We start from the raw sequence: 133,818 nt of genomic DNA on the forward strand, positions 1-133,818 counted from the left end.
TGGGCCAGTACCACACTAAGTACTCAGCTTTTTACTTTGTGGTATTGATTCATTATATGTGTGCCCTAAGAGATAGTGATTATTTCATCAGAATATTTGAAAATATTGTCAAGTTATATAAAAAATAACCCAGAAAAGCCCATGCGTTTTTCATATTTCACATCTAAGGATAATTTTGAATATATACCTATGCTACACCAACTCTGAAAATTGCCTTGGAAAAACTTTCAGAACTGAAATTTGTTTCTGGAAGAAGACTCATCAGCCTTACCCTTATCACCAGAGTCTTTCAAATACTCATTTGCAGTTGTCAGTAATACAGACCATTTCAAACAATACTTCCACAGCAATCACTGGTCACATAAACATGTACTCCCATAGCCAGCCTCCACATCTAATAAAAACATGCATTTTCTCTCCTTTCCCCTCTACCCCTAAATTAAAAAAATAAAAAATGAGGCAGCAGTTGAAGCTACTAAAGAGAGGGTAGAAATGGGGCTGAAGGCAAGAACTTCTGTGTCCAGTAATCACATTTCTTTCCCTCTCCTAATCTTTCCGTTTCAAATTGTGATATTAAACATGAAATTACATGTTAGATCTTTAGTCATCAGCTCAGTGAGTTTTGACAATTGTATATACTTCTCTAACCACTGCCAAAAAAAAAAAAGAAAGAAAACATTCTGTCACTCCAGGAAGTTTCTTCATGCCCTTCCCTGTCTGTTCCCCTTCTTCCTAAGGAACCACAGTTATTTTTCTTTTAGGATTTTATTTTTGGGGCACCTGGGTGGCTCAGTTGTTAAGCGTCTGCATTTGGCTCAGGTCATGTTCCCAGGGTCCTGGGATCGAGCCCTGCCACCAGGCTCTCTGCTCAGTGTGAAGCCTGCTTCTCCCTCTCCAACAACCCCTGCTTCTGTGCCTCTCCCTGTCAAATGAATACATAAAATCTTTAAAAAAAAAAAAAAACAAAAAAAAAAACCAAGAAAGAAAGAAAAGAAAGTGTAAGGGCCTATTTAGCCAGAGCGACTCCATCTTGGTTAAAAGCCATTTTATTGTTTGTGCAGTAAAACTTAAACTGACCCTGTCCCCCGCCCAGAGAAACTTACTTTGAAGCAAGTCTGGGAAGCCAGTAAAATATGGTCAGCCAGTTCCTGATAACAGAGCCCAGAATACAAGGATGAGTCGAGCCAGATGGAGACATCCAATCAGTAAGAAACACACATACTCTTTCCCTAACCACCAAAGAATGTAAACCCCTCCGTTTGGGTGCCAACCTTGAGCACCAATTCTGACCAGAGTAATAGGTTAGGTCAAACAGCTACTTTAGGGTAAATTGTAATTCAATTGGCCACCTGCACATGGCCTAACATGACTATACAATGTTACAATCTCATTGGCTACCTATATGTTGCCAGGTTTTTGCTCTATAAAAATTAGTTTGTAAGGCTGGGAAGGGTCACCCTCTTCGGAGGTGGCCCTGGCCGGTCAGTCTGATTTCTAATGCTTGGCATAGTCTAAAGCTTTGCATAACTTCAACTTTGTTTACTTCTAATGCTTGGCATAGAATAAAGCTTTAAATAACTTTCACTTGTCTCAGTCTCATTTCATTTAATAACAGACCTAACAAAAGAAGTTTAAGAAAAAAAAAATTTCTTTTTAAAGAATCCTTATACCCAAAGTGGGGCTCAAACTCACAACCCCGAGATCAAGAGTTGCATGGTCTACTGACTGAGCCAGCCACTTGCCCCAAGGAACCACGGTTATGATTTTTGTCCTCGTAGATTAGCCTGGTCTTGGACTTCGCATAAATAGAATTGCATACTATTTTGTGTATGGTGCCTTTCGCTTAGCATATTTTCTAAGATTTTATTTATTTGTTGTTGTTAGTTTCAGTAGTTTGTTTCTTTTGATTTCTGGTAGTATTTCATTATATGAACATACTACATTTTTTCCCCAAGACTCCATTGTTTAGAACAGTTTTAGGTAGACAGTAAAATTGATAGGAAGGTACCGAGATTTCCCATATACCCCTTGCCCCCACGCATGCATCATTTCCTCCACTATCATCACTCACTGGAGTGGTATGTTTGTTACCAAGGGTGAACCTGCCTTGACAAATCATAATCATTCGAAGTCCAGAGTGACCCAAAGGTTCACTGTTGGTGCTATGTGTTCTATAGATTTGGACAAATGTATGACATGTTTCCATCCTTATAGAATCATATAGAGTCTTGTCACTGCCTTATTTTCACCATCTGCTGTGCTCTGCCTACTCACCTTCTCTCCCGCTCCCAGCAATCCCCTGCAACCAATGATGTTTTTACTGTATCCATAGCTTCACCTTTGGAATGAATATATTTTATGGGACATAATTTGTAATGTTATCTTATTAATATAAGCTAAGGTCAATGACTTTACCAGAGCAAACTTTTGATCATTATAAACAGAAAATTTTGAAATTGGCATGTTGTGTCATGATTTATTTCCACATTTTCTTTTGTTTGCGTAGTATTGAAATGATGGCTGGTTGAAGACCAAAATAAGTAGTCACACATGGTTGCCCACTTTTAAACAGCTCACCTTGTAATTTAGGTCACTCTTCAATTACATTAATTCCAAAGTGTGAAGAAAGTGTAGTAGAGATTTTTCTTCCTAAATTGATATAGAAGTAGTATCTAATAAGAGTTCAGATTCCTTTTCATATCTGTAATAGATATAAGTTACCCCAACAGACAATAAATGGTAAGTGTCTTTAAGTGTTCATTGGTTACTATACAACTGATCAATGCAATGTAAAGAAAATTTGCTCCAAATAGGTGAACCTTGTGCATTTTATTCAGTATACTATTGTTACCTACTCACCAATACAGTTTTGTAACCTGGGTTGAGAGAGAATGAGCGACAGTGAGCATGAGCAGAGTGAGGGGCCGGGGCAGAAGCAGACTTCCCGCTGAGCAGGGAGCCCAACTCGGGGCTCGGTCTGTGCATTCCAGGATCACCACCTGAGCCGAAGGCAGACACTTAACCAACCGAGCCACACAGGTGCCCCTGTAACCTGGATTTATTTTTTAAAGATTTTATTCATTTATTTGACAGAAAGAGAGAGAGACCACAAGTAGGCAGGCAGAGGGAGATGAGGAAGCAGGCTCCCTGTCAAGTAGAGAGCCCGATGCAGGGCTCGATCCCAGGACCCTGAGATCATGACCTGAGCCAAAGGCAGAAGCTTAACCCACTGAGCCACTCAGGTGCCCCTGTAATCTGGATTTTTTTTAAAAAGAGTTAACACCTGATGTGCCTGGGTAAGTCAGTTGGTTAAGCATCCGACCTCAGGTTGTGATCTCACAGTTGGTCTTGAGATGGAACCCTGGGTAAGGGTTTTCCGGTCAGCAGTGTCTGCTTGAGATTCTCTCTCTCCCTTTGCCCCTACCCACACAGCTCATGTGCACCCTCTCTCCCTTAAAAAAAAAAAAAAATGCAAAAAAAATTTTTTTAAAGAGTTAACACCTTCCTAGTGTACCACACATTAAAAAGTTCATATGGAGTGCACAGCAATGGCAGAAGCTGTATTCAGAGATCTGTGTTTGTGCCAAGGGAGGAGTTAAAAAACATGCAAATGACCAAAACTCCACGCTTGGGAATGTGGAGGGAGCCCCTGGCAGCCAGGCCCGACAGGCTTGACAGATGAGCCTTGCGAATTCCTCCCTAGGAACACCCTGCTCAGCTGGTGTCAGCTTGGTGGCAGTAAGCCAGCTCCACTGCTCTGCACATAGCAGAGGGCACAGCCACCCGGAGGATTGTCAGTGGCCTGGGGAGCCGGTGCCTTGGCTGTCAGACCAGCTTGGTTCCCTCAGAGCACAAGGCTCCATTTGGAACCCATCGGAGCATTCAGCTGAAAAAAGTCACAAAACCCACGCAAGGGCATCTTACATAACCACACTTAATTAAGGCAGAAGGGCTTGAAGAAGATCAGAGCCTTTGGTCCAAGAGTAATTGGCATTTCATTCCCTTCTTTTTAATTTTTATGATTTTTTAAAATTTATTTTTGAGAGGGGCGCCTGGGTGGCTCAGTGGGTTAAGCCTCTGCCTTCGGCTCAGGTCAAGATCTCAGGGTCCTGGGATTGAGCCCTGCATTAGGCTCCCTGCTCAGCGGGGAGCCTGCTTCTCCCTCTCTCTCTGCCTACTTGTGATCTCTGTCAAATAAATAAATAAAATCTTAAAAAAAATTATTTTTTAGAAAGAGAGAGGGCACGAGAGAGGAGAGGGGTGGAGGGAGAAGCAGACTCCCCACTGAGCAGGGAGCTGACAGGACTCGATCCCAGGACCCTGGGATCATAACCTGAGCCGAAGGCTGAGTCTGAACTACCCAGATGTCCCATTTCTTTCACGGCTACAAGGAGGAAAAGAAAGTTTCTGGACTACTCAAGAAATGACGTGCTTTCATTTGAATGGGCCCAGTCTGTTCTGAGGGAGGGTGCTTCATTGCGGTATAGCAAGAAGAATACTATTTTCTGAGTAAGGAGAAGCTTTCGACCTACTACCAAGTGACCTCGAACAAATCACCGAACCTTAACTTCCTCATCAGTAAATGGATTGCTGTGGTAATAACTTCATGAAATAACCCATGCAAAAGCACCTAACATAAATTTTTGGTGTCTCTTCCTTAATCTGTGAATAATCACTAAATAAAACAAATATGCTTTAACACACCAACAGATGCTCTTGAGGGATAGACGGATGAAAGAGACAGGAAGTTTCTCAGTGGGCCGTCCTCAAAAAAACTGGGAGGGGTTCAGGTAATAATTGCTCTTATTATTTTACCTTTTAGAGTAGAAAGGGACCTGAAGCATCACCTAAGACAATCCTTTCTCATATCTAGTGTTAGACCCTGGGCCATACTGGGGAGACCAGATTCCAAAGCAATCTCAAACATAAGTAATAATGGACAGCTTTGACTTGTCTAGCATGTATTACTCCTTTTATGCTTACAGCATCCAACTTTCCTCTATTGTGTTCAGTTCATTGGTCCTGGGGGAGAAGTGTCCACCCCAGCTTCAGAGGTCAGCGTGTGAGTCAGGCCTGGCCAATCAGAGCACTGTGTCTGTGGCAGAGCCCACTGATTGTCTAACCCAATTCCCATCCTCAAACCCCCTCTTCCCAGCCTCAATCAGCTGGAGTCTGGAAGAGCAAAGAAGTTGGCTGCCCAACCTCCCTCAGATGCAGAGGCAGCCTTGTGACCCAGTTGTCGCCCAGGAGTTGTGAGCAGAAGTTTGCTGGGTGCTTTGGGGAAAACGTTTGCTTTCCTCAAAGGGGAACATTTGCTGCCCTCAATGTCTTTCTGCTGCCCGCAAACCTGGATGTCCTACTGGTGGGTGGGGGGTGGGGGGAGGCTGCATCAGCCACCTTACAATAGTGAAGAAAAAGCCAAAGAACTATCGAACATGTTCGACCACAGAATCGTCAGCAGGTGCTATGCATTCCAGGAGTCTCTGTCAATAAGGGATGTGATCTTCATTTTCCTTTACCAAGTTCTTTCTGTGGTTGGCAGTTGAAACCATCTGTAACTAACAAAATTTCTCCTGGGCTACACTGACTGGTTTCAGGATGGGGGCATGGGACTCACGTTAGACCAGTGAGAGCCCATGAGACTGAACTTTTAGGACATAAACTGGACTGCTAGAATAAGAAAGCTCTGGGTCTCTAGATTTGAAAGTAAAACGATATTAATCCAAAACTGCTGCCGCCAACTTGCCCCTACATGGCCAGAGTGAGAAGGAAGCCAGTTCAGAGAAAATCAGAGAAGAGACGTGGAGGGAGACAGAGTTAGGATGACACGCTTTGAGTCCCTGATACTGATCTGCCTGAAGTTAAGGTGCCTTTGGGCTTTTTGAGTACATGGGTCAATAAATCTCCCTTTGGCTCAAGCTTATCTGAGAAGTGTTCATGTACTGTAACTTGGCAACATATTACTCCTGCTGCCTCCAGAGCGTATTTTCCCCTGCCTGCATCGCCTCACGTGGTATATGAGTACCTAAAAGCGGGACTTCATATCTATCCATTTTTAGTGAGTCCTGTACTCCTCCACCTTCCATCTTGAGACTTCTGTGGGCCCACCCCTACCTTGTCATCAACAAGGACAGTCTTTGCTCTGGGGAGGAAGAGATGAAAGACCCCACCCATCTGAGGGGCAAGACTTCCCAGCACAGGGAAGCCGAGTGTACACAATTCAATTCCTCTCTGGTTGAAATTCATCAAGAGCCTGTTCAGAGGGGCAGGGAAGGGGAGACTGGCTGGAGCTGCTAGGAGGCAGGATAATTTGGTTTATTATTTTTTTAAAGATTTTATTTATTTCTTTGACAGACAGAGATCACAAGTAGGCAGAGAGAGAGGAGGAAGCAGGCTCCCCACTGAGCAGAAAGTCCAATGAGGGGCTGGATCCCAGGACCCTGAGATCGTAACCTGAGCCGAAGGCAGAGGCTTTAACCCACTGAGACACCCAGGCACCCCAATAATCTGGTTTATTTCTATCAAACGTTCCCCCCTTATTCTCAAAGTCATAGAAAAAATATAAAAAGAAAACAGGCATTACTATGTTCCACGATTATTTTTCTCATAGCTTTCTGTATTTCCCTCTGTCTTCTGGTAGGCATGGATGTCTTTGATAATCAGAAGGACATGACGGTGGTTGAATCACTTTGATAACAACAACCCAAACTCTCGAGGCTAAGGGATAGCAGTAGTCTAGGCCACTGTCAGGAGACAGAGAGTCAACCCGGACTCCAGCACCTACAGCTAGCTGTGTGATATCTTTGATTCTCCATTTCTTCATCTAAAAATAGAGATAATAGCACCTAAGTACCTACCTATGTAACCCCCTACTTCGTGTGGATATTGTGAGAATTAAATAATATTCCTCGATATACCTTATCATACATATGTGTTTCTTGTGTGTCCTGTTAGAACCAGGAGTTTAGAGATAAGTGACCGGGGTGGACAGCGCAGGAAGAAAGACAGAGTGAGAGCCTGTCCAGCTACCCTCCAGTAGCACCCCGTTATCACAGTGCCTGTTACATCTCCCACCTCCATGGACGCCTTCTCCCTCTACTTACTCGTGTGGTTTTATGGTTCCTCCTGTGTCCTCACGCAGACCTGTAGCGGGCAGGTACATCTTTGAGGCTGTTTTGCAGAATTTCAGGGAGAACATGTACCTTTTTTCCTGCTGACCTGGCTGACACCCGACACTTCTGTGTCTTCTGCTGTCCTTTCCCTGTCAAGAGACTGACATTCACAGAACATTCACAGACATGTTCTTTAGGGTCATGTCATCAAGATTTTTGAAATGTGAAAAGTAAGTGAGGTTTCTGAAGTTTCTTCTTTTCTTGTTTTTGTTTTAAAAGATGTGTTGATGGGGCGCCTTGGTGGTTCAGTGAGTTGGGCCTCTGCTTTCGGCTGGGGTCATGATCTCAGGGTCCTGGGATCGAGCCCCACATCGGGCTCTCTGCTCAGTAGGGAGGCTGCTTCTCTCTCTCTCTCTCTCTCTCTGCCTACTTGTGATCTCTCTGTCAAATAAATAAAATCTTTAAAAAAAATTTTTTTTAAATAAACAAACAAATAAATAAATAAAAGATGTGTTGATTGACGCACCTGGGAGACTCAGTCATTAAGCGGCTGCCTTCAGCTAAGGTCATGACCCCAGGGTCCTGGGATAGATCCCTGCCTCTGGCTCCCTGCTCAACAGGGAGCCTGCTTCTCCCTCTTCCACTCCCCCTGCTTGTGTTCCCTCTCTGGCCGTGTCTCTCTGTGTCAAATAATAAAATCATAAAATAAAATAAAATATGTGTTTAATTATTTCAGAGAGAAGGAGAGTGCCTAGCAGCTCAGCAAAGGGGCAGAGGGAGAGGAAGAGCGAGTCCCAAGCAGACTCTACTGAACCCAGGGCTGGGGGCAGGGGTTGCTAGCCTCACCATCCTGAGCCGGAACCGAGAGTCAGAGGCTCAACCAACTGCGCCATATGGCCCATCTTTTCACTGATGGAGGTGTGTCACCGGGCCGAGAACTGTTCCTGCGGCAAGGAAAGGCGTCCCACACACCACAGTCCAAGGACGACCCTTGCTTGAGGAGCCCCTTCGTGCTTTCCTCCCACGCTGGTCTGCAGACCTCCACAAAAAGGAGGCACTTGGACTTCTTCAGCTTCAGAGAGATCACGGCCACGGGGACTCCCAGGGCTCCCCTGACACCCAGGAGCACCCCACACACCCACCGTCCCGCCGCGCACCCTCCTCCTAGCATATGCAGGTCACATGTCCGCTGCACCTGCTCCCACAGACGTCACTGGACGCTCATCCCACAAAGCAGAAGCGAACGTCAGAGGTAGCTCTTTACCGCACCGCTAGGCTCGGAAATACATCACATACATTACTGTCCGATCGCTATTCAAATTTTACAGAGGGTTTGTAACTCCACCTGCCTTCCTTCTGTGTGCATGGAGCCCCAGGTTCGGGAGGTTACACAGCTGGTCTAAAGTGAGTCGGTAAGTGTCACGGCCAGGTTGTAAAACCAAGCCCGTCAGGCCCATCCCAGCTGGTGTCCAGCAGGCTCATTTTTCTATTTCCTGGCTAGCTAGTGTAACGGAAAAACCCCGAACCAATTTGAGCTCAAAGGGAAAAGGCATTACCCTGTGTCGAGCCATCGGATTTTCTGCAGAGAAGAAACTTGGTACTTCAATGAGCTTGATCACTCTGTTCTTTTCCTCCCTCCCCTGGTTCCCTCTATTTGCTAGAATGAAGTGAGTTGTGACTGAAAAATAGGCTTTAGCCATTCACTTCCTTAGTCACTGGAAATTACTGCTGCCCAAATAGCAGGAGAACATATCTGAAGAGAAAGGCGTTGCTGAACCCCTATTCAGCCCCTTGTGCAGCCCAGGGGAGACTTCCTACAGCATCTGCTTCAGGACCACAGAGGACCTGCAGCTTCCACCAGTGGGCAGCAGTTACATTAAACTTGTCTAAATAAAGGTCGTTTTCCAACTCAAGCCTTGGGGGAAGTCCTGCTTCAGAAGTAAAGAGGCAGGAGCACCTGGGTGGCTCAGTGGGTTAGAACCTCTACCTTCGACTCAGATGGAGCCCTGCATGGGGCTCTCTGCTCAGCAGGGAGCCTGCTTCCCCCCATCCCCCCCTCCTGCCTCTCTGCCTACTTGCAATGTCTGTCAAATAAATTAATAAAAATCTTAAAAAAAACACAACGAAGTAAAGAGGCAGACGTGGTTGTTTGGTTTCTTTCTTTCTTTTTTTTTTTTTTTTTAAGATTTTATTTATTTGTTTGACAGACAGATCACAAGTAGGCAGAGAGGCAGGCAGAGAGAGGAGGAAGCAGGCTCCCCGCTGAGCAGAGAACCCAATGTGGGGCTTGAACCCAGAACCCTGGGATCATGACCTGAGCTGAAGACAGAGGCTTTAACCCACTGAGCCACCCAGGCACCTCTGTTTGGTTTATTTCTTTAGAGAGTTAATGACTAGAAGATTGAAGAAAGGGAAACACACCCAACATGTTAACACCTGGCCTTCCACGCTGCTTTCTTAAATCCCAAGATGGAAGGAACAGAACAGTGTCTACTAAAGAGGCCTGGAATAGGTCGTCACTCCACCTCCAAATACACTCTTCACCAGCAGACCTGTGCACGCACACATGCACGCGTGCACACACACACACACAGATTTGGGCATCCTTCTATCCTCATATTAGAGATTCCACAAGTATGTATAGTATTGGACTCTTATCAGAAAGACAAAGAGTAGAATGAAGGCAAAGGGATTTTGTCATTGAATAAAAGAGTGAACAAATAAACCTGTGTTCATTCAACATCTCTCTCCTAAGCACCTGCTATGTGCCGGCCACCATAAATAAGCAGACAAAGCCAGTGTTTCTCCTCAGTATGCTTCGAGTGCACGCAGGGAGATAAAGAAGTAAGTGGATCATTTCAATACCCTGTGGTAAGTACTATGTCTGAACTGACTCTTTGCAGGCTCTCACACCTATCTTTCAGTAAAACTAGCTTTGCTAAGTTCACATTGTCCAATGTGATGGTCAGTTCTTGGTCTTTTTACTTCATCAGTTGGCAGCATTTTACGCAGTTCTTTGAACCCACGTGACACAGTCAAGAGTGTGGACTCTTGAGCCAGAAGAAGTCCAAATCCCAGGTCCACCACCAGCAGCAGCTGTGTAGCCTTGAGAAGGACTCTTAAACTCTGTGCCTCAAGCTTGTCATATATAACATGGGGATGGTGATCATAATAAAATCCACTTCATAGTGTGGTCAGGATTAAATTGTTCTAAGAACAGCTGTTGTTGTTGTCGTCTTATATTTTCCTGACTAGACTTAGAGGATCCCACACTCACTTGTCTTTTCTCTTACTTCACTAGCTTCTACTCCCTTGCTGGATCCTTCTCATTCCCCTTATCTTTAAAGGTGCCCCAGGTCCCTGTCATTGTACCTCTTCTTTAACTATATCGCTCTCTCGGTGAGCTCATCCAGTCTCGTGGTGTTAAATACCGTCAGCGGTGGACACTATGATATACCACCCAGATACCCCTTCAAGGATGGCCTCTTGCCCTGCTGCTAATGGTACGGTCAGTGGACAGTCTTCAGCTGTTGGCCCTTCAGGGATTACCTGCAGAGAGCCACCTTGCATAAGGCCGTGTCTTTCTGGGCATGGTTAAAATTCAATAACTAGTTGAGGCAAGAGGACTTCTCATTTCAGCCTCACAAAGGACAACACTGACAGGCCGTTTCAGCTCCAGAGCTGCCTATGCTATCAGCTGAGGCTGTCAGGCCCGCACTGGAGCTCAACTGCCTCTGCCCCATTCTGCTTCCTCTACTTGCCTTCCGGAGATGTTGATCATAAGGGCATTCATTCTCTATTAAATAGCCGAAACACTAAAGTGGGCCTCAGAATGTGTTTCCGGAAGAACCGAACTGTGATGCCATTTATATGCTGATGACTCCCGAATTTTGTGTCGCCAGCCCACTCTTCGCCTCTGAACTCAAAATGGTATATTCAGCTGTCTCCTTGGAAACGGGACAAATATCTCAAATTTAACGCGTCTCAAACTGAGCTCTTGATCTTCCCATTTCTGAAATCCTTCCTCCTTCTCTCAGTAAATGAGTGACAACTTAATTCTTTCAGTTGTTCAGCCCCAAAACCTAGAACCATCCTTTAGTCCGCTCTTTATTTTAAACCCTACATTTTGTTATCAGCAAATCCTATCTATTGTACCATCAAACTAGATTAAAACTCTGGCCATTGACATTTCCACTGCTAATAGCCGGCCTGAACCACCATTATCTCTCCTTCGGATTATTTGAGTTCACTCCTAATTGGTCTACCTGCTTTTTCTCTTCCTCTCCCACATTCTATTTTAGACCAGGGAGCCCGAGTGACAGTGTTAAAGGGAAATCATATCATGTCATTACTCAACAATCACTATCCAGAATGTATAAGGAACTCCTACAACTCAACAAAAAAAACAACCCGATTCAAAAATGAGAAAAGGACTTGACATTTCTTCAAGCAAGACACGCAAATGGCCAATAAGCTCATGAAAAGATGTTCCATATTGCTAGCCATTAGAACACTGCAGATCAAAACCACAATGAAATACCACTTCACATGGCCCACACCATCAGGATGTCTATTATCAAAACAAAAACAGAAAGAAAATCATAAGTGCTGGTAAGAGTGTGGAAAAATGAGAACTCTCATACATGACTGGTGGGAACGAAAAATGCAAAAACAGTTCCACACTTCCTTACAGAGCCAAACTAAATGACCACATGACCCAGCAATCTCCTTGCTAGTATATACCTAAAATAACCAAAAGCAGGGACTGAGATATTTGTACAACTATGTCCATAGCAGCATTATTCACGATAGCCAAGAGGTGGAAACAACCCAAATGTCCACTGACAGATCAAGAGATTAATAAAATGTGGTGTGTACATAAATAGAATATTACTCAGCCTCAAAAAGGAAGACATTCTTTTTTTTTTTTTTTTTTAAGTAAACTCTACCCCAAACACGGGGCTTGAACTCACGACCCTGAGATCGAGGGTCACATGCTCTACCCATTGAGCCAGCCAGACACCTGGAATGAAATTCTGACACCTGCTAATCATGGGTTATTATGCTAAGGGAAATAAGCCAGTCACAACAGGATTACACCTCTACGAGGTACCCAGAGTAGTCAAATTCATATAGAGAGAAAGTAGTAGAGTGGTTTCCAGGAGCCAGGGGAACTTGGAGGTGGGAAATTGTTTCATTGGTATAGAGTTTTGGTTTTGTAAGATGAACTTTTGGAGACTGTTTGCCCAACACTGTAAATGTACTTAACACTACTGAGGCGGACACTTAAAAATGACTAAGATGGTGAATTTAATGTTATGTGCATTTTACCATAATTTTTTAAAAATTTTTTAAGGAAAAAAAGCAGCGCAGTAAGGATTCCAGTTCAGGGCATTTGATGACAGTGCCTGGTCTTAACTCACGGGTCCTGCAGTTAACATTACCTGTGACCTGTGCACCTTAGATGGCAGCCTGACACATACTCTTGCCAGAGCATGTCCCTTGGAGTCCATTTATGTGAAGTTCCCAGAATAGGCAACTTCATAGAGAAAGAAAGTAGAGTAGAGGTTACCGGGAGCTGGGAGAAGGAAAGAATGAAGGATTATCAGTGAATGAGGAGAGTTTCTATTTGGGATGATGAACGAGTTCTGGAAAGGGACCGTGGTCATAGTTACACAACTTTGTGGATGTACTAAATGCTGCTGAATTAAATAAAAAGTGGTCAAAAGGGTAAATTTTATGTTATGTATATTCTACCATGAGTTTTGTTTTTTCAAAATTTTATTTATTTATTTGACACAGAGGGAGAGATCACAAGTAGGCAGAGAGGGGGAGGGAAGCGGGATCCCTGCCAAGCAGAGAGCCCGATGAGGGTCTCGATCCCAGGACCCTGAGATCATGACCTGAGCCGAAGGCAGATGCCCGACTAAGCCCCCCAGGTGCCCCTCTACCATGAGTTTTAAAAGGTAGTTTTGAAAAAGTGACAGAGATGACTTCTAAGTTCATGGCCCTACACAGTGTTTACCTCTGACCATCACATCCACCTAGACACACACTAAAAGCCCCAAAGACCATCCAGAGGTGAGGGGCAGGCAAACCTTTAATTAGACTTAAAAAATCAGCAAACCTGACTGGTTAAGAGACGAATTCTACCTTTCCTTTCCTATTTGTTGCCTTCAGTTAGCTACAAGTTGAGCTTCAGTTAGCCACCAAGTTGAGCCATAGCCTGTCCACTCGAACTTCCCCTTCTGCTGCTCCTCTCTCCCCAGACTTCGCTTCTAGCAGTCTTGAGGGCTGCTTAAGGAAACAAGTGGAGTCAGTTTGGATCTAAACTTCCCCTTCCCCTGGCAAATCACTTAACCATTCTGTGCTTTAGTGTCTTTTCCGCGCAACAATAACAGTAACGAACTAGGAGGGTCGTGGTGAGTAGCGAGTGATTTTATCTGAAGAACTTGGATTAGCGCACCACACATAGCAAGCACGTGTTTTTGTTCTTTATCGTTCTCCCAGATGAGGCCTGCGAGAGTCCTTGAAGGGAAGGAAAACCAACAGGTGGGAGCAATGCGATAAACAGGAAGGTCAGAGTGTTAATGGTGCCTAACGTCCTCCTCTCCATTCCAAGTTCATGTTTGCCTCTTTCTGGGTTCGCTTCCTCGGAACAGCGGACCCCGAGATGGACATCTGCGCGCAGGGAGTTTACCGGGGAGTACTCTCTCAGGAACAATGCCTGTGGGAAGTGGAAAGGACAATGCTGGGCCGTGGGGAAGCCGAACTGCAGAGCTCTCCAAAGGCCTCAGCTCACCCCTTGGTGAACTCTGGAGTCCGATTGTTGGAAACGTCCCAGAATGAGGCTAGTGGGGCTTTATACTCTTCCAGTGGTGGTGCAGGCTGCCCCCAAGAGGGACGTTGTCATCAGGAGAGGTAGCCGTCTTCAGCCAAGGGCAAATCCCAGAGAGGGACGTCCTTGTCATCTGTCAGCCTTGAGCTCATTCTGCAGCTGGGCAAAGGAGCATGGCAGTTCTGGAGAAGAGGGGCTCAGAGGCAAACCGCAGCATCTCTTCGTCCACTCTTCCCACCACTTCCATCCACTTGCCGCCCAGAAGCTTTGGGAAAAGCTCCATCTGGATTCTGTTTGGCCTCTTCTCTTGGCGAATCTTACAAAACGAAAGTTAAGGGATGAATTACAAACACAGTGAGAATCACCGCCAAGGACTTTCCAGAGCCTAGAGAAAGTACACAGAATTTACCAAGGAATTTAGAAGGGTTCCAGGAACATATAATCCAAGACACCAGATCTGTATCAGTTGGTTCGAGTGTGTTCGTAGGCACTCCACATGCAAAATTACCGGATGGGAAAGGCAGAGCAAGAAGACCCTGAGGGTAACCTAAGTGACCGGAACGTGTATAGAAAAACAGAGGGGTTTGAAAACCGGGAGATATTGCACAAGATCTTTTGGAAGCTATCCCCAAAGCTTTTCCTGTGAGAACAGACTGAACTCGAATTCAGTCCTGCAAGCAAAGGAAGGGTGAGTCCAGAGTAGATGGCAGGGATCGGCTCCTTAATACCTGTAGAGAGCACTCAGGAACAAACTTGGAGGCAGATATGACCTTTTGTTAATGGCCTTAAACTAGAAGTAGGGGCCTTAGGATGCAAAAAAAACTTTGAACAGGAAAAGTCTTATTGTCAGATCTCCAACTTCTCACTAAACATTTTAAAAATTGGTACATAATTTATATACTATAAAATTCACCTTTTTAAGATTTTATTTATTTATGAAAGACAGAGAGAATGAGAAAGAGAGAGGCAGAGGGGGAAGCAGGCTCCCCATGGAGCAGAAAGCCTAATGTGGGACTCCATCACAGGACCCTGGGATCACAACCCCAGCAGAAGGCGGATGCTTAACTGAGCCACCCAGGCGCACCACCCCCACCCCCGACAGAGAGTTTTTAAGCAGCCATCATGACGTTTCGGGGAGCAATTATGAACATGCCTGAAACCAATCCAAACATAGAAAGTCTCAGTAAGGAGATTGAAGACAAGTAAGAGCAAATGGAATATTAGAACTTAAAAATACAATAACCAAAGTAAAAATTTAATGGATGAGCTTAACAACAGAATTGAGTGGACAGAGAAAGAATCCTTTAACTTGAAGATAACACAATAGAAATTGCCCAGTTTAAGCAAAAGAGAAAATGGAGGGGGAAAAAAATGAACACAGAATCAGGAACTTGAAGAGCTATAACGAAAGATCAAATAATTGTGTCACTGGAGTGTTGGAAAAAGCAAGAAAGAGGGCAAAGATGAAAAAGTATTCAGAGATGTAATGGCTGAAACTCTTCCTAAATTTCCTGAAAATCTTTCAAAAGACATAAACTTACAAATTCAAGAAACTGAGCGAATCTTGAATAATATAACCCCAAAGAAATCCATACATGATACATCACAGTCAAACTTCTGAAAACTAAAAACAAAGACAAAAATCTTAAAAGCAGCAAAAACAGAAAAGATGCATCATCCCTAAGGAATAAATAACTTGGATAACAAAAGATTTTCTCATTAAAACCTATGGAGGCCAGAAGGAAGTGTTATAGTATTTTCCAAATGCTGGAAGAATAGAACTGTCAGTCACCCCGGTGGCCTATATCTAGCAAACAAACATATCCTTCAGGAATGAAGAAGAACTGAAGACATTCCCCGAGAAGGGGCACTTGGGTGGCTCAGTCGTCAAGCGTGAGCTGAGCCTTCAGCTCAGGTCATGATCCCAGGGTCATGGGATCAAGCCCCACATCGAGCCCCACACTAGGCTCCCTGCTTGGCGGGAAGCCTGCTCCTCCCTGTCCCACTCCCCCTGCTTGTGTTCCCTCTCTCACTGTGTCTCTCTCCATCAAATAAATAAATAAAATCATAAAAAAAAAAAAAAAAGATATTCCCAGAGGAAGGAAAATTAAGAGAAATTGCCCAGCAGACCTACCATAAAAGAATGGCTAAAGGAATTCTCTAAACCGAAAGAAAATAATGAAAGGAGGAATCTTCAACATCAGGAAGGAAGAAAGAATAAGAGAAAGATTGAAAGTACAATAGGGGGCGCCTAGGTGGTTCAGCGGGTTATGCCTCTGCCTTTGGCTTGGTTCATGATCTCAGGGTTCTGGGATCGAGCCCCACATCGGGCTCTCTGCTCAGCAGGGAGCCTGCTTCCCCCCTCTCTCTGCTCTCTGTTCTGTCTACTTGTGATCAATCTCTCTGTCAAATAAATAAAATCTTGAAAAAAAAAAAAAGAATACCATGAATCACTGGATGGAGAAGAGTCCCCACTAAACTACATCAGAGAATTTAAATTTTGTTTTCGATAAGTCATTAAAGTTTTGTTATATACTTCCTTCTGCAGCATTGCCCATTAGGCTGATTAAATCATAATAGACTTTTAACTTTATTTTGTAATTTCCTTTTCTATCATATTCATATTCACTATAAATCTTTTTAAAATATTAAGATAAAAAATCAAATTGTTGGGGTGCCAAGAGTGGCTCAGTAGGTGGGGTCTCTGTCTTTGGCTCAGGTCATGATCTCAGGGTTCTGGGATCAAGCCCTGCATCAGGCTCCCTGCTGAGCAGAGAAAAGCTCCCTGTTTCCCCCTCTCTCTGCCTACTTTTGATCTTTCTTATCTCTCTCACTGTCATAAATAAATAAAATATTTTTTAAAAAATCAAATTATCTTAAAAATCAGTGTAACTTACCACCTACACGGAGTATAGGAATCATATGACCAAGTCAAATGCAGAAAAAAACCTTGACAAAAAAAGTAATTAAAGGAAACAAGTAATTAAAGGAGTATTAGAAAGAGTCACGGGTGAATTAAACTTTTCAGAGACGGTTTCTTATTTCATAAAGTGAATTATTTAAAAGGCTGAAGGAGATGTACATCAATAACCTGCTGTCTGGCACAGAATAAGGGCTCAGCTGATAGCTGTTATTGATAACATACTATTTACATGGGGTTATATATTACATATATGCTATTTCCATAGGAGATAGATATATAGGCTTAGAGTCCTATACAAGTGGGAGACATAAAAAGGAAGGACCCTTATATGTTTATAAAAAATAAAAAATTAAAAAAAAAAAAGGAAGGACCTTTTGGGGAAAGCATATGAAATAATACTTTTTTTTAAAGATTTTATTTATTTATTTGTCATAGAGAGAGAAGCGAGAGCGAGCACAGGCAGACAGGGTGGCAGGCAGAGGCAGAGGGAGAAGCAGATCGCTTCTCGGCCTTTTGGCTAAGATCAAGTGCAGAGGGAGAAGCAGGCTCCCTGCCAAGCAAGGAGCCCGATGTGGGGCTCGATCCCAGGACGCTGGGATCATGACCTGAGCTTAATCAACTGAGCCACCCAGGCGTCCCTGAAATAATACTTTTATTATTAAGAGGTCCCAAAGGGTTAAAAATCTATGCTACATGCACATCTGACTTAAAGTCATGATTACAATAGACCCTCAGGGCACCTGGCTGACTCAGCCACTAGAGCATGTGACTCTTTATCGTAGAGTTCTGAGTTCAAGCCCCACGTGGGGCATGGAACCTCTTAAAAATAAATAAATAAGTGGTGCCTGGGTGGCTCAGAGCTGACTGTCTGACTCATGCTTTTGGCTCAGGCAGCGATGTCATGACGGGTGAGATGAGATGGGCTGTCAGCAAGCTCCACTCTCAGCAGGGAGTGGACTGAAGTTTCTCTTCCTCTGCCCCTCCCCCCACTCGTGCCCTACACTCTCCCTCTCTTAAATAAACAAATGAATCCTTATAAATAAATAAATCAAACTTTAAAAATAATAAAATAGGCCCTCAGTAAAAAGGCAGTGAGTAGGAAGACACAACTTACAAACAGAAAACGAAAGAAGAAAATACTATACACAGATGGAAGTGCAAATGTTACTCTTCAAGAATTTTTTTTTCTTGCGTGTGATGGATGGCATTTAATTAAAGAAAGAAAGAAAGCAGGGGTGCCTGGGTGGCTCAGTCGGTTAAGCCTCTGCCTTCTGCTCAGGTCATGATCTCGGGGTCCTGGAATCAAGTCCAGTGTCAGGCTCCCTGCTTGGCAGGGAGCCTGCTTCTCCCTCTCCCTCTGCCTCTCTGCCCCCTTGTGATCTCTCTTTCTCTCTCAAATAAATAAATAAAATCTTAAAAAAGAAAAAGAAAAGAAGATGTCTCTTAATTATAAAAAACTTAGAAAAAACGTTTAATGAAAGTGCCCAATGCTAATTAAGCTAGGGTGAGATAGGTAAGCTCACCTCAGGCGGGAACAGCTCAAGTGGATACAAAATAGGCCTGAAGAGCCAGAAATTAATGAATGAAAAAAAAATGCAGAATAGAGTAGGTTTTGTATTTTTTTTTAATATTTTATTTATTTGATAGAGAGAGACACAGGGAGAGGGGAAGACAAGCAGGGGAAGTGGGAGAGGGAGAAGCAGGCCTCCTGCTAAGCCGGGAGCCCGATGTGGGCCTCGATCCCAGGACCCTGGGATCATGACCTGAGCCGAAGGCAGAAGCCCAACGACTGAGCCACCCAGGCGCCCGGCTTTGTCTTATATTACTCTCAAATTCCTAATTTCCTTAACAGTAGGTTAATATTGTCCATGATGACAAACTACGAAAAGGTCAAGATCCAATGTAGGTGTCAGAAATAAACATCTGCTGGAGGAAAACAGCCTGGTTGCTCCTGGAGTACGACTGTGGCCCTCCCTTCCTCACCAAATGGTGGTTGAAAGGCTCTCATGATGAGTCCCTGGGACACGTTTTTCAAAAATCAAAGTACAGTTGGGTAGTACCCCTTGGCCACATTAGACTTGTCCCGTGCAGCTAAAATCCTTCTGGCTGACAGGTGTATTAGTACGCATGATGGGTAATCAACCATTAATAAATCATGACAGTTGTTCCACTCTAATCACCTGTCATGAATAATTCAGAGCTAAAAATGCATTTCAGTGTAAATGGTCACCGGGCCTCTCATCTAATCCAGCGTTGGGTTCAGGTTTCCCCATCTTTTCGCACAGGCTGGAGTGGAGCACAAACTAAGTTCCAAGAGAAGCGCCAAATGGAGGTGCCACCCCATACTGGGGGTGGGGGGAGTACCTGTGTGCTACAGGACAAGGTCACAGGAGGAATGGCCAGAGCCCAGCTTTCGGATCTGGGACTTCTGGGTCCTGTCCCTAGCCTGACACTGGCTCTGCTGAGAGACTCACATGGTCTTCCCCAGTCCACAACTGCAAGCATTTAAAAACTTCCCAGTCTCTTGAGGTCATAAAAGGAGCCATGAGAGTGGAGGGATCTATGGGAACATAGCTGGGAGAGGGGCTCGAACCACCAAGCATTCTGTCCTACCCAGGAAGCTGTGGACAACCGGAGATTTGGGAAGGTTCAGCTCATTATAGAGATGGCTGACCTGTCCATAAATCACGTCTGAGGAGCTGTGGTCCTGGTGGACAGCAGGAGAGCCCGGGGAAATTTCAAGGGTGAGTTGTCAGGATTGAGTGAATATGGGTCTTTCTGCTTGAGGAGCAGAGAGAGTTTCGCTTGCTTCCAGGGCAGACCCAACTGATGTTTGAGAGCATAGGCCAAAGGGAGCAGTGTCCCAGACTCAGCAGTCCAGACCTGTAGTCCAGTGCATCCTCTTTGGTTCATTTTTGGGACGTGATTAGAGTAAAAAATGAGTTGTTGTAGGGATCAGGGTTGGGGCTATAGTGATGCAAGTGAGCCACCCTGAGCACAAAACTCAAGGAGCCACTCACCCGCAGAAACCAACTCTACATTTGTATGATCTTGAGTGAGCGTCTCCTTAAATCCTGTGCCTCCTTGCCTCAAGGTAGTACTGGCCCTGATCAGCAGCTCCCCAGACAATTGAATTGCCTAGGGTAGGCTCCCCATCACTCATGGCCCCAAATCCTCTTCTCCTATTTCCCAGATCTCTGGAGTTTCCCAATCCAGGTACAGTACCATGAGAATCCAATCTTAGATTAGATTTTGAAAGGAAAGACCATGTTAGCTCCATTCTGGACTTCCCTGTATTCTCCCCTGCCTGGACCGAAAATGGATATGGGCAGAGTGATTCCAAGACGCACACATCTCCTTTATGTCCAAGCCCAGCTGAACGCTTAAATGGTTTCTCATCCGAATTCTTAAGGAATAAGGGCTTCCGCTGCCTCCTCTCATCCTTCCATCGGCCCAGGCCGCCCGAGTGCTTCCACCGTGGGTTCCCTTCCCTCTCAGCTCCAGGCAGTTCTGTTCTGATCTCAGAGCTAAGAGATGGATTCACTTTCTCTGGTTAGCAGCTCTCTCAGCTGCAATCTTCTTTCCTTAATCTTTGCTTTCCTCAGCTGCCTCCTGGCTCTAAGACGGCTGCCAGGAGCCGGCTCCCAGGGGGAGGGAGAAAGCCTTACCACTCACAGTCATCTTAGGCAGCTGGCAAACCACCAAGTGGGAGATTTCAAGAAATCTTCCCATTTCCTATCAAAAAAGTCCTGTTTCACTTCACAGATGTGTATCTCTCTATAAAAACGCAGATTCCCCCTGGGAAGGAGAACACGTTACTCTATCACCAAGCACACCTTGTGTGAGGATTCAGTGCTAAGCAAGCAGTAAAGCATTGAATGGGTATATCACAACTTGTTTATCCATTTCCCAGTTGAGGGAGATGTGGGTTGTTTCCAGTTGTGAAATTACAAATATAGTCCTTAGAAAAGCATTCATGTAAAAGGTTTTGTATGGACATAGGTTTTCCTTTTGCTTCTGACCACTTTCCATTATTTTCTTTTATTTATTTATTTATTTGACAGAAGGGATCACAAGTAGGCAGAGAGGCAGGCGGGGGGCGGGGGGGGGGGCGGGAAGCAGGCTCCCTGCTGAGCAGAGAGCAGAGAGCCCGATGCGGGGCTCGATCCCAGGACCCTGAGAACCTGACCTGAGCCAAAGGCAGAGGCTTTAACCCACTGCGCCATTCCAAGCATGGTGGGGCAGATTTCATTCCAGACCATTATCAGAGAAATGGGGACCACTGTAATGGGTATTTGCATGGGGGAAAAACATAGGACTCCACTCTGAAAACAGGATAGGCAAGACCTCTGAAAAGACTAAATTTATAGCCGAAGAACAAGGTGGAGATCCCTGGATGGGGAAGATGTAAACATAGGAGGAAGGAAACAAAATTACTAATTGGAAACATTAAAGGTGAGGGGGCTTCTGGATAAACAGATCTAACAGGATCCTTGCTGAAGAGAGGCTACAGTGCTCAGACACCACCCAGGGGAGGGAGGAAGGATGAGGAACTTGCCTTTGTAGGGCTCTTGCTAAAACTGGATTTTATAAGCACCTGTACAGATGGGCCTCGGAGAAGGCTCAGTAGCCTGACTAAAGTTTGGTCAAGCAAAAAAATCTTAGAAAACAGAGCAATGATGGGGCATTTCAAACAGGAAACAGAATGGGGTAAGTACAGTGTGTGTATAGGAAGTGGGACTATGAATTTATTAGCTATTTAATGCTGTGTAATAGGCCACCCCAAAACTTAGAGGTTTGAAGCAACAGATATTTATTTTTTCTTAAAATTCTGTGCATTGACTGGACTTTAATGTGACTACACTCAGCTGTTAGCTGGGTTGGAAGATCCAAGACAGTTTCACCCACAGTTCTGGAGCCCTGGGACTGGCTGTATTTTGAAGCTGCTCTATTTTCTTTCACATAGGAAAGGAAACTCTTTCTGAGGTGAGGAAAATTCTTCCTCCTCCAGCTTGGGTCCAGTGGTTCAGGACTTGTAAATTACCTGACAATATCCAGATTAATAGGAGAAAAGATAAGGTTTTTTATATATGCACAGGAGCTCCCAGAAATAAAGTTATATATATACTTAACAAAAGCGGGGTTATTAGGGCTTCAGTGAGAAATATGGAAGTTTCTATTAGGCTGTTTGATGCTAATGGAAATGGTCAGTTTGTCTCCATGGCAGCTGAACTCACAGGAAATCTCCTTGGAGGATGAGTTAATGGTGCTTCCAGGAAGCCAAGATAAGTCAGATAAGGGAAATTCAGGTTAGATTTCTTTCCATATCTTCTGTAGCTCAAGTTCTTCATTTCTTAACTCTGGGAAATCCCACTGGGTCCCCCCCCACCTCTCACCCTCCAGAAAACCAGACTGGCTTCCTATAAGGAGAACTGCTTTCAATTCCTCTAGGAATTGGGTTGTAATTTAAACAACATCATAGTTTGATTTCCCATACATCCTTTTACAAGGGCTTTTCCCTCCCTCAGCTCATGCATTTAGCTAAGAGGAGGAGATCTAAAAAAAATTAGATGGGTTAAATGGGTTAGATGGGTTAGATGGGTTAGATGGGTTAAATGGGTTAAATGGGTTGTAATTTAAACAACATCATAGTTTGATTTCCCATACATCCTTTTACAAGGGCTTTTTCCCTCCCTCAGCTCATGCATTTAGCTAAGAGGAGGAGATCTAAAAAAAATTCCTACCAGGCTCTGAATACCAGCCTCTAATTGGCCAAATTTCTAATCATGGAGTTATTAAATCCTTTCAAACATTTTGACAGGTTTCAAGCAGGACAAACAGTAAATACTTCTGGCATTATTGAACAAATCAGAAGACTGAATCAAACATATTTCTAAAAAGCTCAGGGATGCCTGGGTGGCTCGGATGGTTAAGTGTCTGACTCTTGGTTTCTGCTCAGGTCATCATTTCAGGGTCGTGAGACTGAGCTCCCTGTCAGGCTCTACTCAGTGCAGAGTCTGCTTAAATTCCTCTCTCCCCACCCTCTCTCTGCCCCTCCCCAACACCATGCTCGCTCAATCCCTCTCTCTCTCTCAAATAAATAAATCAGCCTTTAAAAAAATAAAACTGGGACGTTCAGAAACAACTGCATATGTGACTATGCACACCCAGGGAAGTCTCAGAAAAGACCTCTGAGAAGACTTTAAATTTATACCTCAGGTAACTCCTTGGCACGAGACATCCTACACCAATTCAAATAATAATGATAACAATAAATAACAATCCCAATGAAAGAGAAGAATCTGATTTCCAGAGTTACCACATTACTAGATTAAAATGTCCAGTTTTCAACAACAACAACAACAACAATCAAAAGGCATACAAAGAAACAGGAAAGTATGACCCACTCAAAGGAAAAAATGACAGAAACTGTTCCTGAGAAAGACCTGATGGCAGATACATTTATGCTAGGCAAAGACTTCAAAACAAATGTCTTGGGGCACCTGGGTGGCTAAATCAGTTAAATGTCTTCCTCTTGATTTCAGCTCAGGTAATGATCTCATCTTTGTGAGATGGAGCCCAATGTTGGGTGCCACGCGCAGCAGGGAGTCTGCTTGAGATTCTCTTCTCCCTCTCCCTTTGCCCCTCCCTCAGCTCATGCTTTCTCTCTCTCAAATAAATCTTTAAAAAAATTTTGCCTCAGAGATAAATAAATATGTTGAGAAATGTGAAAGAGACCTTAAATAGAAATAGATAGAGAAATGTGATAAAGACCTTAAAAAGAAACCAAAAAGAAATCCTGGGGCTTAAAAGTGTAACTGAAATGGGGCACCTGGCTGGCTCAGTTGGTGGAATGTGCAACTCTTGATCTTGGGGTTGTGAATTTGAGCCCCATGTTGGGTGTGGAGATTACTTAAAAATAAAATCTTTAAAAAAAAAAACAAAAACACAGGGGCGCCTGGGTGGCTCAGTGGATTAAGCCTCTGCCTTTGGCTCAGGTCATGATCTCAGGATCCTGGGATCGAGCCCCACATCCGGCTCTCTGCTCAGCAGGGAGCCTGCATCTTCCTCTCTGCCTGCCTCTCTACCTACTTGTGATTTCTCTGTCAAATAAATAAAATAAAATCTTTAAAAAAACCTGAAATCAAAAATTCACTAGAGAGATTCAAAGGCTGACTTTAGCAGGCAGAAGAAAGGATTGAAGAATTATAAACTTGAAGCTAGGATAATGGAGAGCATGGAGTCCGAGGAGCAGAAAGAAATAAGATGGAAGAAAAGTGAACAGAGCTTAAGAGACGTGGGAGACATCAAGTAGATCACATTTGTATCATGGGAGTCCCAGAAGGAGAATAGAAAGTGGTGAGACATTATTTGAGGAAATAATGGCAGAAGAATTCCCAAATTTAATGAAAGACATTAATACATCCAAGAGGTTCAGGAAACTCCAAGCAAGATAACCTCAAAGAGAACCACACTGAGACATATTATAATCAAACTTTCAAGGACAAAGACAAGAAGAATCTTGAAAGCAGTGAGGAGCAAATTACTGTGTACAGGAGATCCTTAATAGAGCGGCTTTCTAGTCAAAAACTTTGGAGGCCAGAAGGCAGTGGGCCAATGTATAAGAAGTGCCAAAAGGAAACAAAAACTGTCAACCAGGAATCCTACACCTCGCAAAACTGTCCTTCAAAAGTGAGGGAGAAATTAAGACATTCCCAGATAGGGGTGCCTGGGTGGCTCAGTTGGTTGCCCCTCCTCTGCTCTCTAAATAAACAAAATATTGGGGCGCCTGGGTGGCTCAGTGGGTTAAGCCGCTGCCTTGGGCTCAGGTCATGATCTCGGGGTCCTGGGATCGAGTCCCACATCGGGCTCTCTGCTCAGCAGGGAGCCTGCTTCCTCCTCTCTCTCTACCTGCCTCTCTGCCTACTTCTGATCTCTGTCTGTCGAATAAATAAATAAAATCTTTAAAAAGAAAAGAAAGGAAACTATAGACTGATATTCCTTCTGAACATTGATGTAAAAATCCTCAACAAAATACAAGCAAACCAAATTCAACAGCATGCTCATGACCAAGTGGATTTTATTCCTGGAATGAAAGAATAGTTAAACATAAGAAAAATCAATCAGAGGAATATATCAGATTAACAGAATGTAAGGAAAAAAACACACAGTAATCTCAATTGATACACTTGACAAAATTTGAAATGCTTTCACGTTTAAACATACACACACACTAAAAAACCAGGAATAGAAAGAAACCAAATCAACATTAAAAAGCCACATATAAAAAATCCACAATGAACATCATAATGATAGAAGACTAAATGCTTTTCCTTTAAGACAGGAACAACGCAAGGATGTCTGCTTTCGTCACTTCTATTCAACATAGCACTGGAGATTTCCAGCCAGAGCAATTAGTCAAGGAAAATAAATAAATAAAAGACGTCCAAGTTGGAAAGGAAGAAGTAAAATTATCTCTGTTTGCACATGATATCATCTTATATATAGAAAGCCTTTAAGATTCTAGACACACACACACGCACAGACACTGATTAGAAGTAATGAATTCAGCAAAGTGGCAGATTACCAAGTCAACACACAAAAATTAGCTGTATTTCTCTACACTAACAATAACCAATCTAAAGAAGAAATTATTATTTTTTTTTTAAAGATTTTATTTATTTTATTTGACAGAGAGAGACCACAAGTAGGCAGAGAGGCAGGCAGAGACAGAGGGGGAAGCAGGCTCCCCGCTGAGCAGAGAGCCCGATGCGGGGCTCGATCCCAGGACTCCGAGATCATGACCTGAGCCGAAGGCAGCGGCCCAATCCACTGAGCCACCCAGGCGCCCCTAAAGAAGAAATTATGAAAACAATTTCATTTACAATTGCATCAAAAAGAATAAAATCCTTAAGAACCAAGAAGATGAAGGATTTATACAATGAAAACTATAACACATTTCTAAAAGAAATTAAAGGCATATTCTGCCTGTGCTCACTCTTGCTCTCTCTCTCTCTGACAAATAAATAAATAAAATCTTAAAAAAAAAAAAAAAAAAAGAAACAGCTTTCATCATATTGACCACAAATATTCATTCCCATTTATAAAAAAAAAAAAAAAAAAAAAGAAATTAAAGGCATAAATAAATAGAAACATGCCCCATATTTATGGATTAGAAGACTTAATACTGTTAAAAGGTCCACATGGAGCATCTGCATGGCTGTTAAACATCTGACTCTTGGTTTCAGCTCAGGTTGTGATCTCAGGGTCGTGAGATCGAGCCTGGCATCAGGCTCTGTGCTCAGAGCCGAGTCTGCATGAGATTCTCTGTCCCTCTAAAATACAATACATAAAATGTAATGTCAATACTACTCAAAGCAATAAGTAGATGCAATGCAATCCCTGGCAAAATCCCAATGTTTTTTGTTTTTTGTTTTTTTGCTGTAACAGAAAAATCCATCTCCAAATTCACATGGAATCTAAGGGACCCTCAACAGCCAAAACAATCTTGGAAAAGAACAAAACTAGAGGAATTATACTTCCTGACTTTAAAACTTACTACAAAGCTACAACAGTCAGAACAGTAGTACTGACAAAAAGACAGACGTATAGACAAATGGAGTAGAATAGACACCCCAGATAAAAACACTCACAAAGATGGTGAAACAATTTGTAAAAGGCTGCCAGAACCATTTAGTGGGGAAAACGACAGTCTTTTCAAGGAATGGTGCTGGGAAAACTGGATGTCCACATGTGAAAGAATGTAATGTAGTCGGACCTCTGCCTAACACCACATACAAAAATTAACTCAAAATGCATAAAAGACCTAAATGTAAGAACTGAAACAATAAAACTCTTAGAAGAAGACACAGGACAAAATTTCACAACATTGAAGGCACAAGTAAGAAAAAAAAGACAAATTTGACTTCATGGAAGATTTTTAATTTTGTGCATAAAAAGATACTTTCCGGGGTGCCTGGGTGGCTCAGTGGGTTAAAGCCTATTCCTTCAGCTCGGGTCATGATGTCAGGGTCCTGGGATCGAGCCCCACGTCAGGCTCTCTGCTCAGCAGGGAGCCTGCTTCCTCCTCTCTCTCTGCTTGCCTCTCTGACTACTTGTGATCTCTGTCTTTCAAATAAATAAATTTAAAAAATTAAAAAAAAAAAAAAAAGATACTTTCAGGGCTCCTGGGTGGCTCAGTCTGATAAGCATCTGTCTTCGGCTCAGTTTATGATCTCAGGGTCCTAGGATGGAGCCCTGCATGGGGCTGGGGTGTGTGTGTGTGGGGGGGGGGGTCTCTGCCCAGTGGGGAGTCTGCTTCTTCTTCTCCCTCTGTAATCTCTCTCAATTTCACTCTCTCTCAAATAAATAAAATCTTAGGAAAAAAAAACAAAGATACTCTCCACGGAGTAAAAAGGCAGCCCACAGAATGGGAGAAAATATTTACAAATTACATAATAGAAAAAGGAATGCTACCCAGAATATACAGAGAACTCCTAAAACTCTATGATAAATAAGCTGATTCAAAAATGGTCAAAGGACTTGAATTGGCATTTCTCTAAAGAAGACATACAGATGATCAATAAACACATTAAGAGATGCTCAACATCACTCATCATGAGGGAAATGTAAACCAAAATGGCAATGAGAGACCACTCACACCCATTAGGATGATTATTATAAAGACAAAAAACAGACACAAAAACCAAAACAACCGGAGTTGGAGAGGATGTGAAGTTAGAACCCTTGGCGCACCTGGCTGGCACTCTTGATCTTGGGGTAGTGAGTTCAAGTCTCACGCAGGGCATAGAGGTTACTTTAAAAAATGAGGGGCACCTGGGTGGCTCAGAGGATTAAGTGTCTGCTTTCCACTCAGGTCATGATCTCAGGGTCCTGGGATCCAGCCCAGCATGCCTCCCTGCTCAGTGGGGAGCCTGCTTCTTCCTCTCCCAGTCCCCCTGCTTGTGCTCCCTCTCACTGTGTCTCTTTGTCAAATAAATAAAATCTTAAATATATATATATGGAAAGAGAGAGAGAGAGAAAGAGAGAGAGAATTACAGTAAGACCCAACTATTCTGCTTCTGGGTATATACCCAGAAAAATCGAAAGCATAGTTTCAAAGAAATATTTGTATCTGCATGTTCATAGAAACATTATTCATAATAGCTAAAATGCAGAAGCAACCCAAGTGTCCATGGGTGGACAAATGGATAAGCAAAATGTATAATGCAGTACACACACAATGGAATATTATTCAGCCTTAAAAAGGAAGGATGTTCTGACACAGGCTCCAGCATGGATGAACCTTAAAGATATTATGCTTAAGTGATACAGGACAGTCACCAACAGACACAAACTGACCTAAAATACTTCGTCAGATGCACAGAGACAGAAAATACAATGGTGGCTGCCCATGGCGGGGGGAGGTGAAAATGGGGAGTGTTATGTAATTGGTAAAGAGTTTCAGTCTCCCAAGAGGGAAAGAAGCTCTGGAGATGGATGGTGGTGATGCCTGTACAGCCTTCTAAACATATTTAATACTTCAGAGCCGTACATCACATTTTATATGTATTTTGGTCACAATAAAAAAAAAAATGGAAACAAAAAGCAAGAGAAACCATGAAATTAGGGTCAGTAAGAGGAACACAAAGGAAGCTGCAACTTACTAAGTGATGATTCAGCTCTCTTCCCAGGTGGCAGGCACCCGGATAATCACTATATTGTTTTATAACTACCATTTTGTTACATTGTCTTTTGATATGCAGGAATATTGACTTGGAAGATACAGGGAGAAAAATCTCCGGAGGTGAAAGGAGGAGGGCCTGTAGCTTGGGCGCCAGCCCGGGGGAGCAGTGACCGCGGGCGGGGGCGCAGCGGGGGCGCAGCGGGGGCGCAGCGGGGGCGCAGCGGGGGCGCAGCGGGGGCGCAGCGGGGACCCTGAGTCGGCAGCTCCTCAGCCAGCAGCTCCGGGGCGCGGGAGGACGACGGCGGGGAGTGCAGCGCCGCCTCCGGCCACACGAGGGCGCCCCGCGCCGCCGTGTTCAGCCTGCGGCGCCGGACTCGAGGGGTGCCCGGGGTCTTTGCGGGGTGAGGGGCAGCGGGGAGTCGGGGAGGGAGGGAGTCCTGTCTGACCCCAGACCGGTCCCCTCTCCGGGTCCCTCGTGGGGTCACCCTTGAAGAAGGTCAGTGTAAGGTCCCCCTGGCAACTGGACTCTGGGCACCAGCTTCCAGGCCTGAGGAGTTGGTGCGCATGTGTCGGGGCTGCCTGCGTGGGGGAGGGGAATGTTTGTTTCTCGGGGTGTGAGCTGTAGGTAGGGGTGTGGGTGTGGAGGTTTCCCCTGGGATGGCGTGGAGGGTGGGCGGGGGCGGGGGGCGGAGCAGTTCCGGTCTGCCGGGGGCGGCCTCGAGGAGCGGAATCTGAAGCGAGGAGCCGCCCAAGTGGCCTGGGCGACTCTTCCCGTCCGAGTCCGCGGAGGGTCTGACCGCCGAGAGCGCAGCCTCTGCTCTCAGCCCCGCGGCTGGCGGAAGGTGCTCGGCGCCCCCTTTGCTCGGCGCCGTGGGATGGAGAGGGAGAGCTTCCCTAGGGGCCTGCAAACACCCCCCCCGCCCCCCCGCCCTGGTCTTCTCATCACCCCGCAAAGGCTTTGATCTCCCGCGGCTGCCAGCTCCTGCCGCTCAGGAACCTGGTGCCACTAAGATGTGTCCAGGGGCATAGTCCAGCAAAGGTCTTGTGACCTAAGAAACACCACTGGTCCCACTTGGACCAGAACATTCTTTTTTCCTCCTGAAAGCTGCCTCGGGCCATGGCAGGGAGCCCGCGTTTGGAAGGGGGAGTGAGAAGGATGGCGGAATATGTCACCCCCAAATTTGCCTCTTGGTCATAAGGCTGATTTTGAGCTGATTATTTTATCAAATAAGGAAAGCAGTAGAAGTTACCCTTTTGAAAGGGAAACTTATATTTGCAAAGGAAAATAGTCTTTTGTAAGGGTGTCTCACTCTCCGTAGTAGGAAGAGAAGGGGACTCTCAGTCACCGGAGACGCTTACCCAATGGGGACAGCAGTGATTTAAATCTGCCTAAGAAGCTTTCTCCGAGTTTACCCTGCTTTTCCAGGTAACCACCCGTACAGACCTCCCCCCACCATCCTCACCTTTTGTTCTTTTGTCTTTAGCTGAAGTCGCTGAAGCTACTGGCTTAGGCCCCCTGGGACGAATGACTTTTTCTCTTATCTCAAATATATACAGGAGGTACACCTACAAATAAACTTCTGTTTGTTTTTCTCATGTTCATCTGTTTTTTTATTACAGGGGCCTCAGTCAAGAATTCAGAAGGGTATAGGAGAAATTATTTTTCTTCCCCTCCACAGGACACAGCTGCCAGGGGCCTAGAGGCTTCTCCCCTCTCCCACCACGGGGGCACTGGGCTTCTACTGCACATGAATAAGCTCTACAGGCTGTACTTGGGTCTGGCGTCTCAGCCGGGGATTTGGAGAGCATTAGGGTTAGTGGAAATTAAACCCAGGGTGGGAGGCTCAGGCCAGTAGGCTGACGCCCTGGACAGTGTCCCAGAGCCAGAGGATGAGGAAGTCCTGAGGCTTCTTGGAGCCGGAACCAGAGAAGGAATAGCAAGTCTCAGGAATCCTTAGGGTCCGGAAACAGGCTGGGACAAAAGCAGGACTTCACGGTGCCTGGGAGACTCCCTGCCAGGGAGGGGTGAAGAAGAACAGGTTTAGGCCAACAACCACGAGAAAGATGTGAGAGAACATCTTCCTAGGACTACTGGCAGGCCCTGGCCCAGAGCAGGGGTCCTGGGAGCAAAGCTTAATTACCCTGTAGTCACTAAGAGTTACTTGGAAGAAGGCATTAATGTGGGGTCTGGGCTGGTTAAAAGTCTAGTTCAGCCCCCCCCCCCCCCCCTCAGTAGCTGTGTGACCCTAAATGAGCAAACTTCTCGGCCTAACTGAACCTTAGTTTCATCATCTGCGAAGTGGCAACAATAATGATCTTACAGAGTTAGGGAGACTCAGAAAGTAGGAATGTAGAGTGTTTCCAGGAACAGTGAATGCTATTTACCAGCATTCTTTTCCAGGGCCCAGCCCCCCAGGGGATGACTCCTGGCCGCTCACCTTTTCAAAAAGCAGGCCTCCCTTCTAGGCTCCTCTAATTGGCCTGCACTACTGTGAGAATGAATTGGTAAGAAGTTCCGATGTCAGCCCAGGAGTAAGTAATGGGCTCCTATCTTCTGTGGACAGCCCCGGGGGGGAAATGCCTGGGTTCCAAGCAGAGCATCTGTGGGATGGCAGACCACCAGTCCTCAGGGTGAATGCGGTGAACAGGCACGTGGGTTTCTCCTTTCATCTGGTATCTCAGGGCAGAAGGAATGCAGAACTCAAAGTAGAAAGGACCAGGGGTGGCTGCCTGATCCAGCAGAGGCTGAGGCCTGGGGCCTTTGTCTAAGGCTGTGCTGGATGTTCTTTGTACCTTTCAGTCATGAGGGTGAGAGGTCATGGGTCAAGACCCTCCTCCACAGGGGGAGGAGAGAAGGCCTGAATGTAGGCTCTGTGTCCACAGCCTCTCCCTGCCCACCCTCAGCCCCCCATCCGTGCTCCAGAGCCTCTCAGTCATCCAGCTCAAACTCCCTTAGGTGAGAAAGGGAGAAGCTTCCCTGGTTCCTGGCCCATAAGAGCTGCTCAACAAATGTTGGTGGAATTGAATTGCATGTAGGCCATAAGGTTCACGGGAGGGAAGAAGCTTTTTGTGAACTCAGTCTAGAGGCAGGAAGCCTGTGGGTGGGTACCACCCCAGGATCCAGTGCCAGGAGCTAGTGGGGGCCCCACCCTTCCAGGTGTACGTGGTGCTGAAACCTGGCAGCCACCCCAGGTTTCTCCCTGCTCCCACTCCCACCCCCTCCTGTGCACTCACCTCCTCCTAAACTCCCAGCAGTCTGCTCTGTCTTTTCCCTGACCTCTTCTAGGCAGGCAGTAGTTCCAACCTACACTGCCTCAGCGTCATCACTGACATCCTCACCCGCAGTCCAGCCCTCTCCAGCCTATTCCACAAACTGCAGCACAGGGACTCCTGTCCCTGCTTAAATACCTACTATGGCTCGCCACTGCCCACAGGATAAAGCTCAGATTCTTTGAGCTGTGGAAGCCCCTTGGGATCCCCATGCCCCTGCTTTCCTCTCCTGCTTCATTTCTTGTCCACCACCCTGACTCACCACTCTGTGCACTGGTGGACTCAGCTGTCTACTTGTGGTCACTGCCAAACAGCCTCTGGGGGTTTGTATATGCATATGCTCCCTTCAAGTGGAAATTAGCATTGTCGTGCACAGGCACTCAGGCACCCTTTGTTTCTTCCTGCTTAATGTGGTTAATTTGTAATTTTCCCTTCCAGCCTTGTATTAGACTCTACTACTACTGGAAAGCTGGCTCTTACCATTCTGTGCCCCAACCCACCACACTGGCCCAGGTGCGCCCCTCTGCTCTCAGCTCCCTGTGCTGCCCAGGCTTTTAGGACAGACGCCCTGTTACACCAACCACATTCCTTGATGATTCCAGTCTGCGGACCCTGGAGGGTCAGCCCTTCTTTAGGGTCGGGCTCTGTCTTATCTGCTGCTGAATCTCCTGGGGCCTGGCCCTGGCTAGCAGTCACCCACCACCCTCTACCAGAAACACCTTCATTCAGCATGGGCTGTGTGCCCCCCCCCCCGGGAGGGGGGTGAAAGGGGGGAGGGGGTGGTGAGCGCTCTCCAGGCACAAACAGGGGTGCAGGTAACCCTCTTGTGGCTGAAGAGCACCCAGGACATCCTCCCCCGTATTTTCTGTGCTTTGCAGGCAGAAGGCTACAGCGACATTTCCCAGACCGCTCCTTCCAGAGCGTGGGTGCCCACTGTGAGCCAGCGCTCGGCCCCCCACCTGGGACTCCACAGGTGGAAGGGAGCCAGAGGCCGCCTTCCTGGGCTTGGCTGCTCCCTTCCGACAGACAGGCAGGGTCACGCAGACCTGCGTCTTTTCCTGCACTGCTGTCCTGGGCGCAGTTCCACACCACTGGAGGCAGCCACCAAGGCCCTGCTCGATGCAGGGCTTGATCCCAGGACCCTGGGATTATGACCCAAGCAGAAGGCAGAGGCTTTAACCCACTGAGCCACCCAGGTGCCCCAGACCAGTAGTGTTTGGAGACACACTTCAGTGATGGGTGCAAAGTCAATAGAGGGGGTCTGTGTGGCGGGGGTGTCGCCAGGCCCATGGGGCAGGAGGCTTGCTTGGGTGGCAGCGCCTTGCTGAACCTAGAGTGGTTTGGCCTTGTTGGTGGCCCAGGGTTGAAGGGAGCCTGGGAGCCTGACAGACATCGGAGGCTCAGGGGTATACCAGAATTCAGAGGGAGAGTATGGCCAGCACTCAGACGGAACATTCCCGCCAATATGCTATGTCTGTCATCTCCTATTAGGCCGCTAGCAGTAGAGAGGCAGCCAAAGCCTCTAGTGAGGAGAAAAGTAAACCCAAGGGGTTGGTTGGTGCTTCAAGTATTTAAATGAGGCCAGTCTTGATTCCATCTGAGGGCACTGCACAGGGGAGCTAGATCCGTCTCCCTGGACAGATCCTTCTCTGGAGCCCTCATTCATTCATCCTTTCTTTGTATATATTCAACAAATGAGACCTATCAGATAATAAGCATATTCAGGGCCTCCCTGCCTCACAGAGCTTAACATTTTCCTGTTTCCTTGTTGATTATCCTCCTTTCAACAGGTGAGTGCCATTTTCCTTTCAATGACTTTTTTTTTTTTTTTTTTAAGGTTTTATTGAGGGGCACCTGGGTGGCTCAGTGGGTTAAGCCTCTGCTTTTGGCTCAGATCATGGTCTCGGGGTCCTGGGATTGAGCCCTGCATTGGGCTCTCTGCTCAGCAGGGAGCCTGCTTCTCCTTCTCCCTCTGCCTGCCTCTCTGCCTATTTGTGATCTGTGTCTCTCTCTCTGTCAAATAAATCAATAAAATCTTTAGAAAAGAAAGATTTTATTGACTTATTTTAAAGTGAAGGAGAGAGAGTTCATGCATGTGTGAGCGGTGTTGGGAGCGGCAGAGGGAAGGAATCTCAAGCAGACTCCCCACAGAGTGTGGAGCCCAATGCGGGGCTCGATCCCAGGACCCTTAGATCATGACCTAAGCTGAAACCAAGAAACACTCCACTGAGCCACCCAGTCGCCCCAGCGATGGCTTTAAGTGAGCTGGTTCCCTAAGTCAGACTTTGGGAATGCTTCAGGGTTGTCCCTGCCCATAATAAGGACTTCCATTCCCAGAGATCTGAGGGAATTCAGACACTAATTCTCCGTGGCCACCCATCTGGCAACAAATGTCCAGCCACAGTGTTGGAAGAGGAGGGGCTCTGACTATGGATGTTGAACAGGTACTTCTTCATTGATTTCTTTGAGGCCACCCAGAGCCTCACAGGGCTCTCCTGTGTTTGGCCTTTCATCAAACCTGGGCTTGGGAAACACTGCCAGTAGTTCACTAGACTTTCTGAAGTTTGGCTTCTGGACTTTTAGGGCCCTCATCACACTATGTTGTAAGTAAGCCTTGATTTCCTCATATTTCCCACAACAGACTTAGCGCTTCTTGAAAGCTGAGGTTAGTCCTCATTCCTCTATCTTCCTAGCCTGGCCCAGGACCTGGCACACAGTCTGTGTTTAACACCAGCTTGCCAGTTGCTTCTACCCTGGCCCCACACAGCTCTTTGGATGTTCTTCTCCAGGAGAAACGTGGCCTTCCCTTTTTCTACCTGGCTGAAATGTCACCTCCTGCAGGAACGTCTCCAGCCCCTAAAACCAAAAGGGAACAATGAGTTTGCGTGTGGTTCCCTCTCATCTCAAGCAGCTCCTAGCTGGTAGTGTCTGGAAAGGCAAACTGATGAGTGCTGTGCACTATGGTGCAAGGCAAAATTGTGAGACTTTACAAATGGGCAGAGGATTCCTGGGTGTTCTGTCTGTGGAAGGCTGTGAGTTGTCTGGGGTTCTGGGCTATCTGGTTCTGTAGGGAGCTCTGCATCTGTCTTCTGCCGGGCTGCATTACAGCTTGGTGGAGATGGGAGCTAACCTGTGGAGGGCTGACAGTGGTGCAGATGCTCTCCCTCTGATGGGCGATGCGAATTACTCCTGTTAATGGCAGTGCAAATGTGTTTTGTCCAGTAGAGAAATCACCATAAATCCAGTTGCAAAATCTTACTGGTTCCCTCCTTAATGAGTTATATAAACATGTACATTTTATATCTGTATGAAAGCTATGATTTTACCATTTTTTTAAAAAAAGATTTTATTTATTAATTTGACAGAGAGAAATCACAAGTAGACGGAGAGGCAGCCAGAGAGAGAGAGAGAGAGAGAGAGGGAAGCAGGCTCTCCGCTGAGCAGAGCGCCCGATGCGGGACTCGATCCCAGGACTCTGAGATCATGACCTGAGCCGAAGGCAGTGGCTTAACCCACTGAGCCACCCAGGCGCCCTGATTTTACCATTTTTTAAAGATTTGTCTATTTGAGAGAAAGAGAGATATAGACAGAGAGAGGGAGAACAAGCTGGGAGAGGAGCAGTGGGAAAAGGAGGAGCAGATTCTATGCTGAGCACAGGGCCTGACGTGGGGTTCAGTCTCACAGCCCTGATATCATGACCTGGGCGAAGAGCAAGAGCAGAACGTTTTAACTGACTGAGCCACCCAGGTGTCCCTAACTTTACCATTTTTAAAAAATAATTTCGTTAAAGATTTTCTCTTATTGAGAGATAGAGGTGAGTGAGAGAGCACAAGCAGGGGGAGCAGCAGAGGGAGAGGGAGAAGCAGGCTCACCGATGAGCAGGAAGCCCAATGTGGGGCTTGATCCCACGACCCTGGGTTCATGACCTGAGCCAGAGGCAGATGCTTAACTGACTGAGCCACCCAGGTGCCCTGATTTTACCATTTTAAAGAAAGATTTATTTATTTGAAGTGGGGGGAAATGTGAGGGGGGGAGGGCAGAGAGAGAGAGGGAGAGAATCTCAAGTAGATTCCCTGCTGAGCGCAGAACCTGACCTGGGGCTCAATATCACGACCCTGAGATCATGACCCTTGCCAAAATCAAGAGTCCGATACTTCAAACTGAGCCACCCAGGTGCCCTGTGATTTTACCATTTTGAAAAATATTCTTTGTCAGTGGGAAGATCTAGGACAGAGGTAGTGATAATTCCTGCTGAGCATTTATTCAGACACTATGCTAAGGGTCTTATAGACATTGCCATATTTAACCATCTTGGCAACACTATAAGGTAAGTTCTGTTCAGTCTCATTTTATGGTTGTACAAACTGTGGCCTAGAAGTTAAATAACTTAAGGACTCAGAATCAGTAAGCAGCCTGTTTGGAACTTGTACCCAACACCTGGGATTTGACACAGATTCATACTCTGTGCTGTACACCTAAAGACCATTAAAAATGAATGGGGGGATGTGCCTGGTTGGCTCAGTCTGTTGGGTGTCTGCTTTTGGTTCAGGTCGTGATCCCAGGGTGCTGGGATCGAGCCCGCCTCAGGCTCCCTGCTTGGCAGGGAGCCTGCTTCTCCCTCTCCTCCCTGCTCCTATGTGCGCTCTCTCTCAAATAAATAAAGTCTTCAAAGAAAACACAACACAACAAAATACACACACACACACACACACACACACACACAAAACTGGGGAAGAATCAGTAAGGGCCTCCTGGAAGAGAAGACAAACCGAGTTTCAAAAGATGACGAGGAGTTAGTACAGAGGGGTTACCAGGCACAGGCAAGCGCGTAGGAAGGCAGGGCGGCTGGAAATCAGGGCCTGCTGTACTGAGATATTCTGCTGGGCCGGAGAGCAGGGTGCGGCCACGGAGGACTGGTCGGAGATAAGACTGGAGCAGTACGAAGGTGCTGATTGCTGATTGAGAAGGGCTCCTGGGGGTCAAGCAGAGATTGGACTTTATCCTCAAACTATAGAATTTTCAGCAGAGGAGTGACACGATTCGATGGGTTTTATCTTTATTGCTTTTATTTGAAGTTATAAAAGCCACTGAGACACTTGGTCTTTTTAGAGAAATCATTTTGAAGCAGTGTTGAGATTGGATTGGAAGTGGCAGGAACCTAGGTGGGGAGGCTGTTGAAAAGCCAAGCCAGGAACAAAAGGAGGGGTTGAAAGGTGAAACAGAAACGCTTTGGGGCACGCGGGGGAAGGATCGGAGAGACAGAGGGAGACGCTGGGGCAGGGGTGGAATTTTAGGCGCCCTGCCAAGTGCCTGGCTCACTGACCCCTAGTGCAGGCCGGTTCCTGCTCACTCTTAGCATTGGAGAAGAAGGTACTTGGAATTTAAAAGGCAAAGGGTTGTTCATCGAAAGTAAAGCTCTCCTATTGAGAAGCGTATATAAATAAACAGGGCCTGAGGAAAATCACCCAGGCCCCTCTCTTTTGGTTTCAAGGGTGGGGTGGGGGGCGATGAGAAAGGAAAAGAGACAAATCACAATGACAAGAATCATTAGAAACCTTCTCTTGATAATTATCGATGTACAGATTGTCAGCACACCAGGTGATTTCTAATCCAAGCCCAGTTCTCCTCCCGGCTTCTTAATGGCTGCGGGCCACTTCCTCTTGGGACCCAGCCAGAGTAAGCTCAGGAAATGCAAACTTTTAATTCTGGAATTAGTAAAGCATATTAGGAAAGGAAATCCACAAATGAAGAGATCACATTATGAATTCTGACGCCAAGGAAAAAGACTGGGAGTTCATTGGGGCCAGGACCATTTTACTCATTTTGGTGCAGGGCCCAAGTCATTGGTGTGGTCCTTGTTCCAAGATTACCCAGGATTCAGCCTCTCCCATTCTTGTAGGTCTTCAGACGTCCATCTGGTGCCTTTAGCTCTAGGCACTGAGCTGTCTGCAGTCCTGCTTTGCACTGTTCTGCAGCAGGGGAGATGCCCTGCTCAGATGAAGACCCAAATAAAGGGTCAATATTTTTCATGACATCCGCCAGGATTTTGTGTGAATCTGAGGACAGAATATACTCAAAGGTCTTTGAAAACCGATCAGCTATACAAATGTTATCAGCTGTTCTGTATTCCTTGTTGTTCTGACTGATGACTTGACACTTGCTATTTAATTTATATATTTTAAGATTTATTTATTTGAGAAAGGGAGAGAGAGACCACGGGGGAGGGGCAGAGAGAGAGGGAGACTCCTTACTGGACTGCTGGCTGAGTGCAGAGCCCTTCGTGGGGCTCCATCTCATGACCCTGAGATCATGACCTGAGCCAAAATCAAGAGTCAGATATTCAACTGACTGAGCCACCCAGGTGCTCTGCTGTTTAATTTTTAACACTATGAGCTCAATGTAATGCTAGTATATACTCAACAGAAGACTGGGTACTTTCACACTTAATCCTCACAATTTCATTGTTTATTTTACCAGAGGCTCAGAGAAACTAACTTGCTCAAGAATATACTTTTTGTCCTTTTTAGGGCCCTCTTGAGATTGGGTTAAAGAATTCTCCATGTCCTCCCACCACAACACTTACTACAGAGTTCTCCCCATTATACTGGAAGCTGTGGGTGCCAAGAACAAAATTTTGGTCACAGTTATCTCTATTCAGCAAATGAGTACATAGAAGATGCTAGAGAAACAAAACAAAGCCAACCTGCCTAATACTTTTTCCTTTACAACATAGGTTCACTGTCTGTCTTCTGCTCCTAGAATGTAAGCTGTATGGAAGACCTACTGTGCCTGGCTGGATTCTCAAAGCCTAGAACGATGCTTGGGACACAGTAACAGTCCAATAAATACTTGCTGGTAAATAAAGGACAGCTATGTGGACAAGCAAATTCTCCTTTTTGTGACATCAGTGCACTTTTTTTCTGACGCTGATTCCAGTAAGATAACGCTTTGAGACTGCAACACTCTGATGTGGGTAAGTGCTGAATGCTCTGGCTTTCTGAGTTAAACATTCACTTGCAGCAAGATGATGATCAGAGACGGAACCACAGGAATGCTGTCCCTGAGAGCATGGTCTCAGGGAAGACGGCACTGCAGGCTGGTGCAGGTGTGGGCCATGGACTCTTGCTCCATGGCCCTGGTCCAGCACCAGCAAGACCATGACTTGAGACCACTGGGCTCTTGAGTCCTGGGTCTCATACACCACCCTTTCACCAGATGCAGCTCTTGAAGCAGCAGGAAAAAAATAATCTGCTTCTAATCAGCTTCATGTTCTTAGGAATCCTGTTCTTGCCAGAACCCTTCTAGATCAATTATACTATTCTTTCCCCTCTCTGCAAACCAGTATTATGTGCTACATTAAATATTTTTTTAGCGTAAAAGTTACCATCATATTAAGAAAATTCAGAGTATGAAAAAAATTCAGAAAGTCACCTCTAATTTCACCAGTCACAAAATGATTAGCCTACTTGTGTATATTCGTTCTCCTGCCATGCATGTGTATATATGCATTGTGTGTGTGTGACATGTATCATGATCGGTTTTTTTTTTTAATAAAAATTTTATTTATTTGTCAGAGAGAGATAGCGAGAGCACAAGCAGAGGGAGCAGCAGGCTCCCCGCCAAGCAGGAAGCCCCACGCGGGGCTCCATCCCAGGACCTCGCGACCTAAGCCAAAGGCAGACACTTAACCAGCGGAGCCACCCAGGCATACCTTGTGTTTTGGCCTTTTTGTTTAACATCGTGTCATGTTTACACTACAAGGACATCATAACCATCCATTTAAATAGTTACTGATATACACCTTCAGGATTTCTCAAAGAAACTGACAAATTTCAAAGACAGACCTTTTTCTTATATAAATTCCAAATCTGGAATTCTTAGATGTGAACTCATGGCACTTGACACCTATCATGAAATTGTTGCCAATATGTTAAATACCCATTTAATTGGTTACAAAGTGTTAATTTATAATTTAAATCAGGTTATCGGTATAGTATGGAAAAATTAAAACCTCAAGTCTTCAATTTGCATTTAAGAACATTGCTGGGACAGACAACTTTAACCATGAGTGGTTACTAGTTACTTATTCTTTTAGAATCATCACAGACATTGAGAGGAAATGTTTATCTGCTGCTAGGTGGGCCTCTCTTTCTTGGAAACGATGTACCGTTAGAGCATCAGGAGCAAGGGTTTTAGGACTCACACCCCTCTTGCTCAAAGAGCTGGGCATGTATGCATCAGCCTCATGAACTGGTCATTTCATCCATTCATTTACCAAAGAAAGACCATTACATTTGTAAGAATAAAAGGAGGGGGGAAAGAGAATAAAAGGAGGATCTGATCAAAAGGAGAATTTGATAATTTAGCTAATATTCTTTATTTTTGAAGTATGCTCTTCACCCAGCATGGGGCTTGAACTCACAACCCTGAGATGGAGAGTTGCATGCTCTATTGACTGAATCAGCCAGGCACCCCCAATTTAGCTAATAATATTATTTTTTAAAAAAAGATTTTATTCGACAGAGAGATAGAGCACAAGTAGGCAGAGGGAGAGGAAGAAGCAGGCTCTCTGCCGAGCAGGGAGCCCAATGTGGGGCTCGATCCCAGGATGTTGGGATCATGACCTGAGCTGAAGGCAGCTGCTTAACTGACTGGGCCATCCAGGTGCCCCAGCTAATATTATCTTTAAAGGTTACTTCCAAACTGTCCTAAGTAATGATCCATCTTGGGAATTAGAAGAGCAATTTTTCCCCAAGAATTAATTTTTTTTTTTAAGTCAGATATTTATGCTCAAGAGGCCCTTATTTAACATAAGCTGTTACATATCAACTAACCTTTCTGATAACCATGGGAGGGGGTTGGTACAATTATTAACAACTTACAGAAGAAAAAAAAACCTTATGCTTATGGAGGCTAGGTAACTAGGTTGAGGTCACCCAGTCTCAATTTGAACCCAGGTAGCTTATACTGTTAGGCAATTCCACTACTAGCTATCCCAGTCTCCTCTGCTGAGGGTAAAAGCAACATGCTAACGATGCTGTTCTGCTCAAGGAAAAGATAATCTACACATTACACATGGTACTTTTCCCAATCACTGTCATTTGAATGATTTTGTCACTATGGCCCAGACTGAACTGGGGGGAAAAGGAGAGACTGAATCTAAAATGCTAGAGCTAGAAAACAGTTCAGAAGTGATGTACTTGAAACTCTCTAAATGCTTCTAAACTTTGAAGTAACTCGGCTTAATTGCCCACATCTGGGCAAGCCAAGCAAGCTTGGGCTGTCGCTTCCTGTCAAGAACCGAAAGAATTTTCATATTGACACAAGTCTGTCATTAACCTCTTTCTTCATGTCTTCGAGGCAAATGCCTGACCTGATTATTAAGACAGGCCATGTTGCAAAAGTGGAAATTTACTGTTCACCCTCCCTCATCTTTCCGAGCAAAACAGGGAGGGGAGGGATACATACCTGATTATTAGGTTTGTTATACTGTGAACCATTTGCTAGGTAAAACCCAGACATTTAGGTTTTTGAAAAAAACGGATACCCATTTCATTTTGAAATTCAATACAGTCAAACACTGGCTCGTACAAAAATATTAAATGGCTCTTAACACATTTTTTTTTCTTAAAATACAGGATTAATATTGACATATGTATCTATCGTACAAACAAAATTTAGACAACTCAAGAATTCAGACGATTAGTCTTCAATGTGATTATCAGGGATAAAACACCTCTGAAGTTTCCATAATTTGCTTTTACCATCATGCTCTCCTGAGTATTTTATAGAAATTATTCATTTATCCTAACTAGTTAAGATAATTTAAATTCTCAACAGATGGGAGTGTGCAGACTAATACAGTCTTGTCACCATGATCATCTATAATTGCTAACTATCAGTTTAAGTAATACTCCAGCTTTGGCTTAGCAGCTTGTTACAGAGTAAGCTCTTAAAACAGTGCCAAGCGTTTTTAGGGCCTACGACTACCGAAGAGCTGTACATGTTCTGAGACTTACGGAAGGTGTGGGACAGAGAGGAAACGAAGATGGGCGGGTGGTCTTTGCATACATTTATGTTTCCAAAGCAGCCACAGAAACTGTGTGAATTGGAAGAAAACTGTCCTCACGTGGAGTAAAGGACAAATAGCTTGGCTCAGAAACCCCAGCTGCTTCTCAGCGTTGGAACACAACCTGCAACACAGACAGGATCTGCTGACTGACAACAAGGAATAGATGGCACAGAGTAGGCCTGTACGGGGTTTTAGTGTGGGCTGATACCACAACTAATCTTGAATACCTTAATTTCTGGGGAAAAAAGTCTGGGTTGGACTGGGCAATAGAAGGTTTAATTCCAACTTTGAGCCAGTTTTTAACCCTTTACTAACAAGATTCAACTACTGAACAAAGACTAAGCAGGGTCTTAAGTATGGACATAGCTCAACCATTAGGATGGGAGCGATGGGGTTCAGGACAAGGTTGCCCCAAAATGTGCCACTTTGGAATGTGGAGTATTTGAGCTGAAGGCAGTCAATGCCTAGCAGACTCAAGAGGAGCTTTTTACCTCCCCTGTAACTGCCTAAAAAAATTTAGATAGGGAGCCTGTACCAGGAAGAGAAGTATTACCATTTTTTTTTTTTTTAAAATGCAAGACTTCTCTATATTGGCATGGTCTACCAAACATTTGCTCTTCCCATCTTCGTGTAAATAGTCTTCATTCCTTTTGAAGCTACAGACCCCTACCCACCCCTCCTCGGCTTTGGACGGCTTGTAAGTCTCAGCTGTCTGATTGTTTTGTTTTTTAAAAGATTTTATTTATTTATTTAACAGACAGAGATCACAAGTAGGCAGAGAGGGAGGTAGAGAGAGAGGAGGAAGCAGGCTCCCTGCTGAGCAGAGAGCCCAATGCGGGGCTCGATCCCAGGACCCTGAGATCATGACCTGAGCCGAAGGCAGAGGCTTAACCCACTGGGCCACCCAGGTGCCCCTGTATAATTGTTTTTGACCCTCTCATGTCTATGTGAAGTTCCTGTTATGTATGAAATTAAAATTTTCTATCTTATCTGTCTTATGTCAATTATTAGGCCATTCAAAGAACTTAGAAAGAAGGGCAGTTTTCTTCCTTAGAGGAGAAAATAATTCTATACTCCTCCTCTTCCACCCCACCCCTTCCCACTTCCCACTCATGGACAATGATCCTCATTTTTATGGAAGGGGAAAGAGGCACATAGAGATTATGGATTCAGGTCTATGGAAAACAGCAGAGTCCCAACTGGAGCCAAGCCTGCCAACAATCACAGCAGGCTTCTCCCCTAAAATTCCTTCTCCATCTGCCATGACACTCAGGCATAGAAAGGGAATTTTCATTGTGTCCTTAAGGTTAACTGCTTTGGATGCTTACACAGAGGGGAGATTTCAAAATTCCCCTCTTCCCTGCCTTAAAGAAAAGGAGGAAAGAAGAAAAAGAAAAATAAGCCATATACACTGCTCCACAGCACATAAGCTGATGATTTAATATTAGTAAGGGCCAAACTGGATCTTGATAATGAAAATGAAGACACAGTAATACTTTCTCAAGAAAATAAACATTTACAGGGAGAAAGATTTCTTAAAAAAAGAGAAAAAAAGTTTATTTGGAAAAGCCAGCCTCTTACACAAAAAGTTTTGTACCTATACTTTCACTGTGTCAATTACAATGATACTTTAAAATGCACTAGATAGGATTTATTGAGTGTCTATCATTATCTTCTTGTGCATTTTAGAAGATATTAGGTTAAAAAAATATTTACAGATTTCATTCTGGTCCATCCTCCCAATCCTTATGCTAAACTCATTTCTCTACTTTTCAAGTAAGTAAAAAGGGTCACAATATCTTTAGGTTTCTGTGAAGTAGTAAGACTATATCTAATAATTATAAGCAAAACATAATTTTTTTTTTCAGGCCTTCTCAGTAAAAGAAACGGAGCAACTTCTCTCCCAATCTTACTCTTACTGGTTTGCCTGGGGCCAAATCACTCTGGCTTTAATTAGCAAATATTAAAAAAAACCAAAAACCTAAACACACAAAGACTGAGTATCTCACACACAGCTCTGAGCTAGACGCAGATATAAACAGAACCACTACGAATCAATGGGGGGAAATTCCAGAAACACCACCACCAACAAAAATTCCAAGCCTCACAGTTTAACTAAGGTTTTGGTAAAACTGAAGCTGAATTCTGCTGCTGTTTGAAATATCTGTCTACATTTAATTAGATGTGTTGTGTTTACTAAGGAGGCGCAAATACATAGTTTTGCATATTTTAAAATTAACTTTTAGAGTGAAAAGTACTAAGTAATTTCAAAGGGGGCAATGGTCTATAACCACTCAAAATGTGTCTTTGAAAAGGGAAAACAGTAATTTAATGAAATAAATTCTCAAGCACTAATAATATTAGCATCCTAAGAAAAGATTCCAGAGGGATGCTGTTGAGTACAATGTACCTAGAACTGCCAACTTGTTTCCAAAGTTGTATGCCTTAAATTTCCTAAATATATAGCTAGCAGGCACTATACCAGGCAACTACTGATACGGGGAAAATATTTTAGTCAGGATTTTATAATATCCCAACTTCCAATCAATATTTCTATTCATAAATCTTCCAGTGATGATGTCTGACAGTATATTACAAATAACAATGAAGCAAGATTAATTTTAAATTTTAGATTTGTCTCAAACAAGTTAGTTGTTATTCTTCCTTCTAATGTAACACTTAAAATAGATGAATTCAGCAGAATGGTTTAAAAAGTTAAGGCTCCCTAAAGAGTTCTAAAGACTAAAACTTAAGGCACATATTATAATCTTCTGGACACTGTTAAAAGCTAGGATTTAAACAAACAAACAAACAAAAAACCACCACACTACTGCCTTCTCTCATTCTTTGCCAACCACTCCCTCCCCAAAGGTATGGCATTTTTAATTCAGGCTACTGGTAAGGAGTGAAACAAAAATTCCATCCATGAACAGCTGGTATGATTCGCACACACATGCCCACTATGGTCATTGAGCACCACTGCTGGAATACAGGCCAGTAGATATTTTCAGATATCTTGGGTCACAGCTACTTCATTGACCCTTGGGCCGCACAGGTTTAGACTGGACTCTCCTCCTCTTTGGGACTTCCTTCTGTGTCCTTCTGCTCTGCAGATTCTGCTGCATATTCTTTTGTCTTCTCAGCAGCATCGACACTTGTCTCCTCCTCTTTGCTTTCCTTTTTCTGCTGCTCCTCTGCTTTCTGCTCTTTCGCCACAAGTCGGTAATTGATGCCCATGCCAATGAAGAGATAGATGCCTGCTACAATAAGGATCACACCACATGACCAATAGGTGTATTTGTAGTCTCCGTAGATGTCATTCAGACGACCTGAAGATACCCAAAACAAAGTTATGTGGACAGATGTAAACACGTACACCTTCCCCCAAAGAGAGCTGAAGGATCCACTCAGAAAGATGTCAGCCAATCCTCAAAGGAGCCCACAAATAACAAATGCTTCTAAAAAGTGACTGTTAACAATGATCTTATCTTTTATGACATCACACTTGGTTTTAGATGGCCTTGCTTATCCCGTTACTTTTAGCAACTTGAAAGTAATGAAATCTTGGCCAACTGGAATGGGGAAGGCCTAGAGATACGTACAATCAAGTCTCCCCTTCACAATGGAAAAATGTGTGGCTCAGAAGAGATGTGGGAGTCTTGCCCCCAGGCTCCAGACCTAACTGCAGCATCCCACCCAATGCTCTTTTGCTGACATCAGCATTCCTGAAGAGCAGTCCAAGGGACACTTGTCCTGTGCTACAGAATTAACTAACAGCATCACCTTTCCAACATCCTAAGTGCTTAACCCTCACAACAGGCAGCGTCTGTCATCACACTTGCTGTATAATCTGCTGACTGAAGTTAGAAACCTTGGGTAACTTTTCCAAGGTCACAGAGCTAGTAATTGAAGTGGCCTGGCTTGAAACCCAGGAGGTCTGACTCTGAAGCCTGACTTACAACCTTCCAAGTGTTTCCAGAGTCAGACCTAGGAAATGGCTCAGCATATGCTTCTCCAGTGAAGCGTCACCATGTGCATTAGCATATTAAAGATTTTGCAAGGTCCTCTAGTAGAGACATCTATCAAACTTAGTGTTCCCAACATTTTCTTTTGGCCATGAAATCCTTATGATAATAGAATTTATTAGCATCTCATCCAATTGGTATGTTAAGGAATAAACTCTGGAAAACCCTACTCTATCCTTCAGAGAAGGACCGAATAGAACCCATTCAAACACCATTCCTTGTGTTTTTCTCACTCAGGGCACTGGCCATCCAGCAATACTTACTGTGCCTATACTTGTCCCAGGCACTGGGCTGCTGGCCCTCAGGATAAGGGAGAACAGAGGAGAAAACCTCCACAGTTCAGTGGACAAGAGAAATGTTAATCAAATAATTACACAAACCATGACAAGGGGGGTTTGCAAGCAGAAAATAGGGGGTTGGCAGCAGCAAGCGGGTCTGGAAGGCTTCTCTTCAAGTGTAAATGAAGCAGAGACCTAGAGGGGGATGGGAGTTATCCAAGAGGAGAGCATGGGAGAAGGCTGGGGCCAGGGAACAGCAAGTGCTAAGGCAGGTGGGAGGAAGCTGCGAGGTGAGGGGGAAGGAGGAAGGGCGGGGTTGCTGGAACAGAGAGAACAAAAGGTGAGTGACAGGAAATGAGGCTGCAGAGATTGGTGGCCAGGCTGGGGGACGCCTTGCAGGGAATCTGATCTCCACCCTGAGAACAATCGGAAGCAACTGGAGAGATCTAATCAGCTGGGCTATCAGGTTTGTATTTGCACAGATAAATTTTGTCTGCAGAGTAGAAAACAGATTGAAGGTGGGATAGAGTGGATCTGGGTAGACCAGCCAGGAGGCTATGGGAAGCAGCAGCCCAGATGGGAGACAGGAGCTGTGAATAGGGTGGTGTGATGGAAAAATGGGCTGATTAGAAAGAGACTTAGGAGGTGAAAATTGACAAGTCTTGGCAATCACTGGATATGCAGTGGAAAAGAACAATGTGAAAAGATAGCTGTAGGACTTCTTTGATGTATTCTCACTCACTAGCCAAATACTTTCAAGAAGTATACACCTAAAAGGAGGGCCAAATTGTATTTTCACTAATATTATCTAATGAGCTATTAATTTAAAAGATGAAGTATTTTTTAAAAAGATTTTATTTATTTATTTGACAGAGAGAGATCACAAGTAGGCAGAGAGGCAGGCAGAGAGAGAGAGAGAGAGAGAGAGAGGAGGAAGCAGGCTTCCTGCTGAGCAGAGAGCCTGATGCGGGACTCGATCCCAGGACTCTGAGATCATGACCTGAGCCGAAGGCAGTGGCTTAACCCACTGAGCCACCCAGGCGCCCCAAAAGATGAAGTATTTAATATCCTTAGGAAACAGTTCCCAAATCACTTACTAGCCATATGATACAGGCAAATTATTTAACCTTTCAAAGTTTCTATTTCTTATGAAGTAGGAACTACAACAGTTATATTTCATAGGCTTGTGAGATAGAAGAGAATATAGAAAATGGTTAGAACAGTCCTTGGTAAACCATGAGTTTACACGGTAGCTATTATCAGAGATGGAGTTGTATTTTACATGTTTTCTACAACAAGGACGTAAGTTTTTTGAAGAGAAAACGTACTTCAAAAAAGAATGCCATTTATAAAAATATTGGACTCCCCTTTCAGGTGGATGGTTGAGTGTAATTCACTTCCGTAAGAATCAGAGCAGTTCTGCTGTGCCAAGTACTGTGTCAGCACTGAGGCTAGAGGAAACGGAAGTACCTTCTGCCACCAGGCAGCTTACTAATCTTGGCTTTCTAGCACCCTTCCATCTCCTATGCCTGCTTCATGTTAATAGAACCAAAGAGGGAGTAGGGCATACTATACCTAAAAGTGGTGGCCCCAGGAGGACAGGACAGCATTCCACAATGGTCACCAATCCCACGGCGCTGGAGAACCTCTGGGGTCCGACGAGGTCCATCAGGGTTTCAAATAACACGGAGCTAAGCCACCCAAATGCAAATCCAAAGAATCCAGCATAAACACAGAACCCAATGTAGCTGGAGGATAAAGGTGCTAGCAGATGACACACTCCGTTTGCAACAACAGAAGCCGCAAAAAAATACTGAACTCGAGGTCTTATCCACTTGGTGTTGGCTACAAGTCCCATAGAAGGTCTAGCTACCATGTCAACAAAAGCCAGAATGGAAAGAAGGAAGGCAGACTTCTCACTAGAGTAATGTTGACTCTTGCCATAATTACTAAGAAAGACCAAAGGGGTAAACAGTCCAAAAAACATGAGCACATTTCCGGATAGGTATAGCAAAAAGCCTCTGTGTGTGAACAGAGATAAATCCAGGAATTTATTAACTGTTTGGAAAACTGACCGTTTCTCTTCTTTGTGGTTTCCTCCAATAAGATCTGTATTTGCATCACTTGACCCCTTTTTCTCTTCAGATTTCCCAGGTTCCTGAAGGGATTCTTTGGACCTTTTCCCCGCACTTGTCGCTGGGGGCCCTATTGGTCGCATCAGGGCTCCAGCCACACAGCAGTTTAGGAGGAGGCCCCCGAGAATTAGGAAGCTCCCTCTCCAGCCAAAGATACCAAAGAAAGCCTGATTGAGGGGGGCTAGGGTAGAGAGGAACACAGGGCTGCCAGCCATGGCCAGTCCATTTGCCAACGGTCGCCTCTTATAGAAATACTTGCCAATCATGGTCAGAGCGGGATTCAAATTGAAGGCAAGCCCAAGACCTGGAAAAAGGAGGGAAAAGAACAACATAAATGTCACAAACATATTAGGAATTACTTAGCCAGACAAAGAAATTAAGAAGAGAAGTATAATTAATACAAAAGAGACAAAAATCCTCACCAGTTCAGACATACTGCATAATGGTTTAAAGTGTGAGATCTAAGTGGGTTCAAACCTCAGCATCACTATTTACTGGCTGGTAAGATCAGACACATGAGTGTTTCCTGATACGTAAAAAAGGGCATACAATACTACTGTGAGTAAAACATTTAGTAGAGTGCCTGGCATATAGAAAGCACTCAATAAATGTTATTTTTATTATTGTTGCTTATATTACTTGAAGGTGAATAACTATTTGTCTAGTCTTACAGAATCATCTGAGGAGTCACTGTAACAATAGACGATCATTAAGTAGATAGTTACAACTAGAGACAAAAGTTTTACAACAGAAAATGCAATACAAAATTATTCCTCTTACAGTAGTATCAAAAAGTAAACAAACAAACAAAAAACCATGTAATGTATATTCACTACAAAAATATGCTCACTACAATTGTGTAACCTTCCTAAAGAGTCAATGAATTTAAAAACAACACACACACATACACACAGTTTTCGGATAATAAAACACAACATTATCAAGGTGTCAGTACTTCCCAAATGAATGCATTAATTTAATGTTATTCCAAATGAAATGTCAGTGCATTTCATTTGGAATAGGTAAAATGACTCTAAAACATACTTAGAAGAATGCACGGGAGTCAACCAGGAAATTTCTGGTGGTACAGGAGGAGTGGGACAAACTTTAACAGATAGTTAAGTGCTCTTCTAACAGCTACAATTATTACAACAGTGTGGCTCTGACTCAGGTAAACACTTATCGGTTAAAGTGGTCAGAAAGTCCAGGAACATACCTGATTTTGTAGATAGATAGATAGATATCCATATATAAATGTAAATGGTTTTTTTAAAAAAGATTTTATTTATTTATTTGACAAAGATCACAAGTAGGCAGAGAGGCAAGCAGGGGGGAGGGGGAGCAGGCACCCTGCTGAGCAGAGAGCCTGATGTGGGGCTCAATCTCAGGACCCTGGGGTCATGACCTGAGCGGAAGGCTGAGGCTTTAACCCACTGAGCCACCCAGGCGCCCCATAAATGTAAATGATTTAATATATATAATATAAAATGTAAAATTATATATATATAATATATATAAAATGTAAAATGTAAAAAATTAACATATATATGTGATTTAATATAAAAATGAAATTTTAAATTACTATAGAATTATTCAATAAACAGTTCTAGTAAAAGTAAATATTCAAATAACTTTTAGATGCTCTCCCTGGCCCCAACTTGCTCCAGCTCCCTACCATTTATGTTTAAGGTATTCACAGAGGCTTAAACCAATACACCAGGGCAGACCACTCTCTTAGTTCAGGCTTGCTAATGGCTTCCCATCCATAACCTTTACCTTGGCCTTTACCTCCCTTCCTCATCTCATACCAGACCATTCTCACCTGTGCCAATAAGCATACTGTTGACCTGGGGCTTAGGTTGCCCCAAATTTTCACAAAGCTTTTTTCCTGTTGCTACTCATATCTCTTGGTTAAGGTCATCTCTTCAGAATGACCTACCTTTGTAGACTACCAATCTACCACCAGTCCTTCCCTGTCAGAACATTTTGTTTTGAGGCTTTGTATAGCATTATCACTACCTGATATTCTTCCTACTTATACATACATTTGTAAGTAATACAGTCTGTCCCCTCATAAAAGGGTATGATTTAGCCCTAGTTGTTGCTCTATTCCCAACAAAATCTAGAATACTGCTTGACACACACGGTTGTTACTCAATAAATATTTGAGGAAATAAAAGAGCAAACGAACAAACTGACTAACCATGTGGGAACAAAGAGAGTTTCATATTTCTTCTCATTTTATGTAAAATGTTTTCTTCCAATCAGAAATTTTAAATGTAAAAAAAGGAGGGGGGAAAGATTAAATGCAATCCTTATCAAACTACCAACAGCATTTTTCACAGAACTAGAACAAATAACCCTAAAATTTGTATGGAATTACAAAAGACTCCCAAATAGCCAAAGCAATCTTGAAAAAGAAGAACAAAGCTACAGGTATCACAAGTCCAGATTTCAAGTATATTATAAAACTGTAGTAATCAAAACAGTATGGTACAAGCACAAAAACAGACGCATAGATCAATGGAACAGAATAGAAAGCCCAGAAATAAACCCACGATTATATGGTCAATTAAATTAATCATTGACAAAGGAGGCAAGAATATGCAATGGGAAGAAAAGAGTATCTTTAACAAACGGTGGTGGGAAAACTGGACAGCTGTATGCAAAAGAATGACACTGGACCACTTTCTTACACCATCTACAATCATAAACTTAAAATGGAGTAAGGACCTAAATGTGAGACCTGAAAACATAAAAATCCTAGAATAGAGCAGAGGCAGTGATTTCTCTAACATCAGCATAATATCTTTCTCATATGTCTCCTGAGCCAGGGGAAACAAAAGTAAAAATAAACTACTGGGACTGCATCAAAACAAAATCTCCAGGGGCGCCTGGGTGGCTCAGTGGGTTAAAGCCTCTGCCTTTGGCTCAGGTCATGATCCCAGGGTCCTGGGATCGAGACCCACATCAGGCTCTCTCCTCCACGGGGAGCCTGCTTCCTCCTCTCTCTCTTTCTGCCTACTTGTGATCTCTGTCAAATAAATAAATAAAATCTTAAAAAAAAAAAAAAAACACACACAAAATCTCCAGCACCACAAAAGAAACAGTCAACAAAACAAAAAGACAACCTAGTGAATGGGAACAGATATTTGCAAATGACGTATCTGATAAAGGGCTAGTAGCCAAAATATATAAATAACTTATATAACACACACACACACACACCTCCACACCCCCCCAATAATTCAATTAAATAATGAGCAGAAGATATTAGACATTTCCCCAAAGAAGACATACAGATGGCCAACAGACACATGAAAAGACGCTCAACATCACTCATCACCAGGGAAATGCCTATTAACACTACGACGAGATAACACCTCATATGTGTCAGAATGGCCAAAATCAAAAGCTCAAGAAATGGCAAATGTTGGGGACGATGTGGAGGAAAAGGAACCCCTGTGCACTACTGTTGGGAATGCAAGTTGGTAGAGCCTCTGTGGAAGACAGTAGGAATGTTCCTCAAAAAATTAAAAGTAAAATTACCGTATGATCCAGTAATTCCACTACTGTATATTTACCCAAAGAAGATGAAAACACCAATTTGAAGGGATATATGCACCTTGATGTTTACTGTAGCGTTATTTACAATAGCCAGTTATGGAAGCAACACAAGTGTCCACTGATTGGTGAATGGATAAAGAAGATGTCATACACACACACACACACACGAATATTATTTTTGTTAAGGATTTATTTATTTGAGAAAGAGAATATGCATGCATGCATGCGAGAGTGGGGAGGGGCAGAGGGAGAGGAAATGGATCTCAGAAAGACTCCCCAACTCCCCACTGAAAACAAAGCCCGAGACAGGGCTCAATCCCAGGATTCTGAGATCATGACCTGAGCTGAAACCAAGAGTCAGATGCTCAACCACTCAATGCACTGAGCCACCCAGGCACCCCTATATAATGGAATATTATTTAGCCATAAAAAGAATGAAATCCTGCCACTTGCAACAACATGGATGGATGTAGAGAGTATAATGTTATATTAAATAATTCAGCAAAAGAATACAAAGAGCATATGATTTCACTCATGTGTAGAATTTAAGAAATGAAACAAATGAACCAAGGGGCAGGGAGGAAACATACCAAACCAAACCAAAACAAAGCCCAAACCCCAGACTCCTAACTATAGAGAACAAGGGGAGAAGGGTTAGGGGGATGGGTAAAATAGGTGAAGGAGATGAAGAGTACACTGATCTGGATGAGCACAGAGTAATATATGGAATCGTTGGATCACCAGATTGTACACCTGAAACTAATATAACAGTATGCCAGCTACACTGGAATTAAACACAATTTTTAAAAAGTAGGCAAATACATTCATAATCTTGGCATGGAGAACAACTTTGTAATAATGATATACTAGACAAAAATCATAAAATATTGCGAGTTTTGAATACCTGAAATTGTAGATGAAAAGGGGAAAAGGTGGAATAAGACTCAACTAAAAAATTTGCTTTCAAACAAAATTCAACAGAAAAAAAATTAACTGAGAGACACATAGCAAAAGAGGGAACACAAGCAGGTGGGGTGGGAGAAGGAGAAACAGACTTCTGGCTGAACAGGGAGCCAGATGGATGGATGCAGAGCTTGATCCCAGAACCCTGGGACCATGACCTGAGCCAAAGGCAGCTGCTTAATGACTGAGCCACCCAGGTGCCACATCTTTTTCATTATTCATTCATTCAACAATGAACACCCACTATATAACAAGAATTTCTTTAGAAGTTTTTCTTATACCCATTAATGTATTTACAGCTCTTCATAATGATAATCAAAAGTAATTTCTTTAAGGTAAAACTTTCACTCAAAAGATCTGAAAGATGAACATTAAATAAATACCAAATAGCCAGCAATAAATTAATGCTTGAAAATGAATGAACGGTAACTCACCTCCAATGACTCCAACACTCAAGTAAAGTTCCTTAACAGTATTACAGAACGAAGCTGCAATCAAGCCACAGCCTGACAAGCAGCCACCAACAATCATGATTGGACGGCTGCCATATTTATTCACCAGAATACTGCTGATCGGACCTAGAAGAGAACCAGAAATTTAGTAGCAGAGAGGAAAGGAACAAACTCCCTCATATCTACACAAGGCATTGATGCTAAATTACAAGTCCTTTAAGATAAACAGATTAAAAACAAAGACAATACTAAGAATACCGAATGTGTATTAGAAAATAAAGATGCTAAAGACCATCATTGTGTATCTTCTTTATGAATATTGGATGGAATTTTACTAAAATATCAGACTCTGGTTCTCTCCTTATCTTCTGTTATAAGGCATAACTGGCTGAAAACACTTGTTAATGGATGTTCATTGGCTTGTTGATCTAAGATACGACAAACATACTTAGTTAAGTTTGCTCTCTTTTAATTTCTGGACAGGCACTATGATATGATATCATATCAGAGCATTATTTACACATTACCATAAATGTAGTTTGTGTCATATTTTTAAAAAAGAAAAAAAATTCCCTGAAAAATATGTAATTATGTTTTTCAAGTTTAAGTAGCTTTGTAATTAGGAAATCTAAATTGAAAACAAAAACTGTTCCCAGTTACACCTAGCTGTATTAGGTACCAAATTGAATATTTCTTTTCGAGTTAACTTGCTTCCATGCCTAAATTACGGTTTCATGGTAGCAATACTGTAAAAAAAAAAAAAAAAAAAAAAAAGCTTGCAGGAGATTAAGTCAAACAATGGTCAAAATATCTTGGGTCTAACAACTCAAGAAGATGGGAAATGGAGTATTATCTAAAATAATCAAATTAAATTTCCTCTGATAATCAAATAGATCCATACCAAAATACCAGTTTTCCTTCAGTGTGAGAGAGGGACCCAAATAAAACGTGAAGTATCATAAGGATCAGGAAGAAAAAGACTTGATGCATTTAATGTATCAGTTTTCAAATATGAGTATCAAATGGGCTCTCCTTACTTGCTACAAACATATAATCTGTAATTCCCTTATTCCCCTTCCCAAATTTTCAAGTGTTTATTATAACATGGGGTGCCTGGGGGTGGCTCAGTCAGCTGAGCCTCCAGCTCTTGGTTTTGGCTGGGGTCATGATCTGGGGTGGTGAAATTGAGCCCTGCATGGGACTCCACACTCCTCAGGGAGTCAGTTGGCAGATTCTCTCCCTCTGCCCCTTCCCCACCACCGTATGCACTTGCTCGCTCTCTCAAATAAATCGTTAAAAAAAAAAAAGGAAGAGCTGTAACACAACTCTTAAGTAGACTAACAATATTTTCTGATTACCCTGAATGACATTCATTGCATTTTATTTCTTTATAGAAGAATATACCTAAGTCTGTACTGCATGGATATGGACTTGCGGGAATGGCAACTTTCTTTACATGACACCATACCTCATCTGCCTGTTTAAGGTAGATGACTGCAAACAGACAGGATCAGTGCAATGCATCAGTGGGGAAGGGCACACAAGGAAATGAACTGATGTTTGAACTTTGCAAAGTCACAAAGCTACCAAGGACCAAGTTTCAAATCCAGCCCCTTTCCTCTCTATTATGTATAATCCATATATTTGGAACTAAGCTATAAAGCAGAAGACATAAAAATTTTATTTTTCTTCTATTAGCAGAGTAAATTTGGACTTTATTCTGTTTATTCTATAATTAATTCCTTAGAAGACAGTAAGTTCGTTTTTTAAAACAAATATAGAATGTATGTATTCAGAATTTATTACTGGTTATATGTTGACATATTCTATTTCCATAAACACTATGGGAAATTCTACAGTTACTTATATTCTAGTAACTCCAAGTTGCAGTATGATGCAATTAAAAGGTCAGCTCTGACCTTTTAGGGAACCCAGATTCAAATTATGGTGTATATAAGCATGCAAGAAGGAGGGGGAGAAGCAGGCTCTCCACTGAGCAGGGAGCCTGATGCAGGGCTGGATCCCAGAACCCTGGAATCATCACTTGAGCCAAAGGCAGCTGCTTAATCAACTGAGCCATGCAGGTGCCCCATTTTTTTTCTTTTTAAAGATTTTATTTATTTACTTGTCAGAGAGAGAGAGAGAGAGCACGAGTGAGAGCACAAGCAGGGGGAGTGGCAGAGGGAGAGGAAAAAGTAGGCTCCCCATTGAGCAGGGAGCCTGACTCAGGGCTTGACCCCAGGACACCAGGATCATGACCCAGCTGAAGGCAGGTGCCTTACAGTCTGAGCTACACAGGTGCCGCAGAATCAAACTTTTTTTTTTTTTTTAAAGATTTTATTTATTTATTCATAGACAGAGATCACAAGTAGGCAAAGAGGCAGGCAGAGAAAGAGGAAGGGAAGCAGGCTCCCCGCCAAGCAGAGAGCCCGATGCGGGGCTCAATCCCAGGACCCTGGGATCATGACCTGAGCTGAAGGCAGAGGCTTTAACCCACTGAGCCACCCAGGCGCCCCCCAAACTTTTTGATATCCTAGTGTTTCAGAAGACTAAGTCTCTTTAAGGGTCAGATCAAGAACTGGCTGCCAGGAAAGACTTCCGGCCCAACCAAGGATATGTATAAAGAAGTTTTCATTGAATTTCTAAGTCACTTCATGAAAATATCAGACCATGGCTGGTTTGGAAATAGCCTGAATTTGCAGCTTGTATTAAGATGAAAAGAATTAAATACTGAAAGAATATTCATGAAATATTTCCATATAATTTGGTCATGAAATAGATTTTGGTACAGTCAGAATTACAAAGATCAAAATCCTGCCACACACAAGAAGTTAATACTGTAACATCTGTAGGGGTGCTTGGGTGGCTCAGATGGTTAAGGGTCTGATCTGCTTTCCGCTCAGGTCATGATCTCAGGATCCTAGGATAGAGCCCCACATTGGGCTCCCTGCTCAGCGGGAGGCCTGTTCTCCCTCTCCCACTCTCCCTGCTTGTGTTCCCTCTCTAGCTGTGTAACTCTGTCAAATAAATAAATAAAATCTTTTTTTTTTTTTAATATTTTATTTATTTATTTGACAGACAGAGATCACAAGTAGGCAGAGAGGCAGGCAGAGAGAGAGAGAGAGAGGAAAGCAGGCTTCCTACGGAGCAGAAAGCCCAATGCGGGGCTCGATCCCAGGACCCTGAGATCATGACCCGAGCCAAAGGCAGCAGCCCAAACCACTGAGCCACCCAGGCGCCCCATAAATAAATAAAATCTTAAAAAAAAATTCTGCAACATCTGCAATATATTTTTTTAAGATTTTATTTATTTATTTGACAGACAGAGATCACAAGTAGGCAGAGAGGCAGGCAGAGAGAGAGGAGGAAACAGGCTCCCTGCTGAGCAGAGAGCCTGATGCGGGGGGGGGGGGGGGGGGGGGGGGGGGCCTCAATCCTAGGTCCTGAGCCCATGACCTGAGCTGAAGGCAGAGGCTTTAACCTACTGAGCCACCCAGGCGCCCCTGTAACATCTGTAATATTAAACTAGGAAATGTTAAGGACATTAGTGTGAAACCGAAAACAGGCAAATTTACACTTCCCTTAAAAAAAAAAATTAAGAAAAACTCAAATAAATTAAAAAGTAGGGAACTAAAATCTCCTCCCTAAAAATACTTACACTCTAACAAGGATCAGCACATATCTCTGAACCAAAGTACTAAAAAATAAAAAAATGCTAAACCACTCATAGTTCAAAACATCAGCATTGAGGGTGTGGGCCAAATACTTTAAGTTAAAGAACTGTGGCAGTTGTAAAACTGATGATAACTCTTAGGGGATACGCCACCTCGGAGCCAATCAAAACAAAATAACCCATTTAGTAAAAATTCTGCCACCAGGCTCTCGATACGCAATTTGTCTTTAGGAGTTATTTCAGGAAGGATGACCCCAATTAGCTATCATTAAAAATAGAGAGGAATACAGTTTGTAGGCCTCTTATGACACAAATTCAGAGAAATGTGCTAGTTATCTCTGGGTGAGGACAAAGAAGGACCTGTTTTCCCAGAAGAAACTGTCATGTGCCATTAGTACAACTGACATCACTTACTTCTGATGCAAAATGCAAGTGGCTCTCAAGCTCTTTGGCAGCTCCAAATTGTACATGTGAACCTCTGATTTACAGTCAGCTTAAAGATATACCGAGCACCTGGATTATGTCTGGATAATATTTGTACCACTTTCTTCCAGTCATCATAGTTAAAACCTGATTAGAAAATCTTGGCAGATGAGAGTTCAAAGCCTCCAAAACTACTGGCTCTCAGAAGCTAGATAATATCCAAAGTCCCTTTTGACTTCTCTGAACTTATAAAAAGAAAGTAAGTACTATAATTTAGCACTTATATTCTCCTTTTTTTCTAAGGATTTTTTAAAAAATTTATTTATTGGACAGGGATCACAAGTAGGCAGAGAGACAGGCAGAGAGGGCAGGAAGCAGGCTCCCTGCTGTGCAGAGAGCCCGATGCGGGGCTCAATCCCAGGACCCTAAGATCATGACCCAAGCAGAAGGCAGCAGCTTAACCCACTGAGCCACCCAGGCGCCCCAGCACTTATATTCTCTTAAAAGTACTTGACAGAATAGGCATACCTTCAAAATTCAAAAGGCATAAAATAAAAAGATATACAGTGAAAAAACTTAAGTCTTCCCACTTCTGTTCCCAGTCACTGAATTCACCTCTAAGGCAACCAGATTACCTGTTTTTTGTATGCGATGAAATTATATATTTAGTTAAATTATGACTTTAACTATTCTTGTTTCATGAGTTTATGGTATTGTCTCAATAGGATATAAACTCACCAAAGACAGAGATCAGGACCAAGTGTTCTCTATCACTCACAATATCTAGCCTAGTATGAAATATGTGCATACTGCTAAACATTGGTTGACTCTGCCACCAGGTTATTGGAATTCCAAGAATTCCAATTCTAAAGTTTTACACTCAACATACAGAATCTTCGTATTGGCTATTAAGGAGCTACATGTGAAAATAATCTGAGATACTAAACTGCCACCAAAAAGTAGTATTAACAGAGGTGAAAGTATGGCTAACTAAGCAACATGAGACACTGTCAATCTCAGTAAATATACTTGGCTTTAGAATCTCACTAAGCAACTATATTTTAAGCACTACGGAAGGTTTTGAGTTTTACATTTTACATTGTAATTTGATGTTCCAAGGGGAAACAGAGTATTTTAAGTGATGTTAGTTATGCAACTTACTCTTCACATTTCTTTTATAACATGTCAAGGAAAACAGAAGGGAAAAATATGATGAAACTGAAGTTTAAGGTTCAGCTGAAATGCTTTTAGGATGAATAACATCACAAGGAAGAATGGGAAGATTTTATTCAGTTCTTTAAATCTAACACCATGAAAAGATTTTACCTGAGACTTTGAACTATGCTATTAAGGTGAGCCTGATTTACTTTAATTCTCCCAACATCAATTTAAGAAAAATCTTTATCTGTGGGATGCCCGGGTAGCTCAGTTAAGCATCTGCATTCAGCTCAGGTCATGATCCCACGATCTTGGTATCAAGTCCTGCATCAGACTCCTTGCTCAGTGGGGAGCCTTCTTCTCCCTCTGCCGGCCATTCCCCTTGCTTGTGAGCTCTCTGACAAAAAACTGAATAAAATCTTTAAAAAAAGAAAAAGAAAAATCTTTATTTGTGTTTACATCTTAAGAATCTGGCAGAGAGCATTAAGAAAAATCAGCTCTGCACATTATTTTTCTGAGAGCTTTTAAATGATACTGAGTTGAACCAAATCAAAGGTCCTCACAGGTACTTACCTCCACCATACATGACAGCCAACATGATTGAGGATATCCATGATACTTCACTTGTGGTGGCATTGAATATGCCTTCAATTTCTTTGAAGAACACAGTAATGGATTTGGGAAATGCATAAGAGAAGCCGATGGAAATGAAAGCTCCAACTACTACTGCCCACCCCCAGCCTCCATCTGGGGGAGTGTATCCAACTGGACCTCCAACTGCTGGTGGCATTTTAAGTGTAGATGAATTCCAAAATGCAGTTCAAATCCAAGTATCTGAAGGACATAAAATTAAAATACCATGTCAGTAATAAAACACTTCCACCAGTAAAAGCACTTCTACCCTTTATAACCAGCTCTCAAGTAACTGGAATTGTTTCCCAATATTACTTTAGCAATAGAAATGATCTTCTAAGGACATTATCAGAAAAAAAGTCTTAGGGGTCCCTGGGTGGCTTAGTTGTTAAGCATCTGCCTTTAGTTAAGGTCATGATCCCAGGGTCCTCGGATGGAACCCTGCATCGGGCTCCCTGCTCAGCAGGAAGCCTGCTTCTCCCTCTCACACAGACTCCTGCTTGTGTTCCCTCTCTGCCAAAATACATAAATACATAAAATCTTAGTTAAAAAAAAAAAAAAAGAAAAGAAAGAAAAAGAGTCAGATGGGGCACCTGGGTGGCTCAGTTGGTTGGGTAATTGCCTTAGGCTCAGGTCATGATCCCGGAGTCCCAGGACAGAATCCTGCATCAGCCTCCCTGCTCAGCTGGGAGGCTGCTTCTCTCTCTGACCTCCCCCCTCTTGTGCTCTCTCTCACTCACTCTCTCCAATAAATAAGTAAAATCTTTAGAAAAGAAAAAATAAAGAAAGGAAAAGAGTCTCAGAGATATGGTATTGCCAAGAATAGCATAAAGGAAAATAGCTCCATACCATTTAAGGAGCCATAACTGAAATATATCCTGTTCAATACAGTCTTTGTATTTCAAATAAACCTACTTGTTTCAGCAGTTAGTAGAACTCCTCAAATTACCATAACTAACTGTGTCATTTGACTTATCCGCTTGCAAAATTCACATAACACATGCCATATGCAAGTTTCAGCCTTGAAAAAAGTCTTTGTAAGTTTTCCCCCTTTCCCAAAATTTATTCTTCAATCCTACCTTTACTTTCTCTTATTTATTTGCTGACAAAATATTAGGAAGTAGGTACCCGAGTCACTAGATATGTAGCAATTTACAAAACAGATCATTCCGTGGGCTAGAAAATTCTCTCAGAAAAGTTTCCTTTTATCTAATTGTTTTGATTCAAGGTATTTTTTTCCCCATTATATAAGAAAAGACCCTAAACACCAGCTAGTCAATATAAACTCACAAAATGAACTATGCTGTCAAAAGATGGTACTTCAGGGGCGCCTGGGTGGCTCAGTGGGTTAAAGCCTCTGCCTTCGGCTCAAGTAATGATCCCAGGGTCCTGGGATCGAGCCCCGCATTGGGCTCTCTGTTCTGCAGGGAGCCTGCTTCCTCCTCTCTCTCTCTCTTTGCCTGCCTCTCTGCCTGCTTATGATCTTTGTCTGTCAAATAAACAAATAAAAAATCTTAAAAAAAAATAAAGATGGTACTTCAAATCAAAAACTCCCTTTTTCTTGAAGTCGTCTAGTACTAATGTACAGCATGGCTATAAAATATAACTTCCTGTTAAAAGTGTGAACAAGATGATAGAGTGAGTGTGTGATGGTAGTCTTGCCTGTTCTCTCATGAAGCTCTCCTTTTATTTATTTGAAGCTAACTTCTACCTTACAACTCATCCTGCAATACTATGTTAGCATGTCCATTTCAAATGATCACCACTCAGATTTATTACAGCAATAAATATCCTAGCTTAAAATATAGTAGTAGTATAGTAGTCAACTGCTAAACATTGTTTCTTCCAACCCATTTGAACACTTCAAATATGATTTAAGATAATGAATGTTGCAGGGGTAGGAAAAAAAATAGCTCATAAGGGAAGTTTCCCTAAAAGCAACAGTATAGGTTTCAACACTTCTACGCGACATTATACTAGAGGTTCTAGCCTCTAGTGTATGCAGATAAGAAAAAGAAATAAAAGGTAAAAAGACTAGGAAGGAAAAAGTTGTCTTTAGTCACAGATAATATAATCATCTATGTAGGCAATGCTAAAGAATATTTTAAAAACGTTCCTGAACTAAAAATGAATTTAACTAGGTTTCAGGATATAACAGTAATAAACAAGTATTATCTGTCTTTATATATAAACCAGTATCAGAATTTGCAATTTTAAGTAATACCATTTAGAAAAACATCAAAAAACTATTGAACAGGGATATATAATGTGTAAGATATATACAATGAAAACTACAAGATATCACTAATTAAAAAAACAAAAGGTAATCCATTCTCATGGTTTGAGAGACTCAATATTTAAATTGAGCAAATATTTCTAAAGGCACGCAACAGCACATTTACTAAAAAGTGTATAAACTGCTTTTAAGCTACAGGTTGGGAGAAAATAAATACAAAAAGTAACCAACAAAAGACAGGTCCAAAACATAAAAAGATCTTTAATGACTCAGTAGTAAAGACAACTCAATTAAAAATGGACAACAGAAATGGAGAGATAATTTATCAAAGAAGATACACAGATGACAAAGAAGTACATGAAAAAATGCTCAAAATTGTTAGCCATTTGTAAAACGCAAATTGTAATCAAGAGATACTAATACCTATCTATTAGAATGACTAAAATTTAGACCGATAATACCAAGAGTTGGTGAGGATATGGAGCAAACAGAATGCTGTTGTTGGTGGTAAAGCAAAACAGTAGAGCCAGGTTGAAAAACATTTTGGAAGTGTCTTAAGAAGTTAAAGATATAAACATATGATTTAGCCATTATATCACTTGGTAAATGAAAACATACATCTTCACAAAGACTTATGTGAGAATTCCCTAATAGCTTTATTTGTAACAGCCCCAAACTGGAAACAACCCAAATGTCCTTCAACAGTGAATGGAAAAACAAATCATGGTATATCCATATATTGGAACAACAGACTTAAACAAACTATTGATGCATGTAAATATGGAGGAATCATAAAAGCATTAAGTTAAGTGAAAAAAGACTAGACCTAAGACTATATTCTGTATGGTTACATTTATATCATGCTCTAGAAAAGGTCAAACTCCAGGGCGTCAAACTCCTTAACAGTGGGTTAAGCCTCTGCCTTCGGCTCAGGTCATGATCTCAGGGTTCTGGGATTGAGCCCTGCATTGGGCTCTCTGCTTCTTGTGATCTCTCTGTCAAATAAATAAATAAATAAATAATCTTGAAAGAAAGAAAGAAAGAAAGGGAAAAGGCCAAACTCCAGTAATAGAAAACAGATGAGGGATTGGAGAGATGAGGCTGACTGCAAAGGGGCCTGAGAGAATTTCTCTGGCCCATGGAAATGTTCTGTTATGATTGTGGCAGAAGTTACACATTAAATTGTATTTAGTGTATGTAAATAATACCTCAGGGGCATCTGGGTGGCTCAGAGGGTTAAGAGTCTGCCTTCATTCAGCTCAGGTCATGATCCCAGGGTCCTGGGATCAAGCCCCATTCTTCAGGCTTCTTGCTCAGCAGAAGCCTGTTTCTCCCTGTCCCTCTGCCACTCCCCCTGCATGTGCTCTCTCACTCTCACTCTCTCAAATAAATAAATAAAAATCTTAAAAAAATAATACCTCAACAAAAGTGATCAAAAAAATAGTTCAGGGCGCCTGGGTGGCTCAGTGGGTTAAGCCGCCGCCTTCGGCTCAGGTCATGATCTCAGGGTCCTGGGATCGAGTCCCGCATCGGGCTCTCTGCTCAGCAGGGAGCCTGCTTCTCTCTCTCTCTCTCTCTGCCTGCCTCTCCATCTACTTGTGATTTCTCTCTGTCAAATAAATAAATAAAATCTTTAAAAAAAAAAATAGTTCAAAGACAGTGACAAGGAGAATAAAATCTGTTCAGTAGCATATGGAGATAATACAGAAGCAAAAGGTGATGGCAGGCAAATTCTCTTGGCTATCTGGTGATTAAAAGAAAGAAAAGGAAACTAGGAAGAGGAGATACTCTTCTGAGAATTCACAATTACAGGTCTCGGTGAGCTTATGCTTGGCAGGGCAATGTCTGTGGGAAACCTCTGTTGTTCATTTAGATATATACTACGCTTGACTTTGCTAGCAAAGAGTTCCCACAGATAAAGCCCTGTCAAACATAAGCTGACAAACTATAAATTCTCATTCATTCATTCATTCATTCATTCATTTAAAGTAGGCTCCATGCCCAGCATGGAGCCCAGGCCAGGGCCTGAACTCACAACCCAGAGATCAAGATCAGAGCTCAGGATCAAGAGTCAGATGCTTAACTGACTGAGTCACTCAGGTGCCCCGACAATCTAAAATTTCAAAACACATCAAGAATCAATTAACCATGAGTGAAGTAAAGCCAATTCAATATTGCTGGATTAGACACAAGCACTACAAACATTGCATGTGAATATTTAAAATTATTAAAAGCATGAGATAAAAAATTAAGACCACTAAATAAAAAACAACACGTTAAATAGTATTAAAAGACCAGCTAACCTGAAACAGAACTTCCAGAAATAAAAAGTATACTCAACGAAATAATAGGTTAACCAGCAGACTGAATATAGCTAGAGAAGAGAGAACATAAATCTAAAGGATAGGTTTGAAGAAAACAGAATTCAGGGGAGAGCTTTATTCTGGAGCTGAGAGAGAAAGATTTACAAACACAGGAGTTGAGAATGGGAGCATCTGGCATACATCTAAACGGACTTGGGAAGAGAATGGAAAGAATGGGACAGAGGCAATTTTCAGGGGTTAATGGCTATGGCTACTCCAGATTTGATTAATAATATGAACCTACAGTTTGAGGAAACCCAATAAGATAAAGAGGAAAACCTTAAAAATTTTTTGAGAAAATACAGATTATCAGGAAATACAGATTACAAGATAATCAAACTTGACAAAACAGAATTCTCATCAATTTTGAAAAACTCTCAGCCATTATGTCTTCAAATATTCCTTCTTCCTCCTTCCCTTTTACCTCTCCCCTGAGACCCCAATTAGATGTGGGTTGAACCTTCCCATGGTATCTATTCTCTTTCTCTTCTGCGTTTTCCATCCTTAGTATAGTTCCATCTGTACTGAAAATTTGAAGTTTAGGATAGTATCTCCCTCCAGAGTGATTTTCATTTACCTAGAGCTATATAAACCTAGAATCTCTTCAAGAATATTTCAAGGACCAATATGTTTTGTTCATACAGATGACGTGTAGGCTGCAGGCTGCAGTCATTTGAGGACTGTTTTACCTCCAATGTACCCTTATTCCTATGGCACAGCTCTTTAGGATCCCAACTCAAAAAAGAATAGGATTTACCAGAGCTCTTATACTTGACAGGCCCTAGACTCTCAACATTTGTTCCCTTGGATCCATGAAGCTTTCCAAGGCACTATCCAGGCCCAGGAGGAGGCTCCTCCTCCTATAACCAAAAAGCCATGGGACTCCATAATCGTATCACTACTGGCACAACTAGGAAGCCAGCAATATAAAAAAGCTGCTAAAATCAAGTAATCATCAAAATCAGGAAGTTGAAATCAAAGGCTGTTAATTTCTGCAGTTAGCTCCAGAACCATATGTGCCTCCTCTGGTAACATCTTCAAGATGGATCCCATATGCCCTGCTTCTCAAAACCTCAAAGCTAGTGAGTAGACAGCAAGACCTTTGTTCTCATTCTGCCTTACAAATGTCACATGAATACATGTGACTGGCAGAATTTAAATCAAATTCAGGAATATAGTTACAAGGAAGCCTGAGAAATGAAGCTTAGCTTTAAAGCCTCTGCAACACAATAATGTACACGAGAAGAGGATGTTTAATGGATGCTGAACACCATTTTCAAAATACACCTTAGACATACACAGTGTTATTCATGTAAAACTATTTATGTGTATATATCTGTATCTCTACATCAGAGTCTTTTTAAAGAGTATATATTGATACTATCACATACAAACATATACAAAATTGAAAAAAAATTGCTATAGAAGTTTCTAAATGCTTAGCACTAACATTAATGTTTGTACTTATCTCATCATGGACTGGAAATACACAATAGACCAGCACTGATCCCTTGGGCCATACTTGGTAGTGCTCCTTCAGAACTGTCTGAGAAAAGATGCTCAAGAATGTTAGGCAAGGGCATCTCCTCCATATCCTCCCGGTACTGGAACTTCCCAAGAGGAAGTACTAGCCAAGACTGATGTGATCAGATATAGACTGGAAGCCACCACAACAATTATAAATTTGTTCCTATCAGAAGTTCCCCTTCATTAACTTGTCAGGATGGATGAAATTGTGTCATAACATAATTTTCAACCTATTCTTGCTCATTGGTGGAACAGACAAACATGGCTGATGAAAAGGTGAAGTGCCTGGAGAAACAGAACATACCATCCATTTCCTTTATAGAAGTCCAAACAGTGTGTGGAGACATTTCTGAGATAGTCGCAACCTCACTGAGTTGCAGATAGGTCTTAAGCTCCTGAAGCATAATTCTCCATTGTCAAAGAACACTCTTTGCACAGCCAGAACTGCAGGCTTATCCTGATTTCAGGCACTTGGCCTATCTGAGGATCTCAAACTTGTTCTCTATGTGAAAACAGTGTCACCATCCTAAAATAATATTCTTTTCCTTGGAACTCTAGTCTTGTTTTACTCAGTATGTACATTAATTATGACATATCATTACCCGAGACTCCATAGTTTGCCTTAAGGTTGACTCTTAAGGTTATACAATCTACATCTGGACAGTTTATAATGATATGTATCCACCATTACAGTATTTAATAAGTAGTTTCATGGCTCTAAAAATCCTTTGTGCTCCCAATATTCATCCCTTCCTCCTCTTTAATCCCTGGCAACCACTGATCTTTTTACCATCTCTATAGCTTTGCCTTTCCCAGAATGCCACAGAGTTGGAATCATACAGTATGCAACCTTTTCAAACTGGCTTCTTTCACTTAGTAATATGCATTTAAGTTCCCTTTAGGTCTTTTCATGGCTTCATAGCATATTTCTATTTGGTGCTATATAATAATATTCCATTGTCTACATGTAGCACAGTTTATCTTTTCACTCTCTGAAGGAATCTTGGTTGCTGCTGAGTTGTGGCAATTATGAATAAAGCTGCTGTAACTTCCATGTGCAGGATTTTGTAGACAAAAAAAAAGGGAAAAAAATCTGTCTTATATATTAACTTTACATCTAAAATTTGTTATTAAGCTTAATAGTTACATAGAATAGAACTTCTGGCATATTATATGTTGTATTCTATGTGCTTTAAACATATCTGTCACAACTTTGGTGCTAAAATTTTAGCCCAATTTATAGAAAATACCATCTAGTCTAATTGGCCAGATTTCTGTCAAAGTCTGAAATAAATGTATTTACACCATCCCTGTGGTAACCATCTCACTTTTAACATCTAACTCTAACTTAGAATACAGAAAAAAAAGGAGTTTGTTGTCCTGAAGGAATAAAGTCCTGCCTCCCCCAATATTTCTGACCTAACCCCTCTTTGGATTTCTGTCATGGGACACTCTGTGGGACAATGCATTCTGCAATTTTCTCTTGTTTGGGGAGCCCAAGAGATTTTGATAGTATGGGGGCAATGAACCATAATCAGAATTAGGATAAGCGAGAGATACACCTTTCTTTCATAATGGGGTTAAGGGCTTTTGAAGAAAACAAACTGAAAAAGGAAGGAAAAGACCGCAGACATCCATTTTCAGGAGAGATGATTTTTAGTTCAGAGTATTTTGAATCTGAAAATCTGAAGAATAATTCCCTTAAAAATATAACCCAGTTTAAAGACTTAAGGTATCTGTCCTAGGGTATTTCACCTACCTATGGTTCAGGAGGGATTAAATTATTTACAAGTTGAAGCTTCCTAAAATTCCTATTGGAATGAATACAGGAAGCTATGTAACTACTTCGTTCTAAAAGAAACAGTCTTGATTCTAAAATTATGTTAAACAGAACTGCTCTAGGCATTAATTTTATGAGTTTTTCCTTCATCTTAGTATGAAAAAAGAGAAAAGCACTTGAGATTTTTCAAAGAACACTGCCCCAGATTGTTTACACACATAGAGAGATACCCACACAGACGGCGGAACTATTTAATGCATCAAGCTCTAACTCGAACAGCTAATACGTGCTGGACGTGATGAAACTTTGAGCTTAGCTGCCAGCTATGATTTGTCCCGGATGGTTAAAGCAGTTACAATTTTTAGTCACTAAGACTTGCCTCATCAAGTTAGTAATATCTTACTCCATAGTGTCAAAATTAGATTTAAAACTTGAAAAGCTTTAAAAAGATTCAGAAGGAAGCCAGAAGTATAAGAGAATACAAAATTTTGAAAACAACACTTCAAAAAAACAGATATGGATTCAACACAATGTGGCTCTCATTAACTTAAAAAATTCTGATGGCACATGGTTTAAAAAACTGTGTAATATCATTACCTAAATATATTATTTCCTTTAACAGACCACATCTCAGCTACTAACAAAAGGGTTCATACAAGAAAATTATGAAAGCAAGCTCCCCCACATTAGTATTCAGAGCCCTGTTGAGAAGTACTCAAGTCCAGAGGCTAAAAGGGATTAAAGTTTAAGATTTTAATCCTTCCAGTGTGCACAGTAGCCTTCCTGTTAGCTTAGCTATTATTTGATGACTCTCTTGCAGTTCCCTGACAATGATGGAGAGATTAAAAAAAAAGTGATTTGGTGATGAGAAAGTTCATTGTCAGTTTTCCTTGTAAAGGACAATGGGAAACATCCTGGCGATGACCACGGTGCAAGAATCACCCAATTTCTCCTCTATCACCTTCTGATTTTTTTTTTTTTTTTTTTTTTTTGGATCACTTCTGAGAGTCCCATGACTCTCAGGAATTGTGCAAGTAAACTAATCTGGAAAGCTGAAATTGTGCCCCATACCCACCATGTTCTGACCACACTCCAGAAGAGTTGAGTTACAAAAGCCCTTGGAAATAGTACTACTCATTATGTTCCCTACACTTTCTCCATCGACATTTAAAACAAAGCCATTGTGATTTCCTAAAATGACAATGGCCAGTTTGTGAACTTAAAAGAGGCAGAAAGTATCTAAAATCAATAATCTTAAAAGAATTTGTTACTAAGTGTAGACTAGTTTTAGGTTTCAAATTCACATGGAAACATTCACATAGAAAATCCAGAAGGCTTATTTACTGAAGCTGTTGCTGTTAATGTGGTTAAGCTACTACTCTTTACAACCAGCTCTAGTCCAGTTTCATGGTTTATAGAACTACCTGCCTCAAGGTAAATCCCAAGATTCAAGGTTTAGGAAATCTCATCTTTTTTTTTAACCTTCTTTCCTACTTGAAACAGAAGAGAAAGAAAGAAAAAAGACTGTGAACAGAACAGTAAGCAAATAAATAAATAAAGCAAGTGCTGGTAAAAGGAGAAATATAAGAATACTATTGTTAGGTAGCCAAATACTCAACAGTTTGAAATGAATGGTTTTGACCAAACTCAATATAAAAAACCTAGAAAAATACAAACCTGGCTCTGCAAACTTCCAACTGATTGTATCTCCCTTACCACTGAAGGCCAATCTGGCCAGCATTACAAAGAGTTAAATACACTACTCTTGAAGAAAAATTAACATTTTGCTAATTGTTTATCTTAAAGAAAGATTTTGGGTTTGTCCTTCATAATACAGGAAAAGTAACTGTAGATCTTACTTTCACTTAGCTCATATTTATAATCTCTAAAAATAGCAATGTTTTAATTACTTTCCAGATTTTTTATTATTTACATGGTTAGCCTATCCTACCCATAGATATAAAATAGATTCCTTTTTTAAATATAACAGATCTCAAAGTTTTTGGTCTAAAGCAACCTTAAGCAGATACATAGTTGTACAAGGGAGTATTTTAATAGTCTTTTCAGATAACCGTGGATATTTTACCTTGATACTACACCAAAACTCAATAAACTATCATCTCTTAGTGATTAGTTACAATGTGTAATCTAAGGATTCCAACCTTGAATCTTGCTGTCCTTGAGGAGCCCGTAAACACTCTGAGAATGGCTGTTGTTTCAAATAACTAACTCTACTTGATTGCAAAAGTAACTAAATTGATATCTATTCGTTTTTGGTTTATTCAGATTGTATCTCATCTTGGTGCATTCAACTAAATCAGAATCTCTCTGCTAGGCCGTATTTTAAAGTGCTTTAGTAAATAATGATGTATAACCTGAACGTATTTAATTACACAAAAAAGCTGATGCATATGTACATAGGAAAGGATGGTAGGAGATGATGCATAATGGATTATCTTTCATTTTAAGTCCTCTCACTTATTAAAATAACTTTGAATAAGGATGTCAAATCTTTGTCAAATCTTTTTATTTAGCCAGTTGAAAAGAAAACAATTGTAGTAATTCTATTATAAGACAAAATAATAATTTCCTTTCCTTTAAGAGTTCTTTGACTTATTAGATATTCCCTGTCATCCTCCTCACATTTTTTTTTTATGATTTATTTGAGAGAGGGAGAGAGAGAACACGTGTGCACGTGTGTTCGGTGGCGGGGGCGGGGAGGCTAGCAGGAGAGGCAAAGACAGAGTCTTAAGCACATTTTGTGTTGAGATGGTAGAGGTTGTTTTGATCTCATGACTCTGAGTTCACCACTCAACCAAGAGTCAGACTGAATGTACCAAGAAACCAAGAGTCAACTGAATGTACCACCCAGGCACCCCCTCCTCACATTTTTCTGGTTGTCCCAAATACTATATGTATCCTTGGAGAGTATTTTCTACCCAAACCACCAATCTGTTCAAAGCTTTTCCCAACAGAAAGCTCACAATATATACCTGTCAGGACCCAGAGCACCATGAAACACATGAAACCTAGCATCTGTAACTGACTCTATTACTTCTGTCATCTAGAAAAGGGCTGCTATTTCAAGTAATGTATCATGTGTCAAAGGGTATGTGATGAAATTAAGGGTGTTTGAACTAAGGGCCTTTCACCACCTAATGTAAGACTGAAGGGTGTGTCAGAAGTCAGGGACAAGGTCTTCTCAAACATAAACAACCAATACCCTTAATTTCCAGCCCTTCAGCCACCTCTCTTGCCCACTGCCTTATGTACAGATTGTTCAAGCATAACACTTTTCTGTGTTATGAATGATCTTCCTTAAATACTAGTCAACTACCTATTGCTCAGTTGAGCGAAACCTCAAGACTAAAATTTTTTGGAAAGGCAGAAATACAGATTTATCAATAACAGAGAGACATGTGAACATAAAGACCCAGTACTGAGAAAGGCTTCCAGAGAATGGAATTTAGTGCCACCATCAAATGACATGCATCGTAAATATTCCTGGCTTATTTCATGAAATGGGTTTGTTTTCCTACAAGGCTTCCTGGCAATCAATATGTATCACTTTTTATACCAATATATCACTATTATGGTAACAGAGCTACTTTTGCTATACCATCAATAAGGCCAGGCAAGCTATTCAATGAATGACAAACATGGGGAAATTTTGGCTATTTGCAACTTCAACTACAAACTGCCTAACAGGGGCACCTGGGTGGCTCAGATGGTTAAACACATGGCTCATTTTTTTTTTTTTTAAGATTTATTTATTTTAAAGAGGGAAGAGAGTAGGAGAGAGGTGCGTAGTGAGGGGAAGGGGCAGAGGATCAGAGAATCTCCAGCAGATTCCTCTCTGACAATACATGGGCTCAATCTAACGACCCTGACATCATGATCTAAGTCTAAAATCAAGAGGCAACACTTAACTGACTGAGCCACCAAGGGGTCCCTAAATATCAACTCTTCATTCTCAACTCAGGTCTTGATCTGAGGATCGTGAGCTCAAGTTCCATGTTGGCTCCATACTGGGCATGGAGCCTACTTAAAAAAATGAAAACTAAAAAAATAAATTCCACGAGAAACTACAGAATGCCCAAGACTAACAGTAAATGAAAACCAACTTTTGCTTATTTCTGCTTGACTGGGCCTACATAACGCAGACTTCCAATAAATTTATCTTGACGTTCTTTAATGCTCTACAACACTCTATGATGCTGCTCTAACAACCCAGATTTTTAAAATGTCAATCCTAATTTCTTGTAGTTGTTTTAAGAAAGAGGACTGGGGGGGGGTGTGTGTGTGTGCTTGGGTGGCTCAGTGGGTTAAAGCCTCTGCCTTCAGCTCAGGTCATGATCCCAGGGTCCTGGGATTGAGCCCCGCATTGGGCTCTCTGCTCCGTGGGGAGCCTGCTTCCTCCCGTCTCTCTCTCTCTGCCTGCCTCTCTGCCTACCTGTGATTTCTGTCTGTTGAATAAATAAATAAAATCTTAAAAAAAAAAAAAAAAAAAAAAAAAAAAAAAAAAAGAGGACTGGGGTGCCTGGGTGGCTCAGTCAGCCGGGTGTTGTACTCGTGATTTTGGCTCAGGTCATGATCTCGGAGTCGAGAGAGATCAAGCTCCGCATCAGGTTCTACACTCAGTGTGGAGTTTGCAGGAGATTCTCTCCCTCTCCCTCTGCCCCTCCTCCTGTTCGCTTTCCTTCTCTCTCAAAATAAAAATAAATAAAATATTTTAAAGTGGTTTAAGCCCCTGCCTTCAGCTCAGGTCATGGTCTCAGGGTCCTGGGATCAAGCCCCGAGTCGGGCTCTCTACTCAGCAGGGAGCCTGCTTTCCCCCTCACTTTGTCTGCCTCTCTGCCTTCTTGTGATCTCTCTGTCAAATAAATAAACAAAATCTTGAAAAAAAAATTGAAAAATTAGAGGATTTAAAGTTTTATAAGTACTACAGAGAACTGATGAAATTGATCCTATCTGCAAATGAACAAACTAATATGCAAGCTTAAAGGTAGTGACTATACATATATGCGCATGTGTGTATATATATGTGTGTGTAAATATACACATATTTACTTATTAAATCCTCTTTTGTCAATCTCGGCCAATGTCATACTCAATAATCTGAATCTGTAATGCACTTTAATTCTTGTAAGACAATGATTTCTGGCATCTATTCAACCGAATAAGCGTAATTATAAGCAAGTGGATAGGAGAAAGAAATATGGTTCCCGATATGTGTAGAAATTTTCAATTCAGGTTCTGGTTTCTCTGTTGAGGGTTAATGTTAGTATTTTATTTCTCTCTTCTCCCTGTACCAGTGCAATTTCTTTCAAAGGTAAGTAATCTACTTGTAGACTTACAGAATAGATAATACTGATATATATTAATATGCATTTTAAATTGAGAATAAGAATTTTTAAAATAAGGAAAAGAGAAACTTCTACTTACTTGTAAAGTCTGATTTGCGAACTATAAGCATAATCAAACTAATTCCAATAAAAAGATCTCAACCTTTGGGGCACCTGGGTGGCTCAGTTGATTAAGCGTCTGCCTTCAACTCCGGTCATGATCCCAGGGTCCTAGGATAGAGCACCACACCGGGCTCCCTGCTCATTGGGGAGCCTTGCTTCTTTCTCCCTTTGCCTCCCCCCTATTCAGGTTCTTTCTCACTTGCTCTGAACGTGTGCTCTCTTTCCCTCTCTCAAATAAATAATCTTAAAAGACTCTCCCATTAATAATTTATTATAAAACTCAAGATTACACAAAAAATTGTGAAATTGTTAAAATTTTTATTATAAAAAGAATTTTTTTTAATATGGAAAACTTTTTTTTTTTAAGATTTTATTTATTCATTTGAGAGACAGAGAGCATGAGCAGGGGGAGGGGCAGTGGAGAGGGAGAAGTAGGCTTCCTGCCAAGCAAAAAGCCCAATGTAGGGCTCCGATCTAAATCTAAAAATCTAAATGTGAGACCTGAAACCATAAAAATCTTAGGAGACAAAACAGGCAGTAACTTCTTTGACATCGGTCATAACAACTTCTTTCCAGATATGTCTCTTGACGTAAGGGAAACAAAAGCAAAAATAAATTATTGGGACAACATCAAAATAAAAAGCTTCTGCGTAGTGAAAAGAAACAATCAACAAAACTGAAAGGCAACCTACAGAATGGGTAAAGATATCTGCAAAAGACATATCCAATTAAGGGATAGTATCCAAAATCTATAAAGAACTTAAAAAACTTAAAACTGCAAAACCAAATAATCCAATTAAAAATAAGCAGAAGAGGGCGCCTGGGTGGCTCACTGGGTTAAGCCTCTGCCTTCGGCTCAGGTCATGATCTCAGGGTCCTGGGATTGAGTCCCGCATCAGGCTCTCTGCTCAGCAGGGAGCCTGCTTCCTCCTCTTTCTCTCTGCCTGCCTCTCTGCCTACTTGTGATCTCTGTCAAATAAATAAATAAAATATTAAAAAAAAAACTGAGAGACAGAGAGACAAATCAAGAAACAATTAGAATAAACTGTTGGTTACTGGGGGGGGTTGGAGGAGAATAGGTGAAACAGGTTATGGGGAATGAGGAGTGTACTTGTGGTAAGTAGAGTGATGTATGGAAGTGCTGAATTATTATACTGTACACTTGTAACTAATAAAACACTGTTATGTTAACTACATTAAAATAAAAACTTGAAATCTTTTTTTAAAAAAGATTTTACTTATTTATTTCAGAGAGAGGGAGAGAGAAGGCCTGGGAGCCAAGGGAGGGGCAAAGGGAAAGGGAGAGGCAGAGTATCTCAAGCAGACTTCTGAGGAGCTTGATCTCAGGACCCTGAGACCATTACCCGAGCTGAAAGCAAAAGTTAGCTGCTTGCTTAACTGACTGAGCCACCCAGGTGCTTCCAGAAGGACTAGCCTCAGAGTAGCAGATTAATTCTTTATTCTTGTATATAACAATTTCCTAAGTGCCATACTGAATTCCTTGGGCAATTCATCCTTCCTTTCTACTACCCAAGCACAAACTGTGGTGTAACTTTCTTTATGGGATGCCTGAGTGGCTCAGTCATTAAGCATCTGCCTTCGGCTCAAGTCATGATCTCAGGATCCTGGGATCAAGCCCAGCATCGGGCTCCCTGCTCTGGCGGGAAGCCTGCTTCTTTCTCTCCCACTCCCCCTGCTTGTGTTCCTTCTCTCACAGTGTATCTCTGTTAAATAAATAAATAAAATCTTTTAACAAATAAATAAATAAATAAACAAACACTGCAATCCCAAAGAACAAGGGTTAGTTCTATTCATGCCAATAAAGGGGCATACCTTGTTAATAATAAAGATTATTACAAAAGCAGGATTTTAGCATTATGAGATCCAAAGAGGATCAATTACCTATGTCCTAAATTTCATAAATGTTTTTGCAATTCAGATTTTTAAGCTTAAACACAATAGGACTATATAATCATTTAAAAAAATTTATATCAGGTTATACACCAAACTTTGCTGCCATTCATTTAATAAAATTTTGAGTGCTTGGAGCGAAAGCAGTAAATAAACAGACATGGTCCCTGCCCTCAAAGGGTCTAGATTCAGGGAAGAAAGAAAGAAAAAAAAGGTAAAGCATTTGCAACTTTATATTGGTTGCAGGTTGTGAAGGGTAGATAATCATCTTCTGGTTTCCATATACCTGTGTTGTTTGATTTGTTCCAACACACCTTATTCATGATAAAAAAAAAAACCCACAAAGTAGCAAAGTAATAAAAGATACAAGTTATACATATTCATTACTGAGAAATTAAAAGATATACCTATATAAATAGAAAATGAAGTCGGCCTGGGGACACCTGGGTGGCTTAGTCTGTTAAGCAGCTGACTCTTGGTTTCAGCTCAGGTCATGATCTCAGGGACCAAACTCTGTGTTCAGTGGGGAGTCCTTTGAGGATATGAGTGCCCGCTCTCCCTCCCTCCTTTCTCCCCTCTCACCCAATTGCATGCTCTCTTTCTCAAATAAATAAATCAATCTTTAAATGAAGATTCTTGCCTGTCATTCTATCATCCTCATATCACTTATTCACATTCTGATGAAAATTCTCTTAAACTTCTTTTTAGGATAGTGATGCACAAGCATATATGTAATATAAACATGGGCTTATATTTCATGCTGCTTTTTTTATAGCCTGCTTTTTCCATTTAGTATTAGAAATATTTTTCGGGATGTGTCCAGATCTACAGTATTATTTCTCAACAGTGTGGCCTTCTACTTTGGGAAGTTTAAGGTTTAAGACAGACAATAATAGACATCTTCATTTTTTTCTACATTTAAAGTTCATGGATTATATAACATTAGCTGAATTAAAAAACAGGTAACTCTTCAATATCACAGATCTGTGCATTACTTAGGGCTCAGCATTAATTAAGATTTCTGGGCCAAAGTTGGACACCTAGTCAAATCAAGTAGCCAACTCATTTTTACTTTTTACTGCAAACCCCTAACTTAAGAGAACTTTCCCACTTCACTATGGTTAGCCACCTAGGCTACCCCTAAAAGTTACACCAAAAAGAAATTATTATATATTTGTAATATTAGAAAATAACAGTATAATGGTGTGCCTGGATGGCTCAGTTGTTAAGGGTCTGCCTTGAACTCTAGTCCTGATGCCAGGATCCTGCCCTGCCTCGGGCTCCCTGCTCAGTCTCGGGCTCCCTCTCCCACCCTCCCTGCTTGTATTCCCTCCCTCGTTCTCTGTCAAATAAATAAATAAAATCTTAAAAAAAAGAAAGAAAGAAAGAACAGTATAATAAACTAAGACAAAACCCATGAAATCAAATTAGTTTAGTTCTCTTTAATAGCGAGGCTTACTTGGGGGGTAAGGAGGTAGATGAGGATGTCTAGAAATGAGAAAGTAACTTCTATGGCTATTTCAAAGCTTTAAGTGAAGTTAGTAGAACCATCAGTCACGATTTAAATTAATACTTAAAAGTTTCCTTTCCCTTCATACTGTTGTATTATTAGCACTTGTCACACTTATTAGCAAAGACTGAGGCTTTTTTAATCTCATAAACTAGAGAGGAAAGAAGAAAAGGGAAAAAGAAGAGATATTCTGGTAATGCTACTATGTAAGAGTTGGAAGTAGAGGAGGGAAAGGTAAGGGACTTTTTTTTTAAAATTTTAAAGATTTTATTTATTTATTTGACAGAGAGAGAGAGAGACAGACAGAGACACATGCCGAGAGAGAGGGAACACAAACACAGAGAGTGGAAGACCCTGGGATCATGACCTGAGCAGAAAGCAGACACTTAAGGACTGAGCCACCCAAGCACCTGGTAAGGGACTTTTGAAGTATGTATTTAGAATTCATGATGCATTCACACTTCAGCTAATCTCAGTTGTGAATGAGCAAAGGGAAGAGAAAGTCTACTCCATGATTCTCCAGGAAGAAAAAGACAATTCAAGAGGCAGCACTGCTTTAAAGACCGTTAACAGAAACAAAGACAAAAAGAGTACAGTTTTATGCCAAATTCACATGTTGATGTGATAAAAACATTTAGTAATTTATAAAAATGAAATCCTCACTTACTGACAATTTCCAGAATTCTAATTTTATCTAATACTAAAAATCTACTCTAGCCCACCAATATCTTTACTGTTTTTCTGAATACATCACGTCACATGGAGTTAACTTCCTCCATGACATCTTAGGTAGCATTCTGAAAACTCTAACATACTAAACTGTATGTCTATTTCTTTCTTTTTGAGTAACTATTTCCCTAATTAGTTTAGGTGTGTACTTTTAGATCATGAATTAAGGACAGAGGCCATTACTACTTTTAAAAATTTAACTTCCACCTCCAAAAGTCAGCATTAGATGAACTTCAAGGAATCTGATCTCCCCAGTTTTTGAGAAGCAGAGAAAAACATGCAACCAGGCAAAACCTTCCAGGAATACGAAGTTATGCTTTCTGGACCTAGTTAGTGCCCTATATAGTCAAAGAGGCAGAAAAGCTTTTTTGTTTTTATTTTTTATTTTATTTTTTTTAAGAAGAGTATGGGCATGAAAGTAGGGGAGAGGGAGAGAGAAATCTTAAAGGCTTGATCTCACGACTCTGAGATCATGACCTAAGCCAAAATCAGGAGTTGGACATTTGACTGACTGAGCCACCCAGGATCCCCTTGTTTGTTTTTAAATAACGAAAAAAAAATTACTGAAGACAACTTCTGGCATCTAAAATTTAATTTAATCAGCCTCACTTGCAAAGTTATTACTACACCAGCAGATCATGCCTTCTGTAATGCTTCATTTTTGCCTGTTTCTCACAGACTGAAAAACTGGCTAATGTCCATGTTTTGGCCAAGTCCTGTTCCCTTTCACATGCTAATTTATTTATTGCTTGGACAAGAGTTTCCAAATATAAACCCATTTCACATTTTATAAAATAAAGAATTTGAGTAGTAGTAGAGCATGGGAAGTTGGGAAGCTTTATCCTTCAATGGCAGGTTCTGCTTGGCACAATTTCAAGTTATATTCTGGAATACCTGTGTATGTTCTGGTTTTCTTCAGCAACCCAAAAATATGTTCATCAAACCAAGATCTAAATGGGTCATTTCAATTTATTAATATAAGACCTGTCTTGCTCAAGAATCTAAAAAAACGTACTGGTCAGATTTCTTTTAAAATTTATTTATTTATTTATTTTATTTGACAGGCAGAGATCACGAGTAGGCCCAGAGGCAAGCAGAGGGGAGCGGGAGCAGGCTCCCCGGTGAGCAGAGAGCCTAATGGGATGCCTGGCTCTATCCCAGGACCCTGAGATCATGACCTGAGCCCAAGGCAGAGGCTTAACCCACCGAGCCCACCCAGGCACCCCTGTACTGGTTAGATTAAAATTATAAACATATGTACTGTTAGGGTTGTGTCATTTATTACTTTGAATATACATGTGTATTTGAATATAGTAGGTGGTATTTCTACTAGAATCTTACTTCATTTCCAGGATTCTGAACCCAAACGGGGAGCATAAGTGGATTACAATTCATTAAAAGATAAAGAAATCTTTTCTTTTTCTTGCAAAAGGCTGAGTTCACTGACAAATAATTAACATTATACTTACTTTCACATAAACATAGCTTAAGTTTTGAGGACCAGAGACAACGTAGTAATATGCTAACATTTCATTTCCAAGCTTTATTCTCGTTTTAAATGTTCTCAAACCATATTTTCCTTCATCCCTTTCTAGTAACTTCTTGTACACATGGTAATTCTTTTGTTGTTTTTGTTTTTTTAAGATTTTATTTATTTATTTGACACAAAGAGAAATCACAACTAGGCAGACAGGCAGGCAGAGAGAGAGGGGGAAGCAACCTCCCTGCTGAGCAGAAAGCCTCATGCTGGGACTTGATCCCAGGACCCTGAGATCATGACCTGAGCCAAGGCAGAGGCTTAACCCACTGAGCCACTCAGGTGCCCCACACATGGTAATTCTTTTTTTCTTTCTTTCTTTTTTTTTTTTAAAGATTTTATTTATTTATTTGACAGACAGAGATCACAAGGAGGCAGACAGGCAGAGAGAGAGGAGGAAGCAGGCTCCCTGCCGAGCAGAGAGCCCGACTCGGGGCTCCTGGGATCACGACCTGAGCCGAAGGCAGAGGCCTTAACCCACTGAGCCACCCAGGCGCCCCACACATGGTAATTCTTTAATAAACATCCCTTCAATGAATCTGAACTTCATTATTATGCTACCTTTGACCCTATCTCAAAAAACTAAGTTGTTTTGTTTTCTTGTTTTATCAGTAACAGACAAACCACAGTAGAGTATTAAAGTTGAGTATTGTCTAGAGTCAAATCATTACCCACCATTCTTCAATGTATATCTGAGAAGTTTTTTTGTTTTTTGTTTTAAGATTTTATTTATTTATTCCCAGAGAGAGAGAGTGAGCACAGGCAGACAGGCAGCACAGGCAGGCAGAGAGGCGGCAGAGGGAGAAGCAGGCTTTCCGCAGAGCAAGGAGCCTGATGTAGGACTCGATCCCAGGACACTGGGATCATGACCCAAGCCAAAGGCAGCCGCTTAACCAACTGAGCCACCCAGGTGTCCCTATCGGAGAAGTTTTTAAAATTTAATTTTATTTAAAGTCAATTAATTAACATATAGGATATTATCAATTTCATAGGTAGAGTTCAGTAATTCATTAGTTTTATGTAACACCCAGCGCTCATTACATCACATGCCCTCCTTAATGCCCATCACCTTGTTACCCCATCCTACCTTCCCCTCCAACAACCCTCAGTTTCTTTCCTATGGTTAAGAGTCTTCTGGGTGCCTGGGTGGGTGGCTCAGTTCTTAATCTCCCTTCAGCTCAGGTCATGATCCCAGGGTCCAGGGATCAAGGCCCGCATAGGGCTCCCTGCTCAGCAGGGAGCCTGCTTCTCCCTCTCACACTCCCCTTGCTTACATTCCCTCTCTTGCTGTTATTTTTCCCTCCCTTCCTCTATGCTCTTCTGTTTTCTTAAATTCCACATGAATGAAATTATATGGTATTTGTTTTTCTCAGACTGACTTATTTCCCTTAGCATAACACCCTCTAGTTCCATCCATGTCACTGCAAGATATCTTTTATTTTGATGGCTGAATAATTAATATTCCCTTTGTGTATACATATCATATTTTCTTTAACCGCTCATCTGTCCATGGACATCTGGGCTCTTTCCATAGTTTGGCTATTGCGAACATGGAAAACTTTTAGTAGATATTCATAGCTGCTAAAGATGTAGCAAAAATAAGTCCGCATTATTACCTCAAAATATACTAGGTTAAACTTAAATATGGGATGCCTGGCTGGCTCAGTTGGTTAAGCATCTGCCTTCAGCTCAGGCTGTGATCCCAGTCCTGGAATTGAGTCCCACATTGGGCTCCTTGCTCTCCCTCTGCCTGCCACTCCCCTGCCTGTCTTTCTCTCAGACAAATATATAAAATCTTTAAAAAACAAAAACAACCAGGGCGCCTAGGTGGCTCAGCTGGTTGGGCTGCCTTTCCATTCAGGTCATGATCCTGGAGTTCCAGGATCGAGTCCCACACTGCACTCCCTGCTCAGCAGGAAGTCTGCTTCTCCCTCCTACCTTCCCCCTCATGCACGCTCTCTCTCTCTCAAATAAATAAATAAAATCTTAAAAAAAAAAAAAAAACTTAAATAACTGCCTTAATTGCTGACAAGACTATATTGTCTTTTAAAATAATTATCAGTTCCTTTATTAGAAATATTCAATTTTCAAAGGAGTGTTTTTATTTTCCTGGGAACTGTAGTTATCGTTAAACCATCTGTTTTCCCTCTACTAACTTCTCAAGTAGTATTCTAGATGGCAGCAAATACAAACATCATTACACAGTCACAATAGAAAGGACGTGTCTTGGGCACCTTAGTGGCTCAGCTGATTAAGTGTCTGCCTTCAGCCCAGGTTATGATACCAGATGCTGGGGTCAAGTCCCACATCAGGCTCCCTGCTCCTCCCTCTCCCTCTGTCCCTCCCCTCCATTCAGCTTGCGCTCTCTCACACACTCCCTCTCTCTCAAAATAAATAAATAAAATCTTAAAAAAAAAAAAAAAAGAAAGAAAACGAGAAGATTTGTCTTTCTTTCTTTCATTTTTATTTAAGTAATCTCTACACCCAACATGGGGCTCAAATTCACCCATGACTCACATACTCTTCTCAATGAGCCAGTCAGGCACCCCAAGGATATGTATTTCTAATCTCCAGAGCAGGTACTTCAAACCTGAATTCCACTAACCCCATTAAGGATTCGTTCAGCTGAGCAAAATAAAAGCCTGCATCTAATAGAGTGAACTGATAAAGATAACATTGGAAGCAATGTGAAGTATTTTGCTGATTATATCCAAAAGAGGGTAAGAAAGTCCTCCAAGTCAATAAAGACACCATCTGGGGCACCTGGGTGGCTCAGTAGGTTAAGCCACTGCCTTTGGCTCAGGTCATGATCTCAGGGTCCTGGGATTGAGCCCTGCATTGGGCTCTCTGCTCAGCAGGGAACCTGCTTCCTCCTCTCTCTCTGCCTGCCTGTGATCTCTCTCTGTCAAAAATAAATAAAATCTTTAAAAAAAATAAAAAATAAAAAAAATAAAGACACCATCTATTTCATTTAACTTATGGCATTTAAGAGAATTTGGGGGGCACATGGTTAGCTTAGTCAGGGGAGTGTATAACTCTCGATCTTAAACTTGTGAGTTCAAGTCTAGAGCTTACTTTTGAAAGTTTTTAAAAATAAAAAAAAAAACACAGAATTTTGGAAACCATAATTTTAAGTTATATAAACATATACTTCCTGAATACAAAGGAAAACTATTCTGCCAAAATTTATAGAAATCATCTTACTAGCCCTTAAAATACACAAACATTTTGTTCCCTATCATTTGTGTGGTCAAAATTTATGATTTAGTACACAACAGTCAATGGCCAAACAATTTACATAAACCTGTGATATCATGATTTATATGCTATATTCCATCACAGCTTCTGACTAACCATTCCTATATCAGAAAAGACATATAAAAGAGTTAGGAGGAGTTAGGAGCAGAGGTTCTTAGCCTCTTTGGTGCCACAGATTCCTTTGACAATTCGGTAAAACCTGTCATTATTCTTGTCAGAATGATGTTTTTAAATGCATAAAATACAAACATACAATTGTCAAAATATATTTTTAATTGACATGTGCTTTTAAAAATAACAAGTTAGATAAGATCTAGTAGTTGGTCTAATAATCACAGTAACTTTAAAGTAATGATGAGTTTAAACAATTTCAAGTTGGCTGCAACCACTTATCATATGAAAATGATGACAAAGTCACAGGTGCTGCAAAACTACTCATTGCTTGTTGCCTACATTCATAGCGGGAATAACTAGATTTTATGTAGAAATTAATGAGAAGATGTAACTTTTTTTCTTCAGCAAGTTCAGAGACCCCCTGCATTCCATTGACCATGGAAGACCAATCTGCAGATCCAGATTAAAAACCGCTGATAGGGGAAGAGAAGAGAGAGTTAATAAAGTAAAACCTCTGAGTCTCAAAACTATATAAGGCAACTCTGAAAAGCCCTGTTAGAAGTACAGTTATCATGATGAACACTGAGTAATGTACAGAATTGTTCAATCACTATATTGTATATCTGAAACTCATAACACTGTTAAATGTATTAGATTTAAAATAAAAACTTAAAAAAAAAGCCCTGTTGCTATCCAACACAGTTTAACACACTAGAGCAGTATTTTCAAGCTTTCATTCACTCAGTAATTTTGGTGATTTACACAGTAAGAGCAAAATCAAAGGGGAGAGATATTTTTCAACAAATGATCAAATATGTAGCTTACAATGCTTGTACATTTTGAGAAACTTCTCCTTTATATGAAGGCTAAGTCACTGTAATCACATCAGATTAGATTTAACAATACTATCAGCTGTGATTAGTACCATAGTAGTAGTAAGGAAAACCAACAGAGCTGGACCCTGCTTCTTCTGCCTAAGTCGTCAGTTATACTCCTCAACAGCTTAGCCCCTGAGCCAGTCTCCCTTTTGGTAGATGTGAACTCCTGCTGTCACTGTGTGCACTGTGACCCCAGAAGAGAAAGCATCATTTCCTTAAGATCAGCATTGCTGGGGGGAACCTGGGTGGCTCAGGGGGTTAAAACCTCTGCCTTTGGCTCAGGTCATGATCTCAGGGTCCTGGGATGGAGCCCCTCAAGCCCCGCAAGCCCCACATAGCATCAGGCTCTCTGCTCAACAGGGAGCCTGCTCCCGCCCCCCAACACCCCCAGTCAAATAAATAAGTAAAATCTTAAAAAAAAAAAAACAAAAAAAAACATCATTGCTGTTTCATTACTTCCTTATAGGCCTTATAGGAAACACAAGGGCTCAAACATCTCAACTATACTAAACTTGGCATATAGATCATTATAAAATGGATCCTATGACCGGGCAAAGAGAAAAAAAAAATTACAGGGAAAAAAAGCATGGAGAAAAATTTCAGTTTGTCAGTGCAAGTTAAAGGAAGAATAACATACAACTCAGAAGGGTAACCTGGCAGTCATATACTGAAAACTTTATCCAGACAAGTATTAAATTTGGTAGGCATTAGAAAACCATGAGAAAATTTTGATTATAGAAATGACATGATCAGAACTGGTAGGACATCAGTTATGGTTGAATAATCTTCAAAAAAGCAGGAAAAAACATACAGTGGAAAAAAGACAGACTCTTTAATAAATGGTGCTGGGAAAATTGGACAGCTATGTATGGAAGAATGAAACTCGACCATTCTCTTACACCATACACAAAGATAAACTCAAAATGGATAAAAGACCTCAACATGAGGCAGGAATCTATCAAAATCCTAGAGATCATAGGCAGTAACCTCTTCAACATCGGCCACAGCAACTTTTTTCAAGACACGTCTCCAAAGGCAAAGGAAACAAAAGCGAAAATGAACTTTTGGGACTTCATCAAGATCAAAAGTTTCTGCACAGCAAAGGAAACAGCCAACAAAACAAAGAGGCAACCCAGAGAATGGGAGAAAATATATGCAAATGGCACTACAGACAAATGGGCTGATATCCAGAATATATAAAGAACTCCTCAAACTCAACCCTCAAAAAACAGATAATCACATCAAAAAATGGGCAGAAGACATGAGCAGACACTTCTTCAAGGAAGACATACAAATGGCTAACAGACACATGAAAAAATGTTCATCATCATTAGCCATCAGGGAGATTCAAATCAAAACCACATTGAGATACCACCTTACACCACTTAGAATGGCCGAAATTAACAAGACAGTAAAAACGGGTGTTGGAGAGGATGTGGAGAAAGGGGAACCCTCTTACACTGTTGGTGGGAATGCAAGTTGGTGCAGCCACTTTGGAAAACAGTGTGGAGATTCCTTAAGAAACTAAAAATAGAGCTACCCTATGACCCTGCAATTGCAAAGATACAGATGTAGTGAAGGGCTATCTGTACCCCAATGTTCATAGCAGCAATGGCCATAGTTGCCAAACCGTGGACAAAACCAAGATGCCCTTCAACAGACGAATGGATAAAGATGTGGTCCATATATACTATGGAGTATTATGCCTCCATCAAAAAGGATGAATACTCGGGGCACCTGGGTGGCTCAGTGGGTTAAAGCCTCTGCCTTCAGCTCAGGTCATGATCTCAGGGCCCTGGGATCAAGCCCCATATCAGGCTCTCTGCTCAGGAGGGAGCCTGCTTCCCTTCCTCTATCTCTGCCTGCCTTTCTGCCTACTTGTGAACTCTGTCAAATAAATAAATAAAATCTTTAAAAATATTAAAAAAAGAGAGAAGTGAGCTGGGGGAAACTGGAGGGGGAGACAAACCATGAGAGACTGTGGACTCTGAGAAACAAATTAAGGGTTTTGGAGGGGAGAAGGGTGGGCACGGGTGAGGCTGGCGGTGGGTATTAAGGAGAGCATGTACTGCAGAGAGTACTGGGTGTGGTGCATAAACAATGAATTTTGGAACACACACACACACACAAATAAAATAAAATTAAATTTTAAAAAAGGAACTGGTAGAACACCATAGAACAGACTGGAGAAGGGGAACGGCAATGATCGGAGGTACAAGGCCACAGCAAAAATCATAGCAGCAGCCAAAACTAGGGAGTAATGATAAAATGAAAAGCGGGGTTGGTGGAGGGAGAGAATGGACACAAGAGATAAGAAGAGAAACTCTGGCACATAGTTGCATTTGGGAGAGCAGGGGGCCCACTAGGGAAGTGTTAAGATGACTCAGAGGTTTTAAGCCTAACTACCTGAAATAATGTAATCAGAAGAAAAGACTAGGTTTGGGGGATGAAGGGAAGTTGAGAACAGGCAGAAATAATGAACCTCAGGTAACATTTTAAGTATGAAATGCCCAAGAGATAACTACAAAAGCAGATCACAGATAAGAGTAATCAATCTCTGTATTTAAGGAATTTTAATTCTATAATCCAGTTACAGCTTGAGATTTAGATTTGGTAGTGATTCTACCAGAAATTCCACAAAAGCTATGGGAACAAATAAACTGAAAGAGCAGAGAAGACCAAAAGAGACCCTATCAATGTAAGAATAGAAATTCTAAATATTCCAAATACTAAAAACCATTTGAAATGCTCATATTGAGTGCTAAAAACATTTTAACAAAATACCGGCTTTTAAAGAGGCTATATCTTGATACATTTAAATACATTTCTCCAGGGGCACTTGGGTGGCTCAGCGGGGTTAAGCATCTGCCTTAGGCTCAGGTCAGGATCCCTGGGATGGAGTACCACATCCCCATGTCAGGCTCATGGCTCCGCGGGAAGCCTGCTTTCCCCCCTCCCTCTGCCTGTCACTCACTCAACTTGTGTGCTCTGTCAAATAAGTAAATAAAATCTTTAAAAATACATACATCAGGCCTCCAAAAAAGATAGTGTCTCAATACATATGATATTCTATTAAAACACACAAACTTTGGGGCACCTGGGTGGCTCAGTCATTAACCATCTGCCTTCGGCTCAGGTCAGGATCCCAGGGTACTGGGATGGAGTGCCCCACTGGGTTCCCTGGTAGGCAGGGAGCCTCCTTCTCGCCCTTCCCCTCCCCCTGCTTGTGTTCCCTTCTCTCTCAGTCTCTCTCTCTCTCTCTGTCAAAAAAACAAAAACAAAAACAAAACACACACAAACTTTAACTTGCCCTTACTATTCAAAAACCACTTAGAGGAAGGTAGTTAAAAGGTAACAAACTTCCAATCATAAGTACTAGATATGTTAAGGTAAAACATGACGACTATAATTAACACTATTATATATAGGAAGGTTAAGAGAGTAAATTCTGAGTTCTCTTTGAAAGGAAAAAAATTTTTTTGCTCTTTTTATCTGATGAGCTGATGGATGATAACTAAACTTATTTGTGGCAATCATTTCATAATATATGTTAGTCAAGCCATCATGCTATGTATCTTAAACTTATGCAGTAATGTCAATTATATCTCAAAATAAAACTGGGAGAAAAAACCCTATTTTCTATAGAGGTATTCTAGTTAATCAATTAGGAAGGAATGTTAGAGAGGGGTGCTTGGTTGGCTCAGTCGCTTGCCTGCCTTCCCTGACTTCGGCTCTGATCCTGATACCAGAGTCCTGGGATCAGCCCCGCATCAGGCTCCCTGCTCTGCGGGAAGCCTGCCTCTCCTTCTCCCCCTGCTTGTGTTCCCTCTCTCTGTGTCAAATAAATAAAATCTTTAAAAAAATAAATAAATAAAAAGATTTTATTTATCTGAGAGAGAGAAAACAAGCAGGAGGAGCAGCAGGCAGAATGAGAAACAGGCTCTCCACTGAGCAGGGAGCCACATGTAGAACTTAATCCCATAACCCTGGGATGACAACCTGAGTCAAAGGCAGATGTTTAACCGACTGAGCCACCTAGGCATCCCTAAATAAATAAAACCTAAAAAAAAAAAAAAGAGGAATATGAGAGAAAGGCCATTTGCAAGCCACTAGTGAAGAAATGGAGCCACACCATTAATTTAGCAGAGTCAGTGATAACCAAAGCCCTCCTGATGGAAATATACATCATCACCTGTGAATTGTATTTGTTCTCTCCTCCACACTGTTCCTACTCTCAGAAATCAAACCTGAACTGATCTAAGCATGCCTGAAGTCTTCAAACTAGCTACTAATTTATAGGAAATACGGGGAAGCCAGGGATACGCTGAACTAAAAACATGTTAAAACTATTCCAGAGGGGGAGCCTGGGTGGCTCAGTGGGTTAAGCCGCTGCCTTCGGCTCAGGTCATGATCTCAGGGTCCTGGGATCGAGTCCCGCATCAGGCTCTCTGCTCAGCAGGGAGCCTGCTTCCTCCTCTCTCTCTGCCTGCCTCTCTGCCTACTTGTGATCTCTGTCTGTCAAATAAATAAATAAAATCTTTAAAAAAAAAAAAAAAAAAAACTATTCCAGAGGGACATATTCAACAAAATCCAAAATAAGGGAAACCAGGAAAAATAAGCTGGTTCCTTCAGCAAATCAATGAAGAGAAATGACAAAGGGGGAAACTGCAGATTAAAAGATATAGCAACCAAATGTAATGTGTGACTGTGTTTGGATTCCAAATCAAACAAACCAATTACTTAAAAGCAACCTGGAGTGGAGTGGTGCCTGGGTGGCACAGTTGCTTGAACACCCAACTCTTTCTTGGTTTTGGCTCAGGTCACCATATCAGGGTAGTAAGACGGAGTGCGAATCAGGCTCCATTGTCCACACTCAGCATGAAGTCTGCCTGACTTCTCTCTCTGCCCCCTCTCTACATGGTTTCTTTCTCTCTCTCAAATAAACATTTAGATCTTAAAAAATTTAAAAAACAAACAAACAAACAAACAAAAAACCCTAGGGGTACAATGCCTGGCTGGCTCAGTCAATAGAGCATGTGACTCTTGATCTTGGGGTCTTGAGCTCAAGCCCTGTGTTGGGTGTAGCGCTTACTTAAAAAAACACAAACACAGAAACAAAAAACAAGGCCAACTGAGGAAAATTTGAATACTGCCTGGTTATTTGGTTATGTTCATTTTTACATATGAGACAACAGTATGTGGTTATGATTTCCTGGAATCCTATCTTTTAGAGATATACTTAAATATTCATAGACAAATTAATTATCCACATATGATTTGCTTCCGAATAACCCAGCAGGTGTAGGGGAGTAGAAAAGGCTCTCAACTGCGTTTGAAATTTTTTGATAGAAGTTTGTTTAGAGGGGAATAAATAAGAAAAAAAAATCACTATCAATAACACCAACAGAACTACAAAAAGGACAGGAATGGATTTGTTTTATTTCCAAGACTGACAACCCGAGCAGCCCTGGGTTAATCATACAATGTCTTAATTGCCCCCCTGGTTAAATGGAAACAAATCCTATCCAGTAAACCCACAAAATCGTATTTGGTCAAGCTAGAAAGCTTGGAGATACTTTTAACTCTGGCTGCCCTAGTTTCCCACATCTGTGGGTTCCCCCCTCTCATGTCCTCCCACTACTGTCCATCACTGTGGTCTCACACACTCCCAAAAGCCTCCCTCAGCCTGTTTCCCACATTGTATACAGAATGAAGTTCCTAAAAAGCAAAATACGATCCTCAACTCCACTTCAAACCCTTAAACTGCTTTTGATTAGCTACAAGGCAAGAATGCTTCCTTAAATTTTTAAGATAGTCCCTTCCTTAATTCTTTAAAATGACTTATAAGGCTTTCCATTATCTGATATTATCTATCTCTCCAACTTCCATCTCTCCCAAATTTCCCTTCTCCCTCTTATGCTTTAGCTTTGGTAAATTCATGCAGTTTTTCCAACGTACCCTGTACTCTGGAGCTTCAGCATTCATTGCTGGAATGCTTTTTCCACCATCACTTCCTGGCTTAGTTAGCTCCTAACCGTCAAGTCTAAAAAGTTAAGTAGCATTTCCTCACAGAAGCCTACCCAGATTGCTTCTATACTAGGTTGGGTGTCTTCGCATAAGTATAGAATACACCATTTCGTTCCCCAGGAATCTGTACTTTCTCTATCATAACACTCAGTATTTCTTTATAAAGAGTAGTTGTAGTAACCACTGTTACCAGTCTATCTGCTCTTCAGTTAAACTACAAACTCCAGGAGAAACAGGGCCAGAACCTGTTTATTGCTGAAACCTAAGTCTCTTAGTGCCTCGCAGCTAATAACAAATTGCTGAATACAAAAATACCCACAACTCTCTAGTCTGTTTTTCTCACATCCAAGTTCCATCTTCATCTGCTCAAAAACAGACTGACCATATAGGCATTTACAAGGACCTAAATCCTACATAGGGATGCATTATAAAGTGGACTGAAAACACAATGGGAATGAAGGACATAAATTGGGCAAAAGCTACTCCAATATCTATTTTTAGTATAAAATAATTTACATCCATGTTAACAATTTTACAGAAAGCTCAAGAGTGCCGATCTGATTAACAGGAGTCAAAAGACATTAATTCCCACACAAACAACAAGTTTTCATCTAAGATGTTAAGTCACTTAACTTCTCCAATTTCAATTTCCTAATCTGTAAAATAAGGGAATCTGACTAGCGAGTCATTAAGATCTTTTCCAGGATTAATGTTATTTATATGCATTAATATTTAGAAGACAAAAAGACATGTAAAATTATTCAAACACTATCAAATGGTTTCATCCTATGACCTTTTTATCCTTTTTAAAAAATCTGTTTAGGGATGTTATAGCCTATTATGTTAAGCTTACAACCAAACCTTTAAATCTATTCAGCTATAAAAATCTCACAAAATCTCTCCAGACCATTGACTTACATATTTAATAAGAGAAACTGCAATACGATTAAAAAACAGCATTTATCTAAACTCTAAATTACTCAAGTATGTTAAATTCTGAAATAAAACTTACCCATTACCTGTATTAAAGCCTAGATATCTTGAATTCCTGATATTTCCTATGGCAATTTTAAGGCAAAGTTGTACTTCACAGCATAAGACTTGGACTTATGGGCTCTACTTAACGCCATACTAAAAAGCTGAAGATACGCAGTCTCTAATTCACTCACAGTTCTGGTAAACGACACTGACATTGTTTATTAATGCCTAATTCCTAGTCATACTCTTCCAAACTTGCACACAATACTGAGTTCACCCTATCACGACATTCCACTAGTTACTAAGCCCACATTTGTTTTATCAGGGCACTGATACGTGCGCATTTTATTTCGAAACCGGAATAACTTTTAGGAAATAATAAAAAACATTTCAAAACTAGCTATGGTAAAGAGTAGCTCTGTAAACATTCTACTGCTATCAGTAGGCGTCTAGCTCGTAAGCAAATGGTGCAAACCGGCTCAAGCAGAAATCCGTTTGTTTCTTGGTTGAAAATAATTACAAAGTGGTTTCGGTCAGTGCTCGTCACACCAAGTAAGTCGTGACAAAGAAATGAAATGCTAAAATGCACGTGGAAGAAAAGGATGTACTTGGAACAAAACGCGTGCATCTGACCAAGTGTAACGCTATCCTTCAGATCCCTCCCAACAGGGCCGCCTTCAAGACCAGGAGCGCGAGGGCGCTCCAGTCGAGATTCTGCAGCCACAGGTTGAATGACAAAGAGTCCCCGTCAGCACCAGTCCCCGCGTCGGCCAGCTGCACTATTCCCTCCGCAAAGTCCACGCGAACCCTGCAGTCACGTCTTGGCTGCGGGGACTGCGGCTCCCCAAACCACCCTCGCAAGTCACCAGGTGGGGCAAGGATTGGCTGGCCGAGGTTGGGGCGGGCATGCCACGAGTCCAAAATAACTCCCGCCCCGCGTCCCTTCCCTCCGAGCAGAACGCGGCCAGGAGAGCGGGGAGGCACCACGTGAGCCAGCCCCACGTCGTCCCTTTTCCAAATCAAAAGCATCTCTTGAGGAGACTCCTGAACGCTAGGGGAAAAGCTACTTCCCCAAGGTCACCGGCATCCAAACCCAACTCCCCGGCCAGGCCGGTGGCCCGCACCTGACTAGGGGGCCGCAGCCCCTCCGGGCGAGGGAAGGCGCTGTCCCCATCGCCTCAAGGTCTCCTTCCCCAACGCCGCGTTCCGGTGCTACGCGGCTGCCCGCGGCCACGATGCCCCTGCCGGGCCGCCTCCCTCCCCCGAGACCCAGGTCTGCGACCCAGTCCCGAGGCCCCCTCCCACCCTCCAGGGCGGCAGAGGCACCGCGGGGTCCGCGCCCAGCGCCGCCGCGGGCCGTTACCCAACTAACCGTTATGCGCGGTTCGCGCCGCCAAGCGTGTACGTGACACGGCTGGAGTCCCGCAGGGCCCAGGGTTCAGGTCGCGTCCTTCGCCAGCTACCTCGTTCGCTCGCTCGGGCACCCACGCGGCCGGCAGGTCACGTCGCAGCTCGCCAGCACTTTGTCGGGCCGGGCCCGCGGGGCTGCCTTATAATCCGCCGGGGCCCGAGCATGCGCACAGGGGGCGGAGTCGGCCCTCCCGGCCGCCGCCCCCTCCCCCCCCCATACATACGCCCGAACAGCGACTCGCGCCTCCACACGCTCTCAGGCGCGCGCGCCCGCCCGTCCTCTGGCGCGCGCCGGCGCCCCCTCCCCGCCACGTGACCGGCGGCCCGGCAGGACCCGCGCCTCGCGCCCCCACCTCTGCGGCGTCCGATAGGGCTGCTGCTCTCCTCTGCGGACCTTGGCCCTCGGGTCTTCAGTCCAAGGAGTTCGCGGTGACCTACACGCGTGCGGGACTTCGGTGTCGGCCTCCCCCTCAGTCTCTGGCAGAGAAAAGGGAAAAGCCGCCAAGGACGGATGGGGCGTACCCCCGGGGGCCTGACTCAGGTGTGGGGGGCGACCGGCGCGGGGAGGAGCGGGGAAGCGACTGGAAGTGGAGGGACTGGGCAGAGTGTGAATGGACGCGTGGCCACCTCGGGCCCGGGAAGAGGCCGAAGGGGCGGGCGGAGAGAGCGCGGGCTGCGGCCTCAGCAGAGTTCGTGGAACTCAGGGAAGTCACTCAAACCCTCAGGGCCTGTTTCCTGTTCTCTAAAAAGGCAACCGTAGTAGAACCGACCTCCTGGGCACTTTTAGTGGTTTTGGGGAGAGAACTGATGCAACTTTCTTAATACAGAGCGTCCCCTGCGGCATTTGATGAAGGCTGGGCGTTAAACGCCGAAGTCGGGAGAGCAGAGCAGGTCAGAGTGTGGTGAGACGGGTCCCCGGGGAGGGGCGTATGTTGGAAACACGGAGAAATGAGAATGCAGAGGCCAAGTTTTTGTGGACACAGAATGTTGGGGGCAGGATATAATACAGCCAGCAGTTTTGAGGAACTGATTATGTACTTAGCAGTTTACCTGAATTACCATCATAGCCTTATGAGGTAGGTAACTATTCTTAACATTTCACAAATAAGGGTGGAGGTTCAGAGAGGTTAAGTAACTTTGCAGAGGTCACAGAGAAAGTGAGCAACATCCAAAGTCAGACTCCAGAGCCTGATTTTGTTCTCACAGCCATTGTAGGTTCTTGAGCAAGACCAGACACTGGAGTCTATCAGTTTAGGTGAATAATCATGAGGTGTCTCTTATGTTGGCTTTTGGGAAATAACCAAAAATGTATGAAGGCTCCTGCCTTCAAGGAGTTTACAAGTTCTTTGGAGGGATTGAGTGAGGCAGAAGAAATCAACCAACATTTGAGGACCACTTGCTGTTGGCCCCAACCCTGCCCCCTCTGCCCTTAATTCTCCCTGCCCTGTGAGGTTGGCCTTAAGGTTTTGTGTTGCAAATGAAGAACTGTGATTGAGGAGTGGGGATTGAGGAGGGATCAAGTTCTGAGATGAAAGTGTGCTTTCCCTTCACCCACTGTGCCTGGTTCACACAAAAGAAAGTTTTCCGTAATAGTGCAACACCTCAGAAGGCTGTCCAGAATCTGTCGCCAGGCAGTGCATAGGAGTAGTAACTGCTTTTCACCTTTAATAAATGCAGAGGATTCCAGCAGGGCTTTAGGATTGCTCGGGTGGTAGCAGCATTCATGGTCGATGATAGGAGAACGGATTTGGGGAGGCAAAATGGCACTAGTTCAGACATGGGCCTATGAGGCCCAGAACTGTAAAATGTAGTAGGAAGTGGTAGAATAAGTTGATTCCCAGGAAACCCGAAAAAAAAAAAGGCTTATATAGGAACAAAGTACCGTAGATTTATAATATCAACCCATGTCTCAGTTCCAGTTTTGATACTTTGCACTTACAAGCTCTTTATCCTTAGGCAAATTATTTTGCTCTCCAAGCCTCATTCTGTGCTCTGTAAAACAAGGATAATACCTACCTCATAGGGTTTTTATGATAACAAAAATAGTATTTTACTTAAGTGTCTGGCATATAGTGAGCATTAAATAATTGTATAGTCATGGAAAACCATGAAACTCAATCCTTAAAATTAATCCTAAAAGCACTTCACTTGAATAGACCCCCTTGCAGGGCCCTAAGAGGAACCCTTACAGTGTGTTCCCAGGATAATGTTAGTGCTTTATTGTAATTTTGTATTCCTTTTCTTGAAAATGCCCACCAAAATTGTATAAACTTCAGGCTCCACAAAATCTGGATCTGCTCCTACTAGGAACGGTAGTGTTGTGGAAAGAGTATAGACTTTGGAATCAGAAGGTTTGTTTCCATAACTTACTATCTGTGTCACTTTGGACAATTCATTCATTGAACTCTTCTGGGCAGGCCAGGTAAACTGAATATAATAGCTACCAGCCTGAGCTGTTAAGATAATCAAGTAAGAGTATTTGCAGAAGGGGTTGGTAAATCTTGGAAAGCACTCTACAGGTGTTTGTGATTAATAATATAATTTGTTCATAAAGTGCATAAGAGGTAAAGATCAAAAGCAAGAGAAAGGTTCTCAGCCTAAAAGTAGAAATAGGGTGGGTGGGGTGCCTGGATGGCTCAGTGGGTTAAAGCCTCTGCTTTAGGTTCAGGTCATGATCCCAGGGTCCTGGGGTCGACCCCCCCCCCCCCCATGGGCTCTCTGCTCAGCAGGGAGCCTGCTTCCTCCTCTTTCTCTCTCTGCCTGCCTCTCTGCCTACTTGTGATCTCTGTCTGTCAAATAAATAAATAAAAATAAATAAAATCTTAAAAAAAAAAAAAAAAGAAATAGGATGGGTGAGCTGGCAAAACTGATGAAATAATACAGGTAGAAGTCTTGGTTTTCTCCAGATTTTTTCCTGATTAATTCATGAAACACTGAAGAAATAAACTAGTAAGCACAGGATCCGAAATTTAGAGCTGAGAGGAAGTTTAACAGAATGGAAATTAAGGCCCAGAGGAGCTAATTATTCTGAGGCCACTTGTCTAATAAATGGTATGATCAGAAGAACCAGCTCTCCAGGCCCTAGGTTTTCTACTGTACCAAGTGTGTTGTTATTTGTTTGTTTGTTTGTCTTTTGGGTTTTTTTTTTTTAAAGGCTGTCCCTTTTTTGCCCTTAAGATTTTATTTATTTATTTAAGAAAGAGCACCGGCAAGATTAAAGGAGTAGGAGGAGCAGAGGAAGAGGGACAAGCAATTCTGCAATGAGGGCACAGGCTGGATCCCAGGACCCTGAGATCATGACCTGAGGCGAAATCGAGAGTTGGTCACTCAGCGAACTGAGCCACCCATGCGCTCCCTAAGTGCGGTTTTTTAAGATAAAAGCGTTTCACCACGGAGTCTTTCAAAATCATCTCAAAACCAGAGAAGGCATGATGCTCTTTAGTGGCTTTCGGCTTTAGCATGAAATTCCCCAAATTCACTTTCCTGTTTTAAAGGCTGATAGACTGAATGATCCATGGGTAATCTGCTCTTGGCAAGCTTGTAAAGTGAGCAAAACTTCTAAAGATTCTAAAGTAAGAGTTTTAACCTCAGAAATTAGTAATGGGATGAGAAATGCAAATGCAAAAAGTTTGAAAATTTGTAACGATTAGTTATTATTTAAGCTGAGTAAGTTACCCAGTTGCTTTATCTACAAAAGAAAAATAATAAGAGTGTATTTTCTCTGGAATTCAAATATTTCACTTACATTCTCTTAATTATTCCACCATTTCTGTGGTGGAAGATGCTGTTATCCTCATTTCACTAACACCAAACAAAGCAAGAAGGGGTTTTTTAAAAACACAGTAATACTTAATTGATTAAGAATACTTCCCCATTTATAATTTGTAATATCTCAAAGGGGAATATGGAAAATGAAATTTGCTTTTGTACCATGTATGAAAAAAAGAGTTTGCTAAGCAGATACCTAGCATAAAGAAGATAATGTCAATGCTAAAATTAAAGTAGGGAACTCTTGGGCCACCCGGCTGGCTCAGTCAGTCCGTGGGGCATGTGACTCTGGATCTCCGGGTTGTGAGTTTGGGCCCCATGTAGGACGTAGAGATTACTTAAAAATAAAATCCCGGGTGTCTGGGCAGTGCAGTCAGTTAAATGTCTGACTCTTGATTTTGGCTCGGGTCATGAAATCAAGCCCTGCATTAGGCTCTATGCTCAGCGCGGCATCTGTTTGAGATTCTCTCTCCCTCTCTCACTCGTGCAATCGTGCGCTCTTTCTCAAAGAAATAATCTTTAAAAAAATATAATCTTTAAAAATAATAATAATGAACTCTTTCATTCAGAATATCTCATATTTTATGTCCTTTATCAGTGTAGTCTTGCTGCATCCTAAGGGCCAAGTCTAGATCTAAGATGAATTTGATACCCTTTGAAGAAAGACTAACTCAGTGTTGGTGAGATGTATTTCAGGCCTTGTCCTGAGCTCTCCCCATCTTCTCTTGGCCCTTCTTGCCCTGTTTTGACCCTTCACGTATCTCAACAGCCTGCAGTTTGGCATCCTAATCAGTTAGCTTCTTTGGCTCTTTGCTGGCAAGAGATGATTTGGTTAAAACAGTCAAAGCAAACTGCTGCAGATGAAGAGAGCCTCAGCAATTTAGTAGAAAAGAAAAATACTCCCAATAATAATTTCCTCAATATGCCAAATTAGTCAAAAATGATTATATCCATCTGCTAACTTTTTGTGTGTTTGGTAGTTTTGGTGGCCAGAGATTTGCTTTTCTACTTATTTAAGTCTTCGAGAATTTTTTTGTGAAAAAATGTGTGTTTTTCCAGGAATCATACTGTCCTATGTTTACTAGTACACATATGCTAATTGTAATTACATGTGTACTAATTATAATTACACATGTACTAATTATGTGTACTAATTGTTTACTGCATTTTTTAATATTTGCAATGGCTTTGATAGTAAAGGACATTTACATTTCTTCTAATAATTGTCTGAAGTTGAGATTAAAAAGCCTGCAAATTTGGGGGAAGACCTAAAAAATTATGATAAACTCATGCTAATACTTAAAGACTTTAAAGTCTTAAGAGACTTAAAGACTTTAAAGGTTGCAAAAACAATCCATGTGAGTAAAAAGTACCAAGAGTATTCCTTTTGACCTGTTTATCCTCTAATTCAGTTTGTTTCAAGCAAATTGCCTAACGCTCTATTTGTATATGGCAGTACAGTTCCCATATCATCACTCCATTCCTGGTCTGAAAAAGCTTATGTCCTGCTTATTTCTGCCAGCACAGAGACAGTTTTGGCCTCTGCCCTATGTAACATATATCATTATTTAGGATCTTTACTGGCAAGCATTCCTTCTAGGCATGGTCCTACATATTTTCCAGACCTACCTCCTTGACCCTGGCTAACCCTAAGCTCCTTCCTTTTACTTTTTCTCCCTCCTTCCTTCCTCCTTACTTGCCCATCTTTGGTATTCTAGGCAGATGGGGGGGGATTGGAAATAATAATAATGATAAATTGATGATAGCTAGGATTTACGAAGTGCTTACTATATGCCAGGCATTGATCTAAGCACTTTACGCGTATTAACTCGTGTTCTCCACGTAAATATGCTATAAACTAAGTACTGTTATAATCCCATTTTACAGACAGATACAGATACAAAGGTTAAGTAACTTAAGGTCACATAATCAATATTTTCTGGAATCATCAGGAAGTATTCTTCATTTTGTTCTCACCAAAAATACATGAGCAGAAATTGTCATTTATAACTATTAATACCATAGGAGTTAATCCCTAGAGTTTGAAGGCCATCTTGACTTAAGAAAATCCTGTTCTAGTTTCCTTATATCCCTTGTAGGGCTAAACAATCCTGACAAAAGCTGTTGGCCACAAAATCTGCCTTCGAAACCAGAAAATGCACTGTAGGGAAGAACTACTCCCTGCTTATCTGAATTTGGGAGAGTTGTGCTCACTTCTTGTGTTCATAAGGCACTTCTAGGCACTAAGTTGGGGATGGAGATATTGGGACATGTTTTTTAAAGCTTAATGTTAAGATCACCTGTATTCCAGGAAGTTCTGGATGTCCTGGCGCCCATATTCCATGCTGTGAGATCTTTCGTTGTGAGAACTTGGACCTTATGGCCCCTACTCAACAGCAGCAGCTGGCAGTTGGAACTCCTGAACAGCTGTACCTCAGGCCTGATGTGACTCAGAAGAGTGGTGCATGCAGTGAAGGAGGCCTCTTAGATCATAATGACTGGCTTTATGTATCCACCTGCCTGGGTAGCCAGACCTGGGTGTTCTAACTGGACCTTGATGCTGCTGCACTGATGAACAAGATAGGCCTTAAATAAAGCATGAACTCAGTCTGTGGTGACCTCTGAGAGCTGTAATCTGCCACAGTGCCTCATGCTGTACAATATCAGTGACACCTGTACCCAAGTGAGACCCAGGGGCTACCAATCCCCCTTCTGAGCTGTGTGTTAAAAGAGTGAAGCCTCCTCTCTCCCTCCAGCTTACCTTTCCTATAAACCATGAGTTCAGATGTTATGCCTCTTGTACTCTGATAGGATTATTTTTATGGCCATAGAATAAGGTTATACTCTGTTGGGTAGGGTGGAGAGTTTTCCTTAAATAAGAGATTCTCATTATCAATCATTCATAGAGGAAGAAGGTCCTCACACCAAAAAACTTGGAACATAGAATAGGTAGAAAGTGGCACTTGTGGGTTTAGCTTTTCAGGGTTTGAACTTAGAGGAGTTAAAAAATGTTGAGGGCCCTCCTTACTGATATGAAGGAAATGGCCTTTGCCACAGAGCTGCCTAGTAGGAGCCAGACCAAGAGGTTTTCCTGGAGACCAAAAGGGAAGGTAAATACTCTGTTTTGTAAGTCTGTTTTTGGTGCAGCATTCTGCTTTTCCCTGAATTTTAGTCAAGTTTAATCTGAATCACAGATTTGAACCAGAGAATCTTCAAGGACTAGGAAAAGGTAAGCAGCCCAGTATAAGATAAAAGGAGTAGAGCAGTATAGTAAAAGTGAGTCCGTACCCTTCTAGACCTCAGTAGTTCAGATGTCTCAGATGTGCTTCATGAAGCCGTTCCCTTTATAGCACTAACTACAGGACATGTTTGCTTGACATTTCTACATCATACGTTATTCAGTAATACAAAAGAAAGCAGAATTCTTTAAACTTCTAATACTTTGTTTCTAATCAGCATAAAGTGGATAAACAAGGACAGAAAATTGTGTGGGGGTTAGAAAATGAGAAATGGACACGCAGTTAGGGCAGGGGTGCCAAGTACATATTGTAGCAGCTGGTTGTTCCAGCTTGGATTCTGTGAAGCTATTTAAGAAGCAGGTAAAAAGGGAGGATACCTGCGTGGCTCAGTTGGTTAAGCATCTGACTCTGGGTTTTGGCTCAGGTCATGATTTCAGGGTTGTGAGATCCAGCCCACCTTGGCATCTGCACTGACGGGAAGTTTGAAGAGTCTCTCCCTTTGCCCCACCCCCCTGGGCCACCTACTCTCTAAAATAAATAAAGTTTTTTGGTGGTTTGTTGTTGTTGTTGTTAAGTGAAGTGCTACCCACCCCCTAGTCTTCCTCATAGTGTCAGTGATAATTTATGTAACATCCCCAAGGAAGAGTTTAATGTCACAACAGGAGTCTTGGTAACATTTGGCAGTCTCCTCCCTCTGTGGAGATTCTCTCTTTTTTTTTTTTTTTTTTTTTTTAAGACATTCTTCTTTTAATGTTACCTTTGGCAGATCAGGATTTACAGTTTAGAGACCCGGTAGACTTCCTGACCACTTCTTCCACAATTTACAATTTTTTTATTTCAGGCCCATGGTTCCATTTTGGTCACCCTGGCCACAGTGACTGAAACAGCTACATCCTCTGCAATGGACAGCCTTCAGATTCCAAGCAACTGCTTATAGACAAGTTCTTTTCTTTCTAGTGTCTTCAAACTCATGGTCTTGGACTGAGACTCTTTAACTCTATCCTGCTTTGGCAGAGCCCTCTTTAAGTCTTCTAGGTATACAAATATACCTTCCCTGTTTACCACCACCAATCTGGTAGCAAGAAAGAAACTGGAAAATCTTATAGTAGGGGAATACCCTTTGTACTATGCTATCAGCCTCCAGGACTGCTAGTCTACTCCGTACTTCAGGGCCAGAAATGGAGTAAATCTCACCAAGCTCAGAATACACCATTTTGAGGGGCGCCTGGGTGGCTCAGTGGGTTAAGCCGCTGCCTTCGGCTCAGGTCATGATCTCAGGGTCCTGGGATCGAGTCCCGCATCGGGCTCTCTGCTCAGCGGGGAGCCTGCTTCCTCCTCTCTCTCTCTGCCTGCCTCTCTGCCTACTTGTGATTTCTCTCTGTCAAATAAATAAATAAAATCTTTAAAAAAAAAAAAATAGAAAAAAAAAAAAGAATACACCATTTTGAGACAGTCATTGTTTTTACCACTCCCTCATCGCCATGATGCACACACACCTCATTATTTTGTCTTATGTATACTTGCCATAGCCACATCAGTGGGAACCAGAATCTGGAAAAGTTAAATACCAAAGGAAGTTAACAAGAGGCACAAAGACATAGATTGCAAACAGGTAACACTCATTGGGGTAGCCATCCAAGTAGAGAGCTACATACAAACCCTGCCCTTTGTCTCATGTTCCATCAGATCCAAACAGGCTAGAAAACAGTTTTTTGCTCGTTTCCAGTGAAAAGTGAAGTTAATCTGGAAGCCTTCTAACTCCATTTTGTATAACCGCTGTCATCCAGTAGTCATTCCTTTGACCAACCTAGGTATGAGAACACATTATGCATGAAACAGCTGAGATGTGCTTCAACCATAGCATGGGAGTACATGATTCAGGTTATGTTGGCAACCAAGCCCACTTACAGAATCCAGTGGAATGAGATAGAGATGAATTCCAAGAATTATTGGGGAGAACTCTTCATTCATTGCAAACCATGCTCCTAAACCAACGTTTTTCTACCAAGAACCTAGGGAAATCCCATCTCCCGAAACTTATAGATATGTCACTGAACTATTTTTGGCTTATAAGTACTTTAGAGCTGAGATTTAAACCTAGGTCTGCTTAACTCAGCCTATGCTAAAGCGAGGCTGTTTTCATTTTATTTTGTTCAGAATCCTCAGGTCATAGGGAAGACAGTGATGAGGAGGATAATAAGAGGTGGAAAATGCAGGGTTGTTTCAAAGTCCTAACCCTGACCATTCAGTGTTGTGTATATGCTATTTCTTCTTCCTAGAAACACTTCATCCTTCTACGTAGTAAACCGTGTACCTGACAACCTGGGGATGAAAGAGAGGCAGATCGACTAACAAAGGAGCAGTTTTAATAATTCTGTTGTATAATTCAGACTCTTCGTAATGCAATTTAGGATCCCCACTGATAAATGTGAATTAATAAGGTTTCATAATTTTATTTATAACCAGGTTCTTTCTACATAATTATTGTTTGTACTTGAATAAATTGCTTAGGAAGGCCATCTCCAAATCCAAATTGAATGTAATGTTTCATTTCCTATTTCCTCTATGGGGGTATGTGATTATTTTGGGAAAAGCATTGGTTTGAGAATTAAACTCCATGTCTTGCTCTCTCCCCTCTGGAAGACCTAGATCTCTCTTTTTTTAAACATATTCCTAAATTACCAATCCATGGGAGGAGCCCTTAGTGGATCCTTTGAAGTATTAAGGACCTCAGGCAAACATGTATGTAGTCTTTGTATTTTAAAATTCAGGTATTCCAAAGTCCATGTATTGTCCACTCTTAAGAATGCAAAAGTTGCAGAATTCAGAAATAATCTCAACAGTATCAGAGAGCCATATAAACATGTTGTGATCTAATTTATACATTCTCCATGTAGAAAACTTTTCCTCAGGTTAGCAAAGCAAGTTAAATTTCTCCTTAATTTCCACCTGAGAAGAGAAAGCTGGGGGGAAGTGAGAGGGTATATTTTAAGGTAGATTAGAAAGGCCTAATGTCTCAAGGGTAGATTTTCTATTGTATGACGGAGGGAAGTTTAAATTATGTGTTGGAGTTTGGTGCGCCTCCTGTCCCTTTGGAAAGTTAACCTTTCCAGGACAATCTCTACCAGGAATTAGGCTTTCTTTTCAAAAAGATTTTTGCCCTCTCCTTTTCAGAGAGATTGTAAGACAGTTTTAATTCACTGAAGAACATTTCCCACCTTTCGATTATCCAGTACAGCTGTAGAACAGTTCCTTTTATTCCTCTTCCCCACCCCTTTATTTTTTTTTTAATTTTCTTGTCTTTTCTTCCCCTTTTCATAGACTGGAAGGTATCCAAAAATAAAGGTGTTCAGAAGTGGAGGTATACATACATGAAGGCTAAGGACAGTTCCACATACCCAGGTCTCTAGGCAGTCTTCCTCCTGGCCTTTTCCTCTTGGCATTCTACCCTTGTCAGGAGAAAAAAAAAAAAAAAAAAAATTTATATAGACTCCCACTCAAGTGCCTTACTTCCCTGAGAATTTTGATTCTTGTATTCAAGATGTAGGGGGAGTTTGGTTTAGATAGATTTTATGACACCAGAATTGTTGAAAAGCAATACACTTGTTTCACTTTATTTAAAATATTAGTGGTCTCTGTTTTTAACTTGTTTGGGATGAAGGAGCTGTGAACTTTTCTCAGCCTTTGATGCAGGACTCTAGCTAAACTATCAAAAGATGCTGCCTCAAAGAAACTAAATATTTTTTTCTTTAACAATTTAACTTTCTATTCTCCTTCAAAATGTATCACTATAAACTTCTTACAAACAGGGACTGTTTCTCCTCTTGGTATCCAACAGATTATATAAAGGTACAATATGGCTGATAAAAACTTTCAGCTATTTTGAAGTGGTGAGTGTCATAATAAGGATGGTAATAAATAGCATTTAACATTTACATAGCAAATCTCCTGTGCCAGACACTGTTGTAAGCATTTTACATAGAGCTAGCTGCTCAACATAAAACTACTTTTATCCAGTTGTCTTCAGTTTTTGGCAAAACTCTTTAAGAATCTGTGTACTATAGTGAATTCCACAATTCAGCTTTCATCTCCTCAAAAAGAATAACTAGAATTCCAGTGTCATCCCCTTATTATTTTGATTCCAATAAACTGTCATTTTTTAGATCCATGCTTGTTCCTAAGGCTTGACCTAACTGTGCAGTGCGATAGGTTGCTGGTTTGCTTCTCTTAGGACGTAAGATAGTAAACAAAGCCTCAAGTAACTTTTCACTTAGTATAAACTCTTGGTTATTTTCACTGATATAGATGATACAGTAAATCTATTCATTTGAAGTCTGTTTGCCCTCCCTTTTACTATTTTTCAGAAAAATACCAAAACCAGCTTCCTCTGCAAATGTAGGGAGACACAGTTCTGCCTGGACTTATGATGAGGTTACATCCCAATAAACCTATTGTAAGTTGAAAATATTATAAATCGGGGCGCCTGGGTGGCTCAGTGGGTTAAGCCTCTGCCTACGGCTCAGGTCATGATCTCAGGGTCCTGGAATCGAGTCCCGCATTGGGCTCTCTGCTGGGCAGGGAGCCTGCTTCCCCCTCTCTATGTCTGCCTCTCCGCCTACTTGTGATACCTCTCTCCGTCAAATAAATAAATAAAATCTTTTTTTAAAAATGCATTTAAGGAGTGCCTTGGTGGCTCAGTGGATTAAAAATGCATTTAATACTCCTAACTTACCTTAAAAGTACTCAGAACACTTATATTAGCCTATAGTTGAACAAAATCATCTAGCACAAGTCTGTTTTGTAATAAAGTGTTGCATATCTCAGGCAGTTTATTGAATACTGTACTGAAAGTGAGAAACAGAATGGCTCTGCAGGTACAGAATGATTTTAAGTGTCGGGTTGTTTACCTTTGTGATCACATGGCTACCATGTGATCACATGGAGCTACAGCTCTCTCCGCCTGCCCAGCATCACAAAAGAGACACATACTGCATGCATATCACTGGCCGTGGGAAAAATCAAAACTCAAAGTACAGTTTCTACTGAACGTATCACTTTTATACCATGGTGAAATCAAAAAATTCTAAGTCAAATCATCCTAAGTTGGGGACTATCTGTATAGGAAACTTCCTTGTAATAAAGAGTAACGGAAGGGGCGCCTGGGTGGCTCAGTGGGTTAAAGCCTCTGCCTTCCGCTCAGGTCATGATCCCAGAGTCCTGGGCTCGAGCCCCACATCAGGCTCTCCGCTCCGCAGGGAGCCTGCTTCCCCCTCTCTCTCTACCTGCCTCTCTGCCTACTTGTGATCTCTGTCTGTCAAATAAATAAATAAAATCTTTAAAAAAAAAAAAAAGGTAACGAATTGGTTCCATTTAGAGATATAACAAAATGACAATAGCTTTTTCCCCAATTCAGTCTTCATTTCTGTTTTACAAAGCCATTTAGGGGTGCCTGGGTGGCTTAGTTGGCTGAGCATCTGCCTTTGGCTTGGGTCATGATCCAGCGTCCTGGGATCTAGGCTCCATGTTGGGCTCCCTACTCAGTTGGAAGTCTGCTTCCTCTCTCTCCATCTCGAATAAATAAAGAAAAAAAAAAGTCATTTAGTAAGGGTACCTGGGTGGCTCAGTCGGTTAAGTCTCCGACTTGATTTTGGCTCAGGCCTTGGTCTTGGGGTCATGGGATTGGCCCCCATGTCAGCCTCTGTGCTGGGCATGGAGCCTGCTTAAGATTTTTCCCTCTCCAAGGGGCACCTGGGTGGCTCAGTAGGTTAGGCCTCTGTCTTCAACTCAGGTCATGGTCTCGGGGTCCTGGGATTGAGCTCTGCTCAGCAGGGAGCCTGCTCCTCCTGTCTCTCTGTCTGCCTCTGCCTACTTGTGATCTCTCTCTCTCTCAAATAAATAAATAAAATCTTAAAAAAAAAAAAAAAAAAGATTCTCCCTCTCCATAATCCCCTTCTCCCCACCCCAAAATATAGATAAATACCATTTAATCTCATGCAATTATGAAACTTCACTGTTTAGCAGTGAGAGGAAGGTTGATAAAACTGCTACTAGACTAGTTTGGGACCTGACATTAGCAGTAGAATTGGTGCTTTTCTTCTAGACCATAAGAGGTGTTTTTGCCCATGACTGGTAATTCTTTCACAGATTTGGGGGATGGAGGATAATCTGGTTTTACTTACTTAGGAATTTCTAAAGGACTAACCTAGAACCACTTATAAAAATGCTGTTCTTCTATCAACCAAAGCTCTTTTCTTGGCTATGTCACAATTCTGTCATTTCTGAAGATTTAAAGATATTGACCATTTACAACCTTAAAGTTTGCTACTGTTTGGGCACATACCACTGCAAGGCTTTAATGCAAGTTTAAGTTTAGTGCAAGTTTCAGATTCATTAAGATTCATTTTACTTAATTCATTTATTCATTTATTTTTTATTCCATGTTTATTGAATACCTATTATGTGTAATAGGATTTTTATCATTCTATTTTTATTATTTTATTTTTAAAGATTTTATTTGATAGAGAAACAGCGAAAGAGAGAACACAAGCAGGGGGAGTGGGAGAGGGAGAAGCAGGCTTCCCCCCCGAGCAGTGAGTCCAGTGCGGGGCTGGAGCCAGATGCAGGGCTTGATCCCAGCTCCCTGGGACCATGACCTGAGCTGAAGGCAGACACCCAACCCACTAAGCCACCCAGGCACCACTAATTAAATTCTATTTTTAAATTGTTAATTCCTGTATATGGAATAAAATTTTTAAGGTACAAGGAATATATAATGAAAAAGAAATCTTGTACCCCTGTTACCTAGCCATTCACCACACCTCAGAGTAAGCCAGTATTAATAGTAGCATTTTGTTACTTTGTAGCCTGCATATATTCTATGTATATAAAAATAAACACTTTTAATATATATATAATGGTATACGGCATATACTGTTTTGTCCCTCTTTTTTCGCTTAACAGATTCTGAGATTTATTGTCTTTTGGTACATTAGATTAATTTCAGTATCACAACCAACACATTTCAATATTAAATTGTTAAAAAACAGGATGTCCCCAAAAAAACCTTAAAGTGATATCCTTAAAATCATTAAAAACGGTGTTTGTAACAAATCAAATTTATCACAAAGATTTGTCTTTTCTAAAAAAAACCCAAATTCTAAAAATAGTTATACACATGAAATAACCCAAAACATGAGAAATTTAAAAATGCAGGCTCAGAAAATGGTAAAGGGACAAGTTGGATGAAGATGTGCTTTGTTATTCTGAACATGGCCAATGAGTTACATGTTGTTCTTTTGAATGATCAGCTATCTACAGTAACCTGCTCAGCCAGTATGTCAGCCCAGCAAGGGGGTTCTGTGTCTTTCCTGTGTCTCTAGCTTAGTATTTCTTCTAAAGCCTCTTTAAAGAGTACCACAATTGTTATAGCCACTGAAAGCCATTGTTCTGTGTTTTTCTTAATGTTGTGGTGAAGGTAGCCACTTCCAAGGTGTTTGCCTGTTTATTTATCTAGCTAGTCCCCCAACCCAATGTGATGAATGTAAATCTTTTGCTTTGCTGCCATAATTTTGATACATATTTTGTAATAAGTTGCACATTTAAAATTGAACACCTGCAGAATGCTAACTTTCTGCCAGTTTATTCAGTATTGCCCTGCCAGTGTTTTAAGATTTGATAATGTTTCAGTGCATAAAAGTAATGAGTCTTAGTATTTTATTCAAAATACTTCATTATTAAAATGTTGTTGGAGAAGGTGCTCCAGAATAGCACCCTAAAATGACTAAGTGCTGTGGGATTTAAAAAGCAAAACAAGGGGCGCCTGGTGGCTCCATGGGTTAAAGCCTCTGCCTTCGGCTCAGGTCATTATCCCAGGGTTGTGGGATTGAGCCTCACATCGGGCTGTCTGCTCTGAGGGGAGCCTGCTTCCTCCTCTCTCTCTGCCTGCCTCTCTGCCTACTTGTGATCTCTGTCAAATAAATAAATAAAATCTTAAAAAAATAAAAAGCAAAACAAAATCATAAAATGATTTGTGGGTAGGCAGGAGGAAAACTGTAAAAAGAAAAAAAAAGAAGAGGACAACTGGGTGGCACAGCTGGTTAAACAGCTGCCTTCGGCTCAGGTCGTGATCCTGGAGTCGAGGGTTCAAGTCCCACATCAGGCTCCCAGCTCCATGGGGAGTCTGCTTCTCCCTCTGACCTTCTCCTCTCATGCTCTCTCTCACTGTCTCTCAAATAAATAAAATAAAAATCTTTAAAAAAAAAAAAAAGAAAGAAAAAGAAAGGACGTTAATTGAAATTTTGGTCTGGGACCTTAATTATAGTGCGATTATGATCTCCAAAAACAACTTTGAATCTCCCTGAATCTGCAGGGCAACATCGAAAATAATGAGGAACTTGAAGTGTCTCCAAAAAAAGTGAACAAGTCAAAAAATGAATAAAGTAATGGAAGTAGACAACAAGAACAACAGAAAGAAATGCAAATGACCAAAACAGAACAAAAATGTTCAGTAATAATTAGATATGGATATTGACGTTCAAATAATGGATACTGAATTATAAAGCCTGCGACCTCAAGGGTTTTTCACATGGTATAGTGCCAAAGATTTCTTTATTATTACTATTATTAGTAGTATTTAAAGATTTTATTTATTTACCTGACGGAGAGAGTGAGAGCACAGCAGGGGGAGCAGCAGGTAGGGGAGAGGGAAAAGCAGGCTCCCTGCTCGCAGGGAGCCTGATGACAGGGAGCTTGATCCCAGAACCTAGGGATCATGACCCAAGCTGAAGGCACACACCCAAACTACTGAGTCATCCAGGTGCCCCACAAAGATTTCTTTAAATTATAAAACCTGTTATACAACCTCCAGGATGTCTGGAAAAATCAGCACTCATAAATTTCTAGTAGGAATATCTCTAGTTATGAAAAATTGTTCTTAGGAAATAACCACTTATTCTTATACAAATTTGTTCACTACAATGTTATTTATAGCACAGATTAGAAATAACCTAGATGTCTAACGATAATAGATGAGTTAAATTGAAGTATTTAGTAGTTGATTACAAATGCAGCATGAAGAAAAATTATGCTTTAGAAAATGTGAGGAAATCTTTATGATATTATTAGGTAAAGCAGGTTTCCAAACACTAAGGGAGGGTGGGAGGATTAGGGTGGCTGGGTGATGGACACTGGGGAGGGTATTTGCTATGGTGAGTGCTGTGAATTGTGTAAGACTGATGATTCACAGACCTGTACCCCTGAAACAAATATTGAATTATATATTAATTTTTTAAAAACTAAGTACAAAGTGATCACAATTTTATTTTTTAAATAAATAAATATGCATTAAAATATGGGCACTGAAGTAATAAAAGATTACAACTCAGTAGTGGGTTATAGAGAAGTATTTATTTTCTTTTTATCTTTATTTGGATATATTTTATAGTCTTCAAGTGGTGCCATGACTACTTCGGGAAAAGAAAAAGGCAGACATTCTATATAGAGAGCTTTTTATTTTAAGCATCGGTGGTAAGTGATTTAAAAAAAAGAAACCAAACTTGAAAAAATTGAGCATTCCGCATACAACAAGGATGACAAAAGGGAGAGTTTGCTTGTCAGATGAAATCACAGAAAATTGAAACTGGAGGATGTTTTAGAAATAATTTAACTCAACTCCCTCTATTTTACAGATGAAAAAGTTAAGTCCAAACTTACCCAAGACCACAAAGACAGTGTTTAGAATCCAAACAATACTTGGATTTTCTTATTCCTAAAATCTTTATCTCATCTTTCTTCCTTTCTACTTATGTATTATAAAGCAGTATTTGTCAACTATGGTCTTTTAAGTCTGAAAAAAGAAAAGGAAAAACTTTAGGATAAAGAGAAAAAACATCAGGAGAAAGGATATGTCAAATAACATGGTAGCATAGCTTTTCTTCCTATTTTCGAATTAACATTTGCCAAGAAAAAAAAATACACACTTTGTACTTTTCTTCAGAATAGCCCATACAAAACATACAATGTGTTTGTCAAAGAATATAGTATACACTTATATTCGAAAAGGAACATCATGTACATATCTTGTCATACATTTGTACATCCAACCAATATTTATTGAGTACCTGTCATGAGACAGACACTGCTATACTTGAATATAAAGTGGTACTTGAAACAGACCCCAAACCTGACTTGGAGCATACAGTCTAGTATATAATAGTCTCTACTAAATTATATATTAAAAGTCAGCAATCATGTCTTATTCAGTACAATGAATATAGATTTTCTTTGAATATAGACTAAATGAATTAATTTCCCACAAGTTACTTTGCCCTAAAGTAAGAAGTTTATTACTACTTCAGGCATTATTACTTGTGGCAGTTGAAGAATAATGTGGACTCACTCACTACTAAGTTTAGCATGCTTCTTCCCAAGCCAATTTGTCTTTCAAATCACTCCAAATTGGGCCTAATGTCTGGTTATGAAAAGATTTCTGACAAAAAGTCTTGCCAATGTGGCCACCCTGTGATAAAACAAGCAGCCTTGATGCTCAGAGACTGCTGTCATTTAGATTAGAACAGATTACTGTTATTATTGTGATTTTGTTCTTTAAAAAGAAAACCCTCTGAAATTTGTTTTACAGTGGTTTACAGAGATATTTGGGAAAGTAATCGGAGATTATATGACCCAGCATTTTTAGAACAAGTAACAGATTTCAACACCAACACTTAGTAGAAATCTCAGGTAGTAATCTCTTGATAGTAATACATTTTTAAGTGATCAGAATATCAGAAACTTTTACATTTTGGGAGATTAATTGGTATGCAAACTTACCATTTCTTGACATCTCTGTCATTTTAGAAACTGCTCTTGAATCAAAGAATCAAAGCTAATAAGGGCTTTCCTGTTATCTCCCCTGTAAATAACAGATTTTCTACCTTAATTTCTCTGGGGATGGAAACACAAAATGAAAGGCAAAGACATTTGCTCTCCTAAGGTCTGGTCTACCTAATGGATAAAGTGGCACTTACCTGGGACTTCCAAGAGTTAGCCTCTACTGTGTTCTCCAAAGGAAAGAGAATGGATGTCCTCTGGGCTTACAGAAACAGGGGAAGACAGCAGCTATAAGTGACCTTGTGTTCTGATATGGTCCTGGCATCTGGACAGACTCTTTTTGGTAGCCTGTGCTTTGTCACTTTCTAGCAAGTACAGAGGCTGGGCACCATGAGATTCCAGGCCTCCTTGAGGGTAGGAGGAAGGTATCCCCATAGTCTGAGCATTTGGTTGTCCGTCACAGATGAACTTTCGAGTCCAGTTAATGAGCAGGCACCATGCCAGGAAGAGATACATGAGCTTGGACCTCGAAGGGTATGTACTCTGAAGCTGAAATCATAAACCAGAACATCTGATGTGTGTCTCATACACAATGAGGGAGGGAGGGCTGTTGATGGAAATGTCACACGCAGCTGCTTTTAGCGCTTGGCTCTCAGGAAGCTCCCCCCTCTGCCGCTATACCCCACCCTCTTCCTGCATAAAAGCCATTTAGGGCTCTTTAGTTCTTATCCTGTGTGCTGTGAAACAGGCTGAAAATTTATAGCTGTTACATCAGTCAGGTTCATTGCTGATTGATGTACCTGACGGACTGTGGGAGTGACTGGCTCAGTCAGCTATGTTTGGGTCAGGAAAGAATCTGCCTTAGAGAGACAATTGTGTGCCATGCTCTGTACGGTAAAGGATATGACTTAGGGTCCTAATTAAGCTGCTTGTTAAACAGAATCCTTTGAACAAGTCACTTTGTCCTACCACTTCTCTGGCTATGTGATTAAGCATGTAATCCTATTGAGATTTCCTAGTGGGGTTGTGAAGAGAAGCTATTCCCTCCATCTGGAATTCTTTCCTTCGCTTTTCCATGCCAAATTCTCCCTCTGCCCTGGATTGAAATCGAAACAGGTTTCTTGAGATCTTGCCTTAGACCCTACTTTCTTCCTGTTGGTACTGCTGAAAACGAAGAAATTTTCCAGTTCACTCCATAGCATCTGTGACTTACCCTTTTGCAACCTATGTCATGCTTATTACAATAGTTCAGTGGCTGTTTTCCCTATTAGACTCAAAGTCCCATTGGGGTAGGACTCAGTATCAGTCTTTTGCACCTGAATCTCCCGCACCAAGCATTGTGCTTGCACATATTTGGTGCTTAATAAACATTTGTTAAATAAATTATGAATTATATCTTATAATAACTTTGAGACTCCTTTGGGAAAACCAAATATTGAACTTTTTGTGCTGTCCTATCATGCAGATAACGTTAGGAACGGGTGTGTTGAATTAGAGCCAAAAGGGCGGCAGGTAATGTTAAGAACGGGTGTTGAATTAGAGCCAAAAGGCAGCTACTTATTGTGCTTTCCCCATGCCTGACTGCTGTTTGCCTTCTCATATCACCACAATCTGAATTCTTATCATGATGGCAAATTGTTCCCAACTCCCTAAGCGATCATTTCTAGGAAGATTGCAGTCTGTGTTCATTTTTTAAATGAAACTAACCATCCAAACTGGCTTTTAGAGTCGAGTGTTGTATTTCCTCATATTTTAGTCAATTTAAAGAATCATTAAGCTCCCAGAGAAAAGATTTCTTATAATATTTGTAATTACATTTGAGAATGAGTTTGCCAACTTCAAATAAATTCTTATCAAAATGTCTTCTTATCAACACTAGATGTTTCTGAAATGTTAACCTGAACTTGAATATCTTCGTTTTTTCTGAAAGCTTTTCAGATTCATAGTTGAAATGAGGAAAAACAGCTTCAGATTCCATTTATTCACTGACTTACTCATTTAATAATTGTTAGTGAACACTGCAAGCCAGACACGATTCTAGATATTTGGGAATATCAGTAAATAAAACAGATTAATGCTCTCAAGAAATAATTATAGGACTACTGTGGTATGGACAGTACTTAGCAAATATTCCGTTGCTGCTCTGCTTTTCCTAGCCTCCCTTCTGTTAGGTTGGGATCCTGTGATTACTTCTGGCTGATGACCTGTGAACGAAGTGATTTGTATCACTTTCAGACTGAACAAGTTATAAGCTGATATGCCTCCCCTAACCCTTTTTACCCTGTCACAGCAAGCTTGGAGGTTACATACTGCACATGGTATAGCTATATAACGGGAGAATCTAAGTCCCGTTGGCTACTGAGTGGAGTGGAACCGCACACGGCCTTCACCGCCTGCCACCCTGTGCTAGAGATAGGACATGCATGAGATAGAAACTTTCATTGGTTAAGCCACTAAGGATTCAGGGTTTGACCTCTGGGACGGCCAGCATTTAACTATCCTGAGTAACACAACCCGTATTACTTATTTAACACATTTTATGTGCTAGGCGCATTACTAGGCTGTTTGTAATAGTGATTTATTATTGTTAAAACAAACAATTCACTTTCCTTGCCAAAAGGGAGATATATTCAGTATTTATCCTGAACTACTGTATTCATTCTCATCAAAGCTGCTTTTTTTTTTTTTTTTTTAAGATTGATATCAACCTTGTAATTTTAGAGGGAAAAAAAGGATTTTTGGCTTATTCTAGAGGGTTGAATTAGGGTGAACCCTTATGCTGATTCTGTGGCTGTTTGAGTAGGTTATTTCATCTGTCTTATTTTTCCCATAGATAAAACTGGGGCTAATACTCTGCTCCTGATACTACAGGGTTATTATGATGACCAAAATGAGTTAATAGGTAAGCCATGAAGCACTTATACAAATATAATATGAACATTCTCATTGAATCTAAGACACCACAGATTGTAGGGTTCACCATTATTTTTTATTCCACTGAGAAAAAAAAAAAAACTAATGAAACAAATTAACCTGTGGCACAATACTTTCTTATCACTCAGCCCTCATTAAAGGGCTTTTTTAGATTTATTTAAACATTTTTTTTATCATATATAAAAGCTTTGCATTGAAGGGAAACAATTCAGCTAAGGTAGCCCAAAATGTCTTCATATTCAGAGTCTGTCTTCTGAATCACTTTTCAATTCTGAAAAGTTGATGTACTGTGTTTTTCAGTACAGTATTAACCTCTTGCCATCAAAAAGGAGTTCGCAGGGGTGCCTGGTGGCTCAGTCCGGTAAATGTCTGACTCTTGGTTCTGGCTCAGTTCAGAGTCTGCTTGAGATTCTGTCTCTCTCTTTCTCTCCCTCTGCCCTTGCCCTACTTGCACTGCCTATAAATAGATGGATTGATAGCTGGCTAGCAGTGGCAGTGCAGCAGTGCTGAGGCAGGGCTCCCTTTTCTTCTGAGATTTTCTTCTAGCCTTCTGACATCGATTCTGCAAATTTTGATGTTGACACTTTGTTGTACTTACAGGAAGGTGTCAGTGTAAGGTTTTCAGCCAACAAGGATTCGTCTTTCTTGTGCAAATGTTGCTTCAGTGATTGACTGAAGTGTCCTTGGGTTTCAGTTGTCCAGTCATTCCACCAGGAGTAACAACCAAGTTTGTAGGTAAGCAGACAAAAACGACTTCAAAAGTGCTAAGCAGCGGAAACAGCTGAAAACCATCAGTTGCCTCAATTACAGAGATGTTAGGGGTGTCTGGGTGGCTCAGTCAGTTAAACTTCTGCGTGTAGCTCAGGTCAGGATTTCAGGGTCCTAGGATCTAGCCCCTCATTGGGGTCTCCACTCAGTAGTGGGTCTGCTTCTTCCCCGCCAATAATCTCTCTCCCTTTCGCTCGCTCTCAAATAAAATCTTTTTTTTAAAAATTTATTTATTTGACAGATCACAAGTGGGCAGAGAGGCAGGCAGAGACAGAGAGAGGGGGAAGCAGGCTCCTGAACAGAGAGCCCGATGCAGGGCTCAATCCCAGAACCCTGGGATCGTGACCTGAGCTGAAGGCAGAGGCTTTAACCCACTGAGCCACCCAGGCACCCCTCAAATAAAATCTTAAAAAATTTTTTTTTCTGGGGCGCCTGGGTGGCTCAGTGGGTTAAAGCCTCTGCCCTCTGCTCAGGTCATGAACTCAGTGTCCTGGGATCGAGCCCCGCATCGGGCTCTCTGCTCAGCGGGGAGCCTGCTTCCTCCTTTCTCTCTGCCTGCCTCTCTGCCTACTTGTGATCTCTGTCTGTCATATAAATAAATAAATAAATCTTTAAAAAAAAATTTTTTTTTCTGAGATGTTAAAAAGTGAAAATACATGTATCTTGGAATAACTAAAATACTGGATTTGAGGTTTTTTTCTTTACAAATAAAGATATAGAATATCTTTATATCATATCTATATTCCTAGTATCAGCTATGCAGGAGCTCATAGATCATTCTTTGATCTCCACCTCATGATTAGCACTCCGATCCAGGCCTTCACAACTTTAGTCTAGCACAGTGCAGTAAGAAGAGGCTGGGGTGCAGGGCAAACAAAACTGGCTTTGGGGTCTGAAGACCTGAGTCTGACTCTCAGCCCTGCAGTTTTTCAAATGTGCCACTTTTGGGGTCAAGGTACTGCTCTGGGAGCAATAACTAGTTCACAAGGTTTTAGTGGGGATTTAATGTAAACAAAAGCAGGTTGTAAACTGTGAAATCCACATGCCAAGGGAGGGAGTGCGAGGGACTGTGCTGGGTACTTTACATCCTTATTTCATTTGATCTGGCGTGAATGTTAAGGCATGTAGTGTCTTGACAGTCGCCTTGCTGTCTAATCCATGTAATGCTTGCTATATTAATAAAATACCCCTTTCATTGCCTCATACTTTAAAGCTGAAATCTTTGGATCAAAAACTAATAGGCGACCAAGAGCCCTTTGCACAGCTGTTGCCTCTCACTTGTTTCTGCCTTGTAACCCAGAAACATTTGAAATAAGAGACCCTTGGGGGGCGCCTGGGTGGCTCAGTGGTTTGGGCTGCTGCCTTCGGCTCGGGTCATGATCTCAGGGTCCTGGGATCAAGCCCCGCATCGGGCCCCCTGCTCCGCAGGAAGCCTGCTTCCCTCTCTCTCTCTCTCTCTCTCTGCCTGCCTCTCTGACTACTTGTGATCTCTGTCTGTCAAATAAATAAATAAAATCTTTAAAAAAAAAAAAAAAAAGAGACCCTTGGACTACCAGCGTACCATCTTTGTGACTCTGGTGCCAAAACTAGCCCCAGAGGGCCATACAGAAAGTTTTTAATTGATGGTAAAAATTCCAAAATGAATCAGATCCAGGGTGTGGATCTAAACAGGCATTAGGCAATTTTCAGATTCAGGTGCATGGAAGGGTGACATCCAGAAAACATGGCCATAGAAACCAGAGGCCCCAGTGACAAGGAGATAGTTTGTGGGGCTGTAACTCTATTTTGGGGAAGGAAAGTTACTAGCAAGAAATTTAGTACTGAGGAATAGAGATAGAAGGTAGGAATCTCCCCAAAACCCGATTACCTTTGAGACTGACTCTTTGAACTAATGATCCATTCTCTTCATGTTCTTCTAGCAGGAAGAATTGGGATACTTGAACCGGAGCAAAGCTTAATCTACAGGTTAGGATGATAGATTCAAGCTAACAGGCTAGAGGATATGAACAAAACACATTGCTACACCATCTATGTGAAATGCTATCTTGGAATCCTAATGGGGGAGATGAGACGGAGGAGGGTGCTTTAGCAATAAACTTTTGTATGTTTCAAATATCCACAAGATAGAGAACTTTGTGAAGACACAAAGGAGCAAAGACCTACAAAAATTAGGGAACTTCCAAGACCCATCTCAAGACTATCTTCTCTAGGACACCTCCAACAGCAATGCTATAATGTTTAATTTGTAATTCACTGTAATACTCATATTATTCTCTGACTAGTTTGGGAATGCATATGTTGAATTCCCATTAGGATTTTAATAATTTCTTTTTTTAAGAAAAGATTTTATTTATTTATTTGACAGAGACAGCAAGAGAGGAAACACAAGCAGGGGGAGTGGGAAAGGGAGAAGCAGGCTTTCCACAAAGCAGGGAGCCCGATGGAGGGCTCGATCCCAGGACTTTGAGATCATGACCCAAGCCGAAGGCAGATGCCTAATGACTGAGCCACCCAGACACCCCAGGATTTTAATCTTGAGGTCAGTAATAGTATTAAAAAAATACTCTCTAGGGGCGCCTGGGTGGCTCAGTGGGTTAAGCCTCTGCCTTCAGCTCAGGTCATGATCTCAGGATCCTGGGATCGAGCCCCGCTTTGGGCTCTCTGCTCAGCGAGGAGCCTGCTTACCTTCCTCTCTATCTGCCTGCCTCTCTGCCTACTTCTGATCTCTGTCAAATGAATAAATAAAATCTTAAAAAAATTTTAAAACTCTATGTACAATACCTGACATAATGCTATGTATTGCTAAGAAAACTTATTAATGTCACCCTTTCCTATTTGAATCTAGCGGAGATTATATCTTGCTATGATTGCTATAAAGGTGAGAACCCAGATAACTTTTTGCCATTCAGCACATGTTTTTCCACGAACCCAACCACTCCAGAAAATCTATCTTATTTGCAGAACTATTGCAAAATCTGACACTCCTCTTCACTTCACTGGAATGCCCTTGTAATTGCCAAAAGTTGCCTTGCCTCATGGAAATTCTTGGCCAGAAACCTATGGATTGCCAGCCCTTGCAGCTGTTGACCCCAATTCTCCTATAACATCAAATCAAACAACAGTTCTTAATGACCTACTGAGAACAGGCCCTGAGCTAGTTGTCATCGAAGGTATAAAGATATGATCACTGCCCTCAGGTAGTTTACAGTATATATAAAACAATCATGAACATTTAAACACCGGTAAAGGCTATGTGACAGTTATGAGCAGTAGGAGGGAGAGCAAAGGCAATCCTTTACTGGGAAATGCAGGGAAAAAAATGGCAAAGAATTCACTGCAAGATGAGGCACGATTTCTGCCCCTTCTATCTAGAAAGCTAAGAACCCAGTGTAGGAACTCCTCATGTCCTGTTCTTTTTTGTGTCACTGTTTTGAAGTACATTTATGGAAAAGATCTGGTGTCCTTGTCCCCTACAAATCTTTCTTTCTCTTTTTCTTTCTTTCTTTCTTTTAGAGCATGACAGAGAGCATGTGCAGAGGGGAGGCGAAGGGAGAGAGAGAATCTTAAGCAGGCTCCATCTCACAACTCTGAGATCATAACTTGAGCCAAAATCAAGAGTTGGACATTTAACCAACTGAGCCACTCACGCACTCTGTCCCCTACAAATCTTATGTGTACTGGGGGATGCCTCCTGGATTTTAGATTCTTACCTCTTGACCTGAGGTTGCTCAGTGACACCTTTGAGATTTTTGCCTTGGGAAAGCTTCACCTCCTCTCTGCTACTAATCCTATATGTTAGAGCATGGACTCTTTTTGTTTTTTTCTGCATAAACTCTATGTCCAGCATGGGACTTGAGCTCATTACTCTCAGGTCAAGAGTCATATGCTGTACTGACTGAACCAGTCAAGTATGCCTACTCTTTTGGTCTGTTTTTAAGTTTATAGATCTGGGGACCTTAGACTGGTATTATACCACAAAAATATATTTATTCATATTGCCACAAGAGTTACTCTCTTCTCTTAGGATGGTGGGCCAGGATATATATATGATTTCTACTTATCCTCATCATTCTGCCTAGAATACAGTCTTCCTGAAACAGTCTTTTCTTCTGAGGTGAAGAGACTTTGTCAAAGGTAGTGCAACAGCCACTGTCCCTATTCCTTCACCTCATTTTCCCTGTTCCCTCCCTACCCTCTCTTGGCGACCTCATCTGTTTCTCTATGCGAATGAATGTTATCCCATTCCAAGTCTTCAATCAATGTGTTCTAAAAGGAGAGAAAGCCTAAGAGTATGAGTCAACTTTATTCCTGGTACTGAACCCTGTTTGTTCTCTTGTTAGTTGCCCTGAGGAACAGGGAAGAGAAGTTCAACTTCTGTTTCTCTTGCTATGAAGGAGAAGTGAATGGCAGTCAACCCACTTCATGAAATTAAAAGAGATCCCTTTAAAGGAAAGTGTTAACACACTGAGCTCCTGTTACATGCACATAGGTCATTACAAAATATTTGCTTATGCTGTCTAACATGTTACAGTTCATCTTGGCGTTGGCTTCTGAGGCCATAAGAGATTCAGACTCCCCCAGCCGATCAATAGGCATAAGGCTAGTGGCCTGGTAGGTGAGAGTTCTCACCTTTAACTTTTCCAGGTGTGGAGAGTACAACAGTGACTTGTCCTTACATGCTCGCCTTTTATTACAGTGATTTCTGGGTGCACCTGTCTCTGTTATAGTGTGGTCTTCTTTGAGGAGAAAAGCCCTTCCTCATTCATCTCTGCTCCCCTTCACATCATCAGGTGGTGCACTGCACTTGCCAGTGTTCAACAGATGCCTTTGAATCGATCCCTCAAGCAAGCCTTGCTAAAGTGGCAGCCTGTTGCCTGGCTTTGTGGAAGTCTTTCAGCTGTGTGCGCCAGCTCTCTAAGTATTAAAAATCACAACACCAACACCAACTATCGTAGGAGTTACCTGTGGCAGCCACGAACAGCAATTCTCCTGACAGCCAGTGACAACAAGAGAAAGGGAAGGAGTCATGCTGGGAGTCGTCCGGAACCCAGCTCACGCAGAGCTAGGGAGCAGCTCCAAGGAATTACATCCAGAACAGAGCTGCTGGGAAACACCCACATTCAACAACAGCATCTCTGACTTTCGGTACTCAGCAGGCAGCCTTCTGAGAGACCTTGCTTTATGTGTTACACAGTGAGTGAGGAAGTGGAGACTCTCTGTGGCCCCAGCCTGTAAACTGGAGAGACTCCCTGACACAAAGATTGCTGAGAGACTGAGCAGATGCGATAGGAATGTCTGTGTTCTTCCCTGACTGCCTATTTTGGCCATCTCCCTGCTTTTAGTCTCTGCAGTGGAGGGGTCAGAGGCTTGAGCCAATCCAAAGATACAGGAGAAAAATGTGGAATCTACCTCAATGGGTAGGGCCAATTAAGACAAGAAGGGAGTGCACAGAGAAGAATGTTCAGAAAACAAACTTCTTGCAAGAATCTGGAGTCATAAAGGGGCCAAGTCTTCCTACTCAGTTAACCCCTAAACACAGATGGGAACTTCATTTTAATGTATGAATACTGGGGAGAGGTGGGCTATGGTAAGAAATCATGGTATCTTGAGTGAGTAGACTTGATAGTCTAGTCTCCTGGTTGGCTTTCAGAGAAGAGACTTAGTAACTATCTTGACTTCCCTGATCAGCCCTACTCCTCTCTCCCAGCATCATCTAGAAACCTTTTCAGGAAGAGGCTGTGGAGTCATCAACTCCATCCAGTGTTTTGTGTCCAGGCCCTGGAAACTCTGGAGCTCCCTGGGATTCTTAACATGCTATAGAAGGGAACCAGGAATGGTAGGCCCTGAAACCCAAGGGCTTCAGTTCTTGTACCTTCCCAATAATGCTGGGAAAATCCCAACCCCACCCAACTCCTGCACCCTGCTCCCTGCTTCCTGCCCCGGTGCTCTGCCTTTGCTTTGCGTCCAAAGATACATACACCTCACCTGCGGAAGGAGAGGAGAGGAGTTGTCCACACTATTCTTTCCTAATGATCGGCTGTGCGGCACGCATACACAGTGAGGCATCCATTCCTTGCCTTGCGGTTCTGAAGTTACCCTTAGCCCGAAGGTTCTGGGGTAACTGCCCTTCTTTTAAGTCTTGGCTGTTGTAGCTGGTAGGGCTTCCAACCTGTTTGGTTCCAGGCATTCCATACTGTTATCAGCAGGAGACTCCTAGGCATTCTGGAAGCTCTGCTTGAGAGAAACAACGGCTGCTGTTGCCTTAGCTGCCTGGACCTGCAGCAAAGAGCCAAGAAGAAAATCATTTCACACCCTGTACACTGAATTCCCTCAAAGTTGGTATAGCCAGGCCATCGACAGAGCCATGTAAATCTTCAACCAGCCCGTTTCTTTCACTAGTTACGGAAACAGTGTTTGTTACCTTTGAGATTGTAGTAGGTGGGTGAAAATTGCTGACAACAGTCTGCCAGCCAGCAAAAGTTCCATAGAGGAGAATGCAGCTTCCATCGAAGGGGTCTGTCTTTTATTGCTGCTATGAGTACTTTGTGGCCTCAGTGAGAGGACTCCCCACCAAATGAAGCTGCCCTTTTATTTATTTATTTATTTATTTTTAAAATCTTATTCATTTATTTGACAGACAGAGATCACATGTAGGCAGAGAGAGAGGGAGAAGCAGGCTCCCCACTGAGCAGAGAGCCCGACGCGGGGCTCGATCCCAGGACCCCGGGACCATGACCTGAGTCGAAGGCAAAGGCTTTAACTCACTGAGCCACCCAGGTGCCCCTGAAGCTGCCCTTTTAGATTTAAACCTTCAAATCAATGCATCATGCATCAAAGCATAGCTGTTCAGAATCTTAGCAAAAAAAAAAAAATTATGCTGTAACCTGAAAAAAATTAACCTAAATTCAAGAAAAAACATAGAGTCAGCACGGGTCGGCCCTGAAAACTTAGAAAGAAAGAGGATCTAGGAGGCAAATCCTGGTGATGTTTATCCAAGTGTTTTTAGGTAAAAGGTTACAATGATCTGTTCAGTTTTGGAAGCAGGTAAATTGCTGCTTTGGAGTTGGGTGGATTTTTTTCTGTCAATCATTCACACATAAAACAGACATCCTTATTTCTAGTTCCATGCTCCATAAGCAGCCTGTTCTTACAATCTGATTCCCAAGTGTTGGTCACAGGATATGAATTTTTTTTTTTTTTAAAGTTATCCCAACATGGGGCTTCAACTCACTACCCTAAGATCAAGAGTTACATGCTCTAGGGATGGAGCCAGCCAGGCGCCCCAGGACATGAATGTTTTGGGCCTTAGCTATTATATTTCTTTCTATTTATATTCATAATTTTCATTATGAGTACACTGGTGTTCTGGATTAGAATACCAGGGTCTGGGAACATGAATGCTTTGGGAGAAGAATTCACAATCTGTGTATTAACAGATTGGATTTCTAAGCCTATAGGGCTGAGGACCAGAACCTCACTCTGATGAAAGATAAGACCATACCATGGAGGACCTTTTGAGGTTCCTGGAAACTCCCTGACTGACCAGTGGTCAGTATCCTTACTATTCAGATTGCCAAGTTATCCGGGTTTTGTCTACATTCAGTGACTAGCATGATAGAATTGTTTCGGATCCTGGTCTGAAGTCAGATAGACTTGGTGTATATCCTTTCTTTCACTTTTAACTTAAACAAATAGCAAAATCTTTCTGTGCCTCAATTTTCTCATCTGTGATTTGGGCATAACAGAAGTGTCTACTTCATGGAATTTTTAGGAGACAATGAGGCAGCATGTTATGCGCTGTATGAATACTAGGCTCCTACGTAATACCTAACATAAAATGTTGCTTAATAAATAGCAGTTACTCTTATCTTTAGAGCTCTCACTCAATGCTAGGCACACAGCTGAACATTAATATATTTACCCAAAGCAAAACAGTTGGCAAGTGCTACAATTAGGAGTTGAACCAGGCCAAAGCTAATGCCTTTAACTATTAGCTTAAACCATCTCTGTTGATTTAATAAATACAGCAAACCTTGAACTTCCAAAAAGTATTGTCTCCTTCAAAGGAATAAATTTGGAAGACTGTATATTTATTCTTAAGCCCATTCAGGACTCCTCTTCTGAACTCTGTTCTTTTCTTTTCTTTTCTTTTCTTTTTTTTTTTTTTTTTTTTTAATGAGGTAGGGGTAAGCTGAGGGAAAGGGAGAGAGAGAATTTTTTTTTTTAAGATTTTGTTTATTTATTTGACAGAGAGATCACAGGTAGGCAGAGAGGCAGGCAGAGAGAGAGAGAAAGGGAAGCAGATTTCCTTGCTGAGCAGAGAGCCCGATGTGGGGCTCGATCCCAAGACCCTGGGATCATGACCTGAGCCAAAGGCAGAGGCTTTAACCCACTGAGCCACTCAGGTGCCCTGAGAGAGAGAATCTTAAGCAGGCTCCACGCCCAGCACAGAACCCAGCATTTTGGTCAGTCTTACGACCCTGAGATCATGATCCAAGCCGAAATCAAGAGTCAGATGCTTGACTGACAGAGCCATCCAGGCACCCCAAATCTTTGTTCTTTAAGAGAAGATTTGATCTTCCTTAATAACCAAAACTTATTCAGTGCCAAGCCCAGTAAGTGAGACGGAGAATTACAATGGGACACAGCTATTTTTGGCCTAAAGCATGTGGCTAAGAGAGCAATTCCACAGAAGTAGCAAATATCTCTTTGTCACAAAAGGCATTTTCTATCATGGCTGACTTCTCTATCCTATCACATTGGTTTTGTACAGGATGAAGTAAGAATTATGTATTATTATTTGTAAACTGGATTAGCTACAAATGGATTGAATTATTGTAACTAGTTAGCAGACTAATACAAACATAAAGAAAGTTGGCCAATGAAGGCCTTGTCTTTGTAACAGTTCTGTCATTTACATGAAAATATGCTCATCAAACAAAGCTGAGAATGAGTGGGGTTTTTTTTTTTTTTAAAGGAGGACAATTAAAAATTAAGTTTAACAGAGTTAAATGTAAGATCCTGTACTTCAAGCTAGAAAAAAATAACTGCATGTACAGAATATAAACAATATAGCTTAACAGATGTTAGAAGAAAAATGCTTGGGGGGCAGGCATCTGGGCTGACCCAGTCAGAACAGCATGTGACTCTTGAGTTGTGGGTTCAAGCCCCATAGTTGGTATAGAGACTATTAAAATAAATAAATAAAAACTTTTAAAAAATGCTTGGGTCAGGGGGTACCTGGTGGCTCAGTTGGTTAAGCCTCTACTTTTGGCTCAGGTCATGATCCCAGGGTCCTGGAATCCAGCCCCACATCAGGCTCCCTGCTCAGTGGGGGAGACTATTTCTCTCTCTCCTGTTTGCTCTGCTTATGCTTTCTCTCTCTCTCTGTCAAATAAATAAATAAATAAAGTCTAAAAATAATTAATAAATAAATAAATAAATAAATATTTAAAGTGCGATCACACAGGGAAAAGATTCAGTTCATTTCATATGGTGGCAACGAATGGGATAAAAAAAAGTGGGTAGAAGCTTCATTGAGATAGCTTTTAGTTCAGAATGCAAGAGAAGTGTATAAAATTTTGACACAAAAGTTAAAAATGAAATGAGATTTCAGGAAAGTTTCCCCATCACTTGAGGTGCTCCTACAGAAACAGAAACTGAACTACTTCTCTCTCCCTAAGAGAGGATGTAAGCCTCTCTAACAGGATAAAGGATAAAGATCCTATTAATACTCAGCACCATCATCCAAAAGCAATTTTAAAGCACCCTTATGTGTTGTAAAGCTAGAGCCACCAACTGTGCTGATTTTCCCAGGACTGAGGGGTTTCTTGGAGTGTGGGAGTTAGGTTGCTAAAAGTATAAAAAGTCCCATGCAAACCACGGCAAATTCATCACAGAGCTGAAGGAATTTTGGTTAAAGAAAATCGTTTAAGTCGTGTTGAAACACATATAGAAGATACACAAACAAGCCTTCATCGAATCAACACATGAATTAACGAGGGCATTGTCATTTATTTTCCATATAAATGAATTTTCCAAATATTTATTTACTTATTTTTTTAAAGATTTTATTTATTTCAGAGAGAAATTGAGATAATGAGCAGGGGGAAGGGCAGAGGGAGAAGCTGACTCCCCGAGGAGCAGGGACCCTGGGATCATGATCTAAGCCCAAGGCAGATGTGTAACTGAGCCACCCAGGTGCCCTGAGTTTTGCAGATACTTAAAGGTTTACTCTTTAAATACCAACAAATTTATATGTATTAGATTTTAAATGTCTTGGGCGCCTGGGTGGCTCAGATGGTTAAGCCTCTGCCTTCTGCTCAGGTCATAATCCCAGGATCCTGGGATAGAGTCCCACATTGGGCTCCCCGCTCGTTAGGGAGCCTGCTTCTCCCTCTCCCTCTGCTGCTCTCCCTGTTTGTGCTCTCTCTGTCAAATAAATAAATAAAATCTTTAAAAAAAGATTTTAAATGTCTTAAAATACATAGTTCCCTGTGCTTTTTATCAGATGATATGGAATTCAGATGTCTTCCTTTGAAAATATATTAAGAAAGAGTTGGGATTGGAATATAGACCAGTAAAATAAAATAAGTAGGACTTAAGTTTTGAAGTTTGACATGGGTAGCTTTGAACTTACCTCTCTCCATCGTAGCACATCAAGTTATTTAATCCATGTCTCAGTTTTCTCACCTGTAAATTGGGGATAATAAGTACCTACTACATAGAATAGTGCCCAATAGACTATGATAAACACTCAGTAAATGGTAGCTATTTTATCATCATTGTTAATAACCCCCAGAGTTATTTTCTGGGCTAAACAGCTCTAGTAAGTTGCTCTGTCTTCTACATCATCTGAATGGACTCTGCTGTCTGCTCTCAGAATCTCTGGTCAGTGTATTTGATCTCTTTATTTTATACACAATTGAATGCCTGTGTGAGGGCACTTAAACTCCTGAAGAAACAAAATGCATGTACTTTTTGATGGTTGTTTACTCAGTGAGATCTAGTCCCTGGACTATATTCCAAATACTTGAGAGTTTTGGAAACATTACCTACCTGTAAGTGTGGCATTGCAAGAATCAGTCAATTAATCTGCATACTTAACTAGCAGTTTGAAGTTGGGGTTTTTTTTTGGAGGGGGGGGGGTTGGAGGGCAGAAAAGCAAGGTTTATTGAGGGATAGCAACATGATAGAACAAAACTCCCAAGGAGGGAGGGGACCGGAGGAGATTGCCCAGGAATTGGAAGTTTAAATGACTGTTTTCAAACACAGTTTTACAAAGACTCTTCTCTTTGTTCTATTATCCATTTTGTTTAAAAAAAAAATGCTTATTATTTTCTTACAGTTCTTCAAGTACTGAAGTAGTTGGACAAAATATACATCTGAATGTTACTCATTTGCTCAGGGAAGTCGAAGAGGGTAACATTCTTCTTCTTTTCTTTTTTTCTCTTTAGATTTTTATTTATTTGTCAGAGAGAGAGAGCATGAGCAGGGAGGGGGCAGGCAGAGGGAGAAGCAGGCTCCCTGCTGAGCAAGGAGCCTGATGTGGGGCTCATCCCAGGACACTGGGATCATGACCTGAGCCAAAGGCAGACACTTTACTGACAGAACCACCCAGGAGTCCCAGAGGGTAACATTCCTAAAGCACAAAACTGAGACTTTTAAGTCCACAATTGCTTTTCCCTTGTAACTTTACTCTTTGTCGTATGTGAAAAGTCAGTAGATAAACATACATGGGAGATACACAAGGAGGAGGGTTGAAAACAAGAACACTTAATATGGCTGCACTAAGGTTCCTTATCCTCTCTCTCCTTCTACCTGCAGACCTAACCATGCCAACCCAGATCTATAGGTCATCTCTTAACCAACTGTACTCCTCCTTACAGGACTGGACAGAGATTGCCCATGAAAGTTGTTCTCTTAAATCCATACCACTCCCCTCAGGTGTGCCCTGGGAGGGAGGAAACACTTGGGAAGAGCAGATAAAGTTAAGCATACTGGCATCATTCACATATCTGTCAGAAAATTGTGGAGGCCAAAGTTAACCTGTTGGAAACTGACCACTGAGAGTTGGCCTTCTGTCTAAAGGTTTGGCTGTAAGTAAACAAACAACAAGAAAAATTAAAGACCTTGTTTTTGATCAGACTGTTCAAAGAAAGACTTTTGTGGGTAAAAGTTCACTAGGCTGAAACAATAGAAACATTTGAGAGTGGAATATGGCCTTCACCCTTAAAGCAGACGTCTTTGTCCACCTTTGCTGGCCTCCTTTAAGAGCATGGATGTGACTTCACCTCAGAATATTTTGCATATTCGTCTTTGATATTTAGAGAGTCAGAAGATACTATGTTCAACAGTTGGTCATTTAGGTCTAGGAAAAGCTGGCAACAACTTTCAGCAGGGTTGGTCTGTACTCGGCAAATAACCTCTTGAAGAATTTTTAATGATTAAAAAGCAAGAGGAAAAAAGTAACAGAAACTCTCTCACTCCTATGGCTCCGTATGGATCCCACTGTAGATTCTCAAACTGCTTCTAAAAACCACTCAGAACTGAAAAAGTAGCCAGCTTGGCCCTTCCCCTGATTTAAACCTTACCTTTTAACATTTAAGAGAGGAAAGGCCTAAAATAATTACTCTTTCAAGAGTATTAAGGTAATTACATGTCCATGCATTTGCCCAGATGTTTTAGTTGTGGCAACCATATGTCCTAAATTTTCAGGGCAAGTCCAGATTTTATGTATCTTCTCACAGAAGTCCTTTCCTCCTTAGATTATAGTTAAGAAAATTTTCAGTTTGTAAAATATGATCATTTTAGCTGTAGCCTCATAGTCTCTGTTAAAAATAATGGTATGGAAAGCTGTTTGTTAACCTTAAGACTAAACTTAGTTTTTTTTTTAACCAGCAAAATGGGTTTATTTGGGAATAAGGGAGAATTGCAATTTGAGACACACAAGCTATGGCAAAACCATAGGAAAGTCCAGCAAACAAAAGAGAGGAGCCTTATTTTATGGAGAAAAAGGTTAGGAGGGATTGGTTTGAGTGAAAGTCCATTGAAGGAAAGCAAGAGTTCAGGGTGATGATACTTTCTCATTAATTAGGTTGCTGGGATACTTGATTTTTTGAATGAGATGCAGTGCATGCCCTTCCTTGTTGGAACCTGTAACTGATGATTCTTTCCTGTTGATTCTTCTTTTGGGGTCTATAATCAACAATTCTTCCTGTAATTAATGTAGGGCTCCCCCTTCCAGCCTCCCAATCTAGACTCCCAAGTCCAACTTAGTGAGGTTTCTTTTTATTAATTTTGACATGTTCTAGACCAAAGGAAAACTGTTGAAATGCAAATGGTTATCTTCTACCCTCTATGACATCTTACCAAGGCAATAACAAGTCATATCCCCTGTATGATTTTAAGGCACACCAAAAGCACAGGGTAAAACACAAATTACTGCTTGAATTATCCTGACCTCCATACTCTAGTGTAAGTGGAGGAAGGAGAGGAGTATTGGTTCTTGTCTGTGTCCTCCTCCTAATTTGGGAATCACATGCTCTTCCCAGGTGCCCACTGCATCATCTGCTCCTCACCAGCTATTTGTTCCATTATGGGCCACCACTCCTGTAACCGTAGATCAGTGCCCCCAACCCCTGCATACAGTTCTCTTGTAGGATGTTGTTCCCTGGGATGGGTGCAGCATAAGAGTAAATATGAGGCAGGGCACATTTCTGTTTACTGTTTCATCCCTTTATCCGCCACACCTCCATCACACAAAGTAGTATAGGCCTATTAGACTTGGAAATGCTTGGAATAAGTTAAGGAAATCAGTGAGAAAGAGAAAAAAATAATTTAAACCGAATGCAAAATCTGCTATAATCACCCAACTCACAGTGCATTTGATCTGTAGGAGCTCTATTTAAACTGCCCTCCTGGTAATCCCATCAAGACTTCCACTTAATATCATTAATTAGAAACTAAGACTCCTGGCCACATAGATGGGTGCTTCAAGACGGAAGTCCATATTCTACCCTTGAATTTCTCATGTCACTCTGGTTTCAACCTAGTGAACCCTAGGGAAAGTAGCAAAATTAAGTGCTCTGACCAACCCCCCACCATAAGAGAAAGTCAGAGGTTGGAAAACAAAATGAGATCAGTGATACTAATTGATCAAGTTATACATTTTTTGTACATTCCTAGTTTTAGTGTATCAATGGGAGTTAACAGCTAAATAACCTTTATTTTTTCAAAGATTTATTTATGCATTTGAGAGGGGGTGGGGGAAGGGGCAGAAGGAAAGGGAAAGAGAATCTCAAGCAGACTCCCCACTGACTACAAAGCCTGACTTGGGGCTTAACCTAGGGCTTGATCCTACAACCCCAAGATCATGACCCAGCCCAAAATCAAGAGTTGGACGCTTAACCAACTGAGCCACCCAGGTACCCCTAACTAACTTTTATAATCATTCCAGGAAAGAGAACAAAACACTACACCTTTGCCAGGAGATTGTGTTGTAGATAACTCAGTCTATAATCTTTGTACCCTACCTTCAAGTCTAAGAGCCCCGCCATTTCCTAACCTCTGCTATTTGGCTCTCTGCATATCTTTGGCAAGCTCTAGTCATTTCCTGTGTAGTTGGTCTCATCCCAGGAACTGTCCACGTATTTCATTCTTCAAGTCTGTCATTCAGTTGAAACAACCCAAATACTTTAGACAACTCTACAGATCAATCTGTTGTTGTTGTTAGGTGCTACAGCCCGACGGAAGAATCCAGGTGGGTACATGAAACCTCCCAGTGTGATCCCGATTTGTCTCTTAACTGCTGTGACTATCAAATATGCCTCTTTATTAAAATTGCCTAGCCAGGGACGCCTGAGTGGCTCAGTGGGTTGAGCCGCTGCCTTGGGCTCAGGTCATGATCCTAGGCTCCTGGGATCGAGTCCCACATCGGGCTCCTTGCTCAGCGGGGGGTCTGCTTCTCTCTCTGCCTCTGCCTGCCACTCTGCCTGCTTGTGCATGCTCTCTCTCTCTGACAAATAAATAAATAAAATCTTTAAAAAAAATTAAAATAAAATAAAATTGCCTAGCCAGTAACTGTTGGAACACAAACACATGCACACCTTTCAAGGGCAAATGTTAAATCACAGAGACAATATAAAACCCAAAATCCTCAAACTGCCAAAGCGAGTTCTTGCTAAAGACATATCTGATCTGCCTAATGTTGTTTTTATGGTTTTTAAATTTTTTTTTTAAGATTGATTTATTTGACAGAGAGAGAGAGACAGTGAAAAAGGGAACACAAGCAGGGGGGGAGTGGGAGAGGAAGAAGCAAGCTTCCCGCCAAGGAGAAAGCCTGATGTGGGGGCTCAAACAACACAGGACCCTGGGATCATGACCTGAGCCCAAGGCAGACACTTAATGAATGTCTGCCTTGGGCTCAGGCACCCCTTTAAACGATTTTTAAGGGGGAGGCAATTCCCATTTTCCCCCAGTCTCTACTCTTCACTATTATTTACATCCAACTGCATCACCCATTTATATACTGGCCTGGCCTTTGAAAATGTTTGTGTTTGAGTTCCCTGCATCTAAACCCACAAGGAGATACACATTTTTCCTAATTACCCTATAATATGTAAATATCTGGGGCACCTGCCTGGATGGCTCAGTGAGTTAAACCCTCTGCTTTCAGCTCAGGTCATGATCCTAGGGTCCTGGGATAGAGCCCCGCATCGGGCTGCCTGCTTAGCAGGGAGCCTGCTTCCTCCTCTCTACCTGCCTCTCTGCCTGCTTGTGATCTCTGTCTGTCAAATAAATAAAATCTTTAAAAAAATATGTAAATATCTTTCCTCTGTCCTGCTTTTAAACCTTGCCCCTTGGACCTCCAAGTGATAATAGGTCATTTGCAAACTTGTGAAGTTTGTTTTGTTTTGTTTTGTTTTGTTTTTGCCTTTTTTTTTTTTTTAAGATTTTATTTATTTATTGACAGAGATCACAAGTGGGCAGAGAGGCAGTCAGAGAGCGAGAAAGGGGGAAGCAGGCTCCTGTCAAGCAGAGAGCCCGATGTCAGGCTCGAGCCGAGGACCCTGAGATCATGACCTGAGCTGAAGGCAGAGGCTTTGAATACTCCTTAAAGGATCTAGGTAAGTCCTCAGCAAGATTTCACCTCTCCCCCAACCTTTGAACTACTGGAGATGGAGGGGAGGTTTTATTCTTTGGGACACATTAGTAGTAGCTGCTTTCCAAGTTCTTCCTTAGCCTTCTCACTGATGTTGTTCAGAACACTGATAACTGGGCACCAATTCCTTCAGGATTTAGTTTAATACTTTTTTATTTCCTCTTGTGTTCCACCATACATTTTCATGTGTTCAGCAAACATACTGAGCTCCTGCTATGATTTGGGCACAGTCAGAGCTGGGAGTAGAGCAATGAGCAAAACAAAACTTCCTGCCCTCAGGAAGCTTAGAGTCTAGCAAAGGACATAAAACTTCTGGAAAGTTGGAAGAGTAGGAGGATCCTAAGCCCACCTGTCCCATGGACACCTGTAGAAAACAACTACATCAGAGACCCATAAAACAAGCAGAAGACTAGCAGAACAGACTTCACAGTTAATCCTAGAAAGGAAGCCACATCTAGTAAAAGAATTTCAGTAACCACAGTAGAATCCCTATTGTTAATGTTTGTAATACTTAAGATTTAATAGACTCTGGCTTTAATTTGGAATTATCTCATTCATGTAATCAGGAGATTTTATCTCAACTTGAGTGAAGTAATTGCATGTTGTTAAATACCTACTTAGTAATAAAATGGTCAAATGTAACCAGTCTGTGACTAGTCAGTTCAGTAGATACGGAAAGGTATGATGACATTAAGGTCATCAACTCTTGGGCTTATTCTTGGCACAAACTAGTTAATATCTTTCAGTCTCATTGCCACAGACTACTTTGCTAACCTGGGCGGTCCTCCTCCAGAGGCATGCAGTTGAAAACAAGAGAAATCAGGGGATGATAGATTAGGTGTCTGTTAGCACTGTTAGAAAAACAATTTAACCATCCACATCCTGATGATGGTGTTTTAAGAGGCCTGCAGGACAATAGGGTCACTGTGATCAAACGTGGCCCAGGGCAGTCTTCAAACTGAAAGCTCTCAGGCTTCCTTCTGTCTCTACCAGCCAGGAGAATCAGGAGGGAGTTCTTTTCCTTGGATAAGATCCTGGTGATGGGACTGCAATCCTTGGATTTCTGCACTGCTTCTGTGGTATAGTCCTCAGTCTTCAAGAGAGTTTCTGAATTAGACTACTAATGCTGGTCATTTTAAGAGCATGGGGGTGTTTTGAGAATTTAAGCTGACACATTCTTATATTCAGACGCGTCTGGAGGACCTGGCTGCCAAGGTTCCATATATGTGTAGGATTAAGAAAGAGCTCATTCTGGGGCACCTGTGTGGCTCAATGGTTTAAGCCTCTGCCTTCAGTTCAGGTCATAAACCCAGGGTCCTGGAATCCAGCTCCACCTTGGGCTTTCTGCTCAGCAGGGAGCCTGTTCCGCCCCTCCCCCCTCCGCCCCCCCCCACCGTGTCTCTGCCTGCCTCTCTGCCTACTTGTGATCTCTGTCTGTCAAATAAATGGATAAAATCTTTAAAAAAGAAAGAAAGAAAGAGCTCATTCTAATGGAAGAGAGGACCACAGGACAGAGTAAACCACAAGAGAGGAGTGATTCTGGGCAGAGACCATACTCATGTTTGAATCCTAGGGAAGGGAACTAAAATAAAGGGCCTATAAAACCCAAAAGAGTCATTTCCATAAAATCTCTGAGTCGTCGGGACCTTAAAACAGCCCTTCCAGGTTGAGTGTGTCACTGTGTGGAGGAAATTTGGGGTGAAGAGTGCTTTTTCCAAGTGGAAGTTCTATTGCAAGCATTCAGAGGCTGAAATGGTCAACCTTAGGGCCCCCAAAGAAGCAGGGGTGACGTCACACTTCAGGGAGCACTGGTGACGTAGCAAAGACATTCATGCTTCTGGTGCTTTGGCCCTAGTATCAGTGTGTGTAAAAATTTTGGCTTAAGGATGACAGGAGATTGCACTGAAGTGAAGTAGAAAAGAAAGAGTGCCTGTAGGAGTGGTTAAATGTAGTAGCTGGGACTGTGGTTCCACAGATTTCTCACTGTCAGAGCAGGGAGTTATAAATGTTTAGAAAGGGGGAAGGCTGGGATGAATCTGCAGTGTTGGACAGGAATTAGAAAAATCTCTGAGTGTGTGTGTGGGTGTGTGTTGGGGGTTGGGAAGGTTGTCTTCTGAGAGGACCTACCAGTAATGACACACTAGTGCAAATTAGCACACCTAGAACCCAACTCCTCCTAAATACTATTCTCCGTTCACAGAACCAGAGCTTAGAAAAGTGGCTGATTTCAAGATTGGTGCTAGGAGACTAGGAAAACCTGGACCATCTTATTGTGTAATAAGTTAGAAAGCTCAAAGAATTTTAGGGACATGTCAAAAGGAGAGTTTGAAGAGATTCCCACTAGCTGTGTCAAGGACAATGTAAGTATCATAATGAGTAGTGTCAATAACAGTTTATAACCCATTGAATAAAATAGGTCTCTGAGAGTCCCACTGGTATAAACAGCCAAACAAATCATAGAGAAAGGCACATTTTTCCTTGCAGTAGAATACCAACTAAAAAATATAAAAGGAAGAAAGACTTATGAAATCACCATTTGGCAATCATCATAGTAATAATTGAGTCAGGCAAGAATCATCAATGCATGCTAAAACTAGTGGGTGAAGTTTGATGAGGGACAGGACACGTACATAGTGTCAAAGTATCTCCCCACAAGGCACTTGTTAATGATGAAGGAAAATGCAGTAATTTTAAAGTGGAAAAAATGTAACCAAGTCATTAAAGGTAACTTCAATAGTAATGAACAAATCAACTACTATTATATACTGAGAAGATCACAACGTCACTTCTGTGGTATTTCTGCTAAGAATGCCTCACCTGAATCTAATCATAAGGAAACATCAGACAAGCCAAGCTGAGAAACACTATACAAACAACTTGCCTATAACTCTTCATATATGTCAAGGTCATGAAAAACAAAGTATGGAGGGGCGCCTGGGTGGCTCAGTGGATTAAGCCGCTGCCTTCGGCTCAGGTCATGATCTCAGTGTCCTGGGATCGAGCCCCGCATCGGGCTCTTTGCTCAGCGGGAGCCTGCTTCCTCCTCTCTCTCTGCCTGACTCTCCGCCTACTTGTGATCTTTCTCTCTGTCAAATAAATTAATAAAATCTTTAAAAAAAAAGAAAAAGAAAGTATGGAAAATCTAGTCTAGATTAAAAGAGACTAAAGATACTTGACAACTGAATGTTGATCTTGATAACAGTGTATGATCTGGAATTTTCTTTTACCCTAATGGGCATTACTGAGACAACTGAGCAAAATTTGAATAGGTCTATAGATTAGATAGTTTTATCGAATCAATACCGACTTCTTAATTTGCATAATTATACCGGGATTATGCAAGAGAATGCCCTTTTTTTTTTGGAAATACATACTGAAGTACTTAGAGGGAAAGGGCATCATGTCTACAACTTACAAAAAATAGTTTAGAAAAACAGAAAAAAAAACAGGAAAAATTTAAATAGTTAAAAGTTTAAACAGAAAAAAAGTTTAGAAAACTTTATAAATAAATGCAGAGAATACACAAGCATGCACAAGATTGGCCTAGGTTGCTAGGAGAAAGAATTGAAACTAACAAGCATTTTTTACATGACTAGTCAGAAATTCTGAGAATATGCCTCAAAGCCCTTTTTATTTGGTGCCTGGTGCCTATTTATGATTTAAGATATGGTAGCAGCCCACATGGCAGAAAATCTTGAGTATCAGTGAGTCATCCTCTGTGTTTGAGACACCTCTAGAACACTCTCCTAACCCAATCAATTTAACTCACCTCAACTTCAATACAACAAGCCCCTCTACCAAAAATTCTTTTTTTTTTTTTAAGATTTTATTTATATATTTGAGAGAGAGAGAGCCCAAGCAAGGCGAGGGAGCTGTGGAGCAGGGAGCTCGATCCCAGGACCCTGAGATCACGACTAGACCTGAAGGCAAACACTTAAACAACCGAGCCACCCAGATCATTTCTTTCTCTAACTTTCATATTCAGATTGAGTTATTGCAGTCGCAAATTCCTGCTTGAGCAGGAGATGAACAGTATTAATCCAAACAAATTCCAAACACTTACCTTAATATAGGGATAAAATATTTTGGACCTAAAAGTCAAAGCTGATTAAGAAACAGCAAAGATAACAGACTGAACCACCACCAGCCTCTCTTTGCTTTATTGTTTGTTTGCTCTCTTTGCTCTGTTATTTCTATATCACTTGTGGGCAGGAAGCAGCCATCTTGAAATACAAATTTTACTTGTTTCTTTTGAAAAAAAAAAAAAAAGAAAAACAAATAGATGGTTTATTCTAAGAATGTACAGGAACTTATATTCTAAACGTCTACAAATACATATTCCAGAAACTCTTATCACCTCAAAACCCTACTACAGCTTCTCTTTAATCTTTTTAAACATCCTGTTACATAAATCGCAGCTGCATCTATAGCAGGAAAAATAATAAGATAATAATTGCTCAAACATCAAAAGCATTTGGGTGGGTCTTACATAGACCTTTAGTCTTCCCTCCCACCAACACCACGTTCTTAAATTTTTTTTTTTTACCCACCCACGTTAATGTATTTTTTGTTTGTTGTTTCTTTTCCCCTGAGTAATTACTATGAAATTTTGCCAGGTCAGAAACTGTTCCCAGGAAGAGACCCAGAGTATTAAGAAAGCAGACAAATAGTACCTGAAGATAAGCTGTGACTCTTTCCAGGTCTGCCCCTCCTTTGATTTCTTTCTACATTTGAATGTGATTAATTGGTGGAATTGCGCATCCTCAGTGTGATATAAGGGAGAGTTCCCCTGCCTGACCGAGGCTAGCCTAGCAGGGGAACTCTCTTCTCACTTTCATGGAAACTTAGAACTATCCTTACCACCCAGTATTATGGTAAGAACCACACAAACTGTTTTATGAGGGCTGTGAATCTAGTATGTGTATTCCTTCAGCAAGTATTTTTTGATCATATGTTGGAGTTAGAAAGAGTTTTAGAAGTCTTTTAGCTTGACCTATCTTCCAACACCAGCATTTCTTCCATAACTTTTCTGGCAAATGGTCACCAGCCAAGACTTGATTATTAATTGTAAAGATGAGCTCCCCATGGTGTTGGGAATTCCATTTCATTGCTGGACATCTCTCATCTTAACTCTTGCTGCTTGCTGTGGTTCTTTGCGACTTCAACAGAATATGTCTACCCCTCCT

General features: G+C 41.6%; 1 protein-coding gene and 2 long non-coding RNA genes across 10 annotated transcripts; 1 reads left to right on the forward strand and 2 right to left on the reverse strand.

Annotated features, from left to right (window-relative positions):
• The first annotated feature begins 28,950 nt into the window (after nt 1-28,950).
• LOC131810465 (uncharacterized) lies at nt 28,951-38,716 on the forward strand. 2 transcript variants are annotated; one of them, XR_009345590.1, is made up of 4 exons: nt 28,951-29,985; nt 30,239-30,372; nt 30,961-31,064; nt 38,563-38,716. It is a non-coding gene; the product is annotated as an uncharacterized LOC131810465 (long non-coding RNA). The 2 variants fall into 2 exon arrangements; XR_009345591.1 differs by having other exon boundaries at nt 28,951-30,372.
• A 4,592-nt stretch (nt 38,717-43,308) lies between these two features.
• SLC16A1 (solute carrier family 16 member 1) lies at nt 43,309-97,089 on the reverse strand. Of its 3 annotated transcripts, none has more exons than XM_059138480.1 (5): nt 97,003-97,089; nt 59,149-59,409; nt 53,304-53,447; nt 47,780-48,643; nt 43,309-45,230 (listed from the first exon to the last, which is right to left on the reverse strand). In XM_059138480.1, exons 2-5 carry the CDS (start codon nt 59,363-59,365, stop codon nt 44,959-44,961), a joined length of 1,497 nt encoding a protein of 498 aa, XP_058994463.1. In that variant the 5' UTR covers nt 59,366-59,409; nt 97,003-97,089; the 3' UTR covers nt 43,309-44,958. The 3 variants fall into 3 exon arrangements, with proteins under 3 accessions (XP_058994463.1, XP_058994462.1, XP_058994460.1); XM_059138479.1 differs by lacking the exon at nt 97,003-97,089 and adding an exon at nt 91,288-91,400; XM_059138477.1 differs by lacking the exon at nt 97,003-97,089 and adding an exon at nt 90,897-91,124.
• A 2,289-nt stretch (nt 97,090-99,378) lies between these two features.
• On the reverse strand, nt 99,379-118,749 carry LOC131810464 (uncharacterized). 5 transcript variants are annotated; one of them, XR_009345589.1, is made up of 7 exons: nt 118,456-118,749; nt 112,301-112,483; nt 108,966-109,317; nt 108,769-108,850; nt 107,653-107,785; nt 101,340-101,390; nt 99,379-99,748 (listed from the first exon to the last, which is right to left on the reverse strand). It is a non-coding gene; the product is annotated as an uncharacterized LOC131810464 (long non-coding RNA). The 5 variants fall into 5 exon arrangements; XR_009345588.1 differs by lacking the exon at nt 108,769-108,850 and having other exon boundaries at nt 101,313-101,390; nt 118,456-118,748; XR_009345587.1 differs by lacking the exon at nt 108,769-108,850 and having other exon boundaries at nt 101,340-101,385; nt 118,456-118,746.
• Nucleotides 118,750-133,818: the final 15,069 nt, after the last annotated feature.

Source organism: Mustela lutreola, chromosome 10 (genome assembly GCF_030435805.1).
Source record: "Mustela lutreola isolate mMusLut2 chromosome 10, mMusLut2.pri, whole genome shotgun sequence".
Taxonomy (NCBI): Eukaryota; Metazoa; Chordata; class Mammalia; order Carnivora; family Mustelidae; genus Mustela; species Mustela lutreola.

Excerpts from the sequence above, each read along its gene's own strand:
- SLC16A1 (XM_059138480.1), bottom strand. The coding sequence starts at position 59,365 with ATGCCACCAGCAGTTGGAGGTCCAGTTGGATACACTCCCCCAGATGGA. Across the intron at positions 53,448-59,148 it reads GGCTGTCATGTATGGTGGAG|GTCCGATCAGCAGTATTCTG; the intron begins GTAAGTACCTGT and ends GTTCTCTTCTAG. Across the intron at positions 45,231-47,779 it reads CCTGGGGCCACCACTTTTAG|GTCGTCTGAATGACATCTAC; the intron begins GTATAGTATGCC and ends GGGTATCTTCAG.